This window comes from Bos javanicus, chromosome 25 (genome assembly GCF_032452875.1).
Source record: "Bos javanicus breed banteng chromosome 25, ARS-OSU_banteng_1.0, whole genome shotgun sequence".
In the NCBI taxonomy this organism is placed as follows: domain Eukaryota; kingdom Metazoa; phylum Chordata; class Mammalia; order Artiodactyla; family Bovidae; genus Bos; species Bos javanicus.
In genome coordinates this window covers 32543900-32685311 of record NC_083892.1, presented here as the reverse complement: position 1 = coordinate 32685311, position 141412 = coordinate 32543900, and the positions used below count along the sequence as shown (strand labels likewise).

The window sequence follows — 141412 nt, the reverse complement described above, 5'->3', positions numbered from 1 at the left end:
GGTTAACCCATGTCACAAAACAGTTAAAATATAATAAAATGAAAAACACAGTCTAAATTTTGACAAAATCAGATAGAATTGTATACCTGGGACTGTCACCTGAACGATGTTAAGGTCTTCAACACCTGCTGCAGAATTTGTAATATTGGGTGAACTGGTGTTTCCTTAAACAGAAATTGAAATTCAGAACTTATAGAAAATTAGACGACTTCTGCTCTAAAACTATCAAACTGCCATTCTGATCAGAAGGCCCGAGGAGGGAATTCCCGGTGACCTAGTGATTGTGACTTGGGGCTTTCACCGCCAAGGGCCCGGGTTCAGTGCCGGATGGGGAACTAAGATTCTGCAAGCAGCCCAATGTGGCAAAAAAAAAAAAAAAAGGCCAGACTAAATTTTTAAAACTCCAGAGAATATTTAGCTGTGGAATAACAAGCTGGCTTGGCATTAATTGATGTTTGAGTCTCTGCAGTTTAATCTCTATGTCAAAGGGGAAAGGGCACCATGGCTTTTACTTAGTCTGTAGCCCCTGATACTTCACAGTCAGTCTAAATTGATTTAAAAAGAAGACTGTTTAAAAATACATTTCCCGGGACTTCCCTAGTGGTCCAGTGGTTAAGACCCCAAGCTCCCAACGCAGGGGGCACAGGTTCATTCCCTGCTTGAGGAATTAAGATCCTGCATGCCACGTGGCCAAAGGAAAAGAAAAAAAAATCCCTTTATTGTTATTCTCAATTTAAGGAGGGGTGAAGAAAGGAAGACATATGAGTGCATACAAGAGAGCACTTAAGAAGCAGACGACCCATGAGAAATGATGAAACAAGACAGTCAAGGAAAAGCTCAGATGGGGTTAAATAGTAAAAGCGCAGCTGATATTATCACGGTCTGGTCAAATCACAGACACTACGCTCCCTTAAGTTCTACGTGAGAAATGAAATGAGCCCGTCTAGTCCTTTCTGAGGGACTCGGAGCTCAGTCCCTGTGTTCTGTGAACGATCAACTACTTGGATATCTGAGATTCTACGTCGGAGAGCAAGACCTCAGAAGGACATGAGGAGCCACCCCACCCTGCTCCTCCCTACCCTGGTCACACACACACACACATCGATTTCACTCTTTTCCCCGGAGCAGTCTTTTGAGGCAAAAGGAACGCTATACTTAGCAGTGCAAATTAGGCAAGGTTTTTGGCAACCAACCTTCAATTTTCACCTCAGCTTCAGGGTCCTCACTCGTTTCTGAAGGGACAAGTTGAGTAGAATCTTGAAAAAAAAATTTTCTAAAATGACATTCATTGTTACATATGCTCATGTTCCAATATTTTACTGCTTCTCTATCCCCAAAGTCGCTTATCCTGGCATTTTAAATGCATTCCATATTTAATAAACAGAGGTATAAACACAAAGGTAATTTTAATTTTAAAAGGGATAACAGAGTAATAAAAGTTTGCCTTAACTTACAGGGGATAAGGGGAGATAAGAAACTTTCAGGGAGCAAATGATACGAAGTTACCCACAGTAAGGGACACAGAATATTCTTCTCTTTGAGCTAATGGAATTCACTGGCAACAGTGTTTTCTGGTTGTTGTTGGGAGTTACTGAGATTTTTCGAAAGCTATTTGCTCCTCTCTTATCCTGCCAGCAGCCCCCAGGTGATTCAAGGTCTATCATTACTTGGACTCATAATTGAGTTTTCTGCTGGATAAGAATTGTGACACGTACATCAAGCTGGCGTCACCGGACTCAATGGAAATGAGTCTGTGCAAGCTCCAGGAGATGGTGAAGGACAGGGAAGCCTGGATGCTGCAGTTCACGGGGTTGCAAAGAGCTGGACACAACTGAGCGACCGAACAACAGCAACAACATACACGTTCTACATACAGACAAGAGCCTGGCTAGATTATCTCACCTGACGGGCTCATTTTAGAAAGATCTGTCAGTTGTTACATTAATCAATTGTTAGTAAAAGAAGAAAAGACTAGAACACAAGACTGTTTTGATTTTGTACTGTCGTCGTATGAGATGCAACCTTTAGGGAAAAATGGCTGAAGGCACATTGGGAAGCGTGTGCTGTTCTTGCAGCTTCTTCTGAATCTATTGTTCAGTTGCTAAGCTGTGTCTGACTCTTTGCGACCCCATGGACTGTAGTCCACAGGGCACCTCTGTCCATGGCATTTCCCAGGCAAGAATATTGGAGTGGGTTACCATTTCCTTCTCCAGGGGATCTTCCCGACCCGGGGATCGACTATAACTCCTTTAAAATAAAAAGGTTTCAGGGAGTTTTCTGGTGGCCTAGGGTTTAGGCCTGGGCTTTCTGGGCTTTCACTACCATGGTGTGGGTTTTAATCCCTGCCTAGGGAATTGAAATCTGGTAGGCCGTGTGGTTCGGTCAATACAGAAAGAATAAAGGGACTGGCATAAAATAGAAAGCTTTTAAAAATCAAACAAGGGGCTCCCCTGGCAGTCCAGTGGTTCAGACTTCACCCTCCAGAGCAGGGGGTTTGGATTTGATCTCTGGTCGGGGAGCTGAGATCCCACAAGCCTCGGGGCCAAAAAACCAAAACATAAAACAGAAGCAGTATTGTAACGAATTCAATAAAGACTTTTAAAAAATGGTTCATATCAAAATAGTCTTTTAAGAAAAAGTTTATTCTCTGCAAAATACTGTAAACTAAAAAAAAAAAACAGAGAGAATGACTCAATTTTCTAACCTTCCATTGGTAATTCCGTTTCTATTACTTCAGTGCCTGCAGAAGAATGACGGCTCTCTGAAAGGAAAGCAAACAATATATTAAAAAGGCAGAAACACATATTTTAAAAAAGACATCATTTGAAACTAAGGCAAAGAATTCAAGACCCACAAAGGAATACCCACGAAATATTTATAGACTCCTTGAAATAGAATTCATACAAATGATCCTTTCTTTATGCTTTTTTTCCCCTTAACCTATGCTTTGGAAAAACTTAAAACATAGAAAAGCAGAGAGAAGGCAAAATGAGGCCTTTGTCCATCCTCCAGCATCAAGTCATCGACTCAGGTCATTCTATCTGTGCCCCAACCACCGCCCCCCCGGCTGCTGTTGTTTAGTCACTCAGTCGTGTCAGATCTTTGCAACCCCATGGACTGCAGCACACCAGCCTTCCCTGTCTTTCAGTCTCCCTGAGTTTGCTCAAACTCATGTCTCTCGAGTCGGTGATGCCATCCAACCATCTCATCCTCTGTCGTCCCCTTCTCCTGCCATCAGTCTTTCCCAGCATCAGGGTCTTTTCCAATGTGTCGGCTCTTCACGTCAGGTGGCCAAAGTATTGGAGCTTCAGCTTCAGCATCAGTCCTTCCATGAATATTCAGGGTTGGTTGCCTTTAGGATGGACTGGTTTGATCTCCTTGCAGTCCAAGGGACCCTCAAGAGTCTTCTCACACCACAGTTTGAAAGCATCAATTGTTTGAAGCTCAGCCTTCTTTAGGATCCAACTCTCACGACCACTGGAAGAACTGTGCCTTTGAGTATACGAACTTCGTCGGCAAAGAAAAGTAAGTACCCCCATTGGTAGCTCACTGTGAATCTCGGAATGCAGTGTGCAAATGCCTACACTGGAGGAGTCCATCTCTCTTCTGTTAGTGACACCGTATTGCGACGACCCACACAACGAACAATTATCATCATCATCTCATATCTAGTCAGTGTTCAAGTTTCCTCAATTCTCATACCTGTCTTTGAAAAAAAAAGACACATACTTTATACTGGAAGTAGTTTTAAACTTACAGGAAAGTTGCAAAAATAAAATAGTACAAAAAAGATCCATCTACCCTTTACTCAGATAGCAAAATGCTAATAATTTACCATTTGTGATCTTTGTCTTTCCCGATCTCTGGCTCCAGATGGAGACACACATCTGGATTTCTTTTTTGATCTTGCCTAATTGCTCTGCTTAGGACCTTCAATACAGTGTTGAAAAGAAGTGGCAAGAACAGACATGTTTTGTTTTTTTTTTAATTAATCATTATTTTTCACTGTGCGGGGTCTTTGTCGCTGCGTGCAGGCTTTCTCTCGCTGCAGAGAGAGGGGCTACTCTTCCTTGCCGTGTGCGGGCTTTTCACTGCGGTGGTTTCTCTCGTTGTGGAACACAGGGCCCAGGTGCAGGGGCTTCAGTAGTTGTGGTGCGCGAGCTTAGCTGCCCCGCAGCACGTGGGACCTTTCTGGGTCAGATGTCGAACCCATGTCCCCTGCATTGGCAGACATATTCTTAACCAATGGGCCACCAAAGAAGTCCCTGACATACTTGTCTTGTTCCTGGTCTTAGGGGGAAAGTCTTCAATCTTTAAGTATGACATGATCTATATAAGTTTTTAAATAGACGCTTTTAATTATGTTGAAAAAGTTCCCTTCGGTTCCTAGTTTCTTGAGCGTTTTTTAAAAATCATGAAAGGTATTAGATTTTGTCAAATGCCTTTTTCCTACATCTACGAGGACAATCATGTGGGTTTTGTCCTTTATTCATTATGTTGCTCTTCTGTTGACTGATTTCCATAAGTTGAGCTAATCTTGCCTTCCTAGGAGCAATCACTATATGGTCACTGTGTGGTCAGGCCATTCAAGATGGCTGTTCTCTTGCTCTTAGTACATCTCCCCACTCAACCAGACCCTGCTTCACCCACAGGACTACCTCCATCCTCTTGCTGCTGCTAAGTCACTTCAGTCGTGTCCGACTCTGTGCGACCCCATAGACGGCAGCCCACCAGGCTCCCCCGTCCCTGGGATTCTCCAGGCAAGAACACTGGAGTGGGTTGCCATTTCCTTCTCCATCCTCTTAATTGGGGCTTAATTAGTAACTACCTACCTCGCTTGCCCCCTACCTCAACTGTTGGTTTCCCCGGTAACCGAAGAGCCAGTCTGACGTCAGTTCCTCCCTATAAATGAAAGCCTCCTCCTCCGAGTTAGCGAAGGTTGCTGTCACTTCTTGTCTGCTGTTTGCTGCACAAAGTACGTGTTGCTCCAGGACTTTGCTTCAGATGTGTAAGATCCCTTATCCAATAAGCCACTGATGTCTTTGTCGCTGGGCTTTTTCTTTGTTCTCAAGGTTTGCAGGCCTGAGGCGGAGGTACATACCCAATAGGTATGGATGTATAAACTTATGACTGTTTTATTGAGGATTTTTGTTTATCTGTTAATAAGCGATATTGTTCTGTAGTTTCCTTGTGCTGTTTGGTCTGGTTTTTGTATCAGGGTGATACTGGCTTAACAGAATGAGTTGAGAAGTATTCCCTCCTCTATTTTCTGTAAGAGTTTTTGAAGTTGTGGTGTTCATTCTTTAAACATTTGGTAGAATTCACCAGTGAAGTCACCTGATCCTGGGCTTTTGTTTGTAGGAAGCTTTTCAACGACTATTCAAAATTCTTGTTATGTGACTGTTCAAAATTTGTGTTTTATCTTTAGTCAGTTTCAGTAATTTGTCCATTTCCTTTAGGTGACTCAACTTGTTGGCATACAATTGTTTACTATTTGTGATAGGCAGATGACCCCCCCCCCACCCCCCTGCAAAAAAAAAAGATATCCAAAACCTGTGAATTTTTATGTTACATGGCAAGGGGAAGATAGGATTAGGTGTCCTCCATTGATAACCTTCAGAAAAGATTATCCTGCATTATCCAGCTGGGCTCTGTGTAATCAATGTTCAGAGTATTTCAATGTGGAAAAGGAAGGCAGAAAGATCAGTGTTGCAGTGATGTATTTTGGGAAAGGCTACATTAATTTCTTGACCTTGGACCTCTTGTTCTTGGGCTCCTTGACCTTGACCTTGTTCCCTTGTCCTGGAAGCCTTTCCCCCCACATCACGCCACGTCGGCCGGGAAGAAGCCAGAATGGTAGTGGTGCTCTGACATCCATCCACATCAAGGCAGCCTGGGTGCAGTACAGCTCAGCAAAGCTTGCACAGGGTGTTCTTCATTTCCGGGAAGAGATGGGTCCCTGCAGACCTAAAAGACCTACGGGACGTCCATGGGCTTCACATGGGCCAGGATACTATATGAACCTGTGTAGACGTTGTGTCGGGGGTCTTCTGAGAGATCTGTGTTACAGATGGATCATGAGGTCCTGGTGTGTGTGTGGGGTAGCTTCTGAGCACTTGTGGGGCCATGGCTGACTTCACTGGGGGCTCCCTAGGGGCCAGTCGCCATTCTGAGCAGGTCACATTGATGGTCTTTTTGGATTTAAAACTATCTCCCTTACTTAAAGGAGACAGAAAGATATCAATACTTCAGCATGTATTTAACCTAAGTGGTTATAAAAACATTCAGTGCTATGGAATATCGTCCATGATGTCAGGCAATCTGGAGCTTTTTTGGTATCAAGAAGGAAGCTGTTCTACAAAGATGTCTTGAATGGTTCTGTCATTTTCAAGCCAAGTGGAAGAAAGACTATAAAGTCATACATTTAATGTAAATATTTCTCTTCAAACAATGTACTTCTTTCTGAAAAGTTAAAATAGAGTGATTGCAGGTGCATCTAATTTATTTATTTCACTGATGCCTTTCAGAGCAGAATCTGTAAGTATCCTATCCCTGATTGTACACAATTTGATCATTTAAGTTCAAAAATACATTCTTGGGAGTTAAGAATTTGTTTCTAAATGACTATTGTTTCGAACAACAGTCATTTAGAAACAAATGTTACACTGATTCTTCATACTGAATTCAGCAAGCACATCTGAATGTCCAGGATGTAGAAAGTCCCGGGCTTGGGACTCCAGGGCGGGAGTAAGATGCTATGTTTCCCGCCACTAGCTGAGGGAGTCCTTGGTAAAAGCATAAATATAGGACTTCCCTGGCGGTCCAGGGGTTAAGACTCCACCTGTCCAATGTGGGCGGGCATGGCTTCGATCCCTGGTTGGGGCACTAAGATGGCACATGCTGTTTGGTGTGCCCAAAAAAAAAAAAAAAAAGGCAAAAATAGAACACAGCAGGTCACACTAAATGCTGGAAGCTCCTGCAGGAGTTGAGGTTCTGACTGTGCCCACAAAGAAGGGGGACGCTCCTCAGAAGTCTGCAGGATAGGAAGGAGAGCCACAGCGAGGGATCAGCTTATATAAAAGCCCCGTGGAAGGGGGACTCGGGGCCATGTACAAGGAACCACAGACAGAGCACGTGTCTGAAGAACGGAGGGAGGGTGATGGTGGGGGAGGCAGATGACACAGGAGGGAACACCAGAAAGAGCAGCAGGGGTACTTTCCTGGCGGTCAAGTGGTTAAGATTCTGAGCTTCCGCTGCCTGGGGCACAGGTGTGATCCCTGGTCTGCTCACAATCCGCCTGCAATGCAGGAGACCCTAGTTCAATTCCTGGGTTGGGAAGATCTGCTGGAGAAGGGATAGGCTACCCACTCTAGTATTCTTGGGTTTCCCTTGTGGCTCAGCTGGTAAAGAATCTGCCCGCAATGTGTAAGACCTGGGTTTGATCCCTGGGTTGGGAAGATCCCCTGCTGAAGGGAACGGCTACCCACTCCAGTATTCTGGCTTGGAGAATTCCATGGACTGTGTAGTCCATGGGGTCTGAGCAATTTTCACCTCTAGGGCTTCTCTGGTGGCTCAGGTAGAGTCTGCCTGCAGTGCAGGAGACCCAGGTTCAATCCCTGGTTTGGGAAGATCTCCTGGAGAAGGAAATGACAATCCACTCCAATATTCTTGCTTGGAAAATCCCATGGATGGAGGAGCCTGGCAGGCTACAGTTCATGGGGTTGCAAAGAGTCGGACATAACCGAGCTACTTCACTCTCTCTCTCTCAGGGAGCTAAGATCCTGCATGCCTCATGGGGTAGCCAAAAAAGAAAAGGAACAGTAGGAACATGGAAGGAAACTGGGACTTTACAGGTGATACGGAGCCACAGACAATGTGAATGGGGGAGAGACGTGAACAGATCCCAGCTTTCAAAGAATACACAATTGGGGTGGGTTAGGATGTATGGGCGGACAAGGAGATGGCACCCACTCCAGTACTCTTGCCTGGAAAATCCCATGGATGAAGGAGCCTGGTAGGCTGCAGTCCATGGGGTTGCTAAGAGTCGGACACGACTGAGCGACTTCACTTTCACTTTTCACTTTCATGCATTGGAGAAGGAAATGGCAACCCACTCCAGTGTTCTTGCCTGGAGAATCCCAGGGACGGGGGAGCCTGGTGGGCTGCTGTCTATGGGGTCACACAGAGTCGGACACAACTGAAGTGACTTAGCAGCAGCAGGATGTATGGGATGGGCTGAGAAGAGATCCTCTGCCCCTCTGCCCAGATGTAAGGAGACTGGTCGTGGGGCACAGGGCAGGAGGGGGCAGAAGAGGGTGGGTGGGGTTGGCCCACGACAGAGCAATTACAACAGAACTTCCGTTGGTCTCTGCCTTTTAGATCTTTTGGAAAAGGTGTTTTTAGTAAAACTTACAGAGCTAAGTAATGCTGCAGGAAAATTCCAAAGTTTATGATTTTGTAGGAAACATTTTCAATCTGATAATGTTTGAGGAAGTAATTGCAAATTGTCCTACACTCTGCAGTGGAGCTGGAAGATGGAGAAAGGATTGGAACACTGTGCAGTTGTCATAGCAATAAGACGGTATCCTGTCACCATGAGGGCCCCAGCTGACCATCAACCATCATCAGCTGGGGGCTGGCAGGATTCTTTGCGTGGAGAACAGAGCCACCCAACCGCATAGACCACCCCACCTGCACCACCTTTGGAATGTTTGTGCATTTGATAACAACCATCTTCTTCCTGTTGAATTTATATGCTGGCAGGGAACTCATATGCTGCCTTTCTAGTAAAAAAAGGCACTTGAGTTTCTTAACTCTGTCTCCATCTCTTTTATCTTAATATCTTCTCAGCAACTCAGACTGGACAGAAGCAGCTTAAGAGGGGAATATTTTAGAACACACAAAACAATATTTAATAGACAAACTCAAGTAAAAGGCAGCCTGAAATACCTTTACAGTCACGTATGCCCAGAATCATATGGATTCAGGCTACGTATTAATACAATCCATTTTATGACTGTGAAATTGTTCACCTTAATGTCACTGTGCTAGATTCTACATAAATATACATGGATCTTTATGACTCTTTGCTTATTTGTTCAGATGAGCACTAATTAAAAGTTTCCATCACAGACAACTTTTAGAGAAGAAAGTTATTATAAAATGGCATTACCTTGCATACTATATTCATAGTAATTAGGATCTTCTGATTCTTTCTTGACTGACACAACTTCTGCTTTCAGTGAAATACCTTGGAATGCAATGGAAATTATAAAATGATGCGTTAAACTCACCAACAGAGATGTGACCAGCTAATATCCCTTCCAGGTTGTTTAACACAGTAACACTGTAGTCAGCAAAAGAACCTGTAGCTCATGCGCTATGAACGGATGGGTTAATCCACATAAAAATATAACACAGCATAAAAGAAATGAAAGACTGAGGGAGGGAGGGAAAGAAGAGAAGGAGAAAGAGGTCTAGTTCCCAGTTTGGAGAGATTCTCCCTTTCAAGATGGCTGAATATGTGCATGTATTTACATGAAGTACTGTAAATCTTCTTCTGGAATGGGGCCTGAATTGGCACAGATTATCTTAATTTACTTATTACAACAGGATGAATTTCAAAAGCTGGGGAAACTACATTAGTAAAACCCAAAGGCTTTATCAGGGAAAGGTGTGGGAGATGGCAAAAATTAGCCACAGATGTCTCCCATCCCAGTATACACGCCTGTTTGCAACCTAACTTTCCCACTCCTGTTTTCTCCAAGTGGAAAACTACCCGCCTTGTAAACCTGGGGTGGCCATGTGACTTGCTTCGGCCAATGGGATGTAGACAGAGGCTTGAACCGTGCCTGGGGCTCCGCTTCTGTTGTTTTTGGAGCAGAGCTGCCAGGTGAATGAACCTGGAGGATGTGAGGCTCAGAGGAGAGAGACTCAGCTCTGCTGCCTGAGGCCGCGACCCCGGAGGATGGCCAGCCCAGCCCAGAGGACAGCCTGGTCCACACACAGATGTGTGAGAGAGATGGAATCACGGTTTGAAGCCACTAAGTTCTGGGGTGCAGGCGGTCTTTTATACTGCAATAGATAACTGATACTGAAGTATACATATAATCTAACTGTGGAAGTTAACAGAGGCAAAAACAGTAATTGTGACACAGCTTGGGATCTCACTGTTCAGCATTAATTAACAAGTTCCGGGGTGGGGGTGGGGGCCTTCTGAAATTAACAGCTCTGTTGGCATAGGGATAGTGAGATGGGGTATTAAAGAATGTGATTATCAAAAGGGCTTCCCTGGTGGCTCAGCTGGTAAAGAATCTGCCTGCAATGCGTGAGACCTGGGTTCTTCCCCTGGGTTGGGAAGATCCCCTGGAGAAGGGAAAGGCTACCCACTCCAGTATTCTGGCCTGGAGAATTCCAAGGACTGTATAGTCCATGGGGTAGCAAAGAGTCAGACACGACGGAGCGACTTTCACTTTTCACATATCACTAGCCTGAATTTTTGTTTGAAACGTGTATAGCTTTTGTAACTTACAGTCAAACTTCTAGGTACAATTTCCAAGTTGATTAGGCACTAATGCCTGTACTCAAACATCTGATAAATATGTGACGGCTGGGCTGTCAAAGAAAAACGCCTGTTCAATGCAGGCAACTGAAAGCAGATTTGAAGCTGCGGAATGCACAATGTGTTTGAAATGGTAATGAAAACGGGCTGGCTTCAGCTTTTCCTCAACACACGAGGCGGAAATTCAAAAGGCAGAACCCGGTTAAACAGCTGTTCGGTGCATCAGGTGCTACACAGACGTCGTGGGAAGTAAGGCCAAGGGATGGTCAGCTCTCAGAAGCCTGTAGGCAGCTGGAAGCGATTTGTACCATGAAATTCACAGCAGAAAGTCACATTATTAGGGAACACATATTTTATCTTAAAGGGAACCACATCTCCAAACAGAGACCTCCACAAAAGAGGCCTATTTTAAGGCCAGTGGGAATGGCTCATCCACTCTACAGCTGGTGAGGAAGGAGAGGGGGGCGGGGGCGGGGGAGGGGCATGGTTCCGTGAAAGGGCCCCCCTCAGGGAGGGCTAACAACCCCTCACTCTCATCCCATCTGTTTTCCCAGTTTCTGACAGGAGACTGTGGCTTGGGGGTTTTAAATTCTCCGTGACCAACAGAGACACAGGCAGAATGTATCTGAAATGCATTCCTGTATCTTGGAAATGCATCATGGCTAAGATTACAGGGGCTTCTCTGGCGGCTCAGCAGTACAGAATCCGTCTGTAATGCAAGAGACACAGGAGATGAGGGTTTGATCCCTGGATCAGGAAGATATCCTGATGGAGGAAATGGCAACCCACTCCAGTATTCTTGCCTGGGAAAGCCCATGGACAGAGGAGCCTGGTGGGCCACAGTCCATAGGGTCACAAAGAGTCGCACATGACTGAGCGCACACACATCCCTAAGATTAAAGGGGCATCACGTGTAAGGGGGATGAAGACTACACAGCTGAATTCTGCCAGCTGGAATCCTCGGCTCCTCCTGACTTGTGTTGGTTTTACCCAGAATAACTACAATGGACATGCACTCTTATTTTTCAGACCATGGTATTTAAGGTGGAGCTTCCACCAAGCACACATTTCCATGTAGACAGGAGTGACCCTGGTGTACGACAAGGGACGGGTCAGGCTCTCTTGCCCCGAGGGACTGGGGGAGGCAGCCGGGCATAAACCACGCCCTGACACCTTCAGAAACGTGGATGCTCTGACCTCCATTTCACTGAAGATAAAGTCTCTCTCTGCCTTTCCTCTACATGTAGTCTTAATGTTGAATATTTTTCTTTTAGATTCTCTCATTTAACTTTTGGAAGTTTGGAACTGTTTATTTTTAGATTGCTTTTCTAAACATCATTAAATTCTAGTTTTACCCCCTTATGGTAGTAGGTGGTTTAGTTACTAAGTCATGTCCAACTCTTTCTTCCCCAGGGACTGTGTGCCTCCAGGCTCCTCTGTCCATGGGATTCTCCAGGCAAGAATACTGGAGTGGGTTGCCATTTCCTTCTCTAGGGGATCTTCCCGACCCAGGGGTCAAATTCTTGTCTTCTGCATTGCAGGCAGATTCTCTACCGCTGAGCCACCAGGGAAGCCCTTTACCTCCTTATAGCCAGTTTGCATTCATCTTTACCTTTCGGAGGTTTGAGGTTTAGTTTTATGTACTTGTTTATTTTAGGCTGCCTAAGCTTTTAACTTCTAATGCTTTCAATATTTTTCCATTCCTTGATTAAACATTTGACTTTTAAATTTTTTTCTATTTTTAACCTTTAACATTTTCCCCTAATGCCATTTTTCTTTTTTCTTTTCTTTTTTGAGAAGTGGGAGAGGCAGGAATGGGGGTTAACTGCTCTCACCCATCAAAGAGGGATTTCTTTTCTGCCAATATAGATTATCGTAGTAATGCATGTCTATTGTAGAACATTTAGAAATTACAGAGTGTAAGAAAGCAATAAAACAAGTTGTTTATTCATACTTTATTCATAAATCAAATTCATAATTCCAAATGTATAAGACTTTTTTACCTATTTAACAGTCAAGTTCTAATTTCCATACGATTAAAATAACACTTTACATACAAATATATCTACTTAGTGACCCCATGGACTGTAGCCTGCCAGGATCCTCTGTCCATGGAATTCTCCAGGCCAGAATACTGGAGTGGGTAGCCGTTCCCTTTTCCAGGGGATCTTCCTAACCCAGGGACCAAACCCAGGTCTCCCACATTGCAGGTGGATTCTTTACTGTCTGAACCACCAAGGAAGCCCAATAACATTTTAGTACCCAGTATTTATTGAACTAGAAGACTTTTTTCTAGATATTTGAGTAAAATATGATTCTGCAAATAAGGCCACAGTTGAGGTTAACTGGATTTTCTACATGGACCAATAGACCATCTGAAAATTACAGACAGTTTTATTCATTATTCCCAATCATATACCATATATATTTCCTTTTCTTGTCTTATTGCATTAACTAGGACTTTCAGTATGATACTGAAAGGGAGTGATGAGAGGGGACATCCTTCCTGATCTTATGGGAAAAATTATAGTTTCTCATCATTAAATATGATGTCAGCTATAGGTTTTTTGAAGAATTTTTTAATCAAGTTGAGGAAGTTCCTCTCTAGTCCTGCTTTACTGAAAGTACCATTTTTACAAAAAATGTGAAGTGAAACTGAAAGTTGCTCAGTCGTGTCTGACTCTTTGAGACCCATGGACTGTAGCCCGCCAGGCTCCTCTGTCAATGGAATTCTCAGGCCAGAATACTGCAGTGGGTATTAAAAGGAGTCAAATAATGACCTGCTGAATAGCTCATTCTACAAGCATCAGTATACATACCAGAATCTTCCATGGGTTCAGTCTTCACACGGATGGGGGTGCAGCTAAAAGAAGAAGGGAACGCTGGTCAAGATGGGCAGGAAAAGAACTGCCCACAGGCATCTGGACACACTGAGCCCGCTCCCCAGATCTCCGTGATGTCACGGTACCCCACCCCTCATCAAACTGAATGCACAGCTACCTCAACTTTAATTTCATAAAGTTAAATGACACCATGAAGAAAGTTAAAGGTGTCAACAGAATATAGTTTCATAACCCCAAACATCCCTTTGAATAAGGAATATGTAACAAAATAAGCCATTCCATACTCTAAACACTAACACATTGGGTTTAGATGTGGAGTTAATATTTTATTTGTCCCTTACCTTTCACTTGGTGATGTCACTGACTTATCAGTGTCAGTTACCACCCCAGGCCCACCTGTGCAGGAGTAAAAAGACACACGCTAGCTGGTTTCATGCATCCTGAAACATGACAAAGGCATATAAAGGGAAGGCAAATACAGAGAGGACCGAACTCCAGGTTCCAGGTCATCAGAGAAGGGCAGCAGAGAGACCAGCTCAAAGCAGCCCCCAAGGCTTGGGCGACTTGTGTGGGCAAGATAGGGGCTGAGCAGCAGATGGGGCCAGAGTGACCTCCAGCAGGTTACTAAGCCTCCCTGTGCCTCAGTTTCCTCATCTGAGGATGGTGGTTGAGTAAGGATTAATTCATCCATGCAAGGTGCTTAGAACAGTGTTCATCACAGAATGTGTCAGCAGTTATTATCATTATTCTGTAAGGACAACACAAGCCGCCTGGGACAGCGGTCACCAGCCACCCCTCACGCTCCAGTCCCTCCTCTAAGGTGAGCTGGGCCCCCAGGAACTCACAACTGCTCCAGAAATACTTCTGTGAGCAGTCCATGCACAGGAGGGTCTCATCACCGTCTGTACCCCGAGGTGCGTCTTGTGGACAATGAGACCTCCGCCCACCCCAGCCACTTGGTTTCTGCACCTAGGTAGGCTCAGCATGACACTCTCTTTAGACCTGGTCTTTCATGAACATTTCATGACCCAAGGTTTCCAACTACATCCAGAATAACGATCTGAGAAAACAAGAAGTGGGCGTAGATGGATCTCTAAATGCTCCTGGTAAGACTGCTTCTTTTTTTGGTTCCTTCATCATTATGAGGAGATTATGAGTGGTTCTGGGTTCCCAAACGTAGTCTCCAACACCCTGCACAAGCTTTCTGCCTGACCACATGGAATGGGCTTCCTGGGGGAACCAAGCTGTTAAGACCCTGCTTATCTTGGGGGCCAGCTTCTCCAGGAAGCTATTCTGACCATACAATTCTAACCCTTTCCCAAGGGCTCTCAGGGTCACCACCCCTGGTTCTCTGAACAGTCTCATTCCTTCTCGTAGACATCTCAGAAATACAGGAATGGCCACACAGCCCAGACCTACTCCTGAAGCTCACAATGCCTGGCCCATGGCTGGTGTGCAAAGACCAGCATCCTCACTTTCCTATGCGTGTGGACAAGGCAGGTCTCCCGCCCTGTGAAGCCTGCACGCAGAAGTCCGCTGGCATGCAAGCTGGAGGAGGGTGGTGTCTCGGCTCCTGGGCTGGATGTGTGTGTTTCCCTGAGCTGTAGTGCCTGCAAACATCACCCCAGGTCCCGGGATCAGAGGTGGCCTCCTCAATGCAGGAAAGACACAGCCTAAACAAGTTTTAGAATGTGCCAAACTCGCACTTTAACTAAGAAAAGCAAACTGGCAGCCACCAAGTAGGAGAAGCTGTCACTTACCTGGCTGATTCGCTGGACCCGGGAAAGGTCTGCAAAAAAACCCCATATATTAACAGCTGACATGCACACACCAGACACACAGAGTAAACATCTGAAGAACCAACTTCTAAACGTAAGAGGACAGGGGCTTCCTTGGGGGCTTAGTGGTAAAAAATCTGCCTGCCAATGCAGGAGACATGGGTTTGATCCCTGGTCTGGGAAGATCCCACATGCCGTGCAGCAACTAAGCCCGTGCATCGCAACTACTGAGTCTGTGCTCTAGAGCCCATGAGCTAAAACTACTGAGCCCATGTGCCTCAACTACAGAAGCCCGCGTGCCCTAGAGGTGGGGATCGGCAACAAGAGAAGCAACCGAAATGAGAAGTCTGCGCGTCACGACTAGAGAGGAGCCGCTGCTCGCCGCAACTATAGAAAAGCCCATGCAGCAATGAAGCCCCAGCACAGTCAAAAATAGATACATAAAATCATTTAAATAAATACAACAATCCCAATAAATAAAAGTATCGGGACAGATTTAACCAACTGAAATTAAGTTGTCAGTTTATCTGCAGATGAACCAGCTGTGAGAAAAGGGGGAGAGCCTGTCACCTGTTGATGAGGAATGAAATCCCCGCTTTGTTCTCCAAAATCCACTTCAGCGTTGCAAGGTCATAGTTCTCAGGGTGTTGGAAGGGGACCCCTTCTGGGAGCCCCTGCACCACTATAGCCTCCTGGTCTGTCAGCATCTTCTCGTAAGGAACAGGTACCATGGCTGCTGTCCCCAAGGCTTTGCCTGGAAGCATCAGCAGGACATCTTTAAACAACAGGAGCATAAGAAACCCTGACCGTCAATTTCAGTTAATGCCATAAACCCAGGTGGTGACATTTGGCTCCAAAGTTTATTAAAATCCTAAAGTGTCCCATGCCGCTATATCTCAAGTTCGTAACATTTCCAATCAAACAGCCAAAAGAATACATAGAATCTGTTTTCCTTTAAATCTTCACAGAAGAGAAAATAACAGGTTGCATAATCTATAAAAACACTGAATCAGTATATTGTACACTGGAAACTAATATAAGGTAAGTCAACTATATTTCAGTAAGTAAACTAAAAGTAATCCATTTCTGAAAGAAAAGACAATAATAGGTCTTTTTGTCTCTTCTCTTGACAGTCACACGATTCAGGGTGTGCACTCTGGGGCACCCAGAGCTGCAGGGAACAGCCTGTGTGGTTATTCACGATGCTGCCAGCTGAGGATGAGGGCCCGGCCCAAAGCTCATCTGTCCCTGTGTCACATGGTACAGACCAGGCCTTGCCTGGAGACAGCTGAGGCCTCACGTCACCACCTGGGGCTGTGGCAGTCTCTCTGCACCGCTGGCCATCCCCAAGGTGCTGGAGCCTCATTTTTCATAGGGAAGTATAACCTGAGACCTTAAGATCCCCTAGCTGGGGTCCCCAAATACAGACGCTCACTGCAGGTCACACAGATGTGTGCAGCTGTATAGGAAAGAAGAGCCAGGCCCGAAGATGCTCATGGGCTTCTAATGCAAATATAACACCTGCAGACATCCTTGTTATCTAGCTTTTAAGTGGTTTTTTGTTTTGTGTGTGTGTTTTTTTTAAATGCTCTGTGTTGCATGCCAGATGTTACTTCTGGCATAGTACCACGCCCCTGGCAGTGGAAGCACAGATTCTTAACCATTGGACCACCTGGGAACACCCCTATCTAAAGCATTGTGTAGGTATTTTAAAAAAAAAAACCATCTCAGGGGAGTGAGGCTCAGGAGGGAGGGGATATGTGTATAATTATGGCTGATTTGCGCTGTTGTACAGCAGAAACCAACACAACACTGCAAAGCGATTTTCCTCCAATTAAAAAATAAATTAAAAAAAATTCCTGTCTCCAGGCCTGTGGGGAGACCAATGAGGATGAGGCTGGTGTGTGAACCAAGCATGAACATCTGTCATAACTACGTGGCCGTGGGGAGGGGGCTCCGCAGACTGAAGGCTGATGTATCCAGATGTTCTGACAAATGGGAAGAGACCAAGTTGATCTGGTACTTAACTGGCTGTTCACTTGATGCAAATGTGGATTTCTCTAATGTTAGAGAGAGTTTATATAGTCACACTGATAAAATGATCTCTAATACCATCTTTGCCAACAAAGGTTTGTCTAGTCAAGGCTATGGTTTTTCTAGCAGTCATGTCTGGGTGTGAGAGTTGGACTATAAAGAAAGTTGAGCACCACAGAATCAATGCTTTTGAACTGTGGTGTTGGAGAAGACTCTTGAGAGTCCTTTGGACTGCAAGGAGGTCCAACCAGTCCATCCTAAAGGAGATCAGTCCTGGGTGTTCACTGGAAGGACTGATGCTGGAGCTGAAACTCCAATACTTTGGCCACCTGATGCAAAGGGCCGACTCATTTGAAAAGACCCTGATGCTGGGAAAGATTGAAGGCAGGAGGAGAAGGGGACAACAGAGGATGAGATGGTTGGATCGCATCACCGACTCAATGGACATGGGTTTGTATAAACTCCGGGAATTGGTGATGAACAGGGAGGCCTGGTGTGCTGTGGTTCATGGGGTCACAAAGAGTCGGACACGACTGAGCAACTGAACTGAACTGAATACCATCTTTGTTGGCTTCCCTAGTGGCTCAGCAGTAAAGAATCCGCCTGCCAATGCAAGATATGAGGGTTCCATCCCTGGGTCAGGAAGATCCCCTCGAGAAGGAAATGGCCATCCACTCCAGTATTCTTGCCTGGAGAATCCAATGGATAGAGGAGCCTGGGGGCAGCTACAGTCCATAGGGTCACAGAAGAGTCGGACACGACTGAGCGACTAAACACCACCACCATCTTCTGTAGTGAACTAGTCAGGGAATGAATGCCTAAGGTGAGCTTTACCGTAACAGAAGCAGAAATAGTCTTCCACAGCTTTTCTGAGGATTTCCGTTTCTCCTGAATCAACCTGCATCCTGCTGGCGTTGGCGGGGCCTGGGGGTTTCACCTCCTGCAGCCCTTCAGCAACACCTGTGAATGAGCCATCAGTACAAAGTCAGAAGCCAAGCATCTGTATAGTTCATTTCCTTAATATCCATGCTTCCAGTACTGGAAGGAAAAAGGGGGAAAGGAATTGACATAAAACAGGATCTTTTAATTAAAAAAATAGGGTAAAATAACAAGGTGATAGTCTCTGAAATGACTCTATGGATAAACAATCAATGATTCACATATGAGGAAACAGAATTTAGTAGTTCAAAGGGAAATATCATAGAAAATTATTTACTACTGAGTTTGCAAGTCACTAGGCAGGAAGACACTCAGAACTGCAGAGATTTAGGACCAGCCCCCCAATGATTAGCTCTGAACAAAATCTTAAGATGAATTACTTCTTTTTTTTTTTTTTTTTTGGCCATGCCGCGTGGCTCGTAGGATCCTTGTTCCCTGATCAGGGATTGAACCTATGTATCCTGCACTGGAAACATGGCATCTTAACCTTCGGACCACCAAGGGAAGTTCTAGGATCGATTACATGAAAGCTTTGAAGAACAGTCAGAAATAGGCAAAACCAGAAAGCAATGATGTCCTTGAAAGAAGGGAAGGACACAGGGAGTGAGATGCATGCTGACCTGGCTTTTCCCCTGTGGGAACTCCTTACTTCACCTGGGGTTCCGGGAGAAATAGAGCTTAACCAAAAAAAGCAGCTGGGGGTAAAGAATCTGCCTGCCAATGCAGGAGATGCAAGATCCCTGGGCCGGGAAGATTCCCTGAAGGAGGAAACGGCAACCCACTCCAGTATTCTTGCCTGGAGAATCCCATGGATGGGGGAGCCTGGTGGGCTACAGTCCATGAGGCTGCAAAGAGTTGGACACAACTGAGTGCCTGGGCACTAACAGCAGGGGACTTAGTTGACATGAGGAAATCTACATCACAGGTCGGGACTGCCATTGTGGTTAGACAGTGAAGCGGAAGTTGTGGAGAAGAGTGAGTCACAAGGTGGAAGACCCAATATCGTCACAGCAACTTCCCTCGGATTCTTGTTGTTTTCGTTGCTAAGTCGTGTCCCACGCTTTGCGACCCCACGGACAGTAGCCCCGCCAGGCTCCTCTGTCTATGGGATTTCCCAGGCAAGAATACTGGAGTGGGTTGCCGTTTCCTCCTCCAGGGGCTCTTCCTGGCCCAGGGATCGAACCCGAGTCTCTTGCACTACAGGCGGATTCTTTACCATCTGAGCCACCAGAGGAGCCTCAATTGGTCCTCAAACTGTGCAAGCACAGGGTGAGGCTTTAAGTAGAAGCAACGTTTGGAAGCTAAATTATTTAGCAGAGATTTAACAGCCAACAGGGTTTAAACATATTTAAACAGGGTTTAGGATTCGCCAGGTTTGGGAAACTTGTTGAACACTTTGTAAAACTAAGGGGCACATCTTAGGAGGAGGGGCCTCCCTCCGAGACTAAGAGGGATGGATCCTCCAGGGCCAAGGACATCACTTGTCCACGTGGGGACCGGGTGACCTGCCTGCCAGAACAAAACACAGTTTTATTTAGCAGACCTTTACAACACAGCATGCATAATACCCTGTATGAAATTTAAAATTAGTAGGGACTTCCCTGGCGGTCCAGTGGTCAAGACTCTGGGCTCCCAACGCAGGGGGCACAGGTTCAATCCCTGTTTGGGGAAGTAAGATCCCACATGCTGTACAGCACAGTAAAAAAAAAAAACCCAAAAGCTCCATACACAAAAAAAACAAAAAATTAGAAATGTGAAGAAGCAGGAAGATGTGACCCATGATCAAAAGAGAAAAAAAGCAATTTATAGACTCAGAACCACTAATGATTCAGTTGAAATGACCAGATAAGGACTTAAGACAACTGCTATAAACACACGAAGGACTTTATATAGCCATGGTGAGCACAACAAATGAGTATAAGGGGAATTCCAACAGAGAAATGAAAATGCTAACCAGAGAAAGAAGAAAGAAAATGGAATTTTCGAAATGGAAAACAGGTGGAAATGAAAATTTCCCCAGATGAATAGTGCCCTGGATATGGCAGAAGGAAGAATCAGTGTCCTCAAAGAAACGCTAGTAGAAACTATCCAATCTGAAGTTTGAATATAAAAAGGGACACATACACAAGAGGAACAGAGCCTTAATGACCTGTGAGACAATAAAGAGCGATTTTCCCTCTCTGTGTAAATGAAGAGAATTGGAATGAATATTTGAAGAGATGATAGCCAAAAACGTCCACTGTTAACAAAGACATCAACCTGCAGATTCAGTAAACTCCACAGACCAAGTAAGGCAGAAGCAAAGAAGGTCATAAATGGGCATTTCACGGTCAAATGGCTAAAAACCAAAGACGAGACAGAGCTAGGGAAAAACACACATTACCTCCAAGGGAACAAAAATAAGAATTCTAACCTAATTTTGTTATCTAAAACAGTGGCAGCCAGGAGACAATGGAATGAAACAGCTGAAGGGCTGGAGGAAGGAAATTCCCTGGCAGGTCCAGCAGTTGGGACGCCATGCTTTCACTGCCGAGGGCGCAGGTTCAATTCGTGGTTGGGGAACTAAGATCCCATAAGCTTTGCGCCATGGCCAGAAAAAAAGGCTGGAGAGAAAGAAACTGTCAAGCCAGGTTTCATAGCGAGTGAAAAACAGTCTTCAAAAAACAACAGGAACCTACTGCATGGTGGCCCAGGGGTCTGTATTCAATAACCCATAACGAAAAACAATCTGAAAAACTATATAAACACAGGTGTAACTGAATCACTTTGCTGTACACCTGAAACTAACACAGCATTGTAAAATCAACTATACTTCAAAAAAAAAATTCTTCAAAAGCAAGAATGATGTTGGCATGACAGCAGACTAGGAAGCAACAGGCCTTCTTTCTTCCACGGATACACCAAATTAGCAATAGATGGAGCAGAACACCTCTTCGAGAACTACAGACCATCTGAGAAGCTACGGCACCCCAGCCACTGGAAAACCAAGAAGAGACTTCAGCATAGGCGTAGGAAGATTCTCAGCATTTGGTGTGCCTGTGTGTGCCTCTCCTTCTACATGGCACAGTGCTGCCTGTGTGTGCCTCTCCTTCTATGTGGCACAGTGCAGAGCAGCTGGGAAGGAATCCCTCAGTCTGAGCCTCCTCCTTTGGGGTGCAAACACAAGAGTGGACTGAGTCTTCAACCTTCTGGCTTGTCTGGGAGTTGCTGGAGGAACTGATTTCTATCTTGCCTGACTCAGAGCACACGACTTAATTCAGAGCTGCAGTTCTGCGGGGAGACACCAGGGGGCAAAAGAGAGTCAAAAAGATTTGCGAGGTTCTAGAACAGACAGCTGGAGAAGGCAATGGCACCCCACTCCAGTACTCTTGCCTGGAAAATCCCAGGGACGGGGGAGCCTGGTGGGCTGCCGTCTATGGGGTCACACAGAGTCGGACACGACTGAAGTGACTTAGCAGAACAGACAGCGGGTCAGAGGTTGGTCTTCCCTGCCTGGAGCCAGTAAGCAAAAACGGGAGAGGTCTTGGACTCAGTGTTTTGCTAGGTCAAAGGGATGTGTCCAAACCATTTTTAGGATAATGCTGATGACATCTTAGAAGAAAACAACACACAAGTCTTGCCTGCAAATATTCTAAGATTTATAAATACAAAGGATAACATCCTTAACGTGCATGCATGCAAAGTGGCTTCAGTCTTGTCTGATTCTCTGAGACTCTATAGGCTGTAGCCCGCCAGGCTCCTCTGTCCATGCGATTCTCGAGGCAAGAGGACTGGAGTGGGTGGCCATTCCCTTTTCCAGAGGATCTTCCCCACCCAAGGATAGAACCCAGGTCTCCTGCACTGCAAGCAGATTCTTTTCCATGGAGCCACCATGATGACATCTTAGAAGAAAACAATATATAAGTCTTGCCTGTAAGATTTATGAATACAAAGGATAAAATCGTTAACACCTACAGTATTTTGCAAAATCCTTCTGTAAATCCGTCCTGGCATTGACAAAAGCACGTCCTTTCTCTGTTCCAATAACAAACACATCTGCTTCATACATAGCGATGCAGGCCACTTCCGCCTTGGACTTGGCCAGTTCTTTACACTGAAATGAAAAACAGAATGAAATGTTATCTACATGGGTGGATCCAAATTTCGTGGGGCCTGGGAGGTCTGCTTTAAGAAAAAACACAAAATTACAGAAAAACAAAATCTCTCTAGCTGATTTTTTCGTGGTCCAGGATCCAATCCAGGGTTGCACTTTCTTTTGCTGTCCTGTCTCTCCAGTCTCTTTCCATGTGGGACAGACAGATCTCCGTCTTTCTTTGTCTTGCACGAGACTGACATTTATGGAAGTGCAGCCCAGTTATTTTGGGTTTGTTCAATGCTCCCTCCTTCGAGGCATGAATGCCATGGAAGCAGTACTGCTGCTTCTGAGTGCCTCCCACCAGGAAGCTCCAGAGGTCCCTCTGGCCCATCTCTGCCCATGTTCCTGTTGGTCACTTGATTAAGGAGGTGGCTGTCAAGTTTGTCCACTTTTATAAAGTTAGTGATTGTTCCTTGTTTAATCCATAAGTATCTTGTAATCAGATGCTTTGAGATTATGTAAGTTAGTCGTGTTCTACTCTTTGTGACCCCATGGACTGTAGCCCACCAGGCTCCTCTGTCCATGGAATTCTCAGGCAAAAATACTGGAGTGGGTAGCCATTCCTTTCTCCAGGGGGTCTTTCCCAACCCAGCAATCAAACCCAGGTCTCCTGCATGGCAGGCAGATTCTTTACCATCTGAGCCACCAGAGAAGCCCCTGAGGTTATGTAGATTTCCCCTCAAATTTTTACCCATTGGGTAAAGTTTATACTTTGGATGTAAATAGATGCATATAAATAGATTATTAATTGACCTTTGAATTTAAACAAGTATTTTGAAACAAGGTAACAGAAATGCCTGCATTAAATTTTCAGATCTGGAGAGCTTAGCTTAATATGATTCCATCCATAAAGTAGGAAAACAGTTCTTAATTATCTGACAAGCCCATCATTCTTTCTTAAAAAGGGTATGTGTACACAAATAGGATTTAACTCTGTAGCTGAATGTCTGACGTGTTGGCGAAGTGTTTCGTAATTCAGCAGTGATCCAACCAGATGACATTTTATAGAACTGCAAACCATCTCACCATGGACTCAAGAGCAGACACGAGGAAGGTCACTACCATTCTGCTCTCCGAGGACTCCTCGTGTGCAATGGGCGGCGTGGACACTGCTACTTGTGCCATAATCCCTAGGAGAGAGAAGTATTAAGAAAGTGAGTGGTAGAAATTGTGTCCTGCTCAACTCGTTTAGAACTGGGAGGGTCCTCACAGGTGACCTAGTGCAAACCTTCCTTTAAAGCTGGCACTTAAAACCAGTACATGGAGACTTCTCTGGTGATCCAGTGGTTAAGAATTCACCTTCCAATGCAGGGAACTGTGGTGTGATCCCTCGTCGGGGAACTAAAGGCCCCACAAGCCAAGGGGCAATTAAGTCTGCATGCTGCAACTAGAGAAGCCTGCTTGCCACAGTGAAGACCCAGAGCACCTCCCACTCCCCCCAAAAAAGGACAATATATGATCCACTTGTCATGTATGGATGTGAGAGTTGGACCACAAAGAAAGCTGAGCGGCGAAGAATTGATGCTTTTAACTGTGGTGTTGCAGAAGACTCTTGAGAGTCCCCTGAACTGCAAAGAGATCAAATCAATCCTAAAGGAAATCAACCCTGAATATTCATTGGAAGGACTGATGTTGAAGCTGAAGTTCCAATACTTTGGCCACCTGATGCAAAGAACTGACTCATTAGAAAAGACACTGATGCTGGGAAAGATTGAAGGCAGGAGGATAGGGGATGACAGAGGATGAGAGGGTTGGATGGCATCACTGACTCGATGGACATGAGTTTGAGCAAGCTCTGGGAGCTGATGATGGACAGGGAGGCCTGGTGCACTGCGGTCCATGGGGTCGCAAAGAGTTGGACACGACTGAGCGACTGAACAACAACAATATGATTTGCCTAAGACTGTGTATTTCCCACTAAACCTCGACATGTATTTCATTAAATGAAGTCGGGTATTACACTAGAGAGGCATGTTACCTATTTCCCAAGTGAGGAGGAGAGAAGGTAACGTCTCTTACTGATCCAGCGTTGTTTTGTCTGATTCCAGCATTGTGGTGACTGACACCACATTCCGGGCCACATACACAGAAAAAGGAGGGCAGTGGGTTTGTGTACTAGAGCCTGGAAGAGAAGAAAACCCCTTCCTTCCTCTCCTCTTAGGACTTCTCCTGCAATGAAAGCTCATGCTAGCTTTTGCTAAATTCTATACCAAGTGAGCATTAGAAAGCTTCTTTGAAAAATTTTCTGCAGCACCGTAAAAAGAGTTCTTTGAAATAGAGCACGCAGTGTATTAATATCTGTCATGTCCTGTCCCTGCAATAGCTAACTTAATTATATTTGTAAGCAAAAGATAAACAGATCAACATAACTATATGGGAGGAAGCCCAAAGATCTATGGGCATGAAGCATGGTGGTCCTCTAAGACTATTCAGAAATATTTGCAAATGTTTCTTCCTGAATTGATTTCTTGACCACTTGAAGGTGTGTGGCCATGTGCCTTGTGTTGGCCGAGGACATCAGGGAAGTGGCATCACTTCCACGATGGGGATTCCACTGTACTCCCTCTTCCTCTGCAGTTTGATCTGTCAGGTTCCATGTGATCAGGTTCCAGAGAAAAACACAGATCAGACCCACAGCCAACTCACAAGAGACCTCCAGTGCAAACAAGGAATCAATCCTTGCTCCTTGAACGCACCCAAATCTGGTGGTTTTTTGACCATCGCTTACCCTGGCCAATCTGGATGGATAAACTATGCTGAAAAGGAACTCTAAAAATGTAACTACTCATCTATCTCGATTTTCTGAAGCCACCGGAGGATCCTTGAGGATCTCTTACATTAAAGTCAAAGCCTCCCTGAGAAAGAAAGTAGACTAGCACACACAGAGCCATTAGGATGCAAATTGTTAGAATTTGTTAGAATTAAAGCTTTTTTTTTTTTTAACAACTCTGCCTATTATGAAATAGAGCATAAGAATGTGACATCATACCGAGCAAGCGAGCTAAATCACTTCAGTCGTGTCCGACTCTTTGCGACCCTGTGGACTGCAGCCTGCCAAGCTCCTCGGTCCATGGGGATTCTCCAGGCAAGAATACTGGAGTGGGTTGCCGTGCCCTCCTCCAGGGGATCTTCCTGACCCAGGGATCGAACCCACAACTCTTATGTCTCCTGCATTGGCAGGCTGATTTTTTACCACTAGAGCCACCTGAGAAGCCCAAGAACATGAATTAACAGGCATGACCTGGGCATGAACAGGTGAGGAAATACACTTCAATTTGAAGTTTTTATTTATTTAAAAATTGATTTATGTACTAGGCATGCCACTTAGGCATGCTGGATCTTAGATCTTAGTTCCCTGACCAGGGATGGAACCTGTGCTCTCTGCAGTGGAAGTTTGGAGTCCTAACTACCAGACCATCGGGAAGTCCCAATTTGAATCTTTAAAACAATTATCTTAAAATCAAGCCTTTGACTCTCTTCTTGTTATTACACCGCATTTGAGAACAAACAGAAGTTGGTGACTATTGCTGGCCATCACAAGGACTCTGTTTCAGCAACAGAGCTGGAGTCAGAAAAAGCAGCAAACAGAATAACCTGGGAGAAATGGACGGATTCTTAGAAAAGTTCAATCTTCCAAGACTGAACCAGGAAGAAACAGAAATTATGAACAACTCCAATTACAAGCACTGAAGTTGAAGCTGTGATCAAAAATCTCCCCCAAAACAAAACCCCAGGACCAGATGGCTTCACAGGAGAATTCCATCAAACATTTAGAGAAGAGCTAATGCCTATCCTTATAAAACTCTTTCAAAAAATTGCAGAGGAAGCAACACTTCCAAACTCATTCTATGAGGCCACCATACCCTGATACCAAAGCCAGACAAAGACAACACAAAAAGAGAAAACTACAGGCCAATATCACTGATGAACATAGATGCAAAGATCCTCAACAAAACTTTAGCAAACAGAATTCCGCAACACATCAAAAAGCTCATACACCATGATCAAGTTGGGTTTATTCTAGGGATGCAAGGATTCTTCAATATATGCAAATCAATCAATGTGATACACCATATTAACAAATTGAAAGATAAAAACCATATGATATAAAAATAGATGCATAAAAAGCCTTTGACAAAAATTAGTACCCATTTATGATTAAAACGCTTAAAAAAATGGGCATAGAAGGAATCTACCTCAACATAGTAAAGGCCATATATGATAAGCCTACAGCAAACATTATTCTCAATGGTGAGAAACTGAAAGCATTCTCCCTAAGATCAGGAACAAGACAAGGGTGTCCACTTTCACCACTATTATTCAACATAGTTCTGAAAGTCCTAGCTACAGCAATTAGAGAAGAAAAAGTAATAAAAGGAATCCAGATCAGAAAAGAAGTAAAGCTCTCACTGTTTGCAGATGACATGATACTGTACATAGAAAACCCTAAAGACAGAAAATTACTAGAGCTATTCAGTGAATTTAGCAAAGTTTCAGGATACAATATCAATGCACAGAAATCACTTGCATTTCTATATACTAACAATGAAAAGTCAGAAAGAGAAATTAAGGAATCAATCCCATTCACCACTGCAACAAAAAGAATTAAATATCTAGGAATAAACTTACCTAAGGAGACAAAAGAACTGTACACAGAAAATTATAAGACACTAATGAAAGAAATCAAAGATGACATAAACAGATGGAGAGATATTCCATGTTCCTGTGTAGGAAGAATCAATATTGTGAAAATGACTATACTACCAAGCGCAATCTACAGATTCAATGTGATCCCTATCAAATTACCAATGACATTTTCCACAGAACCAGAACAAAAAATTTCACAATTCATGTGGAAACACAAAAGACCCTGAATAGCCAAACCAGTCCTGAGAAAGAAGAATGGAGCTGAAGGAATCAACCTTCCTGACTTCAGATTATACTACAAAGCTACAATCATCAAGACAGTATGGTGCTGACACAAAAGCAGAAACATAGACCAATGGAACAAGATAGAAAGCCCAGAAATAAGCCCATGCCCCTATGGGTACCTTATTTTTGGCAAAGGAGGCAAGAATATACAATGGGGCAAAGACAGCCTCTTCAATAAATTGGTGCTGGGAAAACTGGACAGCTACATGTAAAACAATGATATTAGAACATTTCCTAACACCATACACAAAGATAAACTCAAAATGGATTAAAGACCTAAATGTAAGACCAGAAACTACTAAACTCTTAGAGGAAAACATAGGCAGAACACTCACTGACATAAATCAAAGCAAGATCCTCTATGACCCACCTCCTACAGGAACAGAAATAAAAACACAAGTAAACAAGCGGGACCTGATTAAACTTAAAAACTTTTAAACAGCAAAGGAAACTATAAGCAAGGTGAAAAGACAACCCTCAAAATGGGAGAAAATAATAGCAAATGAAACAACTGACAAAGAATTAATTTCCAAAATATACAAGCAGTTCATACAACTCAATACCGGAAAAACAAACAACCCAGTCAAAAAGTGGGAAAAAGACCTAAACAGACATTTCTCCAAAGACATACAGATGGCTAACAGACACATGAAAAGATACTCAACATCACTCATTGTTAGAGAAATGCAAATCAAAACTGCATGAGATATCACCTCACACCAGTCAGAATGGCTGCTATCAAAAAATCTACAAACAATAAATGCTGGAGAGGGTGTGGAGAAAAGGGAACCCTCTTGCACTGTTTGTGGGAATGTAAACTGATATTGCCACTATGGAAGATGATATGGAGATTCCTTAAGAAACTAGGAATAAAACCACCATATGACCCAGCAATCCCACTCCCAGGTATATACCCTGAGGAAACCAAAATCGAAAAAGACACATGTATCCCATTGTTCATTGCAGTACTATTTACAGTAGCTAGAACATGGAAGCAAACTAGATGTCCAGCAACAGATGAATGGATAAAGAAGTTGTGATATATATACACAATGGAATATTACTCAGCCACAAAAAGGAACGCCTTTGAGTCAGTTCTAATGAGGTGGATGAACCGAGAACCTATTATACAGCATGAAGTAAGTCAGAAAGAGAAAGATAAATACCATATTCTAACGCACATATACGGAATATAGAAAAATGGTACTTAAGAATTTGCTTACAGGGCAGCAGTGGAGAAACAGACATAGAGAATAGACTTATGGACATGGGGAGAGGGGAGGAGAGGGTAAGATGTATGGAAAGAGTCACATGGAAACTTACATTACCATGTGTAAAATAGATAGCCAATGGGAATTTGCTATATGGTTCAGGAAACTCAAACAGGGGCTCTGTATCAACCTAGAGGGGTGAGATGGGGAGGGAGGTTCAAAAGGGAGGGGATATGTGTATATCTATGGCTGATTCATGTTGAGGTTTGACAGAAAACAACAGAATTCTGTAAAGCAATTATCCTTCAATTTAAAAAAAAATTGAAAAAGAAAAAGCAGCAAGCAGCACCCAGCAGGCACTCGTGTTAAGTCTTAGAAACTCTTTCCTGTAGCGGCTAGATTCCATGATTATCACTTTGCACATCAGACCAAGGAAATGCGTATCACAAAGTATGAAGCCGCAAAGGCACGTTATGCTTCCCACTCACCAGAATGTTCACTTAGATTATGCTCCATCCTTATTACTTTGGGAGCTCAGAATACTTTCATTCAAAATTCGTATTTTGCCTACTATCCCAGACACAGAAAAAGGAGCAGACGCATTCTCAGGTCACAAACATGTTGATTTGTCCATGCAAAGCTAGAACCAGGGCAACTTTCTGGCTACTGCTGTTTCCACTTCTCACCTTCAATTGCCCTAGGTCTGCTGAGATGTCAGGGCTTCCTGGGTGGTGCTAGTGGTAAGAACCTGCCTGCCAATGCAGGAGATGTAAGAGACAGGAGTTTGAATACTGGGTTGGGAAGATCCCCTGGAGTGGGGCATGGCAACCCACTCCAGTATTCTTGCCTGGAGAATCCCCATGGACAGAGGAGCCTGGCAGGCTACAGTCCATTGGGTTCCAAAGAGTTGGACGTGACTGAAGTGAGTTGGCATGCATGTATGCATTGCTATGATATCAATCACATTCAGTGTGTGTTAAGAAATGGGGAAAGACAGGGTGGGACAAATTGAGAGTAGCAATGAGATATATACATTATCACATGTAAAACAGATAGCTAGTAGGAAGTTGCTATGTAACTCAGGGAGCTTAGCCTGGTGCTCTGCTGCGACCTAGAGGGGAGGGAGGGAGACTTCAGAGGGAGGGGATATATGTCTACACATGGTTGATTCACATACAACAGGAACCAACACATTGTAAAGCAATTATCCTTCAATTTAAAAAATTTTACAAAAATAATGGGAGGGATGCCATCCTAACAGCCTGTGGGGAAGCCACAGGAGACGAGAGCTCCCGCTTCATTAACAGAACTTCTCGGGACCATCTCAGTACTCTTTGATGGGAAGAACCCTGGAGGCGGTGGAGTCCAGTTGGGCTCCATGGGGAAGGCCGATTCTGTCTGTCTGGGGCTTTCTGCTCTCTAGAAATGGCTGCATCTGGGTCACTTCCCTGAGAGCCCTTAGTCAACAGGGCGCGTGGAACAGTCCCTGCACCCCTAACCCCTGACTGCGTCCGCTCCTCCACCCTTTTCGAGAAAGAAACTGTCATCGCACCGCCGCATTAACTGCGACCGCGCGAGGATACACCAGGCCAGGTGGTGACACGAGCTTCCAGAGCACGAGGCCTGATGGGCGGGCCCTCCCAGAGCCAGGAGCAGGAAAGCCAGGTTAGGGCGCCCCAGACCACCAACCAGCTCCGAGACCCCGGTGGGCTGCCCTCTGCCGCCTCCTCTCTGATCAGACACCCAGTTACTCACCTCCCAGGAAGGGTCTTTTCACCTCTCACCTTTTATGAGTCCCCTCGCCTTAAAATCAAGGGAACCACACATTTATAGGAGTCTATGAATATGTAATGTTCAGAACAGGGAAATCTACAGAGATGGAAGTAGACTGCAGGTTGCTTAGGGCTGGGAGGTGGGTAGATAAATGGTACAGGGTTTCTTTTCAGGAGTGATGAAACTATTCTAAAATTGTCTGTGGTTACGATTGCCCAACCATATGCATATATTAAAAGCCACTGAACTGTATACTTTAAATGGGTGAATTTTATTTCAAAAAAAGAAAGGGGGGGGTTTCAGGGGTTACAACTTGGTGCTTTCACTGCCGGGTCGGGGGGTTCAATCCCTGGTCAGGAAACTAAGCTCCCACAAGCCCAGCTGTGGGCCCAACAACAAGGACAAAAAGCTATTAAGAAATCAAATGACAGGACTTCCCTGGTGGTCCAGTGGCTAAGGCTCCACCCTTCCGCTTCAAGGAAGGGGCTCGGGTGGGTCCCTTTAGGGGCAATAAGTCCTACATGCCGTGCAGTGTGGCCAAAAAACTAAAAATTAGAAAGAAAATCAAAGGAAATCGAAGAGAGGTTGGATGGCGAGAAAGGAAATTAACACTCCCCAAACATACACCACATGCCAGTGCTTTTCTGATCATCTGATTTGCTACCCGCACACTGTCTAAGGTCCCATGCTAACGCACAGGATGATTCGTGGAGCAACAGGGGCTGGGAACGCAGTGGAGGAGTGGATGGCAAACCAAGGAGCTCAGGGAGCTTAGAAAAAGGATCTCCAAAGGCAGGAGCCCCAGGATTAGAGAGACCACATGTCCTCGGCTGGGACAGAACTCATGTAACCTGCCTTGTAGGTAAGTCATTAATAGTCCTCCCTTCTTTCCCTGGTGGCTCAGACAGTAAAGTGTCTGCCTGCAGTGCGGGAGACCCAGGTTTGATTCCTGGGTCGGGAAGATCCCCTGGAGAAGGAAATGGCAACCCACTCCAGTATTCTTGTCTGGAAAATTCCATGGACGGAGGAGCCTGGCTGGCTACAGTCCATGGGGTCACAAAGAGTTGGACACGACTGAGCCACTTCACTTCACTTCACTTCTCTCTCTCAAGCGCCTGGAAGATGCATTGTAACATGTGGGTGGTTTGTGAAACAAAAAAATCACTTGAACATGAAGTCATGTATCCTTAAAAAAAATTTTTGTTGTGGTGGTTTTGGCCAAGGCGTGGCTTGTAGGATCTTAGTTTCTTGAGTGTGTGTGTCTGTGTGCCCTGTTGCTCAGTTGTATTTGACTCCTTTTGGCCCCATGGACTGTAGCCCGCCAGGCTCCTCTGTCCATGGGATTCTCCAGGCAAGAGTACTGGAGTGGGTTGCCATGCCCACCTCCAGGGGATCTTCCCGATCCATGGATCGAACCCGGGTCCTCCACAGTAAAAGTGCCGACTCCTAACCACTGGACCTCCAGGGAATTCTCCTTAAAAATATTTTTAGAAATTGAAGTACACTTTGCAAAAAGTTTAACCTTGTCTAATGTATGGTTCTGTACATTTTTAGCAAATATAAAGTTACGTAGCCACCACTGAAATCATGGTGTGAACTGCTCCATCATACCCCAGATTCCTCCATGCCTCTTTGTCAGCTACCCCACCCCAACCTCTGGCCAGAACTGATCTGTCTTCTGTCCCCATAGTTTTGCTTATTCCTGAATATCACATAAATGGAATCCTATACTGTGCTGGGGCTGTATCAGTAATTTGTTCTTTGTGTTACTGAATATTCCACTGTAGGGATGAAACACAGTTAAATTAACCCTTTTGCCATTTACAGAACTTTTGGGCTGTCTGAAGTTTTTTGATGACTATGAATAAAACCATAAATTAAAAGACGCTTGCTCCTTGGGAAAAAAGTTATGACCAACCTAGACAGCATATTAAAAAGCAGAGACATTAGTTTGCCAACAAAGGTCCATCTAGTCAAAGCTATGGTTTTTCCAGTAGACATGTATGGATGTGAGAGTTGGACTATAAAGAAAGCTGAGCACCGAAGAATTGATGCTTTTGAGCTGTGGTGTTGGAGAAGATTCTTGAGAGTCCCTTGAGACAGCAAGGAGATCCAACCAGTCCATCCTAAAGGAAATCAGTCCTGAATATTCATTGGAAGGACTGATGCTGAAGCTGAAACTCCAAAACTTTGGCCACCTGAGGCAAAGAACTGACTCACTGGAAAAGAGCCTGATGCTGATTGAAGGTGGGAGGAGAAGGGGATGACAGAGGATGAGATGGTTGAATGGCATCACTGACTCAACGGACATGAGTTTGAGTAAACTCTGGGAGTTGGCGATGGTCAGGGAGGCCTGGCGTGCTCCAGTTCATGGGGTCACAAAGAGTCAGACATGACTGAGCAACTGAACTGGTGAATAAAACCACTATTGTGTCAACCTAAGGTTTCATTTCTCTTGCGTAAAGACCTAAGAGTGGGATTGCTGGGTCATATATCTTGAGGTTTTTTTGGTTTGTTTTTTTTAGCTTCAAAAGAAGTGAAACTGTTTTCCAAACTGGTTGTACCATTTTGTATTCCTACCACTTTTGGTGTTGTTCGGGTGCTAGGTCGTGTCTGACTCTTTTTGACCCCATGGACTGCAGCAGGCCAGGCTCCCCTGTCCTGCACTATCTCCCGGAGCTTGCTCAAATTCATGACCATTGAGTCAGTAATGCTACCTCACCATCTCATCCTCTGCCACCCTCTTCTTCTTTTGCCTTTAATCCTTCCCAGCATCAGGATCTTCTCCAATTCCTACCACTAATATATGAGAAGATAGTGAAAGGAAAGTCGATCAGTCGTGACCGACTCTTTGTGACCCCGTGGCCTATACAGTCCATGGAATTCTCTAGGCCAGAATAAAAGAGCAGGTAGCCTTTCCCTTCTCCAGGGGATCTTCCCAACCCAGGGATCGAACCCAGGTCTCCCGCATCGCAGGCAGATTCTTTACCAGCTGAGTCATAAGGGAAGCACACAAATACTGGAGCAGGTAGCCTTTCCCTTCTCCAGGAGATCTTCTCGACCCAGGAATCGAACCAAGGTCTCCTGCACTGCAGGCGGATTCTTTACCAACTGAGCTACCAGGGAAGCCCATGAGAATATATCCCTACCACTAATATGTGAGAATTCCAGTTGCTCTGCATCCTTGTCAACATGCAGTATTGTCAACTTAAAAAAAAATTCTTTTTCACAATTTTAATAGGTGGGTAGTAATATCACTTTGCAGTTTTAGTTGGCAATTTCCTAATGATTAAAAATGCTAGGCATCTTTTCATGTGCTTTTCTGCCATCCATATAGCTTATTTAGTGGAATGTCTTGTTCAGATCTTTTGTCCATTTTGAAACTAGATTGTGGTTATTATTATTGAGTTTATAGATTCTTTATATTTTCTGGATACAAATCTTTTATGTGTGATGGGCAAATATTGGGCTGGCCAAAAAGTTCATTCAGGTTTTTCTATAAGATGGTATGGAAAATCTAAATGAACTTTTTGGGCCAACCCAATATTTCCTATACTGGGAAATGCAGCAACCCAATGTTTTGCTATAGGGAACAGTACACAGAGATAACTGATAAAACTTTATGATGTTTATCAGTAATCTAAGGATGATGTGGCCAGATAACTTTATCTCAAATGGTTCAGAAAAAATAAAACTTCTTTGTATTTACACTTGCAATTTTTCTGTAAGTTTGATACTGTTTCAAATTTCTAAAAATTATTTTTTAAGCTTACATCAAATATACACACATTTCTGTTTCTTAAAATTGTACAGTCAATGGGTTTTATAATTCCTTTAATAAGTATTTAGACTGTATCATCAAGAATTCAGATTAAACTACTTCATGGGAAAGGCCCAACTTGAAATAATTTTTACTTGTGCAAAATCCATCTATTGGCAAAGACAGAATTTCACTTCTATTTTTTCTCTATATTTTTACACATCGCCTGCATTACTTGGTTGAAATATTAAAATCTCTTTCCCATTGTAAGTTATAGAAATCTCACAAGGATTTTTAAATCAGCTTTTAAATATTTCGAACACTGGTCAACTTTTATCTTGCTGTTGATGTTTAGTCGCTAAGTCGTGTCTGACTCTTTGCAACCCCCTGGACTGTAGCCCACCAGGCTCCTCTCTCTGTCCATGGAATTCTCCAGGCAAGAATACTGGAGTGGGTAGCCATTCCTTTCTCCAGAAGATCTTCCTGACTCAGGGATTAAACCTGCGTCTCCTCCGTTGCAGGCAGATTCTTTACCGTCTGAGGCATTATTTAAAACTGTGATGAAGAAGCTGATAGTCTTTATTATTATTAATATTATTTTCGATGTGAATCATTTTGAAAGTCTTTACTGAGTTTGTTTACAATACTGCTTCTGTTTTATGTTTTGGTTTTTTGGCTGCCCTCCCCCACCAGGGATCAAACCCAGACCTCCTACATTGGAAGTTGAAGTGTCAACCATTAGACTGCCAGGGAAGTCCAAAGAAACTGATATTCTTGACTATCATCTTTCTGAGTCAATTAATTCGAATACTGCTTAAAAATAAGACTATATCTTGTTTGGCAGAGTTGTGTCTTACAATGCAAGTAGGTACACCGAAAGGCAAATTCAAGTACGGTCAACACCATCGGAGGAAGCAATGAACACCCTTCCCAGAGGGAACACTTTTCTTCTACGATTTCTTTAATTGTTTAGGAGAGAGGCTTTTCTAACTCTTAATCTGCATGTGCAACCTTGCCGACACTGCACACTTTTTCGGGTAAGTGGTTCTGAAATGTGTCAGCCACCCTTGGCAGGCTCTGCCTTGTCTATCACCAGTCCATCCCCTCTCTGGTGGTGGTTTCCCTTTTGTCTTAGAATTTTGCCATTGACAGATATGTCGTTAGAGTTCATGTCTTCCAGCCACAACTTTAATACTTTTCAGCCTCTCTCAAGCCTTCTCTTGGCTGGTCACTTAGCAACCACCAGAGCCCTCAATGCCACAGTTTGGTGACTCTCCTGTCGATGGCATGAATTCTGGATTCATCGTGACCTTGCTGTGATCTCTTGCTAAGTCCCTCAGAGCCAGTTTTCCCTGCAGTGTTGACATGGATCATTGTTGCCACCATTAATTATCCAATAATGTAGTGAGGGGCCATAATGTATGAAAAATACACATTTTAAAATAATATAATCAGACTTGATGTTGTGAGATGCTCACACTGACAGCTACCAGAGATGAGCCCACTTAAAGGACTGGCGTATTCCAGGCTCTTATTTTACGCTCGCATCCAATCTGTAATTACACCACAAAAATCTCTGAGAGGACTGTGATGCCAAAACTTTAACAGAGAATAAAATAATAGGCAGAATGAAACCAGTTGGAACTCAAAAAAGATCTTATCAGTGGGCATCAATGGTAGTAATTTAAAAAAATGAATGTTTTGTAATTTAATTTTTTTGTAATTTAATTTTAAAAATGAATGTTTTGTAATTATCGCCTACTTGCACCCTTTACTTAACAACAAATGGAGGCAGGAACTTTGTCTTTTATACTTTATGCTTTAGAACACATCATGCGTTAATAGCACATCAAAACTAATGAACCATGATTAGCTAATTTTGTGGTTTCTCACCTTGAGAACACTGAGGAAAAAAAAAGAAATCACTGCATTATAATAAAGTAAAAGTCCTAGACAATGAAAGCTAGTACCACGGAGTTCAAGCCCCCAAAGCCAATATAGTGGTTGAAATTCAAAGCACTGGGAATGTTCATTTAGATCACAGATTTTACACTGTGCTTAACTTTTTGCCTTTTTAAAACTGGAGATGTACACTAAAACAACTCTCAAATCTCTTAGCTCTCCCAGAAGCCTTTGAAGACTTTCCTTTTCAATGTTATGTTTTACTAATGAAAAACGAACATCAAAACCAGACTGCCTCCTATTTTGGCAAATAGTTGTACTGGAACACAGCCACACTCACTGGTTTATGTCTTGTCCACTGACTGTTTTTCCGCAAAGGCAGGGTTGCAGGTGACAGAGACCACGTGCCCTCAGAGCTGGAAATATTTATTATCTGACCCCTTGCAAAAAAAAGTTTGCCCATCCCTGTTCTAGATTTCATTTCTACCACTTATAATTTTCATCATTTGGAATAGCATCCACTCCATTTATCAAAACTCTGAAATCCTGAAACAGACGTCTGCTTTGCTTTTTAAGCTGTTTCCAGATTTTTCTTTTCAAAGGTTAATTTTTTCAGGTCCCTGAGGCCTTGATTGTATTTAGCAAGTTCCTAAAGTGCCACCTTCTCCCGGGTCTACAGTAAACGGAAACTGCAAACCCAAGTGTACCTATTCACCATTCAACAGCAATGTACTGAAGTGGTCAAGAGGTACAAACTCCCAGTTATAAAATCAGTAAGTTCTGAGGATGTAACAGACAGCTTGGTGACAATAGTTAATAATGCGTGCACGTGTGCTCAGTCGTGTCTGACTCTTTGAGACCCCATGGACTGTAGCCTGCCACATTCCTCTGTCCATGCGATTTCCCAGGCAAGAATCCAGGAGTGGGTTGCCATTTCCTTCCACAGGGGATCTGCCTGACCCAAAGATCGAACGCACATCTCCTGCATCAGCAGGTGAATTCTTTACCACTGAGCCACCTGGGAAGCCCATAGCGAACAATACTGTACTGTATATTTGAAAGTGGCTGAGAGAATCGATCTTACCACAAGATAAAAAAATTGTAAGTATGTGATGTGATGGATGTTCACCAGTCATTTCACAATATATACATATGTCAAATCACTATGTTGTACTCCTGAAACTAATAGAAAGTTATATGTCAATTATATCTCAATCTGGGGAAAATATTCTAAAAAAAAGAATAATAACAAATTTCAAGACAACAAGGACTCTTCTGGAAGGATCAAGGAGTACGGAAAAGAACTAGAAATATAACATATTTTCAATGACAAAAAAATGAAAAAAAAAAAACAACCAAACTAGTTAAAATTAAATGCTTAACAAATAGTCAAGTGCTTCAGCTTAGCCGAACACATGCTTGAAAGTTTTTAAAATGTAATGCACACCAGCTGTATGAAAACATATACTGCTGACAGGAAGGACAGGGGGAAACAAAAGTGAATAAAATCCACACCCTGTGCTCTGGAGTGAGACACAGCAGCAAAGACACAGCAGAATAGCAGGTGATAAAGGCAAAATGGGAGCCAGATGCCCCTGAGTCTGCTCCCCTAGGCTGCTGAGTCAACAATGTCCGGGATGACAATGAAAGCATGTGAGCAAGTTCTAAAGCCTGAGAAAAAGCGAAGAGACCATCCAGGCTGCAGGTGTGGGCAAAGACCCAGAGCTCTGGGCAGCAAACCCTAGGGCTAAATAACAGGAAGGCAGGAAGAACAGGGACCCACTGCAAATGGACTGACACCTGCGGCTGCCTGGTGCCAAGCCCTGTGTCCTCTGAAGGCAAGGTGGCCGGTCACGCAGACCAAACCTTCCTCTCCAAATGTAAGAAGGGAGAAGAGCCTGCTCAGTTCTTCACTTGGAGCTGTGAGCAATACCCAGTTTCCCAATTCCCAATCTTGTATCTACATATCTGCAGCAGGAAACTAAACGGTGACATTTTTGGCCCAGCAATTCCACTCCTTGGCAGGTACTCAAGAGTTGAAAACAAACGTCCACACACACACAAACGTGAACATGGCTGTTCACTGCAATATTCATAATAGCCAAACAGTGGAAAAAATTTAAAAAATTCATCATTTGACAGAAAATGAAAATGTGGTATACCCATACAATGGATTATTAGTCAGCCATAAGAAGGAATGAATGAATGAAGCCAGATCCCAAAGATCCTTTGATGATTCTGTGCTTAGGAACAATCTGGAACAAGAACTATTTGGAATATCAGAGACATAGGGACAGAATGAATATTGGCAGTGTCCACGGCTGGGGTGGGAAAGGGGAACGACTGTCTTAATGGATTCGGCATTTCTTTTGGGGGTGATGAAAATGTAAGGTCCGTCTAGTCAAGGCTATGGTTTTTCCTGTGGTCATGTATGGATGTGAGAGTTGGACTATGAAGAAAGCTGAGCACTGAAGAATTGATGCTTTTGAACTGTGGTGTTGGAGAAGACCCTTGAGAGTCCCTTGGACTGCAAGGAGATCCAACCAGTCCATTCTAAAGGAGATCAGTCCTGGGTGTTCACTGGAAGGACTGATGCTGAGGCTGAAACTCCAGTACTTTGGCCACCTCATGCGAAGAGTTGACTCATTGGAAAAGACCCTGATGCTGGGAGGGACTGGGGGCAGGAGGAGAAGGGGATGACAGAGGATGAGATGGCTGGATGGCATCACCACTCGATGGACATGAGTTTGGGTAAACTCCAGGAGTTGGTGATGGACAGGGAGGCCTGGCATGCTGCGATTCATGGGGTCCCAAAGAGTCGGACACGGCTGAGCGACTGAACTGAACTGAAATGTTCTGCAATTAGTGGTGATGGCTGCATAACTGTGAATGAACAATAATCACTTAACTATACGGGGCTTTCCAGGTGGTGCTAGTGGTCAAGAACCCGCCTAGGAGGCCAAGAGCCATGGGTTCGATCCCTGGGTCAGGCAGATCTCCTGGAGATGGCAACCCACTCCAGTATTCTTGCCTGGGAAATCCCACGGACAGCGAAGCCTGGCGGGCTCCACTGGGTCGTTGAGTCGACACGACTGAAGCGATTTAGCACCTTACACACACTAAACTACACACTTTTAAAGGTGAATTTCATGGAGTGTCAATAAAGCTGCTATTAAACATCAAGCCTTGGGTTTTAAGGACGGGGTAAACAGCCCTCCAAGGCTTTTTTCTCCTTTACGTCTAAATCATAACCGTGATGGAGTGTAGTTCAGGACCAGAGACTCTTCTTCCGGCCTCTGGATTGGTTTTCTGCTCACAAGCCGGCCGCGGGTGACCAACCCACTGACCACACCCACGACAAAACCCACGTCGCGCGGCACTCGTCAACGCGCGCGACAGGAGGCAAGGGATCGGGACGCCTCCGCCGGGGAGCTGGACGCAGTTACCAGGCAACAGCGGCTAACCTGCCCCCACCACCTAACCAATCACGCACTTCCACACGCAGCGCATGCGTACGACCGCCGGAGCGTGACCTCCGGCACATCAGGCCCTAGCGTCCAGACCGGCAAGCACCCGCCCCCACCGCCACCGCTCAGCCAATCAGAAGGGAGAGGGATGCGCGTTCCGTGCGTGCGACAGTTGCCCCCGTGCCTGGGCTTCCCCGCCCCACCCCCACTCCTTGGGCCCTGCCCGCCGGGAACCGGTTCGGTAGGCCCGTCGGGCCGCCTGAGGAGGGGGCGCTCGCAGCGCGCGCCTGGGCGGGTAGCTTCCCCAGGCTTCCCCTCCGCCAGGTCTTCGGGACGAGAAAGTTCCAAGCAAAGCAGCCGCTCTTAATGGCGGCTGCGGCGGGGGCGGGATACGCACCTGAGGTCCCCGCCGGCGGGCAGCGCCCGGCCGGCCGCGGGGTCTGAGGGCTGGGCCACCTGGAAGTGCCTGGGGCCGAGTGCGGTCTGCAGCGACCGTCTGGAGGCGAGGGCTCGACGTTGTGGGCGGCGGCCGGAGCCCTGCTCTCCACTATCCCTCCTTTTTCTTTCTTTCTTTTCCTTTTTTTTTTTTTTTTTGGCTTCCTGGAAGGCAGCCTGGACTCGTGTGTCCGCAGCGCCCCAAGTGGGAGTTGCCGTTTCCGGTGCCGTGGAATCCACTTCAGCTGCACATTGAGTTTGTTGGAAGTCCCTTAGTCCCGCGCTGTTCAAGGCCAGACGTGCTTGTCCATCTGTCTTTGATGAGTGTCCGCACGTGTAGCCCCCCCCCCCCTCCGTCGACCCCGACACCGCCTCCAAACGTGGACGTCCTTTCTTGCTCTTATTTAATTTTACACTTGTTCGCATGATTGCAGTTGGTAGCTTTAAGCGGTGAGGTCACAGCTCCGGTGACCTGTGAATCTGCCTTAAAGCCATTGAGTTACATTGTAATACTGTTAACAGTTGTGTCCTGACCTTTTGATGGGACCCAGTGACATTACTGGACTTCCCTGGTGGCTCAGAGGTTAAAGCGTCTGCCTGCAATTGCGGAGACATGGGTTCGAAACCTGGGTTGGGAATATCCCCTGGAGGAGGAAATGGCAACCCACTCCAGTATTCTTGGTTGGAGAAACTTATGGACGGAGGAGCCTGGTGGGCTACAGTCCACGGGGTCTTAAGAGTCGGACACGACTGAGTGACCTCACTCACTCACTCAATGACATTACTGAGGAGTCGAGAGCTGTCCTCCTGATGGTGCTGGTTCTCCAGCAAATAGTCAAGCATTGCTTTAGTGCTGTTTAATCAAAGTCCGTTACATTTTTATTTTAAATATGTCAAAAGGAGAGTTGCTGCTGTTGTCAGTCGCTAAGTCGTGTCCGACTCTTAAGACCCCACTGACTGCAAAAGAATAGGGTAATAGAAACCTTTTACCCGTTGCTCAGATTTACGTAGCATGCCTTATTTTAAAGGACTGCTACTGCTAAGTCACTTCAGTCGTGTCCGACTCTGTGGGACCCCACTCCAGTACTCTTGCCTGCAAAATCCCACGGACGGAGGAGCCTGGTAGGCTGCAGTCCATGGGGTCTCTAAGAGTCCATGGGGTCTCTAAGAGTTGGACACGACTGAGCGACTTCACTTTCACTTTTCACTTTCATGCATTGGAGAAGGAAATGGCAACCCACTCCAGTGTTGTTGCCTGGAGACTCCCAGGGATGAGGGATCCTCGTGGGCTGCCATATATGGGGTCGCACAGAGTTGGACACGACTGAAGCGACTTAGCAGCAGCAACAGCAACAAGTGTATTGAGCATTACTTTACTAGTGTGTGAGATGAGTGCAATTGTGGGGTGGTTTGAGCATTCTTTGGCATTGCCTTTAGGATTGGAATGAAAACTGACCTTTTCCAGTCCTGTGGCCACGGCTGAGTTTTCCAAATTTGCTGGCATATTGAGTGCAGCACTTTCACAGCATCATCTTCCAGGATTTGAAATAGTGAACCATGAACTTCCAGATGTTCAAGCTGGTTTTAGAAAAGGCAGAGGAACCAGAGATCAAATTGCCAACATCCACTGGATCATAGTAAAAGCAAGAGAGTTCCAGAAAAAACATGTATTTCTGCTTTATCGACAATGCCAAAGCCTTTGACTGTGTGGATCACAATAAACTGGAAAATTCTGAAAGAGATGGGAATAGCAGACCACCTGACCTGCCTCTTGAGAAACCTATATGTAGGTCAGGAAGCAACAGTTAGAACTGGACGTGGAACAACAGACTGGTTCCAAATAGGAGAAGGAGTACGTCAAGGCTGTGTATTGTCACCCTACTTATTTAACTTATATGCAGAGTACATCATGAGAAATGCTGGGCTGGAAGAAGCATAAGCTGGAATCAAGATTGCGAGGAGAAATATCAATAACCTCAGATATGCAGATGACACCACCCTTATGGCCGAAAGTGAAGAGAAACTAAAAAGCCTCTTGATGAAAGTGAAAAGAGGAGAGTGAAAAAGTTGGCTTAAAGCTCAACATTCAGAAAACGAAGATCATGGCATCTGGTCCCATCACTTCATGGGAAATAGATGGGGAAACAGTGGAAACAGAGTCAGACTTTATTTTGAGGGGCTCCAAAATCACTGCAGATGGTGATTGCAGCCATGAAATTAAAAGACGCTTACTCCTTGGAAGGAAAGTTATGAGCAATGTGATAGCATATTAAAAAGCAGAGACATTACTTTGCCAACAGAGGTCCGTCTAGTCAAGGCTGTGGTTTTTCCTGTGGTCATGTATGGATGTGAGAGTTGGACTGTGAAGAAAGCTGAGCACTGAAGAATTGATGCTTTTGAACTGTGGTGTTGGAGAAGACTCTTGAGAGTCCCTTGGACTGCAAGGAAATCCAACCAATCCATCCTAAAGGAGGAGACCAGTCCTGGGTGTTCATTGGAAAGACTGATGCTGAGGCTGAAACTCCAGTACTTTGGCCACCTCATGTGAAGAGTTGACTCATTGGAAAAGACGCTGATGCTGGGAGGGATTGGGGGCAGGAGGAAAAGGGGACGACAGAGGATGAGATGGCTGGATGGCATCACCGATTCGATGCACATGAGTTTGAGTAGACTCCGGGAGTTGGTGATGGACAGGGAGGGCTGGCGTGCTGCGATTAGCTGAGCTGGTACCTGCTTTATGATATTTTTAAAAGCGATGTTTGAAAATCCTCGTGGTATGTTGAGTCTTCATTATTCAGAAGAGTCATGGCCTGTAAAGTCTTAGCAAACAGGATTCTGCCAGCCTCTTCACATTTTTGCTGCTACTGCTGCTGCTAAGTCACTTCAGTCGTGTCTGACTCTGTATGACCCCATAGATGGCAGCCCACCAGGCTCCCCAGTCCCTGGGATTCTCCAGGCAAGAACACTGGAGTGGATTGCCATTTCCTTCTCCAATGCATGAAAGTGAAAAGTGAAAGTGAAGTCGCTCAGTCGTGTCCAACTCTTAGCGACCTCATGGACTGCAGCCTACCAGGCTCCTCCGTCCATGGGATTTTCCAGGCAAGAGTACTGGAGTGCGGTGCCATTGTGACACTATTAAACATAACTTTGTTTTTTGTGTGTGTCTATTTAAAGACACCGTATTTCATGTATTTTGTAGATTCATTACTTGAACTCAACAGTGTTGTGAAGGAAGGAAGCTTAGCTAACACAAAGTGTTTTCTACCTAATGCTCATTGCTGTCTTCAGTGCTTACAGTTTGAGGACCATTTTAAATAGCAAAGTCATAAAAAAAGAAAAAAAACAGAAAATGTGGAAAGTGTGGCATTAAATAGACCAGGAAAATGACACATTTACAGTGTAAGAGCTGGTGCCGCCCTATTCTACCTCAGCCTGGAACGGGTGTGGCAGACAAAACAACTTCCCAAATCTGGAGCTAGTGAATAATAATGATTGATTTAAAACTTAACCTGTATATCAAGAGCTTCAGGCTTCCCTGGTGGCTCAGTGATAAAGAATCTGCCTGCAATACAGGAGATGTGGTTTTAGTCCCTGGATTGGGAAGATCCCCTGGAGAAGGAAATGGCAACCTGCTCCAGTACTCTTGCTTGGAGAATTCCATGGACAGAGGAGCCTGGCGGGCTACAGTCCATGGGGTGGCAAAATAGTCAGGCATGACTTAGTGACTCAACAACAACAATATGTAGAAAAGAAATGGAAATTTAGCTAAAATAAATAAGACATTTGTTTTAAAATTATTGTTTATTTAATCTTTATCTCATTATTTAAATAATTTCCTTGTATATTTCATAAACTTCATATTAGTATCAGTTCAGTCACTCAGTCGTGTCTGACTCTTTGTGACCCCATGAACTGCAGCACACCAGGCCTCCCTGTCCATCACCAACTCCCGGAGTCCACCCAAACCCATGTCCATTGAGTCAGTGATGCCATCCAAGCATCTCATCCTCTGTCGTCCCCTTCTCCTCCTGCCCTCAATCTTTGCCAGCATCACGGTCTTTTCAGATGAGTCAGCTCTTTGCATCAGGTAGCCAAAGTATTGGAGTTTCAGCCTCAACATCAGTCCTTCCAATGAACACCCAGGACTGATCTCCTTTAGGTTGGACTGGTTGGATCTCCTTGCAGTCTAAGGAACTCTCAAGAGTCTTCTCTAACACCACAGTTCAAAAGCATCAGTTCTTTGGCGCTCAGCTTTCTTTGTAGTTCAACTCTCACATCCATACATGACTACTGGAAAAACCATAGCCTTGACTAGATGGACCTTTGTTGACAAAGTAATGTCTCTGCTTTTTAATATGCTGTCTAGGTTGATCATAACTTTCATATGCAAATAACTTGTATATATTTTCTCATGCTTACCAATTTTTCCCATAGGGATGCATAATCAAAATAATTTGAAGACTAATGCCCTAAAAAGTTGAAAGTACCCTTTTCTTAGAAAATTGAAAGAAGAATTTATCCCCAAGTAGTGAGCTGAATTCATCAAGCAGATGGCTGAAACCAATGGAAATATTAAAGTATACCACATTTATGTGACACGGGAAGACTCAAGATTGTAAAAATGCCATTTCTTCTAGTTAATTTCTCTAAATTAGCTCATGAATTTAATGCAACTCCAATAAAAAAAATCCCAGTGGGATTTTTTTAATGCAACTTGGCAAGATGATTTTAAAATTTATATGAGAGTAAATGTTATGAATAGCAAAGGCAATTTTGTAAAAGAACAAAGAAGAGGGATTTGATTGAATAAAAGAACATATTGTAAAACTGTAGCAGGTGAAACATTGTCATGTTAGTTGAGAATAAATCAGTAGAAACAAAAATTGAGTTCAGAAGTTGACCAGTGTATAAGGAGATTTATCATATGTTATAAATGGCATTTCAGATCTTCAGATAAAGTCTGTTAATAGCCAATAATTTGGGGACAGTGAGATATCTGTTTGAAAGAAGAATTATACAGTCTGGTCTCACACCACTCATAAAAATCAACTCAATACAAGTGTTACATTAAGAGCTTTACAAATATTACATAATATCCTTATTTTCTTGGGTAGTACTTTTCCTAAACAAGACATAGAAAGCAAAAGCTCGAAATGATAAATTTAGTAAAACTATAAGAGAATGAAATTGTATAGGACAAAAGACACCATAAATTAAAAAAATAAAAATTTTCAACACATTTCAACACATAACAATTTCTATGTTATATATCAGTCATTTCTATAAATTGGTAAGACAAACAACCCAATAGAAATGTCTCCAAGAATATGAATAGACGATTCTCTGTAAAGGAAAAGCACGAAATGCTAGTAAGCGTGTTTAAACCTTCTAGAGATTACGGAAATAAAAAGTGAATCAGTAATGAAATGTGCTTTAGGTATTAGATTGACAAAAAATTGAAAACTTTGTATCCAGTTGGGTGTATGGAAAAATGAATCTACCCATATTCTATTGAAGCCCAACTTTTGGAAATTGAAATCATTTATTAAATTTTCCAAATGAGTATTTTCTGTGACCCAGCAGTTTTGTTTTTCGGTATTTACCCTGGTTGGGGAGGTTGCGTGTATGTGCTCAGTCACGTGACTATTTGCCACCCCATGGACTGTAGCCAACCAGGTTCCTCTGTCCATGGAATTTTCCAGGCAAGAATACTATAGTAGGTTGCCATTTCCTCCTCTAGGGGATCTTCCCAAGCCACGGATAGAACCCTCATCTCCTACATTGCAGGATTCTTTACCTCTTGAACCACTGGGGCTTCCCATCTACCCAAGAGATACCCTCAAATAAATGCAAAAGGAACATATACAAGAATATTCACTATAATAGAAAAAACTGGAAACAACTCGAATGTCCATCAGAAGAATGGTTAAATAAGATGTAGTTCACTTACACTGATATCCAAGAGTGGAAAAGAATGGAGTAAATCCAAACACATTGTTGTGAAAGTATTTCCAATATAGTTTTGAGTGAGAAAATGAAGTTGAAGCATGAAATACATATTATCTAATTTTAAAAAAACACACATGTAGCAAAAATAAAATATTTTTCCATAGTACCATATATATGTGGTGCTGTGGTTAAATGAGTCTTTAGCCTTAGCCATGTATAGTGTTTTATTAGTTCTTCTACAAAGGTAAAAGTCATAGATTAATTGTGTAATTCAAAGTTAATAAAAATATATAGGACTAATTAAGTTCACTCTTTCCCTAACTGGAGAATTTCATCTATCACAAAGTAACAAAGAAATTAGGATGTCTACAGAAAGATGACATTATGAGTGGGGAGAAGATTTAGTTTGGCTAACAATTCGCAGACATTTTAACATTTGGGGGTAACTGATATTTTACTGTAGGACCGTCTATTCAGAATAGCAATTTGGACAAAAATGTAAGTCTTTGCCAGCATAAAGCCAGTATAAAAAACCACCCGGGCTTTGATAGCAAAATGTAAAAGCCCAGGTGTGACTAAATTCAGGTCTCCTTGGGCCAAACTCAACTTTCCCGCTGTTTTATCTGTGTCTTCCTTAGTGGGAGCCAGAAAATTAACGGGCAAACATTGCCACCCAGTGGCTCTGGTTCACCTTGCAGAGTATGAAATGGCGCCCTTTTGTTCCTAAATCCCAAACCAACGGTTCTGTCAGATATCCCTTAAAAGAAAAATGTTCTGGAAATTCAAAAGTCTCGTGTAGGGCTATTGATTATTTAATTCTGGCAAGTATTGTCAGCATTGTCAGTTTTGCAAAAAAACAGATATTTAAAACCCAAAAATGCACTAAATAAAAAGACAGCCCTGCGTATGAAAGAACAGTTGACAATTATATATGCATTTTATACATATGCAAGTATATCGTAACTATATTACTAATTGTGATGCTTGATTTAATATGTCAACTGAGCTGGGCCGAAGGATGCCCAGAGGTGGTTAAACATTTCTGAGTGTGCCTGTGATGGTGTTTCTGGAAGAGATGATGAGCATTTGTATGGGTGGACTGAGAACAGAAGCTGGTTCTCCCCAACGTGCCTGGGCCTCAGCCAGCCCACTGACAGCCCCAGTTGAACAGAAAGGCAAAGAAGGTTGAACGTTCTTTTTCTTTCTCTCTGCCTGTTTGGCCTGGGGCATTGATCTTCCCCTGCCCTCAATCTGGAACCCCACCATGGCTACTCTGGTTCTCAGGCCTTTGGGCTCAGACTGGAACTACACCAGAACTACAGTGGAATGACACCAGCAGTGTAGTTCTACACTCAGTCTACAACTACACCCAGGCTCCTGGGTCTCCAGCTTGCAGATGGCACATAGTGGGAATCCTGTTCCCCCTGTCGGTTCTCAGGAGAACCCGCATACAGTAATCTTTACATAGTTCTCCTTTATCAATATATGTCTTAGATTTATCAATAAAAGCAGAGATGGACACAAAGTCTTGTACACAGAGCCTCAGTTTTGGAGGTTTCAGGAGTGAGGGCAGGGAGAAGTAACGAGTAGTAGCATCCTTTCCATACAGAGGCAAGCTGCCTTTGGTCCTCTTTACCACTGGGATTGAAAAGAACCCATTCACCAGATCAGTATTATCTGGAAATTCCAGAAACCGTGTCGATCTGTTCTAGTAAAATACTACCCCTGACTCAAAAGCTATGATTGGATTAAGCAACTGGCTAAGTTCATAGTAGTTTACAGTTGTCTGCCATTATCCATCTGGTGTTTGCAGGAGCCAAACATGCTCTCAGGTCTACAGTTCCAACTTGGGCGCAGTGTGGCTTCTCATTTAATACTGCCTAGGTCAAGACATCCAACTGGAGAAGGCAATGGCACCCCACTCCAGTACTCTTGCCTGGAAAATCCCATGGATGGAGGAGCCTGGTAGGCTGCAGTCCATGGGGTCGCTGAGAGTTGGACACAACTGAGCGGCTTCCCTTTCACTTTTCACTTTCATGCATTGGAGAATGAAATGGCAACCCACTCCAGTGTTCTTGCCTGAAGAATCCCAGGGACGGGGAGCCTGGTGGGCTGCCGTCTATAGGGTCGCACAGAGTTGGACACAACTGAAGCGACAGCAGCAGCAGCAGCAGGTCAAGACATCCAACCAGTCCATCCTAAAGGAGATCAGTCCTGGGTGTTCATTGGAAGGACTGATGTTGAAGCTGAAACTCTAATACTTTGGCCACTGCATGCGAAAAGTTGATTCATTGGAAAAGACCCTGATGCTGGGAGGGATTGGGGGGCAGGAGGAGAAGGGGATGACAGAGGATGAGATGGCTGGATGGCATCACCGACTCGATGGATGTGAGTCTCAGTGAACTCCAGGAGTTGGTGATGGACAGGGAGGCCTGGCGTGCTGCGATTCATGGGGTGGCAAAGAGTCAGACACGACTGAGCGACTGAACTGAACTGAACTGAAGATCAGTTGGCACCCCACTCCAGTACTCTTGCCTGCAAAATCCCATGGACGGAGGAGCCTGGTAGGCTGCAGTCCATGGGGTCTCTAAGAGTCGGACACGACTGAGTGACTTCACTTTCACTTTTCACTTTCATGCATTGGAGAAGGAAATGGCAACCCACTCCAGTGTTCTTGCCTGGAAAATCCCAGGGACGGTGGAGCCTGATGGGCTGCCGTCTATGGGGTCACACAGAGTCGGACATGACTGAAGCGACTTAGCAGCAGCAAGATCAGTTGGTGAAGAATCTGCCTGTAATGCAGGAGACCCTGGTTCGATTCCTGGGTCAGGAAGATGCCCTGGAGAAGGGAGCGGCTACCCACTCCAGTATTCTGGTCTGGAGAATTCCATGGACTGTATGGTACCTGGGGTCCCAAAGAGTCGGACACGACTGAGTGACTTTCACTTTCCCTAGATTAGCCGGTAAAGAATCTGCCTGCAATGCAGGAGACCAGGGTTCGATCCCCGGGTTGGGAAGATCTCCTGGAGGAGGGCATGGCAATCCACTCCAGTATTCTTGCCTGGAGAATCTCATGGACAGAGAAGCCTGGCTGGGCTACAACCCTTGGGGTCCCATAGAGTCAGACACAACTGAGCAACTAACACACAGCTAAAATTGGGCGTCGGGACAGGCCTGTAGGTGAGGGCTTGTGTGCCTCACCATGTATCTTCAGTTATTCCAAATAGGAATAGACAAATCCCTACATCTGGGACAGGAAGATGCCTCTACCCCACCAATGGGAAGTCACCATACTTTGGAGTCCCGGCTTCTTCCAAGGGACTCTGGTTATCACAGCCCTTCCAACTTGGTTATCACAGCCTTTTCCAACTATGCCCCTTTCCCTATAAAAGCAATCCCTTCCTTGTTCTCTGGATTTGCCTGTGGTCTACCATAGGTTGTGCTCCCTGATTTGCGATTTCTCTTCCTATTCCTAAATAACCTCACTTTTGCTGGTTAAATAACTGGCTCTTACATTATTAAAGTTGACACAGGTATCACGCTTATAAAAAAAAGAGAAAAGGGAGGAAGTGGAGGGGAAAAAAAGAAATAATTTGCCCTTAGCATTTGGGACTAATTTCGGATCATGGATCATAAAGGGCTGCAAGAGATCCCACAGGCCATGATGTTCAAACATCACATTTATTTAAAAAAAAGATTACTTTCATGTATTGATTTAACCTTCTCATTTTAGAGGTGACACAACTTCCCAACGTCACTGGACAAGTCAGTAGTGGAGCCAGGACAGGAACCCAGGCCCCTAGACTCCCAAATGGTTCACGAGGGCCTCCCTTGTTCCTGGCTGCACGTTAAACTCTAGGACAAAACTGGTGAGGACCATCTGAGTGAACTGGTTCTTGGCTTCATGGAACTTCAAAGGAGGTGCTCCCGCTGGATCTTAGATGAGCAGGAATTTGCTAGACACAAGTAGGGAGAACAGGGTATCTGGACAAGCATTCAAGGCACTGTGTGCAAAGTAAGGCCTGAAACGTCCCTGGGATTCAGAAATTACAAGTGGGACCACTTGACTTCAGTGGAGTGGTGATGGGCTGAGGGGTTGAGGACACGCTGGGAGGACGCTGCACTGTTAGACAGCAGGGAGCTCTCTGTGGCTGGAGCACGGACTGAGTGGTGTGCAAGCGAGAGCAGCGGCGACAAGGCCAGGTAAGAAACGACAGGGACAGTGGATGGGGGGAGCACTACGCTGGAGTCGTGCAGAGCGGGCAACCCCTAACATTTTACTTCTGGTTGCCAGAAAAGCAAAGAGCCTTTGTAAGATGAAAGAGCTCGCCAGGGGCGGGAAGGTGCTCAGCAAACGTGCGCTGTGGGGGAAGGTGAGTGAGTTCAGGGTGGTTTCGGGAGACCGAAGAAAGGCTGCGCGTTAAGTCGGGCCGAGACGGATCCCACAGGATCTCTCAGGATCGGCGGATACCGGCTTCGGCCTAGCCCAGGCCAGCCCTCACGTTCGCCCTCAGCCATCGGCTGCCCTCAAGGCCTTTGCTTTCAGCCAATAGTAAACGAGGCCGCAGGCTCTTCCGCCGGGGCGTAAGGTCAAGGGTCACCAATATGGCGGCGCCCAGGAGCTGTTAAGGCGTGAGACGGAGGATGGCGGTGGTGACGCTGGCGGCGGTGGCTCGGCTGGGGCGCCGGCTGAGTGGGCTGGGGCCGGGCCGCGGACACTGGACAGCGGCCGGACGCTCGCGGAGCCGGCGCGAGGCGGCGGAGGCCGAGGCGGATGCGCCCGTGTTCCAGTACGTGGGCGAGCGTGCAACTCGCGCCGACCGAATCTTCGTGTGGGGCTTCAGCTTCTCCGGGGCGCTGGGCGTGCCCACCTTCGTGCTGCCCGGCTCCGGACCCCAGCCCCGCGCCGGCTCGCGGCCGCGCCGCAGGATCCAGCCCGTGCCCTACCGCCTGGAGCTGGACCAAAAGGTGAGGACTGCGGCTTCTTCCCTCCCTCCCTCGGTGCCGCTCTCTAGTCTTCGCCGTTCCTCCTGAGACCCTCTTGGAGGGTTGGCGACGCTGGGTGGACAAACTTCGGGGAGAACTGGGGAGGGTGTTGTGTCCGGCTCGCGTCATTCTCGCGACACCCCGTGAGCCGGGGTCGTTGCCACAGTTACGGGAGAGGAAAGGGAGGCTCAGAGAGGTTAAGGGACGGGCCCATTGCCCCAAGGTTCGTAGGTGTTCGGTACTTAGGGATTCGCCCTCGGGCTAGACCCCAGAAGTTCTGCTGCTAGGAAAGTGAAAATGAAGTCGCTCAGTCGGTTCCGACTCTTTGCGACTCGTGGACTGTAGCCCACCAAGCTCCTCTGTCCATGGGATTCTCCAGGCAAGAATACTGGAGTGGGTTGCCATCTCCTTCTCCAGGGGATCTTCCCGATCCAGGGATCGAACGCAGGTCTCCCACATTGCAGGCAAACACTTTAACCTCTGCGCCACCAGGGAAGCCCTTAAATACAAGAAAACAGTCTCTCAGAAAACCTCCTATAGAGACACGGAACTTAAGTGGACTTCAAAAGGTCTGAGAAAATGTGGGCCGGTTGGAGTCGGTGAATAGCTCGGAAAGGAAATGTTAACTGGAGAAGTAACAGGAATGACAGCGAGGATGAAAGGTCTAAACACACTGGAATGGTTGCACAGGAGGCCCGTGAGTTGACTCAGACTTGAAGAGATGCAGTAAAGAATAGCTCCTGGAGGTTGCCTTATTGTGGCAGCCAGTATATAGAAAAGCAGAAAAGGATGTTTAGGATAGGTTCTTGCTTGGTGTGGTTGTGGACATCTTGGTAGGCGGTGGAAAAGAAGCAGATTGGACCGCTTTGGCTTCTGACTTTTCTGTCAAGGATAACACATGATCTTTTGCCCTAAATAGGGAGCACCTAAACAGGGATTATTAAGCTTCAGTGAAAGGTTTACTTCTTAATGTTGAGTTGTGAGAGTTATTTATGTGTTCTGGATGTAGGTGCTTTATCGCATATATGATATGTGCATATATTTTCTGCCAGTTCTTGATTTTCTTTTTATTTTAATAGTGTCCTTCAGGAAGCAAAAGTTTTTAATTGAATAAAGTTCAGTTGATGAGGTTTTCTGGTGTGGATCAGGCATTTGGTATATCTAAGAAGTCTTTGCCCATCCCAAGATTGCAAAGATAATTTTCGTATGTTTTTGTTTAGGATCTTCATAGTTTGAGTTCTTATACTTTGGTCTGTGAGCCAGTCATTTGAGTTAATTTTTGTGTATGGTATGTGGGCCTCCCTCGTGGCTCAGTGGTAAAGAATATGCCTGCCAATGCAGGAGATGCGGTCCTGGAGGAGGAAATGGCTGGCTAGCCACTCCAGTATCCTTGCTTGGGAAATCCCAAGGACAGAGGAGCCTGGCAGGTTCGTGGGGTCGCCACAGAGTCGGACAGACTTAGCAACTAACTTTTCTGTAATCTAGGACGTCAGTCTCCTCTGCTGTGTGTGGCTGCTGACATTGCTTGTGTTTTTGTTTTGTTCCGCCCCCCTCCCCCAACTGTCCTTTTTTTTTTTTTTTAAGTCAGCCTTCTTGGCGTTTGCCAATGATTTGGGCAGAGGCTGTGCTCAGACACCTTGAGCTAGTAAGTTTTCTGCTCTCCACTTTGACTCTGTGTGTGGGTTGGGGATCACATTCAAAGTTCAGCCTGATCTCAAGTCGGCCTCAGCGTTTCTTCCCACTGGGAGCTCCTTGTGCAGTTTCCCTGTCAGCCATGCAGCTGTGAAGAGCTTTCTGTGACTCTCATTTCTAGGACCTGCCTGTTACATTTCTCCTCTTACCGGAGTCAGGATTGCAACCTCAGACTCAGTGAATCGCGAATCTTCCTTGTTTGTTTCCTGCTGAATTTGCTGTGGGGCATGAGTTTTCACCTTTGACCGCAAATTAAGTCTGTCTAAGCAACAAAACTGATGGTTTTCACTGTCAGCGCTGCCCTTTTCTAACTCCTGTGCCGACTGAGCTGGGTTAGCTGGAGCAACTCCGGACAAGAAGTCTACAAACCCTGGTATTTCTTGCCTGTAGGTCTAGCAGCCCTTTGTGAGTAATTTCTTGATTTGTTTGCCTTTGATTGACTTCTGGAGCCCTGAAATGGTTGTGGTTTTTTTTTTTTTTTTTGCAGTTTTCTCCAGTTTTTTACTTGTTTTTTGGGGGAAAGATTAGCTAACCTCTTTACACCACCAGAGTTGGAAAGTCCCCTTCTGGTGCTTTATTATAACAAACATTGCTTAATGCTGACTCTGTGTTAGGTACTGTTCAATGCCTTTTCACATACTGGCAGATTTAATAATATAGCAGGTGCTACCCAAATATTTGTTGGCTGTTGAACAAACAGATGAGAGTAATCGTATCGTGTGCTGGGCAGCGGCTTCAGAACTGTTTTCTGTGTTTCCTGCTGTGTGGTCAGGGGTTGTATCCGGCCTCCCCAGTGGGTCATTTCCTTGGAGGTGGAGCTGTTCCAAGAGACCAGGGGACTGAGGTGCTTTTCCGTTTTTCCTGATGTAGTGGTGCATCTGTGTATGCTCCATGTGAGTGTTAGGAGAGCAAGTGTCAGGGCAGAAGGAGGGGTCTGTAACTTTTGGATGGCTCGATTAAACAGGTCATCAACTTTAAAAAGAAATATTTAGCTCGCTTTCTTCAAGATATGCTGGAGTTAAAAAATGTAAAAACAAAACAACACTCCTGTTTGTTCATTATCGTGGTAAGCTAGCATTTTCATCAGGATCAGGTTAGATTTACAGGTAGTCTCTGAGATCAACTATATAGGTCTTCGGTAAACTATAAACAGCCAAGAGATAATGGAGGAACATTAGGGTGACCATGTGATGTGTTCTCATTTGCTTGAGAGTGAACTTTAGGGCATCAGGTGTAAACCAGGATTGTCTCAGGCTGCTCTGCGTATTGTGGAAAGGGAGTTGACCTTAAAGCCAGGCTGCCTTTGGTTTGTTACCAGCCCCACTGAAGACTCAGTTTCCTTATCTGATCTTGAAGGTGGGGATCAGTCAGTGTGTCATATTCATGGTAGCTGTGATAACTAATTCTTCTTCATGGAAGTAGTGGTTTGAGACTATTAACACTGTAGCATAAGGATTAATAGCATGCGCTCCGCAATCAGACAGCTTAGGCAAGGTACCTAATCTCTAGGAGGTTTGAATTTCTTATATACCAAATACTACTATTACTACCCTTAGTAATAATAATAAGCACATTATATAGCTCTTACATTAAGCCAGGTACTGTTTACTCTTAAAGTTTTAACTATATTAACTCATTTAGTCTTCACAACTACTCCTAACTATTATAGGAGAGACACTGTTGTTAACTATTTTGCATATAGGGAAAGAGACACCGAGAAATTAAGTAGTCTGTCTCAGGTTACATAGCTGGTAAAGGTCTACCCAGTGGTCAACCCTTTGATCTTGCCAAGATTCAAACTAAAACTAAGGTAGTCTTCAAGTTTACTATGCAAGACTATGTCTTGGTGAATGGGGATCATTTGAGACCTAGACCACTGGGTGACAAGATTACATGAGGTTGTGCATATCAAGCCCTTAACACATGGTAAACCTCCAGTAAGTGTTAGTTGCTATAGTAATAGTGGTGGTTCTTGAAATGGATAAATAACCTGTGATTTATTGCTGGGAAAACTTATGTCCCATATCAGTCAATGCTTTATGGGATTTTTTTTTTTTTCCATTCAGATTTCATCTGCTGCCTGTGGATATGGATTCACATTGCTGTCCTCTAAAACCAAGGATATTACCAAAGTTTGGGGTATGGGGCTCAACAAAGATTCCCAGCTTGGATTTCACAGGAGCCGGAAAGATAAAAGTAAGTATTCTCACCTTGATTTCTCTCTGCTGTGAGTGGTCTGAAAAGGCACTCTTTGATTTTTAAGAAAATGGTTTCATAAACCAAACCATAGCAACAAAATAGATGGAGTCTTTAAAGTGTTGTTTGAAACCATCTAGACCAGATTATTTTTCAGTCTGTTTGGTAATAACATTGAACCTTTAGGCAAAGGAGCATTTGCTGATGAGTAAAGGTATTCTTTTTGGCCCCAGAGAGATGACCCTTTTTTCCCTAGGTTGGAGATCACTTGAAATATTCTGCAGTGCCTACAATATGGTCTAAGAGGAAAAATTCAATGAAATCCTTAAGATGGAGGTTTGATTCCAGGTATTCGAAACTTGAATTGTAAGAACGTTAATTATTTATAATGACAGCTTTATAAGTAGACAGTAGTAAATCAATTATAAGTACAATAAGAAGCATTTATTTTTTTAAATAAAGGAGTAATTATCAGAAATATACTGGATAAGCCCCCCCCATTTTTTCCTATTCCTTTATTCATATGCAAATATATTTAAAAATATAATTTTGATTACAGCATATGTTTTGTTTTCTGCCTTTCTTCACTTAATTTTATATTGGGAGTCTTTTATAAATTAGTAATGAAGGCTTTATTAGCTGCAAGATACCACATTACTAAGAGTCTAGCGCACCCCATGTACTGCCACCAGCTCCAGCAGTCATCAGCTCACTCGTCGTGTTTTATTCAGCCTCCACCATCCCCCTCAACAAATTTGAAGCAAATCCTAACATTATTGATTTTTTTCATGAATATTTCAGTACATATCTAAAAAAATTAAGAATTCTTAAAAAAAAAAGATACTATTATCACACCCAAAAATAATTAGCAGTATAGTCATTTGATATCATCAGATATCCAGTGTTTATTTTATTTTTTTTTATGGCTGTGCTGCTTGGCTTGCAGGATCTGTTACCTGACCAGAGATTAAACCCCGGGTAATTAAACTTTCACAGCAGTGAAAGTGCCAAATCCTGACCACCAGGGAGCTCCCCCTCAGTGTTTAAATTGCCTATTATCTCATAAATATCATTAGGCTTATATTTTTAAAAATTTATTTGAATCAAGGTCCAGATAAAGGCCAAACATTGATTGGTTGGTAAGACTTTTGAAAGTCTTTTGCGTTTGTGTCTGTCTTTTTCTCCTTGATATTTATTTATTGAAGGAATCATGGCGATTGTCCTGTAGAAGCGTCCAGGCTGGAGTTTGCTGATTGCATCCCTGTGGCGCCCTGTGGCGTGCTCTGCTGTCCTTTGTTTCCTGTCAGTTGGTAGCTGGAAGTGGAGCCAGATTCCCCGAGAGCTGTAACACTTCCGATTCCCTTCAAATGTTATGTCTTTGCTGCTTCCCAGGCCCTTAGGGGTCAGTGACTATAGTAATAGGAGATGTGAAGTTTTTAGTATTTTAAAATACAGTATTACACTAATAGCGTTATCCAGTGCCTTTGGTTTAGCTTAGAGTTACATCATCTTGTGATAAATTACAGTTATTCCATGCTGATCAAAAGCTCTGTTTGAAAATTATATCAGTCACAAGTGAATACCAACAGGCATGTATGATGGTAACGCCATATATTTGGTAAATGAAATGTTTTTAAACGTGGGGTTCATGGGAGAAAAGAGGGGGGTCATGAGTGGTTGAGAACCAGGACGTTGGCAGATCTTAACTCCAGCCTCTGTTACAAATATTCAGAAGATCATCGTTTAGAACCTACCGTAGTGAAAGTGTTACACCTCAGTCATGTCCCTCTCTTTGTGACCCCATGGACTGTAGCCTCAGGCTCTTCTATCCATGGAATTCTCCAGGCAAGAATACTGGAGTAGAGTGCTGTTTCCTCCTCCAGGGGATCTTCCCAACCTAGGTAGGAATCGCCTGCATTCCAGGCAGATTCTTTACTGTCTGAGCCACCAGGGAAGCCCAAAACGTACTGTAGGATTTCCCTATGTAGGCCAATCTGGCTTCTCCAGTAGGATTATAAAGAACAATAAGATTCTTCTTTGGGGTGCCTTCTAAAACACTTTCCTCCCTTTCTTGCTTATTTAAATATTAAAATTTTCTTTTTTGAATAGATAACATACATACTTCAGAATCCTAAAGGCGCAGTTAAATATACAGTGACAAGTCTGCTTTCCACCTCTGTCCTCCAAGCCACACAGCTTTTCTCCCTGAAGACAACATATGTCAGGAGTTTCCAGTTTATCCTCCTAGAGAGATTTTGTGCATATGGAAGGAAGCACATGCATCTATGTATTCTTTTTACTTTTACTCTAAGTTGTATCATACTGTATATGCTATTCTTCAGTCTACTGATGAATTCTAATGGTGGTTGCAGGAAGAAAGTGCTTTTCCTTTCCTTAAAAATCCAGAAGGTGGGACTTCCCTGGTGGTCTAGCAGTTAAGACTCCACACTACCAGTGTAGGGGGTGTGGGTTTGATCCCTGGTTGCTAATATTTCTGCAGGCTGTGTGTTGTGGCCAAAAAAAGAAAAAAAAATCCAGCAGGTTTTAAATGACATGGGAAGAAATTTCTTTAATAGGACTATGTATGCTTTACAGTAACTCATCGTGTGATGGACGCCGGGGGCAGGGAGCGGGGCTGGAGTTCTCTCCGCTCTGCCAATAACGTCCGTCTCCGGGCCGTGTAACGCGTGTGCGCCTGCGCATTCTCGTTTCAGCGAGGGGATACGAGTACGTGCTGGAGCCCTCGCCCGTGCCGCTGCCGCTGGACAGGCCCCAGGAGACGCGGGTGCTGCAGGTCTCCTGTGGCAGAGCCCACTCGCTCGTCCTGACGGACGGCGAAGGAGGTGATGGACGTGTTCCGGGGGTGTGGGAGAGTGGGGGCCGCTTTCCGGCGGCCGGGCCTGAAGGGGTTCGTGGGGTTGGGCCCCATCTAGTTAGTGAAGCTGTTGGCATTTCCTGAGCAAGTCAGTGGGATGGCTCAAGAGAGCGGTGTGGGGCCGACCTTGGCAACTCTTGCATGTTCTCTGCCCTCTGTGGCTCTTGGGAAATCTCGGTCTGTATTTATAAACGTGATAGCGCGCACCGGATCATGACCTACTTCTCCTTAGCCCTGGAGCCACCAAGCCGGACTGTGTGTGTGTGTGTGTAGATGGCTTTTTCCCTCGTACTGAAAGCAGCCTGTTTGCTGACACGCCAGACTGTGTGTGTGTGTGTGTGTGTAGGTGGCTTTTTCTCTTGTACTGAGAGTAGCCTGTTTGCTGACACTTCTTCCACATGGGGTGGGGGTGGAGAGTTTCCCTAGTTCAAGCTCCTGGCTCACCCCCGGCCCTCTTCAGAAGAGCGGTTGTTTCCAGGGGAAGGTCAACTTCACTAAAGTTTTCAAATTTCACTCTTTTGGCTCAGTATGCTTTGTAGGAAATGGTGAAGGTGGTGTTAGGAGCTCTTTTAGCGGGGGAGGCTTGGCGTTGAGGGCAGCCTTGTGACAGGTCCAGGGAATGGGGTTGCTGAGGCCTTCCTTCCACGAGATGTGCTCACCTCATCATGTAGCATTCCTGAGAAGCACTCCCAGGGCCCACGCGGGGAGGCAGAAGGCATGGCAACAGTGGCCTGAGCTGTCCTAGCCGGCCTGCACTCCAGCACTGCCGTAGGGGTGCCTGCAGAGGCTGGGAATGTTGGAGAAGGAGGCTGAGTGGCAGCTGGGGCAAGTGGTTGCACTAGAACCGCATGTGAGACTCTCCTCCCAGTCCTGAGGATTCCAGGACCTGCAGAGCTCATTTGATTGGCGTTTTATCCTTTAGTCTTCAGCATGGGGAATAATTCTTACGGGCAGTGTGGAAGAAAGGTGGTCGAGAATGAAATTTATAGGTGAGTTCCTGAAATTGCTACCCCTTCCCCAGGTTGTGTGGAGTGTTAAACACCTTGTGAGATGTGAGAGACCCCAGAGTCATAAAACGCAGTGGGAGGTCCCCGGAAGGTGTGGAGAGTGGGAGGGAGGGAGCCTGAGCCCTGTCTGATGTGGGAATGTCTTTGATTTCATTTGTTGCTTTCACCAGACTGATTAACTTAAAAATTCTGCTAATCTTTAAAAAAATTTCCCTCTAGCTCCTCATATTATGCTGGTAGATCTAAATTACACTCAGAAGTCTGCAGCATATTAAAGTCACCAAAGGATTTTGTTTTACTTTCATGCCCAGACCTCCCTCTCCTTGTATTTGACCCTGAGATCTCCCTGACGTTACTGTGTGCATGTGGGGGCCACCGGTTGGGGTGACGAGAGGGGCTGGAATTACCCAGTGCTTACCATGCTTCTTCCCAAATTTCTCCTGGCTGTAGTGAAAGTCACAGAGTTCATAGGATGCAGGACTTCGATGGACAGGTGGTCCAGGTAAGAGATGGGGGCTGAGGACCACTGGTCTTGCACCCCCACCCCACACCTGGGGGTGATTTTGAAAGGGTGAAAGTTGGGTGAGCTGATGGCAAACTGTTACGGTGATTTTCTGAATTAATAAATTATTTTGGTAAGCATTGTTGCCAGCCTATTCTAGGTCAGGGCTTACGCCAGCTTGTGGGGATACAAAGTTTAATAAAAATTGGTGAGAGTGAGTAACACTCTGGGGAGAGGCAGGTTATATACCGGCGTGTCAGAGTGTAATTCGAGCTCTGCGTTCCAGGCTGCTTTATCCTGCTGACCATTTTATGCTCATCCACGGTATAGTGCCTGGCACACAGTAGATACTTAACTGTGTAAATGAGTGTATACAGAAAGCGCTTATGAGGGCACCAGAAGGAGATCTGTTACTCCTGCCTGGCGTGGACTGGAAGGAGGGAAGGGCTTCTGGAGGAGGCCATGGTTCCTGGGGTGGAGTGGGGTGGAGGGGCGCTTGGGTTCGCTCCTTAGGACATGAGGCACCGTTTTGTTTTTAGCCAGAGCAGTTTCAGGGGAGTGGGAGACACAGGCTGGGCTGTGCTGGATTGAGAAAGAGTTGGCCGTGGAGCAGGGCGGGGCAGCCTGCCACCCAGCCCCTGCAGCATTCCGGGGTGGTGGGCAGTGGTGCCTGGCTTTGGGCACTTGGGCCAGGACAGCGGGGCTCTAAGGATTTCTTCTCACCAGTCATCTCGCCTCCATTTGTGTGGTAGGTCGCCTGCGGTCAGGACCACAGTCTGTTCCTGACGGATCAAGGAGAAGTGTATTCTTGTGGATGGGGTGCGGACGGGCAGACAGGTAGTGTCCCTTCCTCCCCCGGCCCCTCCCCGGGGATGGCACAGTTGCCTTCATCCGGCCCTTCCCTCTCCTGTCCCTTCCCGCGTGTCCCCTCCCTTTCCCCTCAGCCCCAGCTCCTGGATTGGATGGAGGACTGGGGCTGCCCCACCATACAAGTCTGAGTCTTTTCAGAGACAAATGCCCCCTAATGGGAGCTCGGCTTCAACTGATTTGAGAAGATTGTGATTCAGGGAGAGAGGAATGAGAGAGGAGGTTTATCATCCTTGTGCAGCTTACCTTTCTGTGTTCTGTGTTTGTCTGAAGGGAGGACCTTAAATTTAAGATTTAAACCTTGTGTAAATCCTCTATCATCCCGCCACCTCAACACATCATCTTTGTCCCTTGACTCATGTTTTTTCCCTGTCCTTATTCATATGTGAACATCGTTTATGGTACTCAGAGGTGTGATTTTTATATGCCTGTTTTATTGTTAAATTTACGTGAAACATTTTCCCACGTTGGTATAATTTGCACAGTTTTTAATATTTGTATGATAGAGCATCCAATTCGTGTACTATAAGGTGAATTAATAATTTAGTTATTTGATCAGATAGCTACTCATTACCCTGTAGTCAGGATGCATACTTTTGGTGGGGGTGGGGTGGGGGGTGCAGTAGCCATTGCAGATACGACATTTGTCACATATACATGTCTAGCTTTTCCCTTCATTTGGATTGTTGCCCTGGGATGAATTTCCCAGGTGTGGGTCAAAGGACTCGAGTATTTTTATTGTTTTCAGGATATACTGTTATGTTGCTTTCCAAAAGTTTCAGTGTTGGAAATGACTTATATTGACGTCAGCAGTGTACCGAAGTACTGATTTAATCATCAGCCCTCTAGCAGGGATTATTGTCAGTTTAAGTGTCCTAATTTAATCCCAGTGCCAGTTTTTAAAGTGTGCATTTCTTTAGTATCTGTAAAGTTGAAGCTTCCTTTTTATTTTTTCAAATCTTGGTGTGAGTAACTTTTAAAAATCAGCTTTTTATAAAAAGAATGAAATTGATACATTTTTGACAGCACAGACCAAGGAGTGAGGTGAAAGTCTCAGTGCTGGAGAGAACCCTGGTTTAGTTTCCTGGCGCCACTCCAGAAGCTCTGCTGTCCCGTGGCCTCACTGCCCTTGCTTGCCAGGCTCTGAGTCCAGCCCCGGGGTCCCCCTGCACCCTGATCGGGAGCCCCTCCTCTGCTGCTGCAGGGCCTTTGCACATGCTGTTCCCTCAGCCTGGCATGCTCTTCTTCACTCTCCCTTTCATCCTGCAGACCTTGGTTTGAGGTTGTCTTTTCAGTGAAGGCCCCCCTGACCATCAGGTCTAAAGCAGTTTCTATCTCCGTATCCAGTTTCTTTAATAACCCTTCAACATTTTGAGTTAATTTTTAAAAATCTTTTTTAGTATATAGATTATACTTTGTGTATACAAAAGATGATATATAGGTTTTGCGTTGCCTGTTGCCAGAGGGTGTTGCCAGTCCGACACTGCTTTGGGCTCCTTGGAGGAAACCTAGTATAAGCAGGGCTCTGTGGTTTGGGGTCTCCCTCATCTGCTGCCCAAGGGGTTACCCTCCATCGCCGAGCTGGTAGTGACATTTGCCCTCCTGGCAAGCCCTATCTTTTCCTTGGCTCATTGTTTACCACACCAGTTTGCCAGTTTCTATTTGTTGTTTTGGGGGAATGGCGTGGGGGGTTGACATTGCATGGGCTCTTATAAATTTCCTTTATTTTCTCCCAAGCCCAGCAGTGCCTCAGGAATTGCTTGTTGTAACTTTGGTTTCCCAGTGCATATAGAAGTTATGTTTATACTGTAGTCTATTAAGTGTGCAAGAGCATTATGTCTAAAAAAAAACAAGGTACATATCTTAATAAAAAAATACTGCCTCCAAAGTATTAACCATCACCTGACAATACAGGGTTGCCACAGACCTTCAATTTGTTAACAGTGCAGTATCTGCAAAGTGCAATAGAATGAGTTGTGCCTGGATATCGTATACAAGGTCTGGTAGGCTCATTGTGTGGTGGCGTTTCATCTTGAAAAGGTTTCTAACTTGAATCAGACTTAGGAAACATCAAGGGTTTTACGTGTCAACAATCACTTGATGTTTTTTCCTCTTAGAGAACGTGGAACAGGAAGTTGTACAGCGTGCAGGGGGAACTGATTAGGATTCTGAGTTGATCTTTGTAAAGTGCTTAAAACGGTGTTTGGCACATAGTAAGTCAAGGCAAATGTTTGAGTAACACAGTTTTCCATCGTGTCAGGCCTGGGTCACTACAATATCACCAGCACGCCCACCAAGCTGGGGGGAGACCTGGCCGGAGTGAATGTCGTCCAGGTGGCCACCTACGGGGACTGCTGCCTGGCCGTGTCGGCTGATGGTGGCCTCTTCGGCTGGGGCAACTCTGAGTACCTGCAGCTGGCCTCTGTCACTGACTCCACACAGGTACGCGGTCACTGGCAGCCCGGGCTGGGGGCTTGGAAGTAGTATTAAGGACGTGCAGAAGAGGTCCGTCACCAAGGGGAGATGTCCAGACTGCTGTGTAGCCTCGCCTGACCTGAGGCTGCCTCTTCAAGGGGCCGAGTGCTTGACGATCTCTTTGGAGCCTAGAAAGAAAGCTTAGGTTCAAAAGCCTTCATTATCAATACTTCTGTAAGCTAGTCCTGGCTTAGAGCAGTAGTTTGAGTATGTCTATCTGCCCTGTCCTGTTCTGAAAGGGGAAGTGAGGCTGTTTACACATGATCCTGTGACATCCCAGTGGGCCTTTTGCTTCTATCCAGCGTGTGTGCCCCTTGATGAAGACGCCGTGTGGCCCCCAGGTCACGCAGGAGAGCCCCGGCGCCCGGCATGTGGGGTCTCCCCGTCGCGACCCTGCCGTCACCGCAGGGGGCCACCGTCCGTACAGTGCAGTAGGGTTTTAAACGTTCTATTAAGGAAAGTTCCAAATATAAGCAAAAAGTAGGCCTTACTGCATAATTAATCTCTATGTAGCCATTACCCATATTCAATAATTGCCAACTAATGGCCCGTTTAAAAAAATAGATAATTTACTGTTTTAAATTGTATGGCTTAGTGGTTTTTAGTATATTCACAAGGCTGTGTAACTGTCACCAGTATCTAATTCCAGAACATTTTCATTAACCCTCCCCCATCCTCCTCTCCAAAAAGCCCCACACACCTAATGGCCAGTTCTGTTGCATCTGTAACTCCATCTACTTCTCTGTCCTACATTATTTTGAAGCAAATCCTAGACTTTATAAATCATTGTGTCTCTAAGTGATAAGGACTTAAATTAATATCATCAAGCTTCTGACAACACACAGAAGAGTTTTAAATATGTTAATAGGTAAAGAAAGGGATAAAGGTCAGCTAATCAGACAAAGATAATCCTCAGTTCTCTGTGGTCTGACACACTGGCTAGAAGTGGCTGCAGATTAGGCCCTGAACTTTCTAGTAGCTGAAACAGAAGAAAAGGTCATCGGTTACTATTTTAATATGTTTATTTTTATTTATTCATTTGGTTGTGTCAGATCTTAGTTGTGGCATGTGGAACCTAGTTCCCTGACCAGGGATTGAACCTTGGCCTCCTGGAGTTGGAATCTCAGAGTCTTAGGCACTGTATCACCAGGGAAGTCCCAGAAAACGTAGTCAGTTAATGATTCATTGTTTTCATAAGATAAATTGCAAATAAAGTGTTCAGGAGAAGGACTGGGCTTCCTGATACCAAGGCCTGAGGTCAGTGTCTGCATGGCCTTCCTGTGGGGGCAGGTCTAGGGTCATGCTGTTGTTACCTGTGCTGCGTGACAAATGACCCTACCATGTAATGGCTTAAAACAACCCATGTTTATTTTCTCTCAGCTTTTGTGAGTCAGAGATCTAGGGCTGGCTTGGCCAGGTCTTTGGCTCTGAGTCTCTTTCTTGGGGTTCACCTTGGGAAGGCTCTGCCTTTGAGCTCACACTGGTGGTTTGCAGCAGGGAGCAGGTCCCCATGGACTGCTGGCCCCGGGGCCCCCCGTCCTCACTGGTGCTTGGCCAGCTCACAGCGGTTGGCCAAGCCTTCCTCAGCTCCTTGCTATGCAGGCTTCTCCACATGGCGGCTCCCAGCACAGCAGTTGGCTTCAGCCGAGCAGGCAGACGAGAGGGTGAGCGAGCATGTCAGTGAGACAGAAGCCAGTGCTCTACAAGTTCATCCCAGTGGTGGCTTCCCCTCATGTTTGCTGGAGGTCTGTTCTGTAGAAGTAAGTCACCAGCCCAGTTTCCTGCATGGCAGGGCGCAGACAGCACACGGTGTGACCTGCAGGAGACAGGTCACTTGTTTGGAAGCAGCCCACCACAGCCCTGATCCTTTATGTGGCCTGAGCCTCACCCTGTCAGGGACAGCAGTGGTGCGTTTCCATGGCTCTTTGCTGGAGCATTTCTCAGTCTTTGCTGAGGGCCGTGTGCCAGAGCCCAGTTGGGCAGAGGAGCCGTGTGAGCCGGGTAGCGGACGCCAGGCCCGGCCAGCAGCCTCGTGCCATCTAAGATCAGTAAGCCCCTTTAGTCAACTTAGGGGTCCTTATCCTCCAGCTGTCTCCATCTGCCCGTGACTCTGAAAAGACCCATGCCTGTCACTGAAGCACTTAAAATCCATCTTTCCAAAGACACTCCTCAGTAGAAGCGCCAAGACCAAAGCCTGCTGGAAGGCTAGGTAGGCCACTTGGCCGTCTCTAGGCACTGTAGGTTCAGAACATCCTGGAGTGAATCCGTGCTCATCCCCCTACCCTGGCCCTTCTCCATCGTTTCCCACGTCCACTCACCTTCCCCTCTCGAGGTCACATCCCTCTCACTTGGAACCCCTACTGCCTCCCCGTTACGCTCAGGGTAGAGACCAGATCCTTACCGCGGTCAGCCACTGTCCCACGTGGTCTGGTTTTCCTTCTCTCCACCAGCATCTTGCAAATACTCCCCCTCGTTTCCGGCTGCGGCCACCCTGACCTGCTGAAACTCCTGAGCGTGCCACGCGCGCCTCGCCCCCTCTGCACTTCCACCTGCCTGACCTGGGGTTTCCTTCTCTCCTCCCCTGGCTGCTTCCTCCTGACTGCCGTCCCGACACGCGTCCTGCCTTCACTGCACTCAGCGCAGGTTCATCCTGCGTTCATCTTGGCTCACATCTGCCTCCTCCACTGGACTACACTCCCAGAGCGGGACGGGGTGTCCTGCTCCCTCGTCTCCCCCATGCCCTGTTAGACCCTCAGCACCTGTAGAGTATTCGGGATTATCTAGGGGAGGGCATGAATGAACTGGGACTTAGACCTACCCTGTACACGAAACAGTGTTTCCAAGTTCTTGCTGGTTTGTCTTCCTAATGGTGTGGCCCCTTCCTCTGATGCAGGTGAATGTCCCCCGGTGCTTGCCCTTCTCAGGAGTGGGGCAGGTGAAGCAGGCCGCGTGTGGGGGCACAGGCTGCGCGGTGTTAAATGGTGAGCCCCTCTTGCGGGCTGTTTGCTGGGAAGCTGAGGGTGGGATGGCTGCGGAAGGGCTGGTGTCCACTGGGTCCGGCTCTCAGTGTCGGGAGTGGGCCTGTGGAAAGATCAGAGTTCAGTCCACAGAGGGGGAGGGTGACTGATGTTCTTGACAGAAGGCTAACAGCTGTGATTTATACATCGACAAAGAGCCAGTGTAGAACTGAAGATTGCAGACCTCTGGCTTGCTTGCTCCCTCTCCCTGAGCCTGGGCCAAAGACTCCAGCCCTGCCTTCTCCAGAGAGACTGTGCTGAGAGCCCATGGGCACACAGGAGGCGGCCTAGGGTCCAGATCCTGAGAGCCACGCCCCCTGGGATTACGCATCTGGCACCACTGATCAGTGTTAAACTTTTTATAACCTGAAAGTCATTGCGAGTTTTAGAATCTGGCCAGGAGTCGTGTGGGTACTTGGCTCCATCTGCTGCTCATGTCGGGAAAACCTGTCCTTGTCAGGCTCCCCTGTGTTCACGTGGGGTCTCTGGGTGATTTATGGAGCAGCCCTGTCCAGCACCCTCAAGATGTGGGATTTGTGTTCTGAGATTGGTTAGCTGGCGAGACATCCTCCACAAGCACAAATTTGAAAGAGGAGAAAAGAAACATTAAGTATCTATCTCAACATGTTCTTGCCAAGCAAAAGGGAAAAGAAAAAAGGAAAAAAAAAGCGTGTGGATGTAACACATCTTGGTGGCGTGGTTTGCATTTCTTGAGAGGGAGGGCTGTGCTTGGTTTGACTTCCTGACTGTTGTTTTTACTGTAATCCAGGAGAAGGACATGTTTTCGTCTGGGGCTACGGAATTCTTGGGAAGGGACCAAACCTCTTGGAAACCGCTCTTCCAGAAATGATTCCACCCACTCTCTTTGGCCTGTCGGAGTTCAACCCGGGAGTCCAGGTTTCCCGCATTCGCTGCGGGCTCAGCCACTTCGCCGCCCTGACCAGTAAGTGACCAGGCCCGTGCGGCCCCAAGGCCTGGCCGGGCTTCTGCCTCTCGGGTTCAGCTCCAGGCCGAGGGCCGCTCTCAGTTCCCATCGGTCCAGCGGAGTGGCGCCCTTGTGTGGATAATTAGAGAGAGCGGCTGATCCAGAAGTTGTTCAGCTTGAGGTTGTGTAATGTGTCTCCTTTTCATCCCGGAGGTTTGTTTTTGGTTCATCTGGTTTGTGGTTAGGCTAACATTACAGTGAGTTTCTCAAGAGGACACAGTCGGTGGTTGGGAGAGGGGACCCTGGAGTGGGCCCGGGGGAAACCAGTGGGGGTTTGGCGGCATCCGCTGTGGGCGAACAGGAAGCGACCTTGCGGGGCTTCCTCCTGGCCCCCTGGCCACGCCCACCCCTCGTCCAGCCTGGAGTGCAGGAGGCGCATGCGTCAGGCCAGCCTGTGGTTTCGGGAGGTGGATGTGCCTGGTTTCTCCAGAGTGCTGGGGCAGAGTGATCAAAAGGGAGGCGGAAATGGAGGCTTTCTCAGAGGTCTGCCCAATCACGGAGCCACGAGCTATCCAGTTACCCTGCAGACCTCCAGCGTGCCTGCGCTCCCACCACTGCGGCTGTCGGGTCAGCTTGCTCCCCTTTAGTTGACTTGAAAAGTAAGACTGAACTAAACAGATTTCATTTTATGACTTTGAAGTATTATAAATTCGCTTTTTCCTTGAAATTTTAAAGACCTTTTTGTCTCATGGCAAGTAGTTATTTTCTTAAAACATCTGAGCTGGGACAGTCAGTTTGGGGTCCCCCTCGTCTGTTCTCTGGCCTCCTGCTAACGTGAGGCCCGCTCCAGATAAGCACCCTCTGGAGGTTCCAGAGTCCTCACGGCCTCTCAGTCACGGTCCGCGTTTCGGTTTGGGGGTTCTGAAGCAGCGGTGGCTGCTGTGCTGGGGGCTGCAGTGCTGTCTGACTGTGCCCTGAGGCACCCCAGTGATAGCAGGGGCAACTGGGGTGATCCCTCACCACCCCCCACGCAGGGTCAGCCACCTCCATCTGCAAATATATGTGTCACATGAGCGTTTTGAAGCTGTTCTGACGTGGCAAAGAAGAGTTGGTATGGGTGAATTCTAGAGGTAACGATTATCTGTAATTTCCCAAATGTTTAAGGCTTAAATTGTGTGCAGAGTCACGAACTTCAGAATCCACACACAGCCTTCACCTAGGACTAAGGTAGATTCCTTTGTCTGCTGTTCCACCATGTAGCCATGTGGGTCACACTGAAATGAAATCCTACTTAGATTTCCCCCAGAATCCAGCAGCCATCCTCCCAGTGCCAAGTGACTGTTCCTCAGTAGAAGGAGCCCCAGGACCCGGGTGTCTCCCATGTCTCTGGGCCTGGCATTTGCGTGCGGCCATCTGGTTTACCCTGAGGTACCCCCCCCGCCCTCGGGTGGAAGACCAAGGAGGGCAGGCAGGACAGAGGCTCTGACGTGTGTCACCAAAGGGCCCTTTACTGAGCCAGCCGGGTTGTTTCAGTTCAGCTCCTGCGTGTCTGTCCTTCCCACGACCAGAGCCTTCTGCCTGCTGGGGCTGTGAATGGGACCTCTGTGCTAAGGATGCCCCAAGCTGGTGCGGGAGGAAGTCTGGACCGAGGGGCCTTCCCAGTCTGGGGGTTCGTCCTGGAGGCTGGGGTTCCCAGAGCCCCAGTCTGGCTTCAGTGTCCTGGCCTGTCCCTACAGCACTCTGCCAGTCCTCTTCCTTCGTGGCACTTGTTACAGTTGGAAATCATGCATTTTCGGGTTATTTATTGTTCTCTGTTGGACTGGCTCCACCCGGACGAGGACAGGAACACGCCTGGTGGTCCCCATGCCGTCCCAGGTCCTAGCACACAGACGTAGACCCAGCCCAGAGAGGCGCCCCATCACCATGTGTCACTTGACCAAATGCTCCCGAGACCAGACAAGGAGTGACCGATGACCCTACTTCTCACTCTGTCAGGGTGTGACTGGGATTTGAGGACGCTGAGGTCTCAGGATTGTGGAGCGCAGGGTCACACAGCTGGGCGATGGGGGGTGTCCGCAAGGGCTGAGCAGAGGGGGCTGTGTGTGCAGGAGCCCCCAGGCCCACCTCTGGGCACGTGCTCATCTCCCCTGAGAAAGACGCTGCGTGAATCTGGGCTGGGACACGTGTTTGGTTTGGGGATGGTGCTGTTTACTTGTCCCTTCAAAAGCAAGCATTAATAAATCCGGGGAGAAATTGAAGGTTAACATTGATCTTTCTGTACCGGGTTCTAGAAGGCCTATTCTCATGACCCTTCCTTCTCTTGGAGACTTGCCCTTAGCCTAAGCCCCAGCCAAGCCACCGTTGTTCTTTCTCTGCAGACCGAGGAGAGCTGTTTGTGTGGGGCAAGAACATCCGAGGGTGCCTGGGAATCGGTCGCCTGGAAGACCAGTACTTCCCGTGGAGGGTAAGGCTGGGCCAAGCGGCTTGAGGGCATGCTTGCGGAGCCGACACTGGAAGCAGCAGCTGGGCCAGCACTGGGTCCCCGGGGTTCTGGTCTCGTGCTGTCCTTAGGGTGCTTCAGGGAGGAGTGAGCTGCAGGCCGGGTGTCCCCACTCTCCACAAGGGAGGGGGTCGGGCTGAAGGAGCTGACGTGCCAGGAGCTGTTTACCAAGGCCCATGGAGAGGAATGTTTTACAGTGAATTTAAAAGAAAGCAGGATGTTTAATATTTAGAGTGCCTTACCACAGCCACCAGACTGAAACATACAGGCTCTTCTCAGGAGGAGGGTGTAATTATACAAAAAGGCTCATTTCAAAATTAAAGGGAAAGGAGATTCCTTCTTAGGTTGTAGTTTATTTTCACGTTGTTTACTAAGTCACTTCTTTAAGTTCTTCTAAACAAGGCTATTTATTCTTCTGAGTATAGAACATATGGACCTGGAACAAAATGTATTATGAAAAATAAGCCTCCCATCTCCTGTCGCAGAGGCAGCTTCTGGTTTCATCCTTCCCTTCCGGAGATGGTCTCTGTAGAGAATCGGGCGCTCGTGTGCATGCATGCTTGTGTATGTTCGTGTGTGTGTTTGCATGTGTGCCTAAATGTTTTGTTTTGAAGGATCGTTTTTAATAATGTGTTTTGAGGTTGTGTAAAAGCATCTTTTAAAAAAACACATAAAAATGCAAAAGAAATGTTTTAATTTTTAAAAAGAAGATTTATGTGTCAAAAACCCATGGAAAGTGTCTGGAGGTGCTTTGTTATTTCACTGGCTGTTTCTCCCAGCCTTTCCCTTAGCTGCTGGCTCTCCTGGCTCCTGTGAACCTCGCTGGCCCTCCCTCCGGTGCAGTCTCCAAGAGACACTGGTCAGAGGGAGGCTTTGAACTTGTTGGGGAAAGATGAGTGCACCCCCAAGTTGTTTCCAGCCTGATGGGGTGGCCCCGCTGTCCCCTGGGGACCCCAGCCCAGGAGAGGAGAGGTGTGGCGGCGGCAGGCAGTGGTCGGCTGTCCGGGAGCAGGAGCGTGGGGCAGTCAGGATCCTGCTTGTCCTTCGGGAGCCCCGACCCCACCCCAAGGGCTCCGTTCTGTGGGAGTAGTTTGGGAAATGGCCGAGCAACCGGGCTTTGAATGAATGACCACTGTGACTTGAGGCTCCCCACTTGCCTTCATTTCCTCAAATTAGAGCGAAGATTAGCTGTGAAGTCGGGTTTGACATCAGAGGGTGTCTTCACTGCTGAAGTGGCCGGGCCAGGCTTGGCCTCTGAGGCGGAGCAGGGGGTGCCAGGCCTGTGGGCGGACTCCTTGCTGTTAAGGCTGGACCCCCGAGCGTCCCTCTGACGTGCTCCCGGCCCCCACGCCATCAGGGCAAGGACGCTCCAGTCTGTTCCTGTGACGGCTGCCCTCAGGCCACATGCTGTCTCCTCTTGGGCATCTGTGGAGCTCCTTCACCCCCTTGTCTCCTTTCAGTTGGGGTGGGAGGATGGTGCTGAGGTCTATGCCGGCTCCAGGATGTGGGGCTGGAGCTCTGGGAGAGCGATGGAGACAGGAGCCAGTTTTTCAATCAGCTAGGTTGGAATCTTTAAAGGTTAGTCTGATGTTGAGTAGTTGGATCTTTCTCCAGTCTGTTCTGTTGTCTCACTTAGAAAAACAATTGCAAGTGATTTTTATTCCTTAAAAATTATATTTTCTTACTTACCTTCAGCAGGGAATATGTTACATCATTTAAAAAGTATTCCACAAAAGGAGGAAAGAAAAGTAGAACCGTGTTTGTAGCTCCTATAGTGGTAGTGACTGGTTATTCTTAGACGCACAGAACCGGGGCTTTTCTCATGGTTCACAGGCCCAGGAGGTGACGTCTGAGTCACCTGATCCAAGCCTCTCCTTCCAGAAGCGTCCAGGATGTCTTCCTGCTCCACGTTGGTGCTCAGAGAGGTTCGGTGATCTCTTTAAGGTCACATACCTAGTGAGAAGTGGAGCCCAGATTCGGATTCAGTGTCTGACTTTGAGATGTCACCAAGGCCCCCCTCCTCTGTGAGGGCCTGAGCTGGGTCCCCCGCCATGGAGGAGAGGTCACGTGCAGAGGGAGACCATCTGCGCAATAGCGGCCCCACAGGCCTGGGCTCAGGCCACACCCCTGCCCAGGGAAGGGTGATGGCCATCCTGGGGGCAAGGCGCTCTGCTGATGAAGGTGGGGTTGCCCCCCCAGCCTACGGCCGTAAACAGTGACTTCCCAGTCGCTCAGCCGTCCGCCGGGCTGGGCTGCGATGTGAACTTGGTCCTTTGCAGACTATGCCTCCCCAGTGCTCTGCGCCCCTCTGGTTGGTTGGAGCCCTGCCTGGGGACCCGCTGCCTTCAGGGCCCTTTTCTTACTTGGCCTCTTCGGGAGCCGCAGGCCCTGGCAGTTCTGACTCCCCGAGGGAGGGTGCGCTGCAGGGCCGGGCCTCCTCACAGGCTGGGCGGGATCCCCTCTGGGGTGTGGCCCCACCTCTGGGTGCCGGGCAAGGTGTCTTCAGGTGCAGCTGAGTGGGGACATGGCGAGTCTGGCGGCCCGGTCACAGCTGTCCAGTGCTCCTCTCGGCCTTCCTCTGTCCTTGATCTGGTGGGCGAGTGTCCTCTGTCCCTGACCTGGTGGGTGTGTGTCCTCTGTCCTTCACCTGGTGGGCGTGTGTCTTGGGAACTTGTCCTTGTGTAGAGAGTTGCTCCTACACTAATTCTGCTCACACTTTTCAGAGTTATTTCAGGCCAGATAGGGGTTGGCTTCTGGAACTGTTTGCCTTTGCAGTAATGGGAGTGTAAATTGGTCTAAAATAGAAACTCCTTTTAACCTTGAGGATGACACAAATAGAACACGGCTGAGGGCAGCCGTCTCTTGGATTCAGTTCAGAGGCTGAGGGGTGTGTCGCCAGGGAACCACCTGCTTCTCCCCAGAGAGGCTCCCGGGGCCAGCGTGAGCCAGGACCATGTGGTCCTCTCTGCCTTGGGCTCTTGGGCCACAGCCCTTGGGGAATGAGGACAGAGGCGCTTAAGTGCGGCCGCTCGGCTGCCGGTCAGCGCGGAGAGTGGCCTCCCCCGGGGAAGGTCAATAAAGGCGCCCTCGTGGCCGGGGAGGTTGCTGGGAGCTCACCTGGCCGGTCACCCCGGGCAGCATGTTTTCTTCTGCTTCCATGGCCAGCCCGGAACACTTTATGCAGCCCTGGGCCCTCGCGACGGGCGGGGGGCACTGTGGCGTGTTTGCTCAGTGATCCTGTAACAGGTTTTGCTAAGGGCGTTTGTTTAGAGCAGGACGGGCAGCATGACTTGGTGCTAGCGTCCGTTTGCCTTGCGGCCCAGAGCCCTTAATGGACTTGTCTCTGAAGCGTGGACGCTGCTGCCTCTGGGCTTTTAAAAGGCCAGGCCATCTGGCCGGGGTCGTCCCCTCGGAAGCTCAGTAAACTCCGCAGGCTGTTGCAGAGCCGTCTCCAGCTGTCACTTTGCCGCCCAGGGGAGGGTGGGCAGGAGTCGGATGCAGGCAGGAGCGCACGACCTGCGCCCGGCAGAGGCCGGGGAGGAGCCGGGGCCGGAGCTCAAAGGAGACGCCGCACCCCCACTGGCGCTCTGCACCCAGAATCTCTGGAAGAGCAGAAACCAGTGAGAAGTCGTTTCCAGTTCCTCTGGAAAGTGGGGAGCAGGGCAGACGACGATGCGGTGGTATCCAGAGGCAATAATACCTTTCTTTTCTATTGAACAGTCATTTTATATGGTAGCCATGTGACTGTCACCTATTCAGATCAATAGTAATAATAACAACAACAATGATACTACAACAACAGGAGAAAGGCAAGTGCCCTTTTCCTGGAGAGCTGGGGGCCTGTGTGGGCCTGGAGATCCCGCTTGTGTCGTGGGCACCGTTTTTGTGTGTGTGGGTGCGTGTGTGTGCACACGTGTGTGTGTGCGTCCTTCTCCAGGGCCCAGCTGTGGAGCTGTGGGATGACGAGCGTCCGTGTAAAGGCCAGCAGGCCAGGCTGTGGCCTCCACACCCTGCGGGGTTGTCTGCATGTCACCTGGAGGGTTGGCCCTACTGATGATAACGTGTTGGCAAGGCCGCCAGCCAGGCTTCTGGCCCCTTCTAAGACGCAGTCAGCACTCCTCCTGCAGCCTGCCTGGGCCTGGGGCTGATGGGTGAGACGGGTGAGGACGCTGGGCTGGCAGGACTCCTCCCCACAGTGGGCTCCGCGGGCAGGACGGGGCGGGATGGTTTCTGGAGCCGCTCAGGGAGCTGCCTGGTGACCCCTGGGGCAGGTGGCCACCTCTGGGGAGTCACCCTCACAGGGGAGCAGCCTCTGTGGGGTGTCTGCGTCCTGGGACGGTGCACGCAGGGGCCCAGAGCGGCCTCTCGGGGGTTGGGGGTGTTGCCCTTGACTGAGTGGGGCGTTAAGATGGCCCTTCCCAGCTAACCTGCCAGGTGCGTGTAGGTGGCTGAGGCTCAGACCGGTTCCATTACTGACCCGGAGGCAGAGCCAGGGTCAGGCCCTCGTTGGGCCCCTGCCAGGCCACCTCCCTTCACGGTGTGCTGGGCCTCTCTTTTTCAGGTGACTATGCCTGGGGAACCCATGGATGTGGCGTGTGGTGTGGATCATATGGTGACTCTGGCCAGGTCCTTCATCTGAACCTCCTCCTCGATCTGCTGGAGCCCGGCCCTGGCCTCAGGACTGCCTGGCTTGCTCAGCCAGGGCAGCCACGGGGCTCTGGATGGGGCCCAAGAGGGTCAGGGCCCGCCGTGCGCTGGGCCACGCTCCCCACAGCCTGGAGCGGGGTGACTGGAAGTGCTGGAGGTGGTTCCCCTTCCAGCCCAGGGTGAGGCACTTGGCGCAGATTCTGCCCCTGGGCTGAGTGGCCCTGGCAAGGTGAGGACGATCTGCTTCATCTCAGCTCCTTCCCAGGGACACACGGTGGTATCTGCTGTCATGTCTGGTCTTCAGAGAGCTTATCTGCTCAGCCATGTCTGCGCGCTGCTGGAACGCCAGCTGACAGCCCTGCACGGGGGTCCTCCCTGGAAATGCCAGTGGGTGCCAGCCTGGAACCCTGTGGGCCCATAGCAGTCACCTGCCTTGTAACACTTCTTCCTGCCTGGCTCAGAAGACTTGAGAGGCCCCTTGGGAAGATGAGCAAGGCCAGATTTCTGTGGGCCAAGGGCTTTGAACACAATCCGCGAAAGCTTGGCTCGAGTGCTTGCCTTGGAGAAGGAAAACTCAGACGGTGAAAAACATTTGCGTTAATAATGTAACATGTCCTTTTCTTTAACATCTTTTAAAACTCTTTTTTGGAATAAAGTCTATTTTCTGCCTTTTCGTTTTTAAGAACTTGAGAGGCCTTTTTATTTTAACCTAATCATTTAGGGATTAGCTTTCCAAAACAAGGCATTTGGTGAAGAGGCTACTAGAAGCCAGTGAAAGGTACTCTGGAAGACAGTCCCGCTCGGAAACTGTTTTCTGACCAGAGCCTGCCCCCCCTCCCCCGCCATTGCAACTGGGAGAGAACGATGCAGTATAAAAATAACCAGTTATCACGTCACAATCTGGGGTCTCACTCGAGTGTACATACATCCCCTCCTTTTATCTGTTCACTCAACAAATGTTCACTGTTGTGTCCTGTATGTGCCAGGTATTGTTAATCACATAAGAGTCACACGGGGACGGAAAGCCCCCGCAAGCAGGTCTCACAATGCTTACATTTCGAGGAGGCAGAACAATCAACAAGCCAAGTGCAAAGTGTGTTAGATGGTTGCGTGGGCTGTGAAGAAAAAGCAGGAGCGGGCGAGCGGTGCTGGGAGGGCGACGTGAAAGTGAACGGTCACTGTCGACGTCCCCGCTGCGGCCCGAGGCAGTGGGGACCAGCCACATGGTGTCTGGGGGGGCGGGGTGTGGTCCTGGGAGCCCTCCTCACCTGGGCACGTGCCACCTCCACTTCCTGTGGGCCGACCAGTTCTTGTGTTTCTTAGACCAAAGCTCTTCCATAAACTTGAAACAGAAATTGAAAACCGTCTGTCATGTTCCTTCCCAGAGCTCCTCTTGGGCCAAGGACCACGTCACCCCGGCGGTGAAGAACAGTAACCCTTCCTCCGGGGATACACGCCTTGAACTTCATGATTTGCAGAGCGTGATGCCCCCGAAGGACAGGCAGGGGACCCCCCAGTGATGCTCAGGGACCGTAGGGCATGGTGGTGATGGGGGGTGGTCTCTGTCGAAGGTGGGGGTGGTTTTTAGCCTCCCCACAGGTGGCAGCCATGATCAGATCCGGCCACTGCCTCCTCCTTGGACACCGTGTTAGTCGCTCAGTTGTGTCTGATGCTTTGCGACCCTGTGGACTGTAGCCTGCCAGGCTCTGTCCGTGGGGTCTTCCAGGCAAGGATATCGGAGTGGGTTACTGTTTCCTTCTCCAGGGGATCTTCCTGACCCAGGGATGGAACCTGGGTCTCTTACGCCATGGGCAGAATCTTTACCATCGGACCCACTGGGGAAGCCCTGGGACACAGTACCCAGCGTATATTAAGGGACGTCCTTAGATTTGTCTTAAAACTCAAGGCAACACTGGCCGGGTCTGTTCCCCTTGGGCAGGTGGCACGGCTGTTCCGTTTGTGGTGACAGGGTCCTGGCTGGAGTGTGTGTGCCGGGTCCTTCCCATGACTGTCCTCTGTGCTCCTACCTCTTCAGTTTTGTCCTCTCATTCCCAACCCCACTCCCCAGCCCCGCAGCGTTTAACAGAGAGGCCTTCTCCGCCACTGGCTTGGTCGCTGCGGTGTCTCATTTTGTTCCTGCGAAGGGTCAGGCTCTGGACACCTCTCACGAGCAAATGCGTGGCTGACACCCTGAGTGAGGTGACCCCGGGCTGCCCCTGATGTGACCTCTTCTCACACTTGGATTGCGTCCATTCACGGATGTTGGGGTCAGTAGCTGGGGCCAGTGCAGACCCCTGAGAAGGCATGGGGACTCCACCACCGGCTCTCGCGGTGGACGGTCCCTTCTAAGATGCCTGGGTCCTTCTTTTAAGTTTTGACAGCTGTCAAGGGGCTGTCGGAATAACTCCCATTTTCTTGGCCATCCTTCCTGCCGTGCATCCACATCTGGCTTCTCTAGCACATTCAGTTTTTTTAAAAAAAATTGAAATGTGAGTCATATACTCTTAAAACCATTTTCAAGTGTATAATTCAGTGGTTTTAGCCTGTTAGTCTTTTGTGCGACCATCACCACGATCTCATTCCACATGCTCCTTCTGGAGAGCTTTTCACCATCATGAGCCCCCTGCTTGCCACTGGCAGGGTTACACATGATCCAACCAAGGGGAGCTGGGGACTTCCCTGGTGGTCCAGTGGCTAAGGCTCTGCACTAGCAACGCAGGGGCCCAGGTTTGATCCCTGGTCAGGGAACTAGATCCCACACGCCACAACTAAGACCTGGAGCAGTCAAATAAAATTTAATCAAAACCCAAAAAACCAAAGGGAGGCTGAGTGACCACAGAGGGCGCCCTTTCCTTCTGTGGCCCTGTATTTTTCAGAGCGGGTTCTGTTCTGGGGCTCAGTCATGTCCAACTCTTTGCAACCCTCCGGACTATAGCCTGCCAGGCTCCTCGGTCCAGGGATTTTCTAGGCAAGAATACTGTATGGATTGCTATTTCCTCTTCCAGAGGAGCTTCCTGACCCAGGGATCGAACCCACATCTCCTGCACTGCAGGTGGATTCTTTACCTACTGAGCCATCAAGAAAGCCCCTAAGAGTGAGTTGGGGAACTTTAAAAACTATACTGAAGCCAAGAAGAGTTGAATCAGACTCTTTGGATGGCGGGGCAGGGGGCCGGTGGGGGGGAGTCCTGGTACAGGGAACTCCTCCCACCCTCCAGGAGAGTCTGATATGCTGCGGTGAGATCCCTGCTAAGAAGCAGCCAAAGGCTCCCACGTGGAATTATGTGCCTGGCTGGGGGGAGGGGCACCAGCCACCTTCCATATCCATGGTGCCCGCCATTCCTGACTGCAGCGGGAAGGCTCACGAGTCGGCCAGGGTCACCTCTCCTGAGATACGAGGCCGGGACCCTGGCTGCCCCCTTTCCCCCTCCTATCAGTCATATTCAGTAACCTAGACTCACCATTCAGATGCCAAGTTTGGTCTCCTGCACAAAGTCCTCTGTGGCTCCCCATGGTCTGTAGTAGAGTGTGAAGCCTCCAGCTGGCCTGACAACCCACCTTGTATTTCAGCCTCATTTCCTTCCAGCCCCGTCCATTTCTGCCCTTCTCCACCCTGCTGCTCCGCTAGGCTCTCTGCGCCTTTGCTGTCCCTTGTTTGGGTCCCCCGGCTTAATCAAGCTCAACCTAACGTCCTGGGTTCTTGTTCCTCCTGCCTGACCGTGGTCATGGCCCCAGAGTATGGCACCATCCCCTCGTGGTCGAGCCCAGCACTGCACTTCCCCGAGATAGCCCATTTCCACATCTTTAAATCTGGAGCCACTCAGGTGCAGGGGGCTGTGGCAGAGTCATCTGGGTCTCCACCGCCACACCACCACCACCCCCACTGCCCCCAGCCCCCAACCCTAGGTTTGGCACTGCCCTACAGACACTAAACATGAATGAGCAGTGGGAAAAGGAGGCTTTTGCCACTGTTGGGGGCAATTGAGTTCCCACCAATGCTGTGGTCCCTGTTCGAAATGTGAAGGGTTGAGGAGGGTGCTTAGTCCTTGCAAACCCAGGGAGAAAAGCCTTCGCAGCAGCCAGAAGAGCTGAGGGTCCAAGCACCTCCTTGGACTGAGGGTGGTGAACGAGCGCTTCAGCTCCCATTTTCACCCCCTTCCATTGTTAGGGCTACTTTTCCTGCAAGGCAGGGGTGAGGGGAGGCTGGGGTCTGATGCAGGCAGAGCCCTGCCCCGCTCACACCTGCCCTCCATGGAGAACACCAGCGAGGAGCAGAGTGAGGGTGTGCGAGGTCCAGACCTGCTGATCTCAGGCTGCTTCCTTCTTTTTCGGCCACGTCGCACAACATGTGGGATCTTAGTTCCCTGACCAGGGATTGAACCTGTGTCTGCTGCATTAAAAGTGCAGTCTTAACCACTGGACCCCCAGGGAAGTCCCTCAAGCCTTTCTTACCAGGGCAGCCTGTGTCCACCTGCTGAGGGAGCAGGAGCCCAACTCCAGGTGCTTGTGGGAGGGACGCTGAGCCTCCTGACCTCAGGGTGTCTTGTCTGGAGGCATCGGCTCCTGGGCTTCCAGCACCAAGAGACCTTTCCTGGGGGTGTGGCGTGCAGAGCAGGGCCCCCGCCCCCAGGCCCACCTCTGCCAGATATTTGGGCTGCGGGGAGGGAATGGTGAATGTAGCAGCCAGTTCCCAAGGTGGCCCCAAGGTTACCTTGACCTCTTGGTTTTCACACCCCTGTATGGTGTGGACTGAATCCTCCAGGGTTCAGTCAGAGCTGAGCTGTGGTGCTGACAGAACATGGTGGAGAGGATGGCACATGAATTCTGAGGCTAGAAGCAAGACAATTTTTTTTTTTTTTTAAAGGTTCTGCCTTGGTCCTTGAATCCCTTACTCTGGGGAAAACCAAACACTTACTGTCAGGACATTCAAGCAGCGGAGACTCATGTGGGGACAGGCCGGCAGCCAGGCCCGTCTCGCCAGCCATATGGAGGGGAGCACCTTAGAAACGGACCCTCTGGTCCCAGGAGAGGCTCTCAGATGCCTGCAGCCTTCTGAGGTTCTGAGCCCAAACTGCTCCCAAATTCCAAACCACAGAAACCAAGACACACAAATGGACTGTTTTAAAGCCTTAGGCTTTGGGGGCAACTTGTTACAAAGCATTAAGACAACCCTTCTTGTCTCAGGGCGATTTCCTCTCATATTCTTGTTCTGCCTCCTTGCAGCTCCAGGCCGGTGTTCCCCCAACCACGGTACAGAGAAGGGAGGGAGGAGACTTGGCCCTGGATCAGCATGAAATCAGACAGCCGTTAGCCAACATCATTTGTTTTTTCTTCCATTTTAATGAACACTTTACAAAGTACAAAATATACTGTCTTTTTTGGGGGAACATTAGGTACTTTTTTTCTCTCCGTCATACAGTACATGAATCTCGAGGGTTTTGTGTTTCTTCAAGAAAGAGTGTGAGGGCCCTGGGCAGGGCTGCTCCGTTCTCCCCGCGCCCAGAACGTGGGACAGATAGATGTAAGTGCCACTGGTACTGCTGGTGACCCGGGGCGTGCCAGACCCCCAAGGCAAGGCCCTGGGCAGGGCAGCGGCCTCTCTGAACCCCGCTGTGCAGCCAACATCCACTCACCCCCATCTCGGGATAACGGAAACGATTTTGGCAAAGAGCAAGAGGTGGGCTGGGGTTTTGTTTGCCGTTAGCCCCTCCGCTCCACCCCCAGTTTTGGAGCCAATGCTGCCCAGCTCTCCCTGGATCATTTTCTGAACAGATAAGCTGAAGCAGTGGACAGGAAGATGCACTAGGCTTGGCCTCTGCCCTGGGACCTGAATTTGGCATGTTTTCCACAAGCTCCTCACCCCAACCCTCTGGCCTTCAACTTTTTGGGACACTCTCTGTGGATCAGCCCCAGTAGGCAAGGGGGCACTGGCCCCTAGAACCTCTCCTTGTAAATACTGTCTTCAGGGCTGGCTGCTTCTGAGGAGTCTGCTGGGCAGGTCTAGCCCTTGGGGCTGGCTGCACGAACCACTGGGCCTCTGCAGGGCAGAGCAGAGCCCCATGGGGACACCTCTGACGTCTCCCCAGTGTTAGTAGTTCGGTCATATCTGACTGCCACCCCATGGACTGTAGCCCGCCAGGCTTCTCTGTCCATGGAGTTCTCCAGGCAAGAATCCTGGAGTGGGTTGCCATTTCCTCCTCCAGGGAATCTTCCCAACCCAGGGATCGAAACCGGGTCTCCCGTGCTGCAGGCACACTGCTGTCTGGGGCACTGGGGAAGCCCGCCTCCTCCCCAGAGCGGTTTTAACAAAGTCAAGGGGAGTTCAAGGCCTGCCATCCCCACCCCTTCAATTCTGCATGTGGCCCACAGTAAGAATATACCGAGGCCTTGAATTGCTGAATGAGTCAGTCCTTTTGCTCGAATTTGGGCTCTGCAGGCGTGTGCTCCCATATGCACAGCACACGTTCACACTCACATGCACTTTTACACACAGGTGTGCCCAGAACTCTGCTCTGATGCCCAACACTTCCCACTCTCAGCCTGCCCGACCGAGAAGCAAGAGCCACAAGCCCCGTCACCAACCAGGGTGCCCTTGGAAGCCACAGGCCAGGCCACAGGCTTCTACCTCCATTCCAGGCCACTCTGGGGCCTTCAGCTCCAAGGACAGAGGCTGCCTCATTCCACAGCTCCCATCCTCCCCTCCCAAGAAAACAGGCTTTCTTGGAGGGTTTGGGTTTCAAAGCTGAAGGCCATAGCCCACCCCACAGCTTTCTCCCTTGGTCTATGGAAGAGGGTCCTTTTGCTGCCTCTAATTTGAAAAATGAAAAGGAAACTGGAGTGTAAGAAAAGGTATCTAGCTATACCAGGGCTCAACTCCCCTCACAAGTCCCGGCCACTCTTCCCAAGTCTGCCCTCTGCTGGGCTGGCCACCATCCGCCATCTTGGTTGCTCCCCTCCTAGGCAGCCTCTCTGAATAGAGGGCTACTGCCCGCTCCAGCCTCGCCCTTGCCTCAGCACAGTATCCAGGAAACCTGAAAAGCCAAAGCCCCTGTCTTTCCACTGTTGGGAGACCCCGTCGTCCTCCCCCGAGCTCTGGTTGCCAAGCCAACCACCAACTCCATGGTGGCCATGACTGGCAGGCTGACTATCCCCAGCCCTGGCGGGGCAGACACACCGGGGCGCCTCCTTTCTATGCCCCACCACTTTCACTCATCAAAGTGGCAAGACACCCTGGGCGGTCCCCACTCTTAGCTGGGGCTGGGACGGGCCCTAGTAGTGCCCACATCCAGATCCAGGGACTCAGAAAGGTGGCCCCGGGTGGCTGGGAACTGTGGCCGAAGGCGCTGGTGGCGGCTGGGCAGGTTCATCTTCGACCATCAGGCAAATGGTGCCCTTGGCTTGGGGTCGGGGGCTGGCCCTTCCCGTCTCCCTGGAGCCTCCTGTCCCAAGCTCTGAGGCCTCCTACTCTGTCACCTCCGAGGGGTCTGGACACACCACTCTGGTCACCAAGGCTGCACTGCCTGAATGGGGAGGTCACAGTGGCCAGCTCCAGGTCACCCGGTCCCTCTCTCCCCACCGGGGGCCTGGGGCCTGGAGCTGACGGGAGGGGGAGAATGCTGGTGCTTGGGGGGCTCTGGGACCCCTGAATCCTGGGGAAGGGAGGGCTGTGAGCCTCTCCTGCTTGGATGGGTGCTCTGGACGGAGGGCAGTGGGGAGGGCACCACTTACTAGGGGGCTTTGGAGACCCCTGTGGAGACAGGGGGTGTCAAGTGGGGACTGCTGGGCCAGGACTGGGGCTGAGGCAGAAAGGGGTTTCTTAGGAGCCAGGGGAGCCCAAGTTGAGTGTTGAACCAAAGGGGCAGATTTTCATAATGGGGGGTGGAGGCGAAGCAGGGGTCTCCACTCCCCATCTCCCTCACTCTCCCTACCTTAACCTCTCACTCTCTGTTCACGGATGACGCAGGCGAGGAGTGAGGGGGGAGGTGAGACGGCTTGAGCTCTTCTTACCAAGGAACAGCGCACACTTGAGACGCACGGGGGACCCTGGTGGCAGCTCCAGGGCTCCATGCTCAGTGAGCCAGAGCCAAGAGTGTCTCAGCTCAACAGGGCCCCTTCGGGCCACCTCCCTGTGGGTCTGGAGACCCCTGGGGGCAGCCAGCCAGTGGGGTATCACTTTCTCTTCCCCCAGGGTGCTGCACATCAAGCCGCTGGCTCACGGGCACGTGGACACCGAGGATGCTCCGGCCTCCCCACATGGCAAGAGGACGGGGAGGGGTGGGGAACAGGGCGGGGCTCCCAGGGTGTCGGCTCCTGGCCCGTGGGTTGGACACACCAGTGTAACCGGGAGAGCCAAGTCTTTGCACCAACCCCTCAAGGAAACAACGTCCAGGGCTTCCATCTTTCTCAGTTACCCGGGGCCAGTCCCTAGGAGGAGACCTGAGGAAAGAACCTCTGGCTTCTAACCTTGCAGGTGAAGGAAATCAGGTGATGGAGGTGCTGGCGGCGGGGAAGCAGACCTGGGCCGAGCAGTGGCGAAGGGGCTGTTCCTTCCCAAATGCTCTTCCCCTTTACAGCCCTGTCCCCAGAATAAAACAAGGGGTGTCCAGGGGCCTTGGAAACAGAACTGAAGGGGCTGAACCCCAGTTTTCAAAGGCGACTCAGGGAGGAGGGAGGAGGGACCCTCAACCCCCACTCTGGGGCTCTGCTCTCGGATGCTGGTCTAATTCTTCTCTCAAGTCAGGGCCGAGGCAGCCAGCCAGCTCCTCTGATCATCGTATTGCCTATATACTTGAATTAAAATTACACGGTGGCTCAAAACGTGCCTGTGTGCACGGCAGACACAGCGGGGCGGAGGCCCTCACGCCCACACATACAGCACACACGCGTGTGCACGCTCACACGGTATATATTAACATATATATTGCTCAAGTATATATGCTATTTACAGTATATATCTATATCAACATAAAACACAGGTATTTATATGTGTGTACAATATACGTCCTAGGGCGTCTGGGGGAAATCACACGTTTCTTGGGGTCACGGGGCCGACACACTTGCTCGGCGGGGAGGAGAGGTGGGGGAGTGACACGGGGAGGGGGCCGACAGGAAGGGGTCTGGAGGGCACGCCACAGAAAAATCAAGGCCTTCTAGGCACAGAGGATGCTCGGGACTTGAGAGGCTGCCCTGCCCACGTGGTCACCCCGGTTTTGGAACCAGCAAACAATTGACATGTTTTGGTTGTTCTGGAGTTTTGTGCAAAATGACTTCCAAAAAAAAAAAGGGTTCCGAATCAGTGCTTGGGCTCTGAACATCTGTAAGGATTCAGAGACACACCTCCAACACCGGGTGGGTTTCCCGGGCTCAGAGGGTCCCACGTGGCCTGGAGAAGGGGCAGGGTGGGGCCTCACCCGGTCAAGAGAATGGCCCTTCTCCTCCCAGCTTCTCAGGGACGACACGGACAACACCATCAGCTGGAGGAGGCAGGGGGTCGCCCTGCTCTCCGGGGCGGGGGCTGCTCTGCCACCTGGCTGTCCGTCTCCCCGCAGCCCGTCGAAACCTTCCTCTGAGGCTTAGAACCACTCTGCCTTGGCAGCTCTGTGTGGGGTGCCCCTGGGGACCCCTGGATCGTAACTGACCTCTGCTCCCAGCTTCCTGCTCTGAAGGGAAAGCCAAGGCCCCTGGTGGCAGCTCCAGTTCTCAGGCTTATCCCTGGAGCCACAGGATGTCACACCAAGCGATGTCACACTTTGGGTCCCGACAGCATCAGCAGGCCCTGTCCCCTGAAACTACTGCCAGCCGCAGCCTGGGTAACAAATACATTAAATAGGAGACTACAACAAGGAACGGTTTTCTCTATTAAGGCTCAGGTAAGCTGCCTCCCAGGTCAAGTACTCATGAACGCCACAGTCCCTGGACAGAGGGGCGGGCAGGCGGGCGGGCGGGCGAGTTGGGGGCAGGGGCCTTCCACGTTCCCCCACAAGCGGGGCAGGGAGAGAGGAGGGCAGGATGACGGGGGAGCCCTCTGCTGGTCTCGTTGATTGCTGGGGAGGTGGGGGTGACCTAAGAAAACCCCAGCTCAGAATGCTGGGGACGCCCCTACTTGGGGAAAACCGAGGCTCTGCCGGCCCCAGGAGAGTCCAGGGAAAGCAGAGGGGACAGGAGCTGTTGCCCTAGGCTGGTGGGTCTCCTGGGAACCACCCCCTCAACCCCCAGGATGAGCGCTTGTGGTGGGGAGGGTCTGGACAGGGCCCCCTTGGCAGTCTTGCTGGGAGTCGGGGTACAGGCCCTATGGTTGGCAGCCAAGGAAGGTTCTGGGTGGCCGGGGTCCTCTGCCCAGCTCAGGGCCCCACCCGTGTTCCCTTAGAGCCTCACCAGCACAGGACTAGAGGGCTGCCCACTGGCCTCCACTCTGCAGGGACCAGCCCAGAGCCGATGGGACCAGAGACCAGCGACCACAGGGTCCAGAGCCCCCGCCCTCACAAGGGCCTTCCCCGGCTCCATGAACTCGGCCCTGCTCAGCAAGCCCCCCAAGATGACGTGACAATCGGTACCCCAGTGTCCCGTAGGAGGCACCAACTTCCTTCGGCGTTTGCCCTCGGCCGTGGGTGAGGCTGGACAAGAAGGTGGGTCAGCGGACAAGCTCCCTCAGCCCTGGACATCATTTTCTGGGGTGAGGGTGGGGGAGGAGAAGGGGGGGTGCTCTCTGGAGGGTCTGGGGGCTCCAGGAAGCCAGGAGGAGGGCATGGGGAGGCCTTGGCTTGGGTCCCAGGCCTGGCGGGGTCAGTCATCGGGGGCGTCTCCTAGAGACTCCACCTCTGGGGGCCCCGGGGCCGGTTTTCCAGTCTGTTGAGAAATACTGCAAGAAGAGTCTTCAGGGTGGGGCTGGGCCCAGGCCTGGGCGGGGGTGGATGGGGAGGAGCGGAAGAGGCCCTTCTAGTGCTTCTCTGCTTGGCTGACTTTCAGGGCGCTGATGACGCCGTTGATGTTTTCTTCCGGTACCTGCGAGGGGTGGGAAGTAAACATCTGGGAGCCGCCGGACGGGGCCTCCCCTGCCCCGGGGTGGGGGCCCGACACTCACCAGTGCGTGGTCGAACTTGAAGGTGCTGATGTAGTAGGCGGGGATGTCTGCGGCAGCCAAGGGCTCGGAGATCTGGGCCACGATGCCGCACTCATCTGGGGACAGAGGCGGGGACCAGGCTCAGCCCTCCCCCTGCCGCGTCACCCAGTGCAGCCTCGGCCGTTCCCCGACAGGTCTCTTGAGCTCCTGCTTTTCTGCCTGGTCTCCCGGGGCTCCTGGCTGGAGGTGGTCGTACAGGCCCCGTGCCTGCACTCCAGATGACTGACTGTCCTGCTACGTGGTGGAGACTGGTTGTGTCCTAAGATTCTTAAACTACAGACACATTCGTTTTTATTTCTATAAAATAAGGCGGGAGGGAGATGAGGGTCTAGAATGGTGCCTTTCAAACAGTGGCTGGTGACCGTTTGGGACATGAATTTAGAAGGCTGGCGACTAGCGCTTTATTAAGCGACAACAGGGGACTTCCCTGGTGGTCCGGTGGTTAAGAATCCGCCTGCCAACGCAGGGGACCCAGGCTTGACCCCTGGTCTGAGAAGACTCCACGTGTTGCAGGGCAATGAAGCCCTCGTACTGCAATGAGTGAAGGCCTTGAGCCTATGCTCTGCAGCCAGGGAAGCAACCGCAACGCGATGCCTGTACGCTGCGACGAGAGAGTAGCCCCTACTCGCTGGCCTTGAGCCTGTGCTCCACAGCCAGGGAAGCTACCGCATCAGGAAGCCTGTACACTGCGACGAGAAAGTAGCCCCTACTCGCTGCAGCTAGAGAAAGCGCTCGGGCAGCAACACTGACCCAGGGCAGCCAAAAATAAGTAAATAAAACTAACAACAGCAACAAGAGACAACAGCAAAGGGAAGGGCAAGGAGCTCGGACAGCACGGCTGTGAGTGCAGTTTTGTGAAAGCGTAGAGTTGTTAGGGTGTGTGTGTGCTGGGCTGTGATGGAAAACACATTTCCTGCAAACCATGGTCAAAATCATATGACATCTGCCAATCTAGAATCTTTCCGATTCTCAAAAAGTTGTTTTTCTCGCGGGGCTATTTTTAATTAATTTACTTTTGGCCGTGCTGGGTCTTCATGGCCGCATGGGCTCTGCTCTAGGTGCAGCAAATGGGGGCTACCCTCCCGTTGTGGTGCGTGGGCTTCTCATTGCTGTGGCTTCTCTTGTTGCAGAGCATGGGCTCTAGGGCGCGTGGGCTTCAGCAGTTGACACCCCCATGCTCTAGAGAGCAGGCTCCATAGTTGCAGGGCGTGGGCTTAGTTGCTCCGCGGCATGTGGGATCCTACCGGATCAGGGATCGAACCTGTGTCTCCTGCACTGGCAGGTGGATTCTATACTACTGAGCCAGTAGGGAAGCCTTGCACGGCTATTTATAGCTATTAGCCTAGCGTTAAAACCCTCCACATTCCAGGAAGGTAGGTCCCATTGCTGCTTCTTATATGCCAAATGCCAGGACCCCTGGTGCCTGCCCATGAGGCCACTCAAAGCGGAACACAGCGTCTACAGATGCTAAGATGATTCGAGTTTCACTCACTAGCCCACCTGAATTCTCCCTTCATCCTTTCTTTTTTCTGTAATGTTATTATACTGGTGTGCTTTGGTAAACTCTAAACCAAATCTGGGAATAAAAGGAGAAGTTGATACGCATGGCTAATTATTAGAGAAATGTATATAACGTGACAATGACGTACCACCTCTCACCCCAGTCAGAATGGGCATCATTTAAAAGTCTACAAATAACAAATTCTGGGGAAGGTGGGGGAAAAAGGGAACCTTCCTATAACTGATGGTGAGAATGTAGGTTGGTGCAGTCACTGTGGAAAACAGATATGGAGGTTCTGCAGAAAACTAAAAGCAGAATTATCACGTGATCCAGCAATCCCACTCTGGGACATATATGTGGACAAAACTCTAATTTGAAAAGAAACACGCGTCCCCATGTTCATAGCAGCCAGGACATAGAAACAACCGAAGTGTCCACTGACAGATGAATGGATGAAGATGTGGTACGTTGGGATACTACGGAATACATCGGAATATGCGACGGAATACTGCTCAGTCTCACAAAAAAAATGAAATGATGCCATTTGCAGCAGCAACGTGGGCGGACCTAGAGATGATCAGACTAAGAAGAAGATCAGGAGAGACAAGTACCATATGATAGCGCTTATATGTCAAATGTAAAACATGATACAAGTGAATTAATGCACAGACTTCCCTGTGGTCCAGCGGTTAAGGATCCACCTGCCAATGCAGGGTACATGGGTTTGATCCCTGCTCTGGGAAGATCCCACGTACCAACGGGCAAGTAAGCCTGTGCGCCACAACTCCTGAGCCCACGAGCTGTACTACTGAAGCCCCAGCGCCCAGAGCCCATGCTCTGCAATGAGAGAAACCACCACGGTGCGAAGCCCGAGCCCCAAAACTAGACAGTAACCCCGACTCGATGCAGCTAGAGAAAGCCCATACACAGCAATAAAGACCCAGCCCAGGCCCACCCCCTGCAAAAAACTGAACTCACTCACAAAACAGAAATAGGCTCACAGACACAGCAAACAAACATGATTGCCAAAGGGGAAAGGGGGTCAGTGGGGGATAAACTAGAAGGAGTGTGGGATGAACAGATACCCACTACTACACATAAAGCAGTGTCGAACCCCAGGCGCTCACCAAATCCCAGGGGCTGTCCTCCAATCCGCACCATCTTCCAGAGCTCCCCAGATGCGCTCGTGAACAACAGATTACTAGGAAACCTTAAAAGGGAGCGAGAGACGTCAACCCCAGATGCTGAGTGCTCCCCCCGCCAGCTCTCCCTGGAATGCTCCCTGTCGCTGGGGCACTTATGCTGGACTGGAACTCAGGGGCCCCCAGGACCCTCCAAGCCCTCAGTCCACACGCTCCGCACATTCCCTCCTCCAGGGGTGGGGGGGTGGGGGGCAGGTAGGCAAAGCTGGGATTGGGCTTTGGGAACAACTGCCCCCTTTGCTCCGGCTGGTCAGGGTACCCGTCCTCAGCTCCAGATTGGAGGATGGGGTGGGGGAACGAAGAGCACTGGACAGTGCTGGGTGACTCGGGGCCTTCGTCTTGAGAGGCCTGTCATCTGTAAGCTGGAGTTGCTCACCTGCAATGAAGGGCTGGGGCGGGGACTTGTTAGGACCAAGTGGGTGACGGGCCCATTGTCAGCCTCCACCCGGGGCCTGGCTCACCTCTGCTGGGTCTGCACGTCCATCACCAGGGAGATGTAGCCCTCGATGAGGGAGAAGGAGAAGAAGCGGATGTGGTCGCAGTCATCGCCGGACGCCAGGGGGTCCTTCACTCTGGGGGCCGGGGGAGATGGTGAGGGTGGAGTGAGGGACCCACTGCACCCTGACCCTCACCTGGCCCACCTGCCCTGCCTGTCAGCTGCGGGGTGTCCGGGGAGGCACCGACCAAATCCTGGCTCTGACCCCGCCTTGCTGGGGGACTCTGAGCCACTGCCCCCTCATTGGTCTCCACACCTGAGACGTAGGTGACTCCACGGCATTCACAGGGGTGAGCACCGCACTTCACAGTGTTGAAGACCCAGCTGGCCCTCTGCATGGGCTATACTTATGCATTCCTGGCAGGGTTTCTCTGCCAACATCTCAGGGAGTCTGTGGTCACTGCCAGCTTGCTGGCCCCTGATCCCACCCCACTTGGTGTTGGCCAAAACTTAAAATCTGCCCTGAGGAAAAATGCAAAGTTGTCATCCACCAAATGAAAAAAACCTGAGTTCCTGGCTTTTCAAATGACTGGGCTTGTCCAGGAGCTCAGGGGACCCTGGAGTGTTCATAACATCTACATGTGGGCCTGGGGTTTCAACAAGTTTTGGGGTTTGCAATGAATCAATTCTCCCCTTTAAGAAATGGGATTTGGGGTAGAGTCATGTCTCTCTTCTCAGGCTAGCTCCCAGGGCAGGCCTGTGCCTCCCCTCAGACTGGGGCTTATAGGCAGATTCGTGTCTCCTTGGCCCACCCTGCAGCCCCTCACCCCCGAGGGGGCCCTACCCGTTGGAGTAAAACATGACGTCCATGAGGAGTGTGGCAACGGTGGGCAGCGTGTCGGGGTCCAGACTGGTGACACAGAACCTGTTGCTTGGGCTGGACAGTGGGTGGATGACGGGCCTCTGGACTGTGGGAGCACAAATACAGGGGGTGCTGAGGGCAGGAGGAGAGGAGGCGGCAAGGGGCCTGGGGGTGGCGGGGGCGGTCAGCCAGCAGCTGCTCTGGGAGGCCCGATGGCAGGCTCTGAGATCCGGCCCCAGTCACTTCTGCAGCTCCCAGCAGTCCTTGCAGCTCTCCTAATTCTCTGGGCTCACCCCGCCAGACCCCTGGGCCTTTGCACGTGCCATGCATCTGCCTGGAAAGCCCTTCCCAAACTTCACCACCTATCTTATTAGCTCCTACTTGCGCTGTAAGTGTTTCAGCCTGAGAGTCACTGCCTCTGAGAGGCCCACACTGACACCCTGGGCTGGGTCAACCGTGGCCCCTGGCCATTTCTGGCTGTGTCCACATTCATCGCCCTTTGGAGACCCTGGGTCTGAGGACTGTTGATCCGTGTGATGCCAGGCCCTTAGCCGAGGCTCTGAGAATGGGGGTGCCCTGGGGCAGGACCTGGTCATTTCCTGAAGTTTCTCTGCACAACTCTCCCCGCCCTCAACTCACCCATCTTGGGCTTCACAAAGCCGTTGGTGATGCCGAGGTTCTCAGCTGCCACCGTCTCGCCATTGACGACCCGCAGGATGGTGAACTCTGATGACAAGGTGTGGGTGACGAAGGGCAGGTCCCGCTCACGCACCTGGGGACGAGGAGTCCATGAAGTGAGTGTACCATGATCCCCGGATGGAGTGGGGCTGGGGGCACTGGCCCCTTTACTCTGAAATTCTGTGCCCAGAACCAGTGTCCCCCTCCCGGCCTCCCACTGTCCTGGTTGAGACAGGGGCATGTGGGACCAGGGACCAGGGACCTGGGACCAGGGGCACGTGACTCTCCAGGGACAGAGGGAGGACCAGAGGGGAGAAGATGCTCCACCGAGGGCCGGGACGTGTGGGTCCACACCCCACTCCCTTTAGAATGCGGTGCCGAACCTGCCCCCGCCGGCCATGCCCTCCAGGGTGGCCACGCCCCCACGGGAGAAGAGCACAAATAACACAGTGGCCAGGAATTACTGTCAGCTCTGTGACTGGACAGCGAGATCAAACCAGTTCACCCTAAAGGAAATCAACCATGAATGTTCATGGGAAGGCCTGATGCTGAAGCTGAAGCTCCAATACTCTGGCCACCTCATGTGAAGAGCCGACTCACTGGAAAAGACCCTGATGCTGGGCAAGATTGAGGGCAGGAGGAGTAAGGGGGCAGCAGAGGATGAGATGGTTGGATGGCATCACCGACTCAGTGGACATGAGTTTGAGTAAACTCCGGGAAATAATGAAGGACAAGGAAGCCTGGGGTTGCAAAGTGTCACACATGATTTAGCAACTCAACAACTCTGACCAGAAACGCCTGCTCCCCTGGAGGAAGTGCTGTGGGATTGGGGAGCCAGAAATCTAGCTGTGAGGGTGTCCCACAGACACATCTGGTATCCAGTTCAAACCAAACAGGGTCCACTCAAAGGGCAGGTAGTGGATGGAGCCAGAGCCTAGCCCGGGCCATGTGACACTGGACTGATGACCCCAAGGTCCCGTTGACCTTTCTCTGAGCAGACCATGAAATGGGGGTGGGGGCAAAGACTTTGCGGTTCACATTGGTGGGGGTGCCTGCATCACAGCTTACCAGGATGAAGTCCGTCTGGTAGGTGGAAAGCATGAACACCGAGATGTTCTGATCGGCCAGTGGGGCGATGACCGACTTGGCGATCTTGGTCACGCCAATGGGCTGGGAGCTGGAGAAGCTGCCGCCGCCAGACACCACATTGAGGGCCAGCCAGGTGGCGTCAGCCACGCTCAGGTGTTCCGAAGAGGGCAGTTCTGGAGGGGGACACGGAGGCCCGGCCTGTGACTGATGGGCCCCAGCTGTGCGACCCTGGCCAGCCCGCCTTCTGGACCCCAGCGCCCTCATCTGTCAGAAGAGGACGAGAGACTGGCCTCCTCTGTCCCTCCTGGGAGGACTGAGCAGGGAAGACCTTCAGAGGAGTCTGGACATGCTGGGCAGCTCAGTAGGGTGGGGGCCCTGGGGTTTATCTGCGCGGGGCCTCAGTCCCCAGCTGTGAAGTGATGAGTACTTGGCAGCAATTCTGTTGTTTCTGGTTCTCATGACCCTTCCAGGTGCCAGGTCCTGCTATCACCTTATCCAGGTGGAATGGGTCCTATGGTTTTCAAACTGGGTTCCCAGGAATCTCCGGGTGGGGGGGGGGGGCTGGGGGTGGAGGGGAGGGAGCCCAGGAGAAGACAGGATCGAGGGCCCAAGATTTCTCTCCCTGCTTCCATTAGACCCGTCACCCAGGTCCCTCCTGAGAGCCTGGGGATCCTGCGGGGGGGCCCCACCAGGGACACGGTGGGGTAGGGTCAGGGGGCCAGTGATCCTGGAGTCTCCTTGACTAGCTTGTGAAGACCAACCTACCCCGCCCGTCCTGCAGAGAGAGCACCCAGGGAGGCTATGCATGGGACATGGCACACGTGTGTGCAGCTGCACGGACAGGCAGCCATGGAACTCTCTGTGCATCGCGGCTGTCTGTTCAAACTGACCCTGGACCAAGACTGTTATTTCACCCCATTCATGTGACAAACCAGAGCTCTGAGGGACTGGTGACTTAACCAAGATCACTTAAGGAATAACAGAGCCAGAGTTCAAACCCAGGTCTGCCTTATACACAGACTCTCATGCTCTGTGCGGGCACTGCATGGGAAGAAGGGCCAGGTCCCCAATTGGCGCAGGGGCTAAGAACAGGGGCCTGGAGCCTGGGGAGTTAAGGGGGCTCTCAGGATCATGATGATGCCCGAGGGAGGCTGTGCAGGACGGCTCTGGCGGCCTCACCCAAGCTCCTACCTGCCCAGCTCCGGGTCGTCATGGCAACCACAGCCTAGGGAGCCCATTGGCCCTGCTGCCTGAGAAGGGCCAGTCCTCCGCTAGGCTGGCTGGAGAGGCAAGCTGCCTCCCAGAGAAGGGAAGGGGCTTGGGAGGTGGAGCGGGAGGAAAGGCTTTAAAAAAAAGGCTCTGATTTCGGGCTTCCACCTGTTACCCGGGGTGTTGGAAGAGACTTCTCAGCTCCAGGACCGCCAGAGGAATCACAGCCCCACCAGAGCCAAGAGTCCCAGCTCAATTCTGAAATCCTACGGGGCCTGGAACTGGCCACAGGGGACTTCCCAGGGACAGTATTGTGAGATGCCACCCTGCCATCTATTTTTTTCTTTTGGTGTTTTTAGCCTTGCCATGTGACAAGTAGCATGGTCCCCCGACGAGGGCCTGAACCTGGGTCTCTGCAGTGAAAACACGGAATCCTAACCACCAGGCCACCAGGGAATCCCCCTAACCATGCCATCTTGAGCAAAGCCCTAGGAGCCACTGAGGGCTGGGGTGCCCCGATGGTCCCGTCAGCTAAAGCCATTTTATAAACATACTGATAAACAAATTAATTAATAAATAGATTTAACAGGAAAAGTTTTAAAAAGTCTCTTTTTACGAGGACTGAATCCCAAAAGCCTTCTTGGGAAAACTCTGGAGGGGTCCTTCCTGTAAGGGTCAGCTCACGCATCACAACCACGTTGGCTGTCACGAACCTGCCCTCTGTCTGCCTATTCCAAGCTCCTCGTGACTCAGAGCCACCCGGCGGCTCCCACGTCCTCTGGAGCAACAGCTGAAGTCCTCGTGACCTGGGAACCAGTGCTGCCCCAGAGGGCGTTCTGGGTTCAGGGAGATAGTCTACACCTATGCTGTCCAAGGCCACTCACCTCACATGGCTACGGGGCACGTGAGATGTGGTTAGTGCGACAGAAAAAAATACAATCGAGCATTTTATTTAATTTTGGTTCATTTAAGTCTCCACAGTTGTATGGGGAGAGCAGCTGGTTGGAGTCAGCAACTGGCCCCGTTAGCCCGTCAGCTCCCCCAGGGCAGCGGCCTCGGTGGCCTTTGCTTTCTGCCATTCTCAGTGCGGGGGCACACGGAGGCTCCAAGTGAAGGGCTGGGGAGGGAGAGGGCGGCTGTTCCCAGCTCTCTCTACTCGGCCCAGGTCCCTCTTCTCACTCCTCTGCCTTCGCTGTTCCCCGCCCCGTCCCCCTAGCTCGGTCTCTGTGGTCAGGCTCCGTCTCACCACCAGACCCGGGGCGCAGGGTCACCTCTGACATCATTTCATGAGCTCCTATACTCGACTTCCCAGGATGGGGCAAAGGGCCCCAGGGGAGCCAGTGCCATCCCCTTACCTGGTCTGCCTCTGGATTCTCAGGGCAGAATGCTGTCCATTTGCTTAGAGACCCAGCTCAGAAGTCAGCCCCTCTCCCATTTCACAGACTACGAAACTGAGGCCCAGAGAGGGAGGCTGATGGGTAAGAGATCACGGTGTAAAGGCGGGGGGACCTCATTCTGGCCTCGTGGCATGCCTTCCAGCCTCGCCTTGCCACCAGCCTGCAGCAGGGTGTTGAGAAAACCCCTCTCGCAGGGCTGAGCTTCAGGACTGTCAAGCAGGGGGGTTCAGGTAGCTGGGGTTCCAGGGCCCCAGTTCTGACAGCGTGGTCCCACTGGCCCTGTGGGGCCTTCACCTGGTAGGTGGAGCTTTGGCTGCCCCAGCCTCAGGCCTGCCCTTACCTAGAGGAAAGGTAGACCATCTCAAGACTGAAAGGCATTATTATTTCTGTCACTACCCATCACTCAAGGCCCTAAAAATAGCCTTAGAGCTGAGGACGGTCCCTGGATTGCTGAGGACGCCTGTCACCTCCCAGACACCAGGTGGGCAGCTCTGTTGTTGGGAGCCCCCCGCTACTGACAGCAGGGCTTGCGGGTCCCTGCGCTACATGGCCATGTCCTCCGCACAGTCAGGTCAGGTCTTTCCCACCCTGCCAGCATCAGGGTCAAGAGACCTGGGGTCAGGTGGGCAGGGTTTCATCCTGGCTGCATGACTCTGGACAAAATTACCACGTCTCAATTTCTTAAGCTTTCAAACGTGGGCTGCTGAAATTAGGATGGGCTCCAGAAGACGCTTGGAGGATTATGTGAGATAAACCCCATCGAATGCTTAGCTAAGGGCCTGGTGTTTGAGGGCTCACCAAGCGCCAGAGTCTTTCTGTTTCAACACAGGTGGTGGCAGTGGTGCTGGTTTGGGGACAGGAGTTGGGGTAAATGTATCAATACCAAGAGTTTAACATGTGATTTCACTGTAAAGGAGTCACTTGTGGGACAAAGGGACAGTCATGGGTCTGAGCATTCAACTCAAAAGAATTTAAAACAAAGACCTAGGAACCACCTCAAAGTCCATGCTGGAGCCCAGATGGAAGAAAGATAGGGTAGGAACTTTGGTGATACCCTGAGGTATTGTATAAATTGTATAAAAGATGGAAGAAAGTGTTATTCGCTCAGTCGTCTCCGACTCTTTGCCACTCCCATGGGCTGTAGCCTGCCAGGCTCCTCTTTCCGTGGAAATGTCCAGGCAAGAATACAGGAGTGGGTAGCCATTCCCTTCTCCAGGAGATCTTCCCAGCCCAGGGATCAAATCCAGGTCTCCTGCACTGCAGGTGGATCCTTTACCATCCGAGTCACCAAGGAAGAAAGATAATGGAAAATCACAGAAGGATGGTGACCTTGGCTTGTTGCCATGGGAACAAGGACTGAGGACGTTTGAAAGCACCTCCCTTGTGGGAGGAGCCCCAGAGAGCAAGCCCCCTGCCTCCCTGGTGGCCTTAGTCCCAGGGCGGGTAAGCACTGCCCCCTCTCAGCTGTGGGTCCTTTCTCGAGCGATCAGAACACGTGGGGAGAGAGGGAAGCTCTACCGACTTTGTAACCCACCAGCAGGGGGAGGCAGAAACAGGCGGGGGAGCGGCCAGCACTGACCACAGGCCATGGTCCAGCCAAGCCCCCGGGGAGAGAAGCACATACCAAGAAAGCCCTCCTCATCCACAATGATGGTGTAATCCTCCGGGGTCTCAGTCAGACTGAAGAACTTGCACCTGGGTGGACGGACGGACAGACAGACACAGCATATTGTTAAGTCCCAGCAGACCCTGCGGCAGCCGCCCACTCGTGACCCCGTGTACCCAGCACTCTGACCCAGGCTGCTGGAGCTGGGTGGGGGGTACTGATTCTTTCTCCCGCCAGTGCCCCAGCTCTGACTCACGGGGTCTCAGAGAGGCCTAGAGATGACGATCGTTTCCTCCGCCACACCCAGTCTGTGGGGACCCCCGAGCTGGCCAGCCTCCAGGGTCGCCTCTAGGCCCAAGGGCAGCTCTGGCAGGAACCATGCAGATGAACCGTGTTTTCCAGCCTACCCAAAGCCCTACATTCTGACCTCTAGGCCTCTGTCGCTGTGCTGTGTGGCCTGCCCATGGTCCCAGCCCCTCTCCTCACCAAGTCAAGAGCCCCCACTATCATTCAGGGGCTAATTCGCATTATCCCACCGAGAGCCCCGCCTTTAGGGCACCCTTCTTCCTTGTACAAGAGAGGGGTGTGGCCGTGTGTGCCATTTTGGGGCATGGATCCCTGAACCGCCTCTGGTAACACTGCTTAGCCTGGGGTGTAAGTTACTCATCCTCTACCTCAAGTGGGACCATCAATTTCCCAAGGCCAGGGAGGGTCTGGCAATCACCCTGTCCTTCTGTATCTCGTCCCTGCTGGTCTCAGCCCTGAGCGCGCTCTGGGCACCTGGCAGACCGGCTGGGCTCTGTGTCCAGGCTGCCCTTGGGCTGGGCTTTGAGGCTGTCACCGGGTGAGGGGGAGGGTTACCTCCTCTCACTGCCTGTCTCCCTGCTCCCCATCCAGCTAGTGGCCCCCAGAACACCCCAGGCACAGCGACAGGGAGAGCCGGCACGCTCAGGCAGTGGTGTGTGGGAAACTGCCCACGGTCATTTACTTTTCCGGTGTCACCAATCTCAAGAGTGAGGCTCAGCTCGGGCTCCACGCCCAGCGTGTAAAACCCATCCATCATGGGAAGTCATGACACAAAGAGGCCCAATGAGTAACCTGGCAAGGGTCCGAACGGCACTTCTACGAAGATTAAAACGGGAAAGGAATCCTGAAGTGTCATGGGATGGGGGAGGCCGGAAGGTTACACAAACCTCTCTCTTCCTGGTTTCCCCTCTCCTGGCAGCCGCCCTCCAGCACTGAAGCCTTGTCACCAGAACCCCCGCAGCACCCTTTCTCCCTTTTTAAAAAATTAATTTAACTGGAGGATAATTACGATACTGCCGTGGCTTTTGTCATACATCGACATGAATCAGCCATGGGGACACACGTGTCCCCCCAATCCTGAATGCCCCCTCCCACCTCCCTCCCCTTTTTTCTTTAAGTTTTTCACAAGGTGTGAGATCCACCGGAACTGGTAAGAATGCAAAATGGTACAGCTGTTAGAGAAAACGGCTTGTCAGTTTCTTACGGAGTGAAACAGACATGACCACAGGCAATCCTACCCCTGGGTATGGACTCAAGAGAAATGGAAACATGGCCATACAAACACCTGTATGCAAAATGTTTACGGCCTTTATCTGTAACCACCCCGAACTGCAAGCATTCCAAACACCCTCCTTGCAGCTGGAGAAGTGGGGAAACTGTAGCACATCCACGCCAGCGAACACGAGTCAGCAACGAGGAGGCATGAATGAGTGACTCCTGCAATAAAGTGGATGAAGCGCAAGAGCAAAGGGCCAAGGGAAAGCCACCCTCAACAAGTTAACGTACTCCACGATTCCATTTATGTGAGATTCTGATTTACCTTTCTTTTTAAATGAAACTTTTAATCTTGTATTGGAATATAGCCGATTAACAACGTTTCGATAGTCTCAGGTGGACAGCAGAGGGGCTCAGCCATACGTATACACGCATCCATTCTCCCCCAAACTCCCCTCCCACCCAGGCTGCCACATAACACTGAGCAGAGTTCCCTGGGCTCTACAGTAGGACCTAGTGGTTATCCATTTTAAATACACCAGTGTGTACCTTCCCAAAGTCCCTAACTATCCCCACTGCTCCCCCCACTCCCAGCAACCATAAATGTGTTTTCTAAGTCTGTGAGTCTCCTCCTGTTTTGTATAATGTCCTTTAGATTCCACATATAAGGGATGTCATACAATGTTTCTGCTTCTCTGACTTGTGTGTGACATTCTGGAAGAGGCAAAACTGTAAGGATGGAGAACAGACAGATCCCTGGTTGCCTGGGGCTGGGTTGGGGTTGATGTCTAAAAGTCACCAGGAACTTTTTGGGGTGAAGGAGGTGTTTGGTTTCTTTTTAAAAAATGTATTTATTTATGGCTGTGCTGGGTCTTCTTTGCTGGGCACAGGCTTTCTCTAGTTGTGGCAAGCAGGGGCTACTCTCTAGCTGCGGTGCGCGGGCTTCTCTTGCTGTGGCGCATGGGGTCTAGGCACACAGGCTTCAGTAGCTGTGGCCTGTGGACTGAGTTGCTCTGAGGCGTGTGAAATCTTTCTGGACCAGGGATTGAACTCATGACCCCTGGTGGATTCTTAACCACTGGACCACCAGGGAAGTCTGGTGTTTGGTTTCTTGATCGTTGTGGTGGCGACGAGATTGTATATGTTTTTCAAAACGGAAAGAACTATGCCCTAGAAAGGGTAACTTTTACTGTATATCTAGATTATACTGCCATGAACCCAGACTTAAGAAAAGCGCTGGTGCCAGAGTCATAAATGGGGTGGCACCCTCCCCGCTCCTTGACATTCGGCTCAACCAGCAGCACACACTGTTCAATTTCCCTCCAGGTCTTTGGTTTTCAAATTACATCTCTTGCCCCTGCCTGTCCCACATCCAATTTGCAACTATTGTCTGGACAAGCGAAATCTGTAATTGCTGGGGGAGAGCAGCACATTATCAACTTGGTGAGTGGCAATCGCTGGTCTGGCCTAGTTCCTTCCTGGGGACCCCCGTGTGCTAAGAGCCTCAGGAAGCCCCTCTCCCCAGCCATCACCAGAATGCCACAAGCACGAACACCCTGGCTGGGTGGGGGCAACTCAGCCATCCGAGAGCCCCGGGAAGGCAAACAGATGTGGTGCTTGCTCTTGGTGCCCTCTTGGCGGTGAGGGATGCTCCAGAAATAGACGGTATAAATGACCCTGAGGGCGTAAACACCGGCAGAAGGCAACATCGGCCTCTGTATAAATGGAGGTATGACTATGCTGTTGATGTGACCCGCGGCTGAGGGCCAGCTGGTAGACATCCATCTTGGAATGTGCACCTTGGCATGGGCAGGCCTCTGGGAGGGCGAGTTGGCCAGAGGGACCTGCAGCTACTCCTCTGGTCATCAAACTCAGGAGGACCTATTCTCATATTCCCCCCCACCACCACGTCCTACAGGTCTCGGAGCTCACCCCATCTCCACCCCACCCCGACAGTCGCTCTGATTTTGCCTCTCTCCATCACTCTCCTCCACATGAATGCGTGCCTAGCAACCTCTCCAGAACTCTTGCCTGTCTCATCTCACGCATCCAAAGGCTGACAAATATTCTTTCCACAGCCCGGCACCCCTTCCCTGTTCTTTGGCTGGACACGTGCTGCTCATCCTTCAAGACTCAGTTTAAGCATCTTGTTTGGGGTGAAATCTTTTCTAACTGGCACTGGCCACCTCCTCTGTCTCACTTCCCACCATAGGAGGGGTCCTCCCCGGATGTTAAAGCCACCGTGGACAGCTAGGCTTGGTGGTGCATCACACCTTTAGGTGACAGTTCATCTCAGAGTGTCTGTGAAGGATGCCTGTAAGAGTTGGGCAGTGCACAACCTGTACAACTGCACTTGATGGTCCTGAATGCTTTCCACAATCTAGTCCAGGTAACACTTGTTTCCCACAGTGGACCATATAAGCTCTCAAAGGGAAGGAGGATGGGTTCTCTGCACATATATCTTGTACCTGACATGGCCTGGACAGAGTGTCGATACTCAAAGCCTGATGATCAAGAGTGAACTATGGCCACATACCTACCCCCAGAGCCAGAGAAGCCCCGATCAGAGCAACCCCTGCCTGTCCTGTGTGGCACTGCTTTGACTTACCCCGCCGCTGGGGTAAGTCTCCAGTCAAGTCAAGTCTCCAGTCCCAGCTCCACGCTCTCTAATGCGCTGTGGCTAAACCCATTCCCCAGACGCCGGGCCTTGGAGTTTGTGGCGTCTCTGTGCTTTGTCTAAGGAGCCGGAGAGAGGAACAAGACCCAGCAATTACCCAGGCTGCTGCTGAGTGCTGTTAGGAAATCCGAGGAGGAGGGGAAGCATTTGCCCTCTAGATGCCCTCATGGTGCTAAGGAACAGGATGAAATAACAGGGTTAGAGAGAGCCGCCTGGGAGAGCGGGAAGAGGACCAAGGTCCTGGAGTCAAGAGGTCCGAGTTCCAGTCCCAGTCCGGCGCCGGGGGGTGGTGAACCCTGGGCTGCCTCATTCCTCTGTACATGTCCAGTGAAGGACATGTTCAAGGGGGACTAGGTTTTCTGAAGCTCCAGCTTGGGCAAGAAGGGCACAGGCCCCGTGGAACCCTGCCAGATCCATAGCAACGTGGATCTCAAAGGGCCTGGCGACAAGGCATGGAGAGATGATCCCAGAACCATCAAATCTGTCTGGGAAAAGCTTTTCAAGGGCAGGTAAAAATCCCATCCAGCTCTGATCAGAACCCAAGACAGATCTGTTGCCCAGGCAGCTGGGCAGGTGGTAACATCACACCTCTGGGGGAGGGCTCATTCATTGCACAGTCCTTGTGAAGAGCACCCTCAGGGCTGGGCAGTGTATGGCCTGTGCACCTGTGTGATGGTCGATCGGCAGGAGCGGTCAGGTAGAGTCCTGGGCAACGTAGGAGGGAGATTGGGAGCAACAGCCCTAGGGACACTCCTGGTTCACCGTGGTTCAGGACACACTCCAAGAATCGTAACCCAAGTCCCCTGTCCAGGAGATGCCAACACATCCTTGGGCTCTGTGAACGAAGCACGGGTGCTCGACAGTCTATGTCTTTTCAGAGACTCACAGGCCTGGTAGAGCACGCCCAGGAGAAATGAGGGGGCTTTAGACTGCACCCCCTTCCCGCCTGGAGCAAGAGTCCAGCTGCCATCTTTAAATCTCTGTGGCTGCTGTGGACCAGGGAAGGGAACCGTGCTGCTGACTGTGGCTGTGTGACCTCTGGCAAGTCACTTAACCTCTCTGTGCCTCAGTTTCGTCACGTGTACAGTGAGGATGATGACAGAGTCCACTTCCGAGGGTTGCTGCTTAAGAATAAAGGAGTGTACACCCAGCACGACCATGGAAAGCACCTATACGTTGGCCATTTTCCCTTCTCGGAGGACAGAGGCTGCTGTGATGTGGTGGGGGACCACGGGGAGGCCAGCTTGTGTTGCCAGTTAGAAGGGCTCTAAAGCCAAATGAGGGCTTCTCCCGTGGCTCAGTGGTAAAGAATGCGCCTGCAATGCAGGAGGGATGAGGGTTTGATCTCTAGGTTCAGAAGATCCCCCTGGAGGAGGAAACGGCAACCCACTCCAGTATTCTTGTCTGGGAAATCCCCATGGATAGAGGAGCCTGGTGGACTATGGTCTGTTGGGTCACAAAGAGTCGGACGTGACTGAGCAATTGAGCACGAACAAAGCCAAATGGGCTACAGAGACCAGGAAGTAGTGAGATGTTACCTTTCTGAGGGGCTGAGCCCCAGGCTGGTGGGCTTCAGAGATGATGCTACATTGATGGGGAGGATGGATTAAGCCACCTCCAAGGTTCTGGGGAGTGCCGAGTCTCTGGATTCCTTGAGACAGTCCTTACACGCTGACCCCAAGCAACAAGCTTTGGCTGAAAAGTCTCCATTCACCTTCCAGTAGTCTGGCACCCATCAGGTAGCCAGCAAAGGGATGATGGTCTATGATGGAAGAAACCAACTCAGCCTGCAATTCCCAGTGGATCTGCTGGAGCCAAACCCACTCCCTGGTACGCCATGCTGGGACTTGATGAGTCTTCAGACATTCAGCATGTCTGAGCACATGGACTGTCCAGATCAGGGGAGCCAGGGAAGTGGCCTCACACATCACCATTGGTTGGGAGCTCCTATCAGCATCCTTCTTGCCTTCCCCATTCACCTGAGGGCTGGGTGGTGGTCCTGCCCTCCCCTCCTCGTTTCCCAGACATCACAAAGACCCCTGACATAGTCAGGGCTCAGCAGAAGTCGCCTTTCCATGGAATCCTGTGCAGAAGTCTTGGTCTCTGGGAGGCGGGAGCCAGCTTCGTGGGCCAGACCCTCCCGGGACTGGGGCCTGTTTTCTGCAGGGTCACCACGTGTTCCTCCCAGCCAGACCTTGCTGAGGTCGCCAGGCCACAGAATAAATCTAGCCCTTTGCAATTAGAGCTTGGTCAGCTGGGCTTTTTGTCTTTTTATACAGTTCATGGGGTTCTCACGGGAAGAATACTGGAGTGGTTTGCCATTCCCTCCTCTGTGCTAAAGCTGAAGCTCCAGTACTTTGGCCACCTGATGTGAACAGCTGACTCACTAGAAAAGACCCTGATGCTGGGAAAGATTGGACAAGGGGACGACAGAGGATGAGATGGTTGGATGGCATCACCGATTCGATGGACATGAACTTGGGCGAACTCTGGGAGACAGTGAGGAACAGGGAAGCCTGGTGTGCTTCAGCCCATGGGGTCGCAAAGAGTTGGACATGACTTGGTGATTGAACAACAGCTGGGCTACGACATGAGCACCAGACAGGCCCTGCAAACTGGACTGAGAACAGGCTTCCAGCATGTCCCAGGTACCCGTAATTCCTTTGCTCAAGTAGGGCCTCTGAACGCTCATTTTGAATTTCAGCACCTGGACACCCATGCCTGTTTCCCACCAAGGGTAGCCCGTTCAGGATGGAATGAGGGAGGTTCAACTACATCTTCCTCTGTAGCACATCACAACGAGCAGATGGAGGGCCCAGGCTCTGACCCACTTCTGGAGGCATCCCACTGCCTCCGCCAGCCCCACTGATGCATTCCTGCAGTGGAACACAGATGCCTCGAACTTGAACTCCAGCGAGGGACAGACGCGCTTTTGGGGTGCTCACTGTGCTGGTCTCCCGCCTTCCCGGGCTCTTCTTCCCTAAGGACATCCAGGCGGAGAGTGTGGGTCAGACTTTCTTCTGTTACCCAACTGTGACTTTTTCTTCTGCTTCTGGGTCTTTGATAGGTCTTTTGTGTTATTTACAATTCATTTCTACTGTTATTAACAACTAGAAGCTGCCAATTGAAATTTTAGTTAGAAAAAACTAAATTAGTTGTTTTAGTTAACAAAGAAGCTGCCGTTTCAAGCACGGTGTCAGTGCTGTGGTTTGAAGGGCAATCCTAAAGAATGTCCTTTTTCTGTTAAGATTGAAAAAAAATCTGCTTCAGTCCGGGGTGGCCAGGAGAATCAGACAGCGTGGGTATCAGTGCTCACAAATTCTAGGGTGATACGCAGAGACAGGACTGCAGAAAGGGGCTGGGTAGGGCAGAGGGTATCGGTAAGGTCTGGATAAAGCCCCTGAGAGCCGAATGCAGTGGCTAGATCACTCAGTCTTTTTGACAAACAAACGGTTAAGTGCCTTTAATGCATAAAGGCAGTGCTTCGTGAGCTGGAGACACACCTTAAATAATTGGACAATTAGAATTTCCATGGGGGCTGGATAAATGGTGAGTCAGACGGTGGTGTGTGCCTCAGAGCCAATAAAAAAAGGGAATTTGCAGTTTAAAGCAGAGTGGGGAGTGGTTGCCAGGGGCTGGGGCAGGGGTAATGGAATGGGGAGCAATCATTAAATGGGTGCAGAATTTCACTTTTGAGACGATACAAAGTTCTGGAGGTGGATGGTGGTGAAGGCTGTGGAACAATGCAATGTAAGGATTTAATGCCACTGAGATACGCGATACACTGAAAAGCTTCTACAGGACTCACGGGGACCTTCTCTTGCTCTCTTTTTTAAATGGTGGACAAATGTATTTAATAAGAAATATTACAAAAAATTAAAATGATAATACTTTCTGTTAAGTACATTTGTTCACCATTAAAAAAAAAGAGGGGACTTCCCCGGTGGTCGAGTGGTTAAGAATCCACCTTCCAACGAAGGGGACTCGGGTTCGATCCCTGGTTGGGGAACTCCCAATCCCACATGCCACTGGGCAGCTAAGCCACAGTGTCACACCTAGAGAGAAGTTTGCCCACGGCGATTAAAGATCCCACTGCTGCAAACAAAGACCTGATGCAGCCAAAAAAATAAATCTTTAAAAAAAAAGAGTGAGCAGGGAGGGTCCCCCATGAGTTCTGTAGAAACTGGAAGGGTGAACATGTGGCTGTCCCAAAGCCCCGAGGTGGGCTCCTGCCCAGGAGTGGCTGTTGGTGGGGGAAGGGGAGTGGCAGGCTAAGATGTGGGAGAGAATGCGGGAGGGCCGAGGATGCCTGGGGCCCCTCTAAGGACCAGGTGGGACTGACAGGCCAGTGAGGAGGTACCTGTGGTCTTCAAGGGGGCTGGCTGGTGAGAGCTGGGGGCTCGGACCTGGCTGGCGCTGGTGGGCGTGGCTCCGTTTAGAAGCCAGGAAGTTATATTCAACAACTAGGGGCTGGTGAGATTGGTGAGAAAGACTGAGGCCAAGGCAGGAAACCATCATCCACGGCACGTTCTCAGCAGAAGCACCAGGGGAGAGGTCAGCTGGCGGATGGGGCTGCCCTGAACTGGCAGAATGTACACACCTCTGAATCCCGCCCGGACCCACATCTTTGGTCCTTTCCTCCATGGAGACCTGCAGCTCCCTATCCCTGCCCCAAGGGCTCAAGGACAAGCCACAGGGAGCTTCCACATGGCTCCTCTGATGGCCATCCCTGTGGCCTGGGGCACCGGGCAGTGTCAGAAGGGTCATGCCCAAGGGCAGGAACCGTGTTTGCGGAAGGCTGGCTTCTTGTTTTGCAAGCAATTTCCAAGTGCAGGGCACACACGAGGCACTGACTAGTGGTTCCCTTTCTGCCTTGGGAGGGACTGAGATGGAAAAAAACCCAAGTGGACATCCTGGCTTTTGCCACCGCTCCAAGATGAGGCTGGAACAACTGACTGGTCATCGAATCTTCCCAAGTTCCTTATCTGTGAAAGAGGTTTGAAGATACCTCTCCTGCAGGATCGTTCAGGATTTAAGGAGGTTACGGAACACACATGGGAAGTGCTCAAGACCCCGCACAAGCATGCACAGTCTCTTGATGTTGTGAGCTGGCCTGGAGACTTGAGTGGAGGTCCAAGGCAGTGTTCCCATCCGGGTAGTGCTCAGCCTTGCAGTGGGCTCTGGGTCTCTGCCTAACTTCTGGTCTCCCCACTTCTCATGGCCTCCACCCCAACCCTCACAAGCAGGACAGTCAAGTCTCGTGCAGCGGCTAACGAACCCAACCCAGGTACCCCAGGCAGGCCACTGCACCCCGCCCCCGCCATCCCCCAGGGTCCTGTCACCCCACCTGCCCATCAACTCCCAGCGATGATTGTATCCATCGCGGTGCCAAGATGACTTCCTTCACGGTCTATCTCTGCTGGTCAGATACCTGCTCCTCGGGAAATGACTGAGTTTTTCTCATCCAAGTTCCCCATGCCACAGGACTCCACGCAGGGTCTGCGTGTCATCTGCTAACTGAATGTATGCATAGTGTCATTAATGATTCCCATTTCACAGGTGGGAAAACTGATGTTCCGTGAAGTTAAGGCAGTTGTGGCCTTGGGACCACTGTGCTGTGCGGTCTCTAGGATCGAGGCGGGGGCGGGCAGCCAGGGGACAAGTGTGGCCTGTGGCATATTCCCTATGACTCAGCTCTTCCCCTGGGAGTCATCCACTCTCTTAAACATGGGTAACCAGAGACAGGGACGAGAGAATTGATAACAGCCCGTCCTTGGTAACAAACTCCTGGCTGCAACCCAGATGCCCATCACCAGGAGAGGAGAGTGATGACAGAATACTACCCAGCAGCCAAAACGAACACTCTGCAGGGACTTGCAAAACTATGAATATAATATAGCAATATAATCGTAGATGGAAAAATAAATGCCCAACTGTTATATGTAGCACGGTATTCTCTTTACAGAGTGAAAAGCAGCTACAATGAAAAAACAACAACAAAACCCAACACGTTTAAGACTCCACGGAGATGCAATATAACTCCATGTAAAGGAAGCCAGGGAATAAAGAACATGTTACTTGGGGTTGGGGGGATTCCCTGATAGCTCAGTTGGTAAAGAATCCGTCTGCAATGCAGGAAACCTTGATTTGATTCCTGGGTTGGGAAGATCCCCTGGAGAAGGGAAAGGCTGCCCATTCCAGTATTCTGGCCTGGAGAATTTCATGGACTGTATAGTCCATGGGGTCACAAAGAGTCGGATACGACTGAGCGGCTTTCACTTTCATTTCACTTCTGGTTGGGGGGTCTGGTTAGATGAAGGGTGATTTAAAAAAAATAATTTATTTGCTTGGCTGCACTGGGTCTCTGTTGCTGCTTGTGGGCCTTCCCTTGTTGGGGCACACAGGCTCCTCACGGAGGTGGCTTCTCTTGTTGCACAGCATGGGCTCTAGGGCACACGGGCCTCAGTCGTTGCGGCTCACGGGCTCAGCAACTGTGGCTCCCGAGCTCTGGGGCACAGGCTCAACAGGTGTGGTATGCAGGCTTAGTTGTTCTGAAGCACGGGGGATCTTCCTGACCCAGGGATCGAACCTGTGTCTCCCGCAGTGGCAGGCGGGTTCTTTACCACTGAGCCACGAGGGAAGTCCCAGATGGAAGGGACTGTTTCCCGCCGACTTTTGCCCTGGCTGTGCACGTGCTGATTACACTATTAATATTAACTAGTCAATTAAGCAAATACAGGTGGGCTGAGCAAGTGACACATGATGGGTGAGGGTTATGAACCTTACGATGAAAGGCTGCAGGCAACTGGGATTGGGTCCTGGCAGAAGCGACCTGGCCACAGATGAGAGGCCAGGGTAGGCTGCAAAAAGGTGGAGGAAATGCAACTGAAGAGCCACCCAGAGGAGGTGGCTGGAGAAGTTTCTGGTCCAGGAGCCAGAACCAGGCAAGCGTCCTAGGATGAATGGACAGGTCTGGTCCCAGGGTTACAGCTCACCACCATAGGGGTCATTCACTTTGGCTCTGGCTGGCCAGTGATTTGGGGCTCACTTGAGTTCAAGAGATGTATATCGGATCCCCAACTTGGCCCCCACAGCCCAGCCTCTAACAGTCTGACTGTGCTGTAGGTAACAGGCTAATGCTCTGGGTCTCAGTCACTGCACCAGCCCCAAAGACCTTTTTTTTTTAATTTAAAAAATAAAAAAATTTTTAAATTTTATATTGGAGTATAGTTGATTTACAATGTTGTGTTCATTTCAGGTGTATAACAAAGTGATTCAATTATACATATATATATATGTTCTTTTTTACATTATTTTCCCTTATAGATTACTACAACATATTGAATATTGTTCTCTGTGCTACGGGCTTCCCAGGTGGCTCAGTGGTAAAGAATCTGCCTGCCAATGCCAGAGATGTAGGAGACAGTGATTTCCATTCCTGGGTCAGGAAGATCCCCTGGAGAAGGAAATGGCCACCCACTCCAGTATCCTTGACTGGGAAATCGCATGGACAGAGGAGCCTGGTGGGCTACAGTTCATGGGGCTGCAAAGACCTGGACACGGCTGAGCACACACACAGCACTCTGCAGTACAGCAGTTCCTTGCTGACTATCTATTTTATACATAGCAGTGTGTATATGTTAATCTCAAACTCCTAATGCATCTCTCCCTCCTCCCGATTTCCCCTTTGGGAAGCCCCTGAGCCTGTGTCCTCTCTGATAGTGACTCCCTGGCTTTCTCCTGACTTAACGGGAAGCTTGTTCAACAACCCCCACCCCCGTTCCTCATGCTGCAGCTGAGAACACACGCAGACACACACCCTCCAAGGATGCAGACAGCGTTTGGTCAGCTGACTGAAAACAGTAATCAAAAGACTCGACCCTATAGCAACTGGTGGTCCTTCTCCCCCTGCCCTGCCCCACCAAGCCCCTGACACCTTCATGGGAAACCAATGGTCCCTAGACGGTTTGCCATTACAAGACTTTGGAACCATACTGAGGTACCGCCTGGATGGAGTTGCCAGCCTGTTGCCTGGCAACTCCGTGATGCCCCCACTCCCAGGTCACTCTGTGCCTCTCTCATCTCCTGCGGCCACTTCAATTCTGTACCGCCTGTTGCTGCCTTGGGGACAGGGTGTCCTGGGTGGCCTGCTTGGCCGATCCTTAGATGGTCCCCGATCAGCACCATCTTCCTCGGCAGTGACCTCCAGCTCAGAGATCCCCCGGGTCCTGGCTCTCACCCCTCCACCACTCAGGGAAACAGCTCAACCCTGCCTCTCCCGTGCCTCCCTGTGCCCACGCTCTGCACCCCAGTGTCCACCTCCAAGTTTCTAAGGAGGTGAGGGCCTCCTTCCAAAACCCCTCTGCCTTTCCATTCATCTCATCCCCTCTCTGACCTTGGAAAAATGGTGCCACGGGGCAACCTTTTAAGTCCCTGTTCCCACCAGCGCCTCTCTCTCAGGAATCTTGTCTCATACTTGGCTTCCTCCTAGTCTTAGTGACAAACAAGCTCAAGTTTCCTCCATCCTAAAAAAAGGCTCCCTTGTGCCCATCAACCTTCTTCCCTCCACTACCGCCAGCCCTCCAGCCCCTGCCGCTGGCTGGCCTCAGCCCTCCAGTGGATCCTGCTCACCTGTGACCTCTACCAGCCAAAGATGATGGCTTCCTCCCTCACGCCCTCCTGTCCTTGGGCCTTCTGGCAAGACCCTACATGGTTGCCCAGGGGGCCTCAGCCTAGACCCAGGTATTGAGCACAGGGTCTTCCAACGTCGACCCTCCTTTCGCTTCCTGCAGTGTCCTCTCTTCCAAGCCTCCCCAGTGCTCTTCTCACATTACCCCCTCCCTGCAATTCTCTCCCTCGCAGGCTCCTGGTCACTGCGACCCAGGCTTTCTCCCCAAGCGTCAGACACCCACTTCTCTGATGCCGGCTGGACTCGTCTCAGACTCATTTTTTACATCCAACTGCTTAGAGAGGAAGTGCTGGTGCCCATTTCACAGATAAGGAAACCGAGGACAGCAACCCAGCAGGCAACCCAGCAGGCAACCCAAGCCACCTCCTGTGCCCTCATCCCAATGGGACAAAACAGAATCGAGTACCATTCGCTTGACTCTAAAAACCCACTGCTGGACGTTCCCTGGTGGTCCAGTGGTTAGGACTCTGGGCTTTCACTGCCGAGGGACAGAGTTCAATCCCTGGTCAGGGAAGTAAGATCCTACAAGCTGCGAGGCATGGCCAAAACCAAGCAATCAAACACCCCTGCTGCTCCCCCCTGGGCGTGGCCAACAGCTGACCACCAGGTCAGAGTCAAGGACAGGGGACTGCACCGAGCCTGGGGCTGAAGGCTGAGTCATCTCAGAGAACATTCTCCTTTCAATGGCTGTGGCCGCCTGTTATGGGCAGTCGGCTGACACTCGATCTGTTTACTCTTGGATTCCTAGCCCAGCAGAGTGAGGCCCTCACGGGGGCCTCTCTGGGGCATCCTGGGCAAGGAGCCCCAGCCAGTCAGAGCCTCGCGGACCTTAAGCCAGGAGGGGGAGGGCCACTTCCAGGTAAACTTGTTCAGCAGACCCACCCTGAGACTTTAGATTTATGAACCCGATAAAATTAGCAGAGGGAAGAGATTTGCAAGGGTTGGTTTAATTTGGTAGAATCGCTTACCACAGATTCCCATTAAAACCACAACACGCGGGACAAAGGGGGGATCTTCCTGGAATCACCCAGACACGAAGGTGGAGCACGGGGAAGCAGAGAATCAGGCGGGGGGCCACTGTGCTGCCTCCGGGTAACGGAATCCTGGAGACCCCGCTGCTGCTTGCTTACCCCTGGGGAGGGGGAGCTCACTCCTTTGTGCGGCCGGGAGAGCTTATTTCTAGAAAGCTCTATCCGTGGGGCCTCCTTAGTAACTGACACCCAAATAGTCTTAATTCTGCCCTCCAGGGACCCAGGGAGATTTATTTCAGCTGGGAAAACGGCAGGAAAGGAGCCCAGGAGGACTACCACCTCTTCTCACAGTGGGAACAGGGCTTACGGGCAAAGATGTTACATAAACCTCAGCTGTTTGCTTAAAGCAGGGGTCCCCAACCTCCGGGATCTAAAGCTTGATGACCTGAGGTGGAGCTGATGTAATCATAAGAGAAATAAGGTACACGATAAATGTCATGGACTTGAATCATCCCGAGACCACCACCCACCCCTACCTGTTCCCGGCAACACTAGTGGTGAAGAACCCGCCTGCCACGTAGGAGATGTAAGAGACATGGGTTCGATCCCCGGGCTGAGAAGATCCCCTGGAGGAGGGCATGGCCACCCACTCCAGTATGCTTGCCTGGAGAACCCCCATGGCCAGAGGGGCCTGGAGGGTTACAGTCCATGGGGTTGCAAAGAGTTGGACACAACCGAAGGGACTTAGCATACACACCCCCACCCAGCCCCGGTCTGTGGAAAAACTCTCTTCCACGAAACTGGTCCCTGGTGCCAAGCAGGTTGGGGACCACTGGCTTAAAGCATGGGTTCTCAACCTTGGCTGAACACTGAACTCACCTGGTGAGCCCTAAACTGAGGGAGCCTGCGGAGGATGTACAGCTGATCGGAAAGCCAGAGAGGCAGGAGGCCAGCGTCCCTTGCCAGATGCCTGAACCTTCCTGGCCAGGAGAGGCTGCCGGCAAGCTGCCTAGCCAGGGGCTTGAGCACAGCACATCCGCCACCACGTTCTGGGGGGGACCACCCTGGGCGGATGACCACCTGCAGGCACTGTCCACTTACTGAGCCTCTGCTCTGCAGGCCCCTCTAGGAAGCTGTGGGGGTGGCACTCCTGGCCTCCCCGAGACAAGGCTGAGCACGCCTGTGAGACGCCGTGGAGGACACTGCCCCCTAAATCAGAGGTGCCACTGCTCCCCAGAATGTCAGCGCCCAGGGCTGCGGGTTTAAGCTGGTCCCGACAATACCCACTCACTGCAATGCCAGCAGGGAGGTGACGGACGGGGACGGCTTCTTGGTTTGCCTGGGACAGTCCCAGCCTGGGCACCAACAACGCCTCAGAAATGGGCAGAATCACGCAGAGGCGACAGAAGTCGGGTGCGAGTGGGCAGGAGAGGGGAGTGGTGACCGGAGGTGGGTAGTGGGAAGACTTCCGGGAGCCCGGGAACGTTCTCTAGGGGTTTCTGCCTGGGAGCTAGGTCTCCAGGTGTGGTCACCTTGTAGGAATTCACGGAACCTCATTTATAAAATCTGTGCATGTCCCACCTGGGCTGCTACTTCACTAAAGTAGAAGGGAAGTCCTGGGGCAGGGTGGGGAGTGGGAGATAAAGGCTAATGGGTCAAGTTCATGCCTTTCTTCCTGTTTAACCTGAGTCTTCTTTGCATCCCAACTGAGCAGACATGCTCAGTGGTTTGCTTGGAAGTGGCTATGAGGCTCATGTGCCAGAGTAGACCTCAAGGGTCCTCCAAACAAGGGTGTGAAGGGGCAGAGGTGGTGAGGAGGTGACCTGAAGATGGATGAAGAGCAAGGATTCTACAATGTTCCATGGTGACATCCCTCTTGCTGTGCCAGGGCTGAGCAGCAGCTACTGAACAGCCCTCATTGATTTAGGCAAGAAATGCTTTAAAAAAAAAAATTATTTGGCTGTGTTGGGTCTTAGCTGTGGCACTTGGGCTCTTTGTTGCATCATGGAGGGTCTTTCGTTGCAGTGTGGGGGCTCAGCAGTTGTGGCTCCCCGTCTGAGCTGCTCAGCAGCTTGCGGGATCTTAGTTCCTTGGGATTGAGCCCGGGTCTCCTGCATTGCAAGGTGGATTCTTAACCACTGGACTACCAGGGAAGTACCTGAGAAATGCTTTTAATGACATCAACTTGGGTTTTGATCATAATTTTTTACAGGTTTTATATATGTATACATCCTTTTTCTGAACTGTGGCATAATTTACCAAAATGATATGTGCAGACTTTAGGTGTATGGTTAGATGAATTTTCACAAATGTATACTCCCTTTTAACCAACACCCCAATCAAGATACTGAACATTTTGGGAGGGACAAAAATTGGGAGATTGGGACTGACATATACACACTCAGTTAAGTCAGTGTTAAGTGTTAGTTGCTTAGTCATGTCCAACTCTTTGTGACTTCATGAACTACATACAGCCTGACAAGCTCCCCTGTCCATGGAATTCTCCAGGCAAGAAACTGGAGAATTTTCCTTCTTTCCACTTCCTTCTCCAGGGGATCTTCCCAACCCAGGGATCAAACCCAGGTCTCTTGCATTGCAGGCAGGTTTTTTACCATCTGAGCCACCAGGGAAGCCCTGACATATACACACTACTATATATAGAATGGATAATTAATAGGAACCTGCTGTATAGCATAAGAAACTCTAATTAATACTATGTAACGGCATATATGGGGAAAACATCTAAAAAAAAAGTGGATATATGTATAACTGATTCACTTTGCTATATATCTGAAACTAACAACACTGTAAATCAACTATACCCCAATTAAAAAAAAAAAAAAAGATACTGAACATCCTCTTCACTGCAGAAAGCCTTCTGTCCCTTGCCTGTGGGTCCCTACGACCACCCAGAGGCAACCCGTGCTCCAGTTTCTACCATCATAGACTATTTAGTGGTTCATGCGCTTCACAGCCGTGAAATTGTATGGTGTGTAGTATTTTGTGTCTGGCTTCTTTGGTTCAGTGTATTGTTTTTGAGATTCATCTGTTTTTTATCATTTGTGGCAGCTTTGATTGCTGAGTATATATGTTTATTTATATTGTATTATATTTTCATCTATTCTTTCTCTTGTTGATGACATTCGGTTGTTTTCAGCTTTGGGTTATTATGAAGGAAGCTGCTATAAACATCCTTATTAAAAAAAGATTTCCTGGCTGGCTTCCTCTGCCCCAAGTTCCCATAATTCCACAAAAGCAGCTCGAGTTTGCCCGAAGAACTCCTCCGCAGACCTCAGCCCACCCAGGGGCACCTGAGCCCTGGCCTCTCCGTGGGGTGGGTCCTGCGGCAGGGCAGTCACACCTGCTGAGATGAGGAAGGACCCCACTGATGTGCAGCTAGGGAAAAACAAGCACGTTTGATTGTGGGAAAGGCGGTGAAACAAGGATTTTAAAAGGGAGCAGCTGTGTGGACTTCTTTTGGACAGGGAGCCCGGGAAGGGCTCAGGGAAGAAGAGATCCATGCAGGACAAGCAGCAGATACGGGGGGCCCCAGAAGAAAGACCCCCTGACTCTCAGAAGAGAAATACCCTACAGGGTTGTGGTCCAACCATCTGTAGCCGTGGAAATGTCCAGTATCATCCACATGATGTAATACATCGCTGAGTGGGAAAAAAGCAAGCCCCAGAAGATAATACACAGCCCAATACCCTTGCCAGCTATATATCCAGGACAAAACTGTTTGTAAAAGTCAAGGGAAAGATAAGCGTGGATGGACTGCAGTTACCATCGATGTCACGGTCGCAGTGCGGGGGATATTCTTATTCAAACAATCAACAGGTGAAACGTGGAAGCTAGTATCAATAAGTAAGTCACAGGACAAGGATGGTGAGTAATCACACTCTGTGCACCTGAGGTCTATTAAAAAAATAAAAAAGAAGGCTTTGAAATGTTTGAGGGTGTATGTCTTATTTATACAGAGAGCGGTTCCCGCATCTTGCTGGCAGTCTCGCTGTTCCATCTTTGCACCTGCCTCTCTGTACCTGCTTGAGTCCCATCTTCTCTTAGATGGGGGAGCTGGAGTCATGCTCCATTCACTGTGGACCACCAGGGGGGTGGGGGACCCTGGGGAATGCAGGGGGATGCATAGACCCCGAAGTCTATGAGCCTAGCCATATAAGACCTCAGGCCCCGTGTCCCTCCAGCTGGGAGCCAGGTAGGACGGTCAGGAGCCCCAAGACGACGTTGCTACTGTCTTTATTAAGTGAGTGGTATCAGCCGAGCCCCTGCCAAGACAGGGAGTCAGACACAGACAGGTTTGTGTTTCTGCAGGGGTCCTAGGGACAAGACACAGGAAGGGGTGGAGCGAGAGGATGGGCGGAGGACCTCAGTGAAGGAAGAGCCGGGAAATGCCTTGAACGGTGGGTTACAGCTCAGAGGTCCGCAAGATACTCGGGGTGAAGAGAACCAGGACTCAGACACGCTTTGCACGCTCCATACCCGAGAACGTTCTTCACTCGCACCAAGAAGCACGTGGCTCCCTCACTTTTTGTCCCTAGCACTTTTAGGAAAGAACAGTACAAACATATTTTTCTGTACCCAAGAAACAGGCCAGTAATAGCATGACAACAAATGGGCCTGGTACCTGGTCTCAGTGGAGGACTGTGTGTGTGGGGGTGGGCAGGGTGGGAGGTACCAGGGTATGAAAGGGACTGGGGCTGCCAGGCAGGGAGGTGGGGGGTGCTCCCTTCCCACCAAAACAGGGGCAGCTGACACGCAGCTTCGATAAACTGCGGGCCCTGGGTTGCAAGATCTTCCAATTTTTCCAGAAAAGCTGGAAATCCAGATTTTGGTGATCTCTCGATACTTAAATGTTAGTATACTTAAAAAAAAAAAAAATACACCAAGGTGGGCCAAAGAAAACATGTCTGACCTACAGATACCCCATTTTTTCCCCTCCCAGCCCCCTACCTCCCTGCAAAGTTCTCATATGGGATTTAGGAGTTGCAATTAAGCCCCCTAAGCCACCAGCACTGGGACCATCCCGGGCTCGGATTTCATCTCTGGCTCCATAATGTCCGGAACCTCACGGAGGTCCTTAAGAGTGAAGGACTAGAGACTGGCATGAGGTGGGGTCTTGAGTTTACCACTATCTTTTCCCAGGAAAAGCCCCCTCAGCATTCACTTAGCTCAGGGGAGAAAATGTTTAGCATTGACACTTGGCTCTTTTTAAAAATTTTTTATTTTTGGCTGAGCTGAGTTTTCATTGCTTTGCACAGGGTTTCTCCCTAGTTGCGGCGAGGGGGGGCTCTTCATTGCGGTGGGAGTGATTTTCATTGCAGTGGCTTCTCTTGTGTGGAGCACCGGCTCTAGAGCGCAAAGGCTCAGCTGCCCTGTGGCGTATTTAATTCTCCCAGACCAGGGATTGAACCCGTATACCTGCAGTGGAAGTGCAGATTCTTAATCACGGGACCACCAGGGAAATCTGACACTTGGCTTTCTTAAGACGTCTTTGCCTCTCTCTAAACCCTCCCGTTAACAAGCAGGGCTCTGTTTACTAACTGGACTGGGTGGTCCTTCCAAAGTGCTCGGGCACCTGGCCTGGGGGCCCAGTTATGGCCAAGACATGCCCGCACAGGAAGCCTGGGCTGTCACGCGGTCTTGCACTCCTGGCTGATGGTGACACCAGCTTCCCGGAGTCAGGGCTGGGGCTGAAAATCAACACAGGCAGCCACTGCCGGCTCCTCACTCCCCAGCCTCTCCTGGAGGATGCAGCGCTTTGTTTTCTGGGTTTGTACCTGTCATTACCTCTCTGAGCTCCCCGGAGCAGCTTAATGACCATCCAGGAGTCCTGCCCCACAGTGAGGAGGGCAGGCCTCTAGGGCCCTCCATGGACTCTGGGCCAAACACTTCACTTTTATTAAAATTCTCACTTGACTGGGGCCAATATCCCTGGGGCCATGTCCAATTTGCCAAAGTCACGGAGACAGAGAAAAGTAAGGGAGACTGCGGTGTTAGAAGACGAGAGAGAAAGTCTTTAGAGCATCCACCTGCCAATGGAGGAGACACAAGAGATGTGGGTTCGATCCCTGGGTCAGGAAGATCCCCTGGAGGAGGAAACGGCAACCCACTCCAGTATTTTTGCCTAGAAAATTCCAAGGACAGAGGACCCTGGCAGGCTGCAGTCCATGGAGTTGCAGAGTTGGACGTGACTGAGCATATACACACACAACTGGAGCGTAACCTAAAAGTGCATTCCAGACAAACTGGCCAAATCAGCGTCATCACCCCGTTTTGCGGATGAAGAAACTGAGGCTTGGAAGGTCAACACCCCACCAAGGGCCGTGAGCTAATATGTTGCCTGTGACTGGTAAGGGGGTACACCTGGGCCTCTGTGGTACCAGCATCCTCTACTCACACAGGAGTGGGGGTTCTCAGGGGAAGGCGTCTTTGGTAACAGTAAGGAGGCTCCTCAGAACCCTCTGGGGGCAACAGGGGTCAGTGGCTGTCTCCCTACCGCCCTGGGGAGAGAAAGTGCCTTTCTGGGGTGTGCAGCATTTTACTGCTGGGACAGCTATGAAGCCCTGGGGAGGGCACTACTCAGACTCAGCTGCTCCCAGAGCCTGGAGCCTCCCCATCAGCTAAACCTGGCAGGAAGGTGGGAAAGCCTGGTGTGCTGGGACCCAGGACAGTTTCTGACATTCAACACTGGTGGAGGTGAGAGAGCTCGGGAATCTGGGAGGGGGCAGCCCCTGGAGGTGGGGACTCAGCTTCGAGGGCTGGGGATGGCCGAGAGTGGGTCTGGCTACCTGGGCCTGGCAGATGGGTGCCTTCACCTGCACGTGGAGGGGCCAGAGCGGGAGCTGGCCACACAGATGGGCAGATACACTGCTGTGAGAGCAAACAAAAGCAGGGCTTTAACTCTGATGGCCCAATAACAGGCTGGGGGTGCTCTGGAGGTGAAAGGCTTAAGACCTGTCTCAGCCCACTGGGGGCCTGTGCACTGGCTGGGCGAAAAGATAAAATGCTGATGAAGGACCCCAAACAAGAAGACAAGCAAATGCCCCAGGGCCTGTATGTACCTGCATAATCACACACCCCCAGGATGGAAGGGGACACATGAGGGTCCTTCACCCGCCAGGCTGATGCACACTGGGTGGTGAGGCGGTGGGAAGCAGGCTGGGGACACCCAGATGGATGGATGAGCTGCTTTGGGCAAGCACCACCCAAAGACTTTTCCAACACGTGTGCTCTGACCCCGGACTCTGCTTCTATGCATCTGCCTGCAAGCATATTTCCACACGTGCAAAATTAAGGCCTGTGCCCCGAGTTATGAGTTACAGCATTAATTATAAATAATTACAAAAAAGATTGGGATAAATGTCCACCAGTGAGAGCCAGTTTAAAGATATGATGGCCACCTGGTCCTCAGGAAACTATGCGATGGTTAAAAGTGTGAAGGTTGCTCAGTCATGTCTGACCCTTTGTGACCCCATGGACTGTAGCCCACCAGGCTCCTCTGTCCATGGAATTCTCCAGGCCAGAATACTGGAGTGGGTAGCCATTCCCTTCTAGAGGAGATCTTCCCAACCCAGGGATCGAACCCAGGTGTCCCACATTGCAGGTGGATTCTTAATACTGTCTGAGCCACCAGGGAAGCCCAAGAATACTGGAGTGGGTGGCCTATTGCTTCTCCAGGGGATCTTCCTGACCCAGGAATTGAATCTCCTGCACTGCAGGCAGATTCTTTACCAGAGGAACTACCAGGGAAGCCCCAGTGGTTAAAAGGAGGGATGCAAATTATTGCTAAGACGAATTTCAGCTGAAAAATCCACAATGCAGAACAGGAACAGTGAGCATGGTTTAATACCAACTTATGTTTAAAAAAAAAAAAAAGAGGGAAATACCAACTTATGTTTAAAAAAAAAGAGGGAAAATATTGCATATGCGTATTTGCATATACATACATACACGTATATATACACACAGACAGACATAGAAAATATCACCAAGATCCACCAATCTCCTTGTGGGGGTGAGAACTGGGTAGCTGAAGAATAAGGGTGGGAGGGAGCTTTTACTGGGTACTTTTGTGTACCTTTGGAATTCTAATAAATTATGAATTTATTATCTATCCAAAAATTAAAAAAAAAAAAAAAAGGCAAGGAGGCAGTGGCGCTGGGCTGGACTGTCCAGGCAGGGGAGCCAGGTAAGAGTGGGGTGCCAGAGGGGGACCCTGAGAAGGTGTGGGAAGGAGGGCACAGTGGCCAAGGGCGTGGTATCAGTAGCCAGACTGTGCTGGGGGTCAAAGCCCAGGCCTGCTGTTGACCTGTGTGGTGACCTTCCTGCCCAGGGCTAGGGCACGGCCCAGATACAGCTTGATGTCAGGAGGACCGATGAGAATCTCCTGCCCACCTGCAACCCTCTACTTGGTACGGGTGCTGACCCTGAGCACCTAAGGGGCCAGGTGACATGTCATCTTAAAGCAGACCCTGGGGCTCTGCCTTCTTTCCATGCAGGGCTCCCTGCAGAAGTTGCTGGAAGCTGCTGGGTCATCACCCTCCAGTAGTAAGCCTGAGCCCTTTGCGGGTGGGCAAACAAAGGATGGGGGAGGTATCTCAGGGTCTCCAGCCTCCATGTGAGGACAAACAGCAACCCAAACCTTCCTGAGATCTTCTGCTCACCTTCCAAACCCCCTCTTAGAGACCAGAGCACTAGGCCAGTTAGAGTGGCCCAAACCACATTCTGTAAGTGCAGGGTTGGGAGGGGAGGGACAGGGGGGTACTGAGCATCTCCAGACCATCTGGGGACACGGGGAAGTGACGGAGAGTGGCATACCGCACATCTCGCTTATCCATTCATCAGTCAATGGGTACTGGGTTGCTTCCATGTTTTTGCTATTGTGAGTAACGCTGTGAATGTGAGACCCTGCTTCCAACCTTCCCAGTATGCATGCAGGAGTGGCACTTCACTAGCCTGCCTGCATGTGGGCTCAGTTGTGTCTGACTCTGCAACCCCATGGACTACAACCTGCCAGGCACCTCTGTTCATGGCAAGAATACTGGAGTGGGTTGCCATTTCCTCCTCCAGCCTTCTTTGGCCCAGTGACCAGATCCTGATGGAGGAGGCTGGACGGAGCCTGCCCTCCCCTCGTAACAGGGCCACCGTCTCCAGCCCCCGGGTTGCTCCAGCTCACTGTGGGCCACACCAGCCAGGCCTCTGGGCTTCCTGCACATGCTGTTCCTCCTTCTTGGAAGTCCCTTCCCTACCTTGGTGTTTCAAGCCTGGCTCAAATGCCCCTTCTCCTGGAAGCCCGCTCCGACCCCTCTGGACTCCACTGTATTTCTTCCCTGCACCTCGAACTCCCGAGCCTGGAGGACTTTTCCTCTCACTAGACTAGCATCGTCAAGAGCCTGGAGAGAGCTGTCTCCCCCCACCGCGCTGTGCGTAGTGAGTCCAGGGTCGGGGTTCAAGTCCTCAAAGGGCCAGCATGTGGCACAGAATGGGTATCACGGGGGACTTCCCTGGTGGTCCAGTGGCTAAGACTCTGTGCTCCCAATGCAGAGGGGCCCAGGTTCCATCCCAGGTCAGGGAACTAGATCCCACAGGCTGCATCTAAGAGTTCCCACGCCGCAGCTAAAGATCCCATGTGCCGCAACTAAGACTCAGTGCAGCCAAATAATAAATATTTTAAAAAGAAAAAAAAAAAAACTAGTGGAGATGAATGAACCCCCGAGGGCCAAGAATCCAGGCCAGGTGTCAGGAAACCCCAGACAGCAAGAATGAACTGTCTCTCTACTCTCGGCCTCTGCCTTCCGCGGCCACCCTCCCATGGGCCTGATTCCCCCTGGGGTGACAGATGACAGATAAGCCCTGGGAGACTGGAGGCACAAGCTTCCTGGGACCTCACACTCGCCTAGCTGCTCCCTCGGGGCCTGTTCCTGCCCTTGGAAGGAGAAGGGACAAGGCTGCAGAGGAAACCTGACCTCACAGGACAGAGGTGTGTGCACCGGGTCAAGACAGGGGTGATGATGCAAGAATCTTCATTCTTGGGGAGGATGCAGAGGTCCAGGCTTTTGAGAACAACCGCTCCTCGGGGCATTAACCCAGGGCAATCTTGCAATGGTTTGGTTTTTCATGGGGCATTTTAGCATCACAGCTGGTGTCCAAATGAGGCCGGCAGTACAGGTGGGCACTGAGGGGTCTTATGATCGCCAGTGTCTCCAGTCCCGCAACCCTCCTTGCACTCAGACGCAGGGCTGGGCACCCACCTAAGCACCTGACCTGCTGCTACTGCTGCTAAGTCACTTCAGTTGTGTCCAACTCTGTGCGACCCCATAGACAGCAGCCCACCAGGCTACCCCGTCCCTGGGATTCTCCAGGCAAGAACACTGGAGTGGGTTGCCATTTCCTTCTCCAATGCATGAAAGTGAAAGTGAAGTCGCTCAGTCGTGTCTGACCCTCAGCGACCCCATGGACTGCAGCCTTCCAGGCTCCTCCATCCATGGTATTCTCCAGGCAAGAGGACTGGAGTGGGGTGCCAGTGCCTTCTCTGACCTGACCTGCTGGATCTCATTTAATCCTTGAACGGCCCTCGGACAGGGTGTGATCGCTTTCTGCGTTTTTTTCAGTGGAAGTTGACAACTCAAGGCAGTTAAAACCAGGCTGATTTGGACTGAGAAGCAGAGGGAGGAAAAGGGCTGGAGGGAAGCTGAGGGGCCATCACTCTGAGTAGGCCTACTCTGAAGAGCACTTAGAAAAGAGCAGATAAAAAAAGAAATGTGGGGACTTCCCTGGTGGTCCAGTGGTTAGGACTCGGAGCTTCCAATGCAGGAAGGGTGCATCCCTGCTCGGAGAACTAAGATCCCACATGCAACGTGGTTTGGCCAATACATAAATAAAATTAAAAAGAGAGAGAAAAAAAAAAAAAATGCGGTTTCATTGCTCCAAGCATGTACTCCATCCACCTGGGCTACCTGCTGGGGTCCTCAGAGACCTGGCTCCAGGAGACGATGTGGACCAACCATCCCACAAGGACTCTCAGTTCAGGGGGCTCCAGCCCGAGTGGGTGCAAATGAGTTCCACCAGGTGGTTCATCGTGGGGTGATCCCCAGGCCAGCACTGCACCTCCCTGGGGTCAAGCCCGGGGAAGGGGAGAAATGGATTCCATCTCTGAGAGCCCCTCCCTAGTCTCACCGGGAGGCAGTGAAGGGGGTGGAGTCCAAGGAGACCCTTCTGAACCCTCCCTGCCCCAGACGTCCACCTGCAGGCTCCCAATCCTAACCCTTGCCGAAAGAGAGGGACACCACGTGTTCCTTCCCACTTCTACAGCTCATTCTGCAAAGCGGGGGTGACAGCTCTGTCCCCCATCCTAAGGCTACGTATAAACCCTCCCACAGAAAGCACAGTGTGGGCAAAGTAGAGGTTGTCCTGGGGAGAGAGGAGGATCCGGGCATCGGAGGGGAGCGGGGAGCAGGAACGAAGCAGCAAAGGAGAGAAGGCGGGGCGGGGCCTCTGCTCAGGACCTGGACTTCATCCCAGCACATCTCACAGTCGCAAGATGGGATTAGATTTCTGTGCAAATCAAAGCTGCCCTCCTGTTGGGAAAGAGCCTGGAGGGGACGATGAGGGTCAAGGGGTCTGGTGAGGGAGGCAAGGGAGGCGGAATGGTTAGAGAAAGGGCCTGCAGAAGGGCTCGATAGAGACAGATGGACGTGGGGATGCAGAGGAGGGTAGGAGAAGGTCTGGGCAGATGAGGAGGACCACTTGGGACAGGCCAAGGATGGGCAGGGAGTCTAAGCATCAGTCAGGCAGCTCCGGGTGCAGCAAACAGGTCCCAGGACCTGGCTGGGAGCGGACCTCAGTACTCTTGGTTCTGACAAGCTGCTCTTACAGAGGGCCCCCTGCCTAACCCCAAAGGTTCTCAGGTCTGTATGCCTGCAGACTCCTACTCTGCTGCGAGCAAAAAGTCCCTCGTCAAAAAAAAAAAATCAGAATTAGACATTCCATCCTGCACCCACCAGCTCAGCCCTTCCAATGATTCCAAAGCTGAACAGACCATCAGCGCTGTGGGAACCAAGGCCACCCCTGAGGCATGCAGCCCAGTGAAGGGCACTTCGGTCCTCAAAATAATATCCCGTGAATTCATATGAATAACCAGCTCACTGTGGGTAGGATGCCTAAGCCCTTGATATAAAGTTCCCTACTTAATCCTCAGTGCAACGCAAAGGGCCCCATATACTGATGACCATTTTAAAGATGCAGAAACTGAGCCTCCTTTGAGGCTCTCAAGAATCTGCCCAAGGTCACAGAGCTGGCGAGTGGCGGTGGTGGTGGTGGTTTAGTCTCTAAGTCGTGCCTGGCTCTTTGCAAGCCCATGGGCCGTAGCCCACAAGGCTCCTCTGTCCATGGGATTTCCCAGGCGAGAAAATTGGAGTGGGTTGCCATTTCTTACTCCAGGGGATTTTCCCAACCCAGGGATCAAACCCACGCCTCCTGCATTGGCAGGTAGATTCTTTACCACTGAGCCACCAGGGAAGCCCTGGTAAGAGGTGGACTTTGAATTAAATACACGTTTTCTTAACTCTTCCACGTATGCACATGCCCTGAGAAATGGGCCTTAGCACAGGCCTGAACCCCCGTCTGCTAGGTGTCCGCTGCGTGACTGGGGGTGAGTAATAGGCTGCTGTCTCCCCTGTGGGCTGGGGAGGGAAAAGGATGGAAACCCTACCACGGCCTGGCACGTAGTAGGCGCTCAAGAAAGATCTCTGAGGCTAAGCTTTGCTTGTTCTAAATCCACTCTATCAGTCACCGCCTCAGTGACTTTTGAACTCCTTTGAACTCTGAAGGAAAAAGACTGAACTTGGAGAACACCTTTCCACCCCCTGCCTTTTCTGCCCAAGAAAGGGAATGCATCGTGAGGTGGGGAGAGGCTGGCACTGAGGGTGGGGAGGAAAGTCCAGGGGAGCGCCCAGGAGGTCCGCCTTGGAGGGAAATGAACCCTACCTTCAGAGAATGCACCTTGTTCCCGTCCAGGGTCCCGGCCGGTGCAGGAGGAGAGAAGCCTGACCGGATCGCCTCTCCCTCCCCACCTCCCGGGACTGTTCAGCTCCCGGCAGCTTCAGCTTAGGTCAAATGGCCACAGCCTAGGCTGGGTCGGCTGGGGAGCCTGCCTTCCCCTGACCCTTCCCCAGGGCCCCTAGGTATGGCCACCCCAGCGCCCCCCGAGCCTCTTGGAGCCCACCACTTCAGCAACCACCCATTCCAGACAGGTGAGACATGGAAGGTATCTGGCAGTGGTCTCCAAAGAGCCCAAGAGCCACGGGAACCTCCATATGACACATCCTTAGAGATGCGCCCACTTAGGTGACACCAACTTCTGGTGAGCTTGGTCCCAGGAGGACCATGGGCGGAGCCTGCTGTGGCCAGGTGCTTGATCTGGGTTATTCTTGCCCCATAATCCTGTTCGTGCACAGAGAACCTGAGTCCAGGCTGGGGTCATCTGACCGGAAGGAGACTCCAGGCTCCTACCCAGGCAAAACTAATATGGTGGTTTACAAACATGGGCTCTGCAGCCAGAGGCCCTGGGTTCAAAGCCCTACTTCTCAGGTATTTTAAACAGTGCAGCCACCCTGAAAAACAGCCTGGCGGGTCTTGAAAACGTTAAACACAAGAGTTACTGCTTGACGCGCCATTCCTACTCCAAGGATCTACCCAAGAGAGATGCAGACACATATTCACACCAACATCTACACACAGACGTTCACCGCGGCAATCTTCATAATAACAAAAATGGGGAAACCATCCAAATATACATCGATGGATGAATGAACAAGATGTGGTCCATCCATACGATGGAATATTGTTCTACAGTAAAAAGGAACGGTGAATTGACATACAGGCTACAACACAGATGAACCTTAAAAATACGACTGATACTCAGTGAAAGAAGCCAGATACAAAGAACCACATACCGTATGATGATTCCATTGGTATGAGACATCCAGAGAAGACAAATCCCTAGACACAGGAAGTGGATTAGTCCTGCCAGGGGCTGGGGATGTCTGCTTAAGGGGTACGGTTTCTTTTGGGGCGACAATGGACGAGTTCTGGGATTAAGACGGTGGCAACAGTTGCACAACTCTGAATACACGAGCCGCTTGTCGTGTTGCTGTTTAGTCGCTAAGTCACCTCCGACTCTTTTGCGAACCCATGGACTGGAGCCTGCCAGGCTCCTCTGTCCATGGGATTTCCCAGGCAGGAAGACTGGAGTGGGTTGCCACTTCCTTCTCCAGGGGGATCTTCCTGACCCAGGGATTGGCCCTTCTACACTGGCAGGCAGAGTCTTTACCAATGGACCATCAGGAAAGCCCACCCAAGAAGCTACTGTGTTATAAACTTAAAGAGGGTGAGTTGTATGGTATTTTATGTGAATTTTATCTCAATAAAGCTATTAAAAAAAAAAAACTGCTCTTCACTAGTTGGTTTTGTGATCTTGGGCGAGGCATGAACCCTCCGTGCCTCAATTTCCCCATCTGTAAAATGGGGCCAGTAACTGTACCTACGTGCTAAGGGTTGTTGTGAGGATTAAGTGAGTTCATGCATGACGTGCTCTAAGCAGCTGTTTCGCTGGGTGCCAGCACTTCCCCTCGGTCTGACTCTGCCGCCCACGCTGCCCTGGCGCACCGCCATCTGCTCACCCACCACACTGCCCTTTGATTCTGCACACTCACCTCGCTATCTCTCCCACCCAGTGCCCAAATTTTCGTAAAACATACATCCTATCAAATTTATCACCTTGATCATTTTAAAGCTGACTTTTCAGTAGTTAAGTGCGTTCATATTGTTGTGTAACCGATCTCCAGAACTCTTCATCCTGCAAAACTGAAACTCTATACCCACTGAATAACAACTCCCCACTCACCCGCCCTCACCAGCCTCTGGCAACCACCACTCAACTTTCTGTCTCTACGAATTTGACTTCTCTGGGTACTTCATGCAAGTAGAATCACACGGTATTTGTCTTTCGGAGAATGCCTTATTTCACTTGGCACAATGTCCTTAAGGCTCATCCATGTTGTAGCATGTGTCACAATTCCTTTTTAAGTCTGGGTGATATTTTATTATCTGTAGAGACCACATTTTGCTTATCCGTGCATCTGTTGATGAGCACTTAGGTGGCTCCCACCTTTTGGCTATTATGAATAACGCTGCCATGAATATGGGTGGGCAAGAAAACCCCAAGCTTTTAAGGCCAGGCCTTAGAGGTGTGAGTGTGTCCATTATAAGGAAAGGACTATAAGTCCACTATATGTGTGCTGGCTTCCCTGGTGGCTCAGTGGTGAAGAATCCGCCTGCAATGCAGGGGATGTAAGAGACACAGGTTCAATCCCTGGGTTGGGAAGATCCCCTGGAGTAGGAAATGGCAACCCACTCCAGTATTCTTGCCTGGAAAATTCCATGGAATTGTGCAGGGCAGGCTACAGTCCATGGGGTCACAAAGAGGATGTTACCTTTAAGGCAAGGAATAAGGTTTTGGGGGACTGGCAGCTGGGGGAGATGTTCATGGTGGTTAAGAAGCAGCACCGGGTCTTGGACAACCAGCGCAGGTGGGACGAGGCTGGTTCATTCAGGGCTAGTTCCTCAAATCAGAGGTCTGTTACAAGAAAATCCTTTGCCAACACGTGCAAGCTCAGGGCTTTGCAACAGAAGATGAGTCAGTGCGCTGAAGCTCTGGTCCTGAGGCCTGGACCGCACCTGGGGCCAGCACAGGGGGAGATAAGCCCTCCCCCCACGGCCTGAGGCACAGGTGATTCTAGAAAGTCACTCACCCAGCCCCAGGCGGCTTTGAGAGCTGTCTGGCCAGATGAAAGCCAGCTAGGGTGATCACACATTCTGGTTTGCCCTGTTGTCTGGGGTAATTATTTTTAGTGCTCCTTGTTATTCTCAGAAGTGTCCCCATTTAGATGATAAATTACATAGTCACTCTATCAGTTACCCACTGCATGACAAATTGCCTGAAAACCTAGTCACTTGAGACAACAAACTGGTGTAGCTTTCACAGTTTCTACGGGCTAGGCAGGTATGTCTGGCTCAAATAGGTACTTCTGGCTGAGGGTCTCTTATGAGGTCACAGCCCACGTGCAGGCTGGGGCTGTGGTCACCAGAAGGCCTGCCTAGGGGCAGGAGGATTTAAGGTCAAAGTGACTCCCAGGCTGGCAGCTGCTGGGAGGTCTCAGCACCACTCCACTATGGGCCTCTCTGCAGGGATGCTTGAGCGTCCTGACAACATGGCAGCTGGATTCCCACAGTGCAAGTGGAAGGCAGAGGCAGAGCAAAGCCATGCCAGGCAGAAGCTACCATTTTGATGCCTCAGAAGCATCACAGGATCACTTCTGTCCCTTCTGCTCATTAGAAGAAAGTCACTAATCCAGACCCTACACGTACAGGTAAGGGAGCTTTAGCTAGCTTTTCAAGGGAACATTGTCAAAGAATCTGGGATATTTAAAAACTACCACAGTTACTCTAAAACTAGGGCATATGAGGTGGAGACAGGGAGCAAAGCCAGAGAGGACAGAAGAAGTCAGATCAAAGAATATTTGCAATGCCAGATAAGGAGCATGAACCAGGATCTGGGGACAAGGTGAGAAGGGACTGTTTTGAGCAAGGCACAGATAAAATCAGGGATTCACAGTGAATCATGACATCCACCCCAGCACCAGCCTCTGGTGGGGTCACAGGGCTCCACTCAGCCCCCGCAATAGCAGCCATCACCTCCTTCTGGGTCTTTGGGCCTGTCACCCTCTGTCTTTGGCAGAGAACACACCTTTTCTTTCCACTGGACCGGAGCTCCTTTTGTGCCTCCCACAGGGCCCTGCGCACAGCAAGTGCACACTGCAGGGTTTCTGCATGAGCAAAACAGATCAATTTACACCAGTCTCAAGCTGTGGTCACACAGCCACAAGTCCTGGCCTGCACCCACCTTTCTCTTTCCAGCCTCCAGGCTTTGGTTCTTCCTGCCCAGAGGGCTCTGGCTGTGCCAACCATCTGCACTGCCCTGGGGGCAGATGGGACTGGTGGGAAAGTGGTTTGGATAATTTAGGGGGGATATGAACAGGAAGAGGTGTGGACCTCACTAAGCAGGTGGATGTAGGGCAGGCCAAGGATAACTTTGTACTTCCCATACCTTGGGCTTCGGAGCTGGTGCTGAGCCTGTGTCTTTCTTTGGGGCAGCGACAGGCCATGGATACTCCAGACAGGCGTGAGGATTGGCTCTGCGCTCCCCCACTCTCTCCATCTGTGTCTACCCACGCCTGCTCACGGCCCAGCCTGTTTTCCTTCGTCCCCAGCACCTCCACCTCCTGACATCTCCCCATTCCATTCAGACTCAGTTCACACGTCCATCTCTTCTAGGAAGCTTTAACTGCTTGTAGCTTGGGATGCTACAGGCTTCCCAGGTGGCTCGGTGGTAAAGAATCCGCCTGCCAATGCAGGAGACACAGGAAGATTCCCCTGGGGAAAGAAATGGCAACCCACTCCAGTATTCTTGCCTGGAGAATCCCATGGACAGAGGAGCCTGGTGAGCTACAGTCCACGGGGTCGCAAAGAATCAGACACGAGTTAGCAACTGAACGACAACTGTGATGCTACAGCATTTTGGCTGTCACACTCAGAGACCCTGAACGCCTGGTGTCCTCAGCGAGGTTCCTGGAGGGCAGTGACAGACTCTCCACCTCCTATAGCAGAGTGTGACTGTATGTGCACTGTTTTGTCGCTAAGTCGTGTCCAACTCTTTGTGACCCCATGGACTGCAGCATGCCAGGCTTCCCTGTCCCTCACTATATCCCGGAGTTTGCCCAAGTTCATGTCCATTGAATCAGTGATGCCATCCAGCCATCTTATCCTCTGTCAGCCTCTTCTCCTCCTGCCTTGAATCTTTCCCAGCACCAGGGTCTTTTCTAACGAGTCAGTTCTTTGCATCAGGTGGCCAAAGTATTGGAGCTTCAGCTGCAGCATCAGTCCTTCCAATGAATATTCAGGACTGATTTCCTTTAGGATGGACTGGTTGGATCTCCGTGCAGTCCAAGGGACTCTCAAGAGTCTTCTCCAACACCACAGTTTGAAAGCATCAATTCTTCGGCGCTCTGCCTTCTTTCTGGTTCAACTCTCACATCTGTACGTGACTAGTGGAAAAGACCATAGCTTTGACTAGACGGACCTTTGTCAGCAAGGTCATGTCTTTGCTTTTTAATACACTGTCCAGGTTTGTCATAGCTGAAGGCTCTTTAATGCACACACAGCTTTGTGTGTGCGTTAAGGAGCCTTAACAAGTCCCCTAACCCTGGGCTTTTCAAACTCTGCCTCCACAGACTCTCAACGGCTAGCTTAAAGAGCATTTTCTCAGTTAACACTGGGGTCCGCAGTGGACCCCAGGCTCTATGTGAAGTGCTTGTCACGGTTTGTCAAAGTCCCCACAACAACCTAGGCGGGGGGCATGAACACTATTCTGATTTAGAAACGGCGCGCACAGAGAGGTCAAACATCGCGCCCCAGGTCACACCGCCAGGATGAAGGGGTGCTGAGATTCCACCCGAGGCGCCAGGCCCCAGGCCCTCACTCCCCTGCTCATCTGTCTTTCCCTAAAGTGATCAAACAGTGGCCTCAGCCCAACACCCTCGGAAACAGTGGACTGTTTGCAATTTTGAGCTTTTCTCCTGTAAATGCCTCTTAAGTCTTCAGTGCTCACGATGGCTCACTGGCAAGATTTCCCAGAGGCAGCACCGTGGATGAATGATTGCGGGCCAAACCAAACCTGAGACTTAACAGACAGCAGATCCGGCCCAGGCGGGCAGTGTGGGTTTCTGTGAGCACGGGCTTACTGCGTATCGCTTAGGTGCTTTTTCTTGCCAATCAAAAGAGATGGACTTTCTAGATACGAGCATCTCATGGGCAAAAAGAGGATGCTGCAGCTTCCTGTGCCCCCACCCCCAACTTGCATTTCAGGATAATGATCTTGCCCCTGCCCCAGCTTCATTGTCATGGCCTCTCAGTGACACCTCTGCTCAGCGGCCCCCAGGAGGGGGTATGTCCAAACCAGTGTGATTTTAGACCTGGCTGAGAAGTCTCAGGATAGGTTCCACAACCAGATTGTTGTTCAGTCGCTCAGTCATGCCTGACTCTTTGTGACCCTTTGGACTGCAGCTCACCAAGCCTCCGTCCTTCACCGTCTCCTGGAGTTTGCTCAAACTCATATGAGTCAGGTCGATGATGCCATCCAAGATTTTCTGGGTTCAAATCCCAGTTCTACCACTTGGGTGTGTCCCTGGGCACTCAAGGTTCTCAGTCTCCTCATCTGAAAAGTGGGGACAATCCTGCTTCAACTTTTGAGGGTTGTGTGAGAATTAAATGAACTAACAGATATAGTGCCTGAAGTGTACTAAGTGCTTTATAAGCATCGGCTATTATTGTTGTCGTTGTTTTCATCATACACTTATTGATTATTGCCAGTTTTGCCTTCTGTGGTTGCAGAGAGCAAATGGGGGTCCCCGAGGAGCTCCATCTCCAGATGGCCCCAAGACTCTAGCCAGGTGTCCCCAGCTGCAGTGGTGCATCCTGATTGGCTTGTGATGGTCTCATTTCCTGTGCCTGTGATTGGTGGAGATATACTTACGTGCCTGGTTCTGACCAATGAGATGAGGAAGTCTGTGTATGAGGGGAATGTGATCCCAGAAAGGTTTTCTCATAGACTTCTCAAGGCAACAGCCTTTTCTGTCCCCAGGATCCTCGCCACTCCTTCCCATGACTGCCCATATTGCCTGGAGGTGCCCCAGCCATTCCACAGAGCCAAAGAGAAAGACTGGGCCCTTGATGACATCAAGCCTTTAAGTTACCAGCCCTCAAACAGCGCAATTCATGACTTCATGGCACAAAGTTCATACTTCTTATTGTTTGCGCCAGCTTATTTGCAGCCCAAAGGATCCCAACTATATTCCATGGTTGGTCACATTATATCTTCTTGGGATTAAGCCCACCATACCAGAGGAAGGATTTGAGCTCAGCTGTGCGTCAAGGAAGACTTCCTAGCGGAGGTGAGGCTAATACGGGGTCTAAAAGAACAAGTAAGGGGACAAAGCGGGTAGGGCAAAGAGCAGCATTCCAGGCTGAGAAAGAAAGGCCTGAGGCTAGAGACACCACAGGGTGTGTGTATCCATGCAAATAATCTGTGTGGCTGGGAGCCATACGAGATGAGACTGGAATGGTGTGGTGGGCTTTCCAGTGGGCCCTCAGCCAGGCTACAGAACCTCAGGCTATCACAAGGCTGAAGGAAAGCTCTCTGGTCAGCCATGATTTGGCTCACCTCAGGTCTCCCCCTCCAGCCGTGGGCCTAGAATAAATGTACTCAGCCTGCCTTCTGCCCCCTTTTCCAGCCACACTCAGATGCTGCCCTGACAGTCAGGGCAGGGGCACTGGGCCTTGTTTCTCCAGGTGTGATTCAGTCTGCCGAGCCTCTTCCAGCCCTTAAGGCTCTCAGAAAAGACTCCGGCTGGAATCTGGGTCACTCTGCACGAGCCGGACATCCATCAAGTAAGCAGTTACTAAGTGCCTACAAAGCAGAGTGCTAAGCACAGCGGAGAAAGGACCTGGTTCAAATCCCAATTCTGTTTCTTCTGTGACCTTGAGCAGGCTGCTTTACTTCTCCAAACCCGGTGTCTTCACCGCTTAGGAACACACGGTACAAACAACAGTGCTAAGTCGCTTTAGTTGTGTCCGACTCTTTGCGACCCCATGAACTGTAGCCCACCAGGCTCCTCTGTTCATGGGGATTCTCCAGGTAAGGATACTGGAGTGGGTTGCTGTGCCCTCCTTGAGGGGATCTTCCCAACCTAGGGATCAAACCCACGTCTCTCACATCTCCTACATTGGCAAGCGTAGTTCTGGTTTCTCTGGTACCGGCAGCGGGGTGGGAGAGAAGAAAAAGATAAAAAGATGCACAAAAAACTTCCTGAAAGTAAGGTTTATAAACTAGGTGGTGGGAGAGTAAGACAAGCAAACGATATGCTCCTATGGACAAAACTTGAGAGGTGATGGTTACAGTGAGGAAGTAGAACATCTGGATGGGGGGTGATGAGGGACAAGCATTCCTAGCGGAAGATTAGGCAGGGTGGAAGGCATGTTCCTAAAGCTTTAGGACAGTATGCTGCAAATATATGGGCTGGATAAAACTGTTGAATATAGGTGTCACTGAACCTGTAATAGCAGATTTCTGAACTTGAGCCAGAAAGATGCTGATTCAAATTCAGGCTCTACACTGACAGTGTAACCTTGAATGAGTCACTTAACATCTGAGCCTCAGACTCCTTCCTTGCAAAGCAGGTGTAAAACCTAATTCAGAGAGTCGTGTGCTCAGTCGCTCAGTTGTGTCTGACTCTTTGCGATGCCATGGACTGCAGCCCGCCAGGCTCCTCTCTTCCTGGGACTATCTGGGCAAAAATACTGGAGGGGGTTGCCATTTCCTCCTCCAGGGGATCTTTCCAAACCAAGGATTGAAACCACCCTGCACTGGGAGGCGGATTCTTTACCCCTGAGCCACCTGGGAAGCCCCAATTCGAAGAGCTGTACTGTGGTATATGCAGGATCCTGAACCAGGATCTGGCTAATTCCCACTTTAATGCCCTAAGATGCAGTGCCACCTCCTTCAGGAAGTCCTCCAGGCTCTCTCAGGTCATCCCCCAGATCCAGCTGCTAGGCCCTAGACACTCCCCTCTCTGCTGTGATGGCCTCTTCTTTCTCTCTCACCAGGCTTGGGGCTTTGAAGAGGAAGAGGCAGGGATCTCAGCATCTCTTGAACCCAGCTGCACCCCCACAGGGAGTGGGCATCTATTGATGCCACATCCCTCCCAAGCCTCCACCCAGGTAGACATGAGCGGGAGGAAGTGACTAAGTCTGCTGGGGGTGGAGGGAAGCGGGGTTCAGGAAAGTTTTGGGTGATAACACTAGATCTTGAGGGTTCAACAGGAATTTACTGGTGGGAGGAGGGGGTTTCAGGCAGAGAAAGAGAGACAGAAAAAGAGGGAACTAAAGCAGGGAGGTGTGAGTGGAAGTAAATTGTGGGTCACACAGTTGTGCCAGAAAATGTCTAACTCAAGATGAGAATTCTGGATTCAGATCCCAAAGGGTCTCAAATGCCACGCCAAGGGTTTGCCCCTTCAGGGAGTGACCGAAAACTTGTTAACAGGCAACACAGTGACAAATATGACAAGGCTCTGGGCCACCACTTGGGGGCAGATACTGATGGATGAATCAAAAAAGGACCAAAAGTTCTACCTGGATGACTGACTGTTGAAAATTGCTCCAATAACACATCCACACCCTGCTCCCCCTTCTACGTGCAGAAAAGCCAATTTCCACAATCATTCCACGCTACACCCACAGCAGCTCTGTGAAACCTACGGGGCCGGGCCGTGCTATCTTCATTACAGATGGACAAAGTGAGAATCAGAGAAGGAGATGGACCTTGCCACGGTCACAGGGGCAATGAAGGGGCTCGTCACAACCTGAAGTCAGCAACCTGGCCCTGCCTGGGAGGCAGGCCTCTGGCCATTGGACAAATGTGCTCAGCACCTTCTAGAGCCAGATCCTGGAGACAGGGAGATGACCTTTGACCTCTGAGTCATCTTGAGACTGGACTGATCACCTGGGCTTCTTGCAGGAGAGGGAGAAGCGGGACCTACTGATCGGTGGGGTTTCTCTGGTCCAGACAGGTCGGCAGGGGCTCACCCCCAGGACAGGCCTATCTATGAGACCTCCAAACTGGACCCTGGAGTGGGGGCCAATCCCCCACAAATGGAATGGGGACAGAGGGAGTGGCCCTTGGCTGCCTTTCTAAGAAGCCCCCAAATGCCCCCTCCTGCCAGCACCCAGGCCCCCGCACAGCAGCAGCCTGAGTCATCATCCTGGTCTTTTGAATGGTAGCCGAGAAATCAGCCAGGGGGGCTGCCTGGGGCTGACGGCCAAGGGTTGGAAAAACAAGGCCTCTCTCTCTTACCTCCAGCCTTGGAATTTCAAGACAGGCTGGGGGTGGGGAGCAGAGGGCAGGTAGGTGCAGGAGGGGTGGGTATCAAGAGTGGGAGGAGGCTGGGGTGGGGGGCCAGAAGGTGGGAGGAGAGGTTCAGAATCTGAGCTGGTGGCTTTTGTTTTCAAATGACCTGTTTAATAATTACCTTTGCAATCAAAGGAGCCAGGGCCCAGGGAAGGTGAGCATTCAACCCTCCATACCCCACCAGGCAGCCGGGCAGCCAGAGAAGAAAGTAAACAAGATGCCACTGGCTCTCTGCTCCATCTCGCAAACAATGGCGGGACTGAGCTGCCGGCTCACACACACACATCAAAGTGAGATTTCCAGGCAAGAACTTTAACAGGCAGATAAGAGGCTCGGATTGAATTTTCCCCCCACATCCCGGGAGCTCCCCCTGAGCTTGCGTCCAAGGGGGTAGCCTAGGGGCTCCCGTCATTTTAAGTTAACCTTGATCTGTAATTTATTCATTCATTTTGCAGAGAAGAACTACCTCCGTCTCAACCCCCGAAAAGCCTAGCCAGCAACAACTTCATCCCTTTAAACAGTCACAATGGTGGACAAACAAGGGATTTAAGTTACAGCGGCTAGCTAGCACTCACACTCCGGCTCCTTAAAAAAACATCATCCTAATCCAAGCCCGACCGGGGCTCACAAAGTCAGACCCTGACCGGCAGTGGGAAAAATCCAACTTGGGTTTTTTTTTTTCAACCTCCCAAGGCCTTCAACTATTTTTCCCCCTGCAGCATCCAAGCCCAGCCTCAAGGCAGAGCCGTAAACACGCCCGCTCCTCCCCCTTCCACGGTTCGGCAAAACAGCCCCCCCGCCCGCCGCCGTCCCCCACCTTCCCGGACCCCAAGAGAAAGAACCACAGCGACCCTCACCCGCAGGCCCCCTCCCCTCTCCTCCCCTCCCCCAGCCTCCGGCGCCGTCCGCAATCGTCGCAGGCACCTTGAGATAAACACCCACTAATGATTTTATGATTTTTCTGCTCTGGGTAGCCGCGCTCAGCAGAATCCCTTCCCCCGCCCTGACGACGGGGGCCGGCCCAACGGAGGGATTGGGGGATGGGGCGGGGGGGGGGGCTTAGTTGTTTTTTTTTTAACACCGCCGCGAGTCCACACCTGTTTTTCATTCATTCATTCGTTCGTTCATTCATTCATTAACGGATTCGTCACAGCTGCCTGCTTGGCCCTCTGGATCTAGGGGAGAGGATGGGAAGGGGGCTGAGATGGGGGGAGACAGCGGCAGGGGTGCCTCTTGTGTGTGTGCGTTGGGGGGTGGGGTGGGTGGCTCGGGGTGGAAGGACCCAGTTGGAGGGCAGATCGGGTGGCTTTGTCAAACACAAGACAAGCGATGCGGCGGGGGCGGGGCGGGGGCGCTCCCCGGGGCTCGAAGTTGTTTTCCGAGCCGCGGCGGCGAGGACAGCCGCCCGGGTGCGCCTCTTTGTCTCTCCCCGGCCGGCGCCGCGTCCCCGCGCGCTCACCTGGTCTTAGAGGACAGGAAGGCAAGTTTGATCAGGCCGTAGGTAAAGAGCGGGATACTCTCCTTGGCGACGCTGGCAACTTGCAGCCGGTGCTCCAGGATGTGGAGTTCCATCGTCCGCCCGCGCTCCGCGGCGGCTCATCCGCGGGGGGCGAGCCGCGGCCCCCGCCCCCCTGCGCGCGCCCAGCCGGCACCGGAGCGCCGCGGGCAGCCGGCCGGGGGAACCCGGAGCTCGGCGCCGGGCGGGCTGGGGCGGACAAAGTGGGAGGCCCGCCGAGCCGCGAGGGGGGCCGCGGGCGGCGGGCAGGCGGCGGGCGAGGGCGGCAGCGCTGGCGGAGCAGCGGCGCGCGGCGCCCGGCGCGGAGAGCAGCTGGTGTTCGCTGTAACAAACAACTTGCCACTCAAACGCCGGCCCGCTGGGCATGCGCGCCCGCCGCGGGGCGTGTCGGGACTTGTAGTCCCGTGGCCCGGGCGCCGGCGGCTGGTGATGTCAAGGGGGCGGGCGGCAGTGCTAGGGGCCGGCCCGGTGCTGGGGAAGGCGGCGGGGCTGGGGGTGGCCTGAGGGGCGGGTGGAAAATGCTGGAGCGCGGATCCCCGCGGGCTCACGGGGAGGCGGAGGGCAGAAACGGGGGCCTTTGGAGCCGGCTTGGGCTGGAGTGGAAGCTCTGTCCCTCCGAGCTCGGGACTTGTCGCTTTTGGGTGCAAAGCGAGTGGCCCACAGAACTCCCGCTCTTGAGGAGGCCCGAGTTTGGGAGGGGAGAAATTTGGAGAAACCGGTAATTACAGTGCAGAGAAGCAAAGCAAAATAAATAAAGCGGGGCGGGGGGCGGTGTGTGCTCGGGACGGAGATGGGGCTTCAGGGGAGTTTCCTGGAGGAGGGGACATCCAGGCTGGGTTCTGAAGGATGAACTGGAGCTCGCTAAGGAGGGGGAGGGGCATGCGGGGATGGAGGCGGCCGGCGGCCTTCCAGGCAGAAGGAACAGCGTGTCCAGAGGCACAGAAGCGTGAAAGCCCCCACGGATCCGTGTTTGGCTTTGCTGGAGCGGAAAATGTGAGGGAGAAGAGGCCAGAGATAAGGCAGGCGCAGTCACCAGGAGCCAGGTCGAGAGGGTCATGTGTGCAGAACTAATGAGGTGGCCGTTTATCCTGCGGGACAGAGGGTGAGGGGGCTGCGAATGAGGGAAAAGTCTGAAATACACCCCCAAGGGCTTCCCACCCCAGGGCCGGCATGTCCGCGACTAATGTCCTACCACGGCTCCCCCTTAATGGCTTATTGGAATTTTGAAATTTTCTAGGTTAAAGTTACTGGTGCTTTGCTCTTGGGCAGAGTATTTTGGGGGCATGATGGATTAGGTTTACCTGCTGGGGCTGTCTGGGAACTTTCTTTTTGGGGAAGATTCTGACCATCCCCTACCTCCATTCCTCAACCCACCTCTCTGAGGTGGGGGGACAGATGGGCTACCTTGTTTCCACAAAGGGGCTCGAAGCCTGCAATCTGGTGGCTGTTAAAGCATCTTGACCCCATTCCCACTTTACTTTCACTCAAGAATTTATCTGCATCTAATGAAGAATATTCTTTTTTGTTTTGGTTGTCTGTCTCCCTCTTCTAGAATCTCAGCTCTGTGAAGGCAGTGGGTTTTGTCCTCTTGCTGTATTCCCAGTGCCTGAAATGTGGCTGGCAGGTGAGAGACATGTATTCAATATTCATGGGATGTATAAATGTATACATCTCTTCCTTTAGCACGGAGAGGCTTAGAAGGCCCAAACAGAAATGCATTCAGGGGCCAGGCAAGTGTGAAGGTGAATAAAGCAGTTGGCTATCAGACAGTTGGGAAATGGTACAGCGGAAGGGAGGCTTGACTGAAGGCCTAAAATTCTTAAAACAAATGAAAGCAACCCAAGAGGTGAAACCAAACAAAGGCAGGATTTGGTCAGTTTTCAGACTTCTGCTCTGGATGGCCTTGGTCAGTGTTTTTTAATCTGTAATTTATGATCCATGAGTGGGTGGTGAAATCAATTTAGCAGGGCATGACTAGTATTCGAAAAGAAAATTGAATAGAAAATGAGACAAAACTTTGCACATAGAACAGGTGGTCTATTACTGTGATCTTTCCTATGTTTCAGGAAACTGTCATCTTGGCCACATGTGTACATGTGTGCACGCTGGCCTAGATGTGCATCTGTGAGCATACATGCACTGGATCTTGATGCAAAGGTATTTCTCTGTGACTTGGGTCAAAAACCATTTGAAAACCCTGGGCTTTCTAGTGAATTAAGCCAGGCTGTAGTGAAGTTTGAAAATTTAGAGCATACTGGTTGGATTTACAGAATTGCTTTCACTGAGCTGTATTTGGTGCTTAAGTTTTGGGACACTGACACCTGAAATGATTGTTGGGAATTTGAGGAAACTGACCAAATGGCAACCCACTCCAGTGTTCTTGCCTGGAGAATCCTAGGGACGGGGGAGCCTGATGGGCTGCCGTCTATGGGGTCGCACAGAGTCTAACACGACTGAAGCGACTTAGCAGCAGCAGCACACCTCTAGGTTGTCAGATCGAGAGGATGGTTTCAGGCTGGGGCTAGGGTGAGACATTCACTCTCAAGGTCATTCCTGTCTTGGCTCTGCACATGCTTGTGGAATTCACTTCTCTCTTGCTCCTTTAGCTTTGCACCCTTCTGGTTCTTTCTTGGTTCTCCTGGTTTTTCCCTCTTTGGTTTCTTTCCCGCCCAATCCTAAAATATGTGGAGGCCCACCTGGTGTTCCTTCCTGTAGTGTGTTTTTACAGCGCTGGCTGCCAGTGACATCTTGTCTCGTGGTAAGGTATCCCACATTGATTTTGGCCTTGTGACTTTCTTTGGCCAATAAGGTCTTAGCTTGGTAGTACACGCACTTGGTAACTCCTGTGCATTGACGCTTGCCCGCTGGGTTGCTCCCCTGAGTCCATGACGCTGTGAAGAAGCCTAAGTGCAAGTTCACATGGAAAGAGAGGCCAGGTGTTCCAGCTGTCGCCGCTGAGCCCCATCCTCTGCTGACAGCTGGCATCAACCAGACACGTGAGTGAGCTGATCTGGGACCTTCTAGCTCACTATCTAGACACCTGCAGCCACATGAGTGAGCCAGGTGAAGCCAGAAGAGGAACTACCCAACCAATCTATGGAGCAGTAATAAATACAGCTGACCCTTGAACAGCTGGGTTTAAACTGCTCAGGTCCGTTTATACATTGTTTTTTTCAGTAGTGAATAATGCAGTACCTTATGATCCATGGTGGTTTGAATCTGTGGATATGGAGCCATGGATACTGAGGAACCACATATATGGTGGGTCATTTATAAGTAGAAAGTTCCCTAAGAATCTGCCTTGCAGGAGATGTGGGTTCAATCCCTGGTTGGGGAACTGTTAGTAAGATCCCACATGCTGTGGAGCGACTAAGCCTGCACACTGCATCTACTGAGCCCAGGAGCCTCAAGGAAAGATACTTCATTGTGCCACTAGACCTGATGCAGTCAAATAAATAAAAATAAATATTAAAAAAAATTATAAGCAGATTTTCAACTGATGGAGGATCAGCATTCCTAATCCCCACCTTGTTCAAGGGTCCACTGTAGTTATTTTTAGCCACTAATATTTGGAATGGTTTATTGTGCAGAAATAAATAGCTGATATTTTCCCTCACCCCTTATCTTCTTTCACTTCTGTGGGTGGACTCAGCCTCTGACGTCTGATATGTTCAGTTCAGTTCAGTTCAGTCGCTCAGTCGTGTCCGACTCTGCAACCCCAGGGAGGCACGCCAGGCCTCCCTGTCCATCACCAACTCCCAGAGTTCACTTAAACTCACGTCCATCGAGTCGGTGATGCCATCCAGCCATCTCATCCTCTGTCCTCCCCTTCTCCTCCTGCCCCCAATCCCTCCCAGCATCACAGTCTTTTCCAATGAGTCAACTCTTCGCATGACGTGGCCAAAGTACTGGAGTTTCAGCTTTAGCATCATTCCTTCCAAAGAAATCCCAGGGCTGATCTCCTTCAGAATGGACTGGTTGGATCTCCTTGCAGCCCAAGGGACTCTCAAGAGTCTTCTCCAACACCACAGTTCAAAAGCATCAGTTCTTTGGTGCTCAGCCTTCTTCACCGTCCAACTTTCACATCCATACATGACCACAGGAAAAACCATAGCCTTGACTAGACGAACCTTTGTTGGCAAAGTAATGTCTCTGCTTTTGAATATGCTATCTAGGTTGGACATAACTTTCCTTCCAAGGAGTAAGCGTCTTTTAATTTCATGGCTGCAGTCACCATCTGCAGTGATTTTGGAGCCGCCAAAATAAAGTCTGCCACTGTTTCTACTGTTTTGCCATCTATTTCCCATGAAGTGATGGGACCGGATGCCATAATCTTTGTTTTCTGAATGTTGAGCTTTAAGCCAACTTTTTCACTCTCCACTTTCAATTTTATCAAGAGACTTTTTAGTTCCTTTTCACTTTCTGCCATAAGGGTGGTGTCATCTGCATATCTGAGGTTATTGATATTTCTCCCGGCAATCTTGATTCCAGCTTGTGCTTCTTCCAGTCCAGCGTTTCTCATGATGTACTCTGCATATAAGTTAAATAAGCAAGGTGACAATATACAGCCTTGACGTACTCCTTTTCCTATTTGAAACCAGTCTGTTGTTCCATGTCCAGTTCTAAATGTTACTTCCTGACCTGCATACAGATTTCTCAAGAGGCAGATCATGTGGTCTGGTATTCCCATCTCTTTCAGAATTTTCCACAGTTTATTGTGATCCACACAGTCAAAGGCTTTGGCATAGTCAATAAAGCAGAAATAGATGTTTTTCTGGAACTCTCTTGCTTTTTCCATGATCCAGCGGATGTTGGCAATTTGGTCTCTGGTTCCTCTGCCTTTTCTAAAACCAGCTTGAACATCAGGAAGTTCACGGTTCACATATTGCTGAAGCCTGGCTTGGAGAATTTTGAGCATTACTTTACTAGCGTGTGAGATGAGTGCAATTGTGCGGTAGTTTGAGCATTCTTTGGCATTGCCTTTCTTTGGGATTGGAATGAAAACTGACCTTTTCCAGTCCTGTGGCCACTGCTGAGTTTTCCAGATTTGCTGGCATATTGAGTGCAGTACTTTCACAGCATCATCTTTCAGGATTTGAAATGGCTCCACTGGAATTCCATCACCTCCACTAGCTTTGTTCGTAGTGATGCTTTCTAAGGCCCACTTGACTTCACATTCCAGGATGTCTGGCTCTAGGTCAGTGATCACACCATCGTGATTATCTGGGTCGTGAAGATCTTTTTTGTACAGTTCTTCTGTGTATTCTTGTCACCTCTTCTTAATATCTTCTGCTTCTGTTAGGTCCATACCATTTCTGTCCTTTATCGAGCCCATCTCTGTATGAAATGTTCCTTTGGTATCTCTGATTTTCTTGAAGAGATCTCTAGTCTTTCCCATTCTGTTGTTTCCCCTATTTCTTTGCATTGATCGCTGAGGAAGGCTTTCTTATCTCTTCTTGCTATTCTTTAGAACTCTGCATTCAGATGTTTATATCTTTCCTTTTCTCCTTTGCTTTTCGCTTCTCTTCTTTTCACAGCTATTTGTAAGGCCTCCCCAGACAGCCATTTTGCTTTTTTGCATTTCTTTTCCATGGAGATGGTCTTGATCCCTGTCTCCTGTACAATGTCATGAATCTCATTCCATAGTTCATCATGCACTCTATCTTATCAGATCTAGGCCCTTAAATGTATTTCTCACTTCCACTGTATAATCATAAGGGATTTGATTTAGGTCATACCTGAATGGTCTAGTGGTTTTCCCTACTTTCTTCAATTTAAGTCTGATATGTTGAGAGCCCCTAAATTGACAGTTCTAACCCAGAACATGTTCCTGAAGCCCCCATTCACATATCTAACTTTCTGATGGTTGGGGATGTGTGTGTATGAGTGCTCAGACATGTCTGACTGTTGTGACCCCCTGGTCTGTAGCCCACTAGGCTCCTCTGTCCATGGGATTTCCCAGGCAAGAATACTGGAATGGGTTGCCATTTCCTTCTCCAGGGGATCCTCCCAAGCCAGAGATTGACCCTAAGTTTCTTGTGTCTCCTGCACTGGCAAGCGGGTTCTTTACCACCATGCCACCAGGGAAGCCTGGTGGTTGGTTACGTGCACCTAAATGGTCACAGGCTTGGGCAGCTCACCCTCTTCACGCCTTCCCTCATCCTCTAACCCAGGTACCTCCAACCTCTGGGTCTAATGTCTTACGATCTGAGGTAGAGCTGATGTAATAAATAATAGAAATAAAGTGCAAAGTAAGTATAATGTGCTTGAATCATCCCAAAACCACCAACCCCGCCACCGCACCCTAGTCCATGGAAAAATTGTCTTCCATGAAACCAGTCCCTGGTGCCAAAAAGGTTGGGGACCGCTGATCTAACCCATCCCAGACCTTTTCCTCTTCCTCCTGTAATCTCTGTCTCGGCTGATGACATTGTTGCCAATCCCTGGGGTTACCAGCCTGATCTGGCAGGTTGTGTTTTCCAAGATGGTCACAAGATCTTTTATTCTGCATGCTCTCCTGGCAACATGACATTGATCATCGTCTCATTAGGCAGTGGGTCAGTGTTCCCTTGTCTTGAATCTGTGGCTTCTAAAACTGGGTCATACCTGGTCATCCTGTGTGCACCTGGTCCCCTTGGGACACTCCTCTCTGAAGCCATATGCCATGCTGTGAAGACGCACAGGCTCCGTGGGCGGATCGCAGGTGGAAATTTGTACTGGTTTGTTAGGTCTGCAGAATGCAGACTGGGGGCCTTAAACAACAGAAGTGTGTTGTTTCACAATTCTGGGCTCTGGAAGCTCAAGACCCAGGGTACGTTTCTTCTGAAGCTTTTCTCCTTGGTTTGTAGATGGCCACCTTCTCCCCAGTGTCCTCGTGTGGTTTTCCTTCCAATCTCCTGCTCTTATGAGGACACTGATGATATTGACTAGAGCCCACCCTAATGACCTTGTTTTAACTTAATTACCTCTTTAAAGACCCTTTCTCCGAATACAGTCATGTTCTAAAGTAGTTGGGGTTGACTTCCACATATGAATTGTGAGGCATGGTGGACACGCTTCGGCCCATAGCAGTGTTCCAACTTCCCCAATGGCTCAGCGAGTAAAGAATCCACCGGCAATGCAGGAGACGCAGGAGACACGGGTTTGACCCCCGTGTTGGAAGATCTCCTGGAGGAGGGGATGGCAACCCACTTCAGTGTTCTCACGTGAAAAATCCCACGGACAGAGGAGCGTGGTGGGCTACCGTCCACAGAGTTGCAAAGAGTCAGACACAGCTGAGCGACCAAGCACAACACAGTGTTCCAGCCAACAGCCCCAGTGGGAGACAGAAACCTCAGGGCAGATCTGACAGCCCCCAGACCTGGAGAGGAAGGCTTCACTGGAGACAAATGAGAGATGCTGAGCAAGAACCACTTAGCTGAGCCTGATCCCCGTCTCGGACCACGAAAGGCAATAATTAGATAATTATAGTTGTTCTAAACCACTATATTTAATAGCAGTAGATTATTGGGATATTCTAGAATCAGTCTGGTTGCTGGTGGTGATGGTGGATGGGGGAGGAGCTGACCAGGGAATTATCCTGGATTGGTCCCTCTTGCTTCCCCATGGCGCCCCCCTCCCCGCCCCCACCATCTAAAACAGGTCTTGATTTTATTTACTGCACACCTCTGTGATCCAGCTGTCTCTTCACCTTGACCATCATGTTCCCATGTCCTAGATTGTTCCAATGGCTTCCTAATGTCCATCGTATCCTCCTTGTGTTGCCTAATAGATGTTCTATGATGTGGGCCTTCCACCTGTAAGTCTTTTAGGGACCATGGCTCTCCTGAGAAAACCGAGCTCTGATCCTCCATAGTTGGTCTTATGGGAAGGGAAAGAGGCTTTCTGTCTCATAGACCCATCCTCTCCAGTATGGTAGACATTGGCCGTGCATGGCTATTGAATACTTGAAACTGGAGCTAGTGCCATGAGACATGGCAGCTTTAATTCTACTTCACTTTAATTAATTTAAAATTTAAAAATGATTTAGTTATTGGAAAACATTCACGTATGTTTGGAAGAGGCTGCCCAGCTATTCTGGTTTTCCTGAAACTGGGCTTTCAGGTTGTGGAACTCTGAGTTTTAAAACCAGGACTTGTGGACTTCCCTGGCAGTCCAGTGGTTAAGACTCCGAGCTTCCACTGCAGAGGGTACAGGTTCAATTCTTGGTCCGAGAACTAAGATCCCACATGTCATGCAGCATGGCCAAAAGAAAAACGGAAAACCAGGACTTGAGTAAGCAAGGATGAATTGGTGATACTGCTTTGAAACAGCTTGGTTATGGACATCTGTGAAATCCAAATACAGCTTGAGTATCGTGGATGAGAATTTAGCAGCTGGATGGAGATGTGCCATAAATGTCAAATGTACCCTAGCTTTCAAAGACTTGGTATAGAAA

General features: G+C 49.8%; 3 protein-coding genes and 1 long non-coding RNA gene across 10 annotated transcripts in view; 2 read left to right on the top strand and 2 right to left on the bottom strand.

The window, feature by feature from the left end:
• The window catches only part of LOC133238582 (general transcription factor II-I repeat domain-containing protein 2), a 46963-nt gene extending 6738 nt beyond the window's left edge, over window positions 1-40225 (bottom strand). Inside the window, exons 1-12 of one of the 5 annotated variants that reach the window (XM_061401844.1) lie at window positions 39733-40225; window positions 23317-23420; window positions 22110-22248; window positions 18051-18176; window positions 15753-15936; window positions 15165-15193; window positions 13746-13800; window positions 13381-13424; window positions 9173-9250; window positions 2705-2761; window positions 1194-1256; window positions 87-164 (exon numbers count right to left, since the gene is read on the bottom strand). In XM_061401844.1, coding sequence (XP_061257828.1) covers window positions 87-164; window positions 1194-1256; window positions 2705-2761; window positions 9173-9250; window positions 13381-13424; window positions 13746-13800; window positions 15165-15193; window positions 15753-15936; window positions 18051-18176; window positions 22110-22248; window positions 23317-23415 — 952 coding nt within the window. In that variant the 5' untranslated portion in view covers window positions 23416-23420; window positions 39733-40225. The remainder of the gene's footprint in view (window positions 1-86; window positions 165-1193; window positions 1257-2704; window positions 2762-9172; window positions 9251-13380; window positions 13425-13745; window positions 13801-15164; window positions 15194-15752; window positions 15937-18050; window positions 18177-22109; window positions 22249-23316; window positions 23421-39732) is intronic. The other 4 variants (XM_061401848.1, XM_061401845.1, XM_061401846.1 and 1 more) reach the window with 4 other exon arrangements.
• A 10072-nt stretch (window positions 40226-50297) lies between these two features.
• On the top strand, window positions 50298-74093 carry RCC1L (RCC1 like). The gene is made up of 11 exons (XM_061401841.1): window positions 50298-50687; window positions 54464-54593; window positions 57308-57436; window positions 58391-58457; window positions 58926-58977; window positions 59730-59814; window positions 62105-62286; window positions 65213-65300; window positions 66106-66279; window positions 68640-68725; window positions 73323-74093. The coding sequence occupies exons 1-11, from the start codon at window positions 50364-50366 to the stop codon at window positions 73398-73400; spliced, it is 1395 nt and encodes a 464-aa protein (XP_061257825.1). The 5' UTR covers window positions 50298-50363; the 3' UTR covers window positions 73401-74093.
• Window positions 74094-78727: 4634 nt separating this feature from the next.
• CASTOR2 (cytosolic arginine sensor for mTORC1 subunit 2) lies at window positions 78728-133096 on the bottom strand. Of its 2 annotated transcripts, none has more exons than XM_061401842.1 (9): window positions 132919-133096; window positions 94525-94595; window positions 90274-90467; window positions 89167-89299; window positions 88510-88633; window positions 87691-87801; window positions 87155-87237; window positions 84488-84582; window positions 78728-84408 (listed from the first exon to the last, which is right to left on the bottom strand). In XM_061401842.1, the coding sequence occupies exons 1-9, from the start codon at window positions 133029-133031 to the stop codon at window positions 84343-84345; spliced, it is 990 nt and encodes a 329-aa protein (XP_061257826.1). In that variant the 5' UTR covers window positions 133032-133096; the 3' UTR covers window positions 78728-84342. The 2 variants fall into 2 exon arrangements, with proteins under 2 accessions (XP_061257826.1, XP_061257827.1); XM_061401843.1 differs by lacking the exon at window positions 132919-133096 and adding an exon at window positions 98802-99078.
• Window positions 124504-132392, top strand: LOC133238581 (uncharacterized). 2 transcript variants are annotated; one of them, XR_009733572.1, is made up of 4 exons: window positions 124504-124809; window positions 128139-128448; window positions 130160-130273; window positions 130596-132392. It is a non-coding gene; the product is annotated as an uncharacterized LOC133238581 (long non-coding RNA). The 2 variants fall into 2 exon arrangements; XR_009733571.1 differs by having other exon boundaries at window positions 130160-132392.
• Window positions 133097-141412: the final 8316 nt, after the last annotated feature.

What these genes read in the sequence shown, in the direction of transcription:
- RCC1L (XM_061401841.1), top strand. Translation starts at nt 50,364, where the DNA reads ATGGCGGTGGTGACGCTGGCGGCGGTGGCTCGGCTGGGGCGCCGGCTG. An exon ending in GGGTGCGGACGGGCAGACAG is followed by an intron (nt 59,815 to 62,104) that starts GTAGTGTCCCTT and finishes CCATCGTGTCAG; the next exon opens with GCCTGGGTCACTACAATATC. An exon ending in CTGTCACTGACTCCACACAG is followed by an intron (nt 62,287 to 65,212) that starts GTACGCGGTCAC and finishes CCTCTGATGCAG; the next exon opens with GTGAATGTCCCCCGGTGCTT.
- CASTOR2 (XM_061401842.1), bottom strand. Translation starts at nt 133,031, where the DNA reads ATGGAACTCCACATCCTGGAGCACCGGCTGCAAGTTGCCAGCGTCGCC. An exon ending in GACGTGCAGACCCAGCAGAG is followed by an intron (nt 87,238 to 87,690) that starts GTGAGCCAGGCC and finishes CTCCCTTTTAAG; the next exon opens with GTTTCCTAGTAATCTGTTGT. An exon ending in TCAAGTTCGACCACGCACTG is followed by an intron (nt 84,409 to 84,487) that starts GTGAGTGTCGGG and finishes CACCCCTCGCAG; the next exon opens with GTACCGGAAGAAAACATCAA.